At 36.6% G+C, this 144,179-nt stretch overlaps 2 long non-coding RNA genes across 2 annotated transcripts; one reads left to right on the forward strand and one right to left on the reverse strand.

Annotated features, from left to right (window-relative positions):
• Nucleotides 1–50,574: 50,574 nt before the first annotated feature.
• On the reverse strand, nt 50,575–89,465 carry LOC140523746 (uncharacterized). The gene is made up of 5 exons (XR_011973457.1): nt 89,270–89,465; nt 55,904–56,076; nt 52,888–53,075; nt 52,573–52,679; nt 50,575–51,053 (listed from the first exon to the last, which is right to left on the reverse strand). It is a non-coding gene; the product is annotated as an uncharacterized lncRNA (long non-coding RNA).
• A 3,930-nt stretch (nt 89,466–93,395) lies between these two features.
• LOC140526548 (uncharacterized) lies at nt 93,396–116,174 on the forward strand. Its single transcript, XR_011974417.1, has 3 exons — nt 93,396–93,544; nt 113,201–113,476; nt 115,816–116,174. It is a non-coding gene; the product is annotated as an uncharacterized lncRNA (long non-coding RNA).
• The last annotated feature ends 28,005 nt before the right edge of the window (nt 116,175–144,179 follow it).

The following is a 144,179-nucleotide window of genomic DNA, read 5'->3' on the forward strand; positions in this document are numbered from 1 at the left end:
GCTAACAATCCCTAAAATAAGATTAAGATTTCTTCTTATCCTTCTGTGTCTGAGACTGAGATTACATTCCTGTGTCCCAGACAATTTTATTTGAATTAGGGTTGGAAACTCCCAAGATTCTCTTTTGCTTATCATGCAAATTTAACAGAAACAAAAGGCAAATAGAGGCAGTAACCTTCTATTCTGAATTCCTACTGTTATTATATATTAGTGGAAAGTTTTTTCTTGCTATACTGTCTTAGAAAAAAAATAAAAACATTTTCTCCATTGTGTGAAATTTCCATCCAATCTTGCTGCTTCTGGTAATTTAACTGATGTAATAGGGGGGAAAACTGACAAATGGATCCATCCCATTGGTGTTTTTTTCTCTGATTATTTTGCCTGAAAGTGATATAAATTTATAGTGAATTTGTAGTAATGAATATCTAAGTCCAAATCTTACCTCAGACACTTTTGAGCTGTATGATTTGGAGAAAGCTGCTTAACTTATCTGAGCCTCAGTTTCTTTATCTGCAAAATGAAGAGTTAGACTAATTGACCTCTAAGGTACCTTCTGATTCTAAATATATGATCCTATAATCTTACGTGTTATATCCTAACAGATAAGAGAAGTTGGCTTAATGAAAGAATACTCATTTCTTTATGTCTTAATGACATTTTGACATACAATTAGAAAGAAATTATGTAGTTTATTTTATACATGTTATATTAATATCTGCATACATATGTGTGTATATACGTATATGTGTGTCTATATGATGAGGGAATGCAGGAGTGGGCTAGATTACTTTCAAGAAATTTCAGAGATGTTTTAATGGCCCCAAAATTTCTTCCTGAAATAACAGTTCAAATTTTTAATGCAATGTTTTAAGGTTGTATGACCATGAGTCAATGAATTCCAATTGAGTATTCCTCAAAGAGCAATGGAAAATTTCATAGTCAATGTGAGCAAGTTATTTTAAAAAATATAGCAAACAAGGATCAACGCAGTAGAACCAGAGTAAAAGGTATCAGAGATAATGATGATGGAAAAAGATGATGTGCTGGTCACATGACAAAAGTAAGAAATAATTGGTCATTCTATAAGGTTATCAGGAAGCACGAAAGCTGACTCAGAAATTTGGGTGGCTTCTCTGTGGCAAACTTGTGGAAGGCATAGGACAAGAGTCCTGTAGGAATATAGATAGGTTGTAAGCTGTATATCTAGGGAGAGCTATCAATGAGATCATAGATCAATTTGAGTTTTAAGGACTGAGTTTTTAAAATACATATTTTTGTGAGAACTAACTTCATGTGAAAAATTCCTTCCTTATCTCAAAATGACAAACATTCTTGGTTCATTAGAGAAAAAAAAGAATGAAAACATAAACTTTTTTGTGTTGTTACTGGGTTTTTGCAATATGTTAAAAGAAATTTACCTCCATGAGTTGTAGCTAACAGAAATTTTTAACTGGAAGGGTCCTTAAAAATCATTTTATCCAGTTGCCACCTTTTACAGCTGACCAAACTAAGGCCCAGAGGCCTGAAATCACTTAAAATATCTGCATGGTTATTTGGTACTGTGAGGACTGGCCCAAGACCACAGAGGTAATTCCACATTTGACCATTCACTGACTGACCCACCAATGTAAGATGCATAGGGAAGTTTCTGTATGAGTACTATAACTGAAGTTCATTCTCTCCTAATTACAGATTCTTCTGTGCATTTAACGAAGATGAAAGAAAGAAAGGTCATTAGCTTTAATATGGTTTTGTAAATGTGTCTGTATCCATGAAAACCATCTCTTCTTCCTCAACAACTTATTTTACAGTCTATAATTTTTTTTTTATAACTACCTCTAGGAACACCAACAATTCTTGTTCCAATTCATATCATGTCTTTAATAGGTAATATGATATCATGAAAGAATTCTTGCCACAAAATCAGACCTGGTTTAAAATCCTGAATCATACGATTATTAAATGTGTGAACTGGAGAAGTGGCATAATTTCCTCTGGGTTGAAATTTCTTCATGTGTAAAATGGGAATATATGATCAATTTCACATGATTGACAAATGTGCTGTACAACTCTGAGGAGAACTTCAGAGAGATAGTTGAGGGTACATGATATTCTGACAATCAGCTTAATACAGATGAATTAAAGTTATCATTTAATTTCGAAGGCATTATATCAGCGAAGTGCTCAGTGAGGACTTAGACACACAGACAGAGAGTGGGAAACAAGCAATTCACTAATGCTTGATACAGGTCAGATTACAAGCCATGTGCAAGAGCAGGACGCCAGACACTTCAGTGTAAAAACAGGTTACATATTTTATTAGCAAATTCCTGGATATTTTGTTCTTCTTTTTAATAGGTTCATTTCTGATCTTACTCCACAGCTTTATGCATAGACTTGACCACAAAACTCTTACAAACACTAAAATGGGCATTTATTCTTATCCAGTGGCAGAAGAAAGTCTCTTCCATGCAGTAAACACAGAACTCATTTAGGAGCCTCTGCAATGCTTAAGGGCTTTATGTAATCAGCAAAATGCCTTACACAGAGCTTAGCAACTGGAGGATTTCCTCCCAAGAGGAATCCCACTTCCATTAGGGATCTTTGCTGGTCATGACAATGTCAAATACTTAGGGTGAGTATTTTTTTCCCTAGCTTTTTGAGTTCCTTATTACTAATCAGATATTAGTCAAATTAAGATAAATCTGTTTCAAGAAATGTTATATAATTTTTACAGACACAGGAGAAAAGACTTGGAGAGTTTTAAAAGTGGCATTTTGTTCTACCTAATCAAATGTTTGTTTTTTTTAATAGTCTGAATAATAAGCACAGTATGATCCTATATTTTCTCTATGTGTCTGAGTCATTTGTGGAAACTAAAAAGTTTTAGTCTACTATAATGTTATTTACAGGAAACTGTCTGTTCTCATCAAGTACCTTCACTGAAGATATTTTTAATATATTTGTACATTAGTCTTATAAAAATATTGAAGAGTTGAAAAAGTAGGTGTAATGATTCAGTAATTATTGATACTTTCTTACTCAATTATGTTTGGTAACAATAAGATGGAAGGCTTCTTTTCTAAGCTTTTGGTATCTTTTTTCTTTCAGATACATTCAGAATCAACTTCTCTTGGCTCTCAAACCCCCCTCCAGCAGATGTTTGTGCTATGTATACTTGGTCTCGTCCAGTTACCCTTCCCCTCTTTCTTCTGTTTAATGACATTTCCACTTCCTCATGAAACATAAATATTAGGATTCAAATGTAGTGACTCTACTATTGTTGGTCATAAAAGGTATTTGTTAGAGAAATATTCACAGACCTTTTCCCATCTGCTTTTTTCTTCTCCATTTTAACCCTTGAATGACCTTTGAGATTTTCAACACTCAACATTACACAAGCTCTAACTATAGTGATGCACTGTGTCCCGGGCCATCTCCAGTCATCCTGATCTCTATCTGGCCACTGGACCAGATGACTCCAAGGAGAGAGTGAGACTGGTGACTTTGTACAGGCCTCCTTCACTTAAATCCAATAAACTTGCAAATTATGGATCACCTTCCTGATGTCATGGTCCTCCTCAGGAACGAAGGACAGACACCAATGACAATAGTGAAAATCAATGTGGTAAGCTCTGAGGACACAAAAAACAAAAGTAAAAAAGATGCTTACACTACAGATTGAATTTTGTGTCTTGAAAACAACATGTAAACAGAAAAAAATGTGCATGCATACACAAAGACATGCAAATGTCTCTATAAATATACATACAAATATTTGTACATATATGCATAAAATTATATAATACATATACATGTAATCTATGAAGGTTAAATTGCTTGCCTAAGGTCATAGAGGTAGAAAGCATCAGAGGAGGGACTTGAACCCAGGTCCTCTGTCTGTATACAAAGTGTTTTGGATTATTTAATGTGGAGTGTTTTACTGGGTTCTTCATAGCATTTCTATATCTTCTTAGCCTCTGAACCAGATGTTAGCACATAAGCTGCAATTATTCTCACGGTGGTCTTCATGCAAATGCTTATCATTAGCTCTGAAATCCAAGATGATGAAATGTCTCATAAAATGACATTTCTCGTTGCCCTTGCATACATTAACATGAACTCCACTAATTTTCTTTTCACATTACTAGGAAAATCTGCAAGCCATGCTTTGATTTTTTTTTTCTTTCTTGCAACTTCCGTTAGTCTTCTGGTTTCATTTATAGCAAGAATGCCATGATTAATATACTATGCTGAAAGTATTATGTCTACTTTTTTGGTCACTGAGAACAGATCTCAGTACTCAGATCTGAGTACCAAGTGACTATCTACAAAACAACTAAAAGCTTTTTAATTCTTAGAATCCTCAGCTCCCTTGTCTATCATACTTCTGAAAAAGTAGAAAGAGGCCACACACAAGGCCACGTAAAAGGTCACTTTGTATTTTTCTTTGCTTTATGTGCCAGTGTGGCCAAAGAATTAGGCACCAAATGGTCATCCTACTTAATGGATATACCTTTAGATTTACTCTGTCCTATGCTAGAAAATGGACAGTCTGTTGACAGGACCATACTCAAAGTTTTTCCATCAAGATACAACCTGCCAAGATTTGTGCTATAATGGCATGATAAAAGTAGAATACAGGTCAGTTCCACTCCAAGACAAAATATGTTGAGATAGAAGTCCTATGACTTTTCCCCCCTAATGAACTGAATTCATTCTTAAGCCTTAGGTCAGTGGTAAATCCTATAAATTATTGTCTCCTCCAAATAATAAATCATTCCATTTTTGATAAAATCAAAAAAAAAGAACATATTCTTTCAACCCCTAAAATTGCATATTCCCATGGAAAGATCACTGGATTTGAAATTGGAGAACCTAGGTTCAAATCCCAGCTCTGCCACTTACTGCTGTTATAATCTTGGAAATGCCACTTCTGCCCTCTGTTTCTGTCTTTCTCCATCTGTAATGTAAAAGGAGTTAGATATGATGACATCTAAGTCCCTTTCCTCTCTAGATTCTGTAATAAATATATACTAAAAGAGTATCTGAATAGCTAATAATCAATGAATATAAAAAAGCAGGTTTTCTCCACACATAGCTTTAGAATCATAGGTTTAGAGCTGGAAGAGACTGGAGAGACCATTTAGTCTAACTTCCTCATTTTACAGATAAAAAACCCAAGATCTAGACAGGTGAGGTATAGTCACTTACCCAAAGTCACAAAGAGGTATCATAGTCAAGTTTTAAAACATGTTTTCTAACTTGGGTTCTATAACCTTCTGTACTGCACCATGAGACTTCAAAAAGACGAAGGTCATTTTTTGGTTTTGTTTTGTTAATGTAGACGATCTTAAAGTCAGAACTAAATATCTCAAAGAGAATATGACAATATTTGTTTCCTCCTTTATTTCATAAGAGAAATACTTGGGGCTTTGCTTTTGTTATCCATAAATTGGTTGTTGCCTCTTTGTAGACAAAAGGGTCAGGTTCTTGAGCTTCTGAACTGTGTACCTCCTATTTCTTAAGGTCATGTTTTTTTTTTTTATTTTCTACTAAAGTGCTACTTTTTTATCATAGCCTTCTTTTCACTGTAAACCAAAAATATGGTGGAGGAAGGTAGAAGAAAATAAGTGTGCAAGCCTTTAAGGTTATGGTGGTTATTAACATTTATTAGGGCTTTTCATCAACAAAATAATTGTGAATGTTAATGATATCTTTCCAAGGATCATGATGGATCTTTAACTCTAGATGACCTTTGCATTTTTGTAAAGTGTGGTCATTGATGACAGCTACCCTTTCAGGGTCAGGCTTATCTGGTAGTAAGCAGGAACATGTGCTTTGAGGCCCACAATGAATAAGAAATAGAATGCTTTTAAAGTGGAAGGGAAGGGCTCCTTTGAAGCACATCTTGCTTTACTCACTTCAACGTCTACCTCCCACTGCAGTTCTTCATAATAATGCAAACATGCACACACTCCTACAACATGTGGGCTTGCACACAGAGATAAATGAGTCGCTTTATTTTGGTGGAAATGTTTCAATATGAAACTCAACAACAAGTGTTTAAGCAAAAGAACAAGATAGTTGAGAAAATCAAATACTCAAAAGACATAATAGTAGTTCCACTTCATATTTTTGAGGTTTATGAAGTACTTTTCTCACCAGAAAACTATCAGGTGGGTGAGGTACAAGAATTATGATGTTTACTTTACAGTTGGGTAAACTGAGTCAATGACTTGCCCAAAGGCATTTATCTAGCAAGTGGCAGTCAGAATTTAAACACTTTTCTGATTTCAGGTCTGTTGATCCTTTCTGTAGACCACAGTGGCAAAAAATTAGAAGACTGAGATTCAAATCTTGCCTTTCCTATGTATTTAAGTTACTTAACAACTTTGAATTTCTGGTTCCTAATTTATTAAATGAGTGTGTTTGACTATATGACTTCTTATGGTCCCTTCCAATGTAAATCTATGATTCTTTTTGTGTACTAAAAAAGTAATAACTTAGATAAGTCTCTGATTAGTTCAGCTGTTTTTGAATGATTTCTTATTCTAAAGAGTTATTCAGAATATTATCTAAATTAATTTATAGATTTAGTGCTATACCAATCAAATAACCAAGTCTTCATTCATTGTTACTTTATTTTTCATTATTTACCTTAAGATTACCCATTTTGCTCCCCTAAAAGGATTTTGTTGTTTTTAGCTAACCATATGAAATATATGTGTTCATCCTTCGTTGCTGAAGAAGATCATGCCATAAGAGAAAAAATGACATGATTTGCACTTGACTTTTGAGGGAGAGAGGGCTGTGCAGGTCACCAGCCTCACTTTTCCTCCAGAGCCATCTGAATCCAGTGACCAGATATTCATCAGGATGCCTGGAGATGACCCAGGATGAAACAATTGGGGTTAAGTGACTTGTGCAATGTCACACAGCTAGTGAGTGTCAAGAATCTGAGGTGAGATTTGAACTCAGGTCCTCCTGACTCCTGCACTGGTGTTCTATCCACTGCACCACCTAGCTGCCCTACTATATGAAATAACCTTTAAAATGATCATTTACTTTGACCAGAGACCCAACAGCCAAGCCTTGACCCAAACAGTTCAAAGGCAAAAAGGAGGTTCTCATATATATCAAAATATTCACAGCAGCTTTCTTTTTAGTACCAAAAAACTAGAAACAAAGTAGGTGATCATTAGTTGGAGAATGGCTAATTTTGGATGGCTCACTAGCAAGGGCAGGTAGGTGGTGCAGAGGATATAGCACCACACCTTTTCAAAAGTTCAAATCTCATCTCCAACGCTTAGTATCTATGTGACCCTAGACAAGCCATCTAACCCTGTTTGCCTCAGTTTCTTTATTTGTAAAATGAGCTGGAAAAAGAACTGGCAAACCATTGAAGTATCTCTGCCAAAAAAAAACCACAAAAGCAATCACAAAGAGTTAGATACAACTGAAAAATGACAACAATTAAAAAAAGCCATTGTAATAAATGACAAATGTGAAAAATTCAGAGAAGCATGTGAAAACTTTTATGAAATAATACAGAACAAAGTACAACCAGTAAGTATAATGCACAGCAACTACAATGACATTGGAAGAACCATAAAATAAAACTGAAGGCGGGATAATTGTAACAATGCTTAACCTTGATGAAGAAGAACTGAGAAAACCACTTCCCTTCTTTTACTGCATATGCTTTCAAGCACAGTTGATATATTCATTGCTTTTGATGACCTGTTTTTTTTTTAATTTTTTAATTGCTGTTACAAAGAAAAGCTTGTTAGGGGAAAGGAGGAAAGAAGAGAGGAATATAGTCAGAAATAAATGTGATGCAAAAACAAAAGGCATCAATGAAACCAACCCTTGCCCTCTAAAAGTCATCTACAAGGAGAAGAAATTAGGAGTGGCAACACTGGAAATCCCATATATGTCCCAATACAGCTGTTTAATGTTTAGAAGCTGAAAAAGGTTGCAATCACTAATATATACAATGAGGTAATCTCTAAAAGATAAATTCTTTTAGCTTTCATTAGAGAAGGTCACCACAGTTGTAAAAACCAGATCCAAGGCTCTAAAAGTTTTAACCATAAGAAAAGGATACAGTAACTTTTTCAATAGCTCTACAGTCTTCTCCCCACTGAAGTACTATTGAATTGACTCATTGTGTAGTAGGTACTATGGCTTCTCAAATCTCTGCTGCTAGAATGCCATCTCTGATGGGTCTAAGTTGGAAAGGTCTTAAGTATGTATGGATGTGATATTAGATTGTATTTAGCTGGGATTCATTTGGACCAGTAGCTTTTTACAAAAATCTCTACAATCATAGAAAGGCTAGAAAAGAATGGAAAATGGCCAAGGAAGGAACCATTGGAAACAATCAATGGGTTTCTATAGGCATTAGTTTATATGTTTAGAGCTAAAAGAGACCTTGAAGGTAATGTAGTCTCCCTATTTTAAAGATGGAGAAACTACAGACCAAGGAGGACAAACAAATTTTCCAGGGTCACACAGGTAGTAAGCAGAACCTGAATTTTAACTCAAATACTCTGCCTCCTCAATCAGGATTTGTACCACTGTACTATGCTGCTTTGGAGAAGGAAAGTCAAAAATATTAGAGGAAAATGTTTCTCCATTATGAAAGATAGGAATGTGTCTAGTATTTATTTTTCCTTTTATTATCTTAATCTCGGGTAGTTTAGAATCAGAATGAAAAGTGTTTGCCTTGGGCAAAACACCAAATATTCAACACTCAGGCTGTTTGTAAAAGTCTTCAGCAATGATTAAATGTTTAGCAAATGGCAGCTCAAACCAAAACTTCATTTTTGATGAAGTACTACAGCATTTCAAAGAACACTCACAACTCTGGCTTCTTTTGTAATCTCTGTTTCCTTTCCAAAATCCTCTTTCAAATTTTTTCTACAAGAAAAATGTCCAGTCACTGTAAAAGTTACCCTGATAAAAGCATGTTGCAAGTTAATCAGTTCCATGTTTCTAATTGTTTTCTCTTTAAAGTTAAGGATTATTAATTTGGTGGAAGTTTTGAGTGTCTGGCACAGGATTTCTACAACGACACCTACTTGAGGCATGCTGGAAGCATGTGATACAAACTATGTGTAACTCTAATCACTGTACCAGGAGCAAAACATGTTTGATAACAGACCCTGAAATATGATTTTTTCCAAGGTCACTGTCTATCATGTGTCATCCATTTTATGACCAGAATGAAAGTGTGACAATTTCAAAAAAGATATGTAACCAAATGTAGTGTAACAATACACATTGAGGCCAGAAGATGTTAGTTCTTAAACTGAATATTTTGGGAAAAGGTTCGGAATGAGTCAGACAAGCACAAAAGCCTTCAAACCAATGTTTGTTTCTCACGCGTGATCTGTTCTCAACAGTCATATTTTCAAGTACCAATATCTCTTTCTATTGGTCTGTGTATTTGGAAATGCTTGTGTGTAGTGATGTTTATCAATGACTTCTGCTGTAGTTCAGTCATTTCAGGCGTGTGTCCAAGTGTTTGTGACTCCATTTGGGGTTTTCTTTGCAAAGATACTGGAGTGGTTTGCCATTTCCTTCTCTGGCTTATTTTACAGATAAGAAAACTGAGACCAAAAGAGTTAAGCACCTAGGGTCACATACTATGACTAGATTTGTACTCAGGTCTTCCTGATTCCAGGCCTGGTGCTCCATATATACTTTACCAAAATAACAAGAAAGAGGAAAAAAGTCAATTTTTTTATAGTTGTTTGTTCTAGTTATATATTCTACATAATAAACAGTATCACCAAAAATATTACTAATGTGCAATAGTACATGCTTAAATGTTTCATAAAGGTTCTACTCTGATGCCTTATTATATAGCATGTAGATGTGAATAGATATTTCAAGAATCTCTTTTATTCACTCTTCTCCAAAGGAGCCTGCGTTGCTTAACTGGAACAGGATAGTTGGGTTCCCAGGGGGCAGCAACTACTATTCACTGATTGTTGTTCATCCTTCCTTCTTGAAGAAGATCAGTGACATCAGGAGAGTAATATCTTGACTTGCAATTGAATTGGATTTAAGTGAGACATAGCTGTGCAAAGTGATTGGCCTTACTCTTTTCTCCAGAGTCATCAGAGTCCTATGGCAAGACATAGGTCAAGACAACTGGCAAAGGCCCCCAATGCAGTGGGGGACCTTGGTCTTTCTCAGTTAAGGTCTTGCCCAAGTCTCAGTTTGTCTGAAGCAATGCCTATTAAAGGCTAGGTATGAATTGGGGCAACAGATGGACTAGCTTGCCTTCATGAAGGAATCAGTTTGGGATGGGGAGTCAGAAATAGGTGTCACTAGGCTGACCATTCTACCCTTCTCAGAGACAAGGTACCAGGTCAAAATTATATCTACTCCTGTAATGGTAATTTAAATGGGAAGATCTTTCCCATTCATTAATAGACCCATGTGACCTGCTTAAGTCACATGGAAGCTGAGTCACATAAGTGTAAGTCACATGGAACAGGAAGGTGTGGAGCAGGAAGAATGGAACAGGAAGAGGCAGAGCTAGAGCAGAAAATTTGGTTACAGCAGCCAGAACTGAGGAAGAGAGAGAGAAAAGGAAGCAGCTGGCTAGCATGAGAGAGCTTGTTTGTGATTTGTTTAGGGGAGTTGGTTTGTGGGAAGCCTAGCACAGAGAAGGCTTGGGGATAGTGTTGCCCTCTGAATTGTTATTGTATAGATTTCTTTGTTATTGTGATGGGTTTGGCTTTCTAGTGTCTGAATAAATGTTTTGGTTCTGTCTTCCATGTGGAGAGTGTTGTATTTCACCTTTCAGAACAGTGCTGGCATATTCATAGCCACTGTAGGTGCTGTGAATATCTCACTGGCCTACAACTCTCCATCCCTAATTATTTCTAGTCTAGGAGAAATAATTTTAAGGTTTAAGCTGAACTCCTTATTGTTTCTGATGGAAAAGAAGAACCACCAATTATCTATACAAGGCTTGACTCTCTTCTCATAAAATGCCATCGATACAAAGACCACACAGAGTAAAATAGCAAGTAAGCTCATTTATTCAAGTCAATAGCAAATATAAATCTGAGAAAGTATACAAATGAGAATATGTCAGACAATACACTAAATGATTAAGTTCTCCCACTGGGAGCAAGATACCAACCAAGAGAACATTCCAGATCTCACCCAAAGGAATATTTCCCAAAATCTCTCACACAATAAGCTGAGGACAGGCACATGACTAAGGTACTAGCTCTGCTACATGACTGTTTCTTCCTAGTGTTTCTCTCCCTGTAGGGGCCTCTCCCTGAAAAGAACTTGGAATCATGTGTCTCCTCTCTCAGAGCTGGAAGCCAGATGACAAAGCTGGAAGCCCAAAGTCAAAGATCTAACTGGATCATCAACTAAATGGAAGAAATATGAAAAGCTCTCCCAAATTCTTGCCAATTCTGAGGAACAGTAAGAAGACTGGTGTTCCTAGATTGAAAGGTCAACGTACAAGAAGACTTGAAAAGGTAGTGAGGGAGCTAGATCTCATAAATACATTAAAAATATTTTCATTTTTAAAAGAAGCAGAAAGATCTTGGATTATTCAGAACCGAATATCTTTTCTTACACAAATGCAAAATAAAATTTACATATCTTAAAAGAAAGCAAGTAAGTGGTTACTGATATAGGAATGATTTCTGAATGTTATATCTGTTCAGGTAGATCAGTAAATGCTTAGAACAAAGATCACATTCAATACCTAATCAAAAGAAAACACTATGTAAAGATGAGAAGATGCCAGTGTTATTTACATCAGATCTGCTTTGACTTGCTTAAACAAACTATCGGCTCTTTAGGATAAAGGAAAATGGACAAAAATACCAAAAAAAAAAAAAATCTATCATGATTCATTGGAGATCTTCCTCTCTTGATCTGAAATTTCTGTCTTTTTATTGATTTAGGCCATTACTAATGAGGAAATCTCTTCTGTCGCTGAAGATATATAACTACTTACAGTCTCTGAGGCTTTCCTGGGAAATTGAGTTTAAATAAGGAAGAGAACAAAAAGCAGAAAAAGTTAGTAAACACCTTAGCATTAGGGTAAAAGGAAGAGGACCAGCTGTCAAGCTGGAGTACCTGCATCCAAATTCCACATCTCACACAAGACATCTATTGTTTGTTTGTTTGTCTTTTTAAGTAACCTATGTTCCTCATTGACAAATCTAGAAACATCAAATTTGGATCCAACACCTAAGATCCTAAAATAGCTGACCAGAATTTACCAAACCAAAACCGATGCTGGATAGAATGAGACTTTCAATATTTAATTAGAATTAATTAGAATCAATATTTAAAATATTAATCCATTCAACAAACACAAAATTAATTATTCACTCTGAAACCATTTATTAAAAGTGATGGTCACTAGGAGAATAATTAAAACTTAGATTAAAAAGTGTCCCCATCATATGACACATACAAAAATACACATCATAATTTAATGAGTAGCAAAACAAAATGTTTTTTAATATCTTAGTGGTGAAAATATCATCAACTTGGGGAAAAAAGAGGAAACTGTTTAAGTTAGGCTGAAAAACTCAACAGAAATCCTACTCTTTTGACTCCTTGAGATCTCCAAGACTATACTAGCAGAACTCATGCATGTTTTATCATATTGGCTCTGGCAGAACACTGCATCTACTATGCCAAGGACCATAACAGTTCTCTGGCTGTATGTCAGTAGGTGGTTTAAAAAAAAAAAGCAAAATAGTGCTCAGTGTTGTGTTGTCTTTTACCACGACTTCAATGACTGTGTGACTGTGTCCAAAGGACTGGGAGGAAGGGTGAAGAAAGAGGACAAGGAACCACACAGTTTTTAAACAAACTTTTGGAACTCTGTGAAAGCCTTATCCAATGACATTTGAGCTGATATTCTTCTGGGAGGGCTGAATTAGAGTCATACTGACATTGCACTATAAATGAAACTAGAACATATAGGGAAATTGTAACTTAGTTGAAATATTTCTTACAGATTCTCTTTGGAGAAATAAATGAGTTAGTGGAGCTGATTTTATAAAGTAACACGGATAGAGACTGAGTGTGTACTCTGTGGGTTTCTCATGAGACATTCAGGACATTGCAGTTATTCAAGTAGCTCACACTGGCTAATGTACCAACTTCCTTAAACCTGTAGGAAGGCAGAGTCACTTTATAAAGTAATCAAGAAGAAGTTGTGTAATTTTCTCACCACTGACACTATGGTCGAGCTAAATTCAATGTGACAACCTCAAAATCATTCTTATAGATCTATAAGAGATCCTCATCTCACACTGCCATCCTGATCCCTCAGCTGAGCAAATTTTTCAATGAAAAACTGATGTAAGGTAGGGATTTTTAACCTAGAATCCGAGAAGTTATGGACTTTTTTAATACTTTGTTTTTTGCAAATATATATGTATGTATACCAATATATCAATATGATGTTTTCTTTGCAATGCTATATATGTCATGTCTTCAAAACTCTTATTCTGAAAAGTAGTGCCTATAGGCTTCACTATACTGCCAAGGGAATATAAGGTGCTTTAAAAAAATGGTTAAGATTTGATTCTTTAGAGAATGAAATTCTCTATGAGGACGAAATTGATTACACAGAATATCAAAGATATGAAACCCATAACTCTTGAAGACTTACCCCACATCTGGGGCTTTTTCCTACTCTCTGTCAAAAACTGACCATATTTATATATCACCTGCACTAAGTTTATAGTACTACAGTTTGTTTAGCAAATCAAAAGCACTAGGAAATTGCTAAGTGCTCCTCTATGCAATGTTCAGCTAATACACACACACACACACACACACACACACACACACACACACACACACACACACACGGCTCATGCTCATCTTTCTAGCAGGACAGTGCTAATGTCATTCCTACCACATTGCCATCATACTACTCTATCATTAGCCACAAAAAATACAAGGAAAATATAGTAGTGTGTCTGATACCTTGGTTTTGTGAACAAGTATAGTCCTTCCTCTAGGCTAACTTGAACAGCTTGTATTGACAGGTTGGGTCCTTGTAGGGAGCAACTGTCTGAATTCAAAGTACTCTGTGGGTACATACTCCTAAATCTATAGTTCACAAGATCCCCCAGTGTGTTTACCTTTAATAGTCAATTGGAAGGTACAAGTTCACAGCAAAGGCATTTACTAAGATGGAATACTATGAATAGTAATTAAATAATCCTACTATAAAACTACTATCAGAAGATACTAGAATAATAATTTTTTTGGGGGGGTAATATTTCAGATTATCTAGTTGTACTGGAGGAAAAAGCAAGAAAAAATGAGAAATAAGACTGTTACTTGAAAAGCATCATTGCAACTGACAGCAAAGACAAGGCAGAGCTGTTTAAATCTCTTTGCACTGGCTTTTTTCATGTGATGGAAAAGAGCTTTTTGACTGGAAATAACAGTGAGAAAATAGTTAACGGGAAACTGAAGCTCAACTTAAGTAAGCAGAGAGTAGCAGAACACTTCAATGACCTTGAAGAATCCAAATTACCTGGCACAGAGGAACCCAAAATTCAGGAACCCAAAGAAGTGTCAGAAGTGGTGGCCATGCTGCTTTAATGAGTCTTAAAAGATTGTGGTGCACTAGAAAGATCCTATAGAATGAGAGATTATTCATAACTTATGGTCTTCTTCAAAGAAGGGAAGAGAATTGAATTTACAAATTATGGGCCAAGGAGTAGATATCAATTCCTGTGAAAATTCTATGATGGATTAGTAAACTGGATGGTTGGTTGTTGTCCTCCATTCTTGAAGAGGACTAAACTACCATCACTGTGCTAGAGTCAAGTTTCAATGTGTCAACTATGACTAATCAGACCAATACAAGCTTGGAATGGTCTACCACAGGTCAGGTACAAATAGTCTGTGTGAATATTTGGGGTGGATACTCTAAATTTGTACAACTTGCATTTCCTTTAAGTTGTCTCCATTCTGCTTTGCTCATATAGCACAGCATCTTCTCTGATGTGGGCATGCCATGATGAGCGGTCCTCTGTCAGTGTCTCCCATGTCACATAATCAATTCTAAAGTTCTTAAGAGAGACCTTGGGAGTGTCCTTGTATCACTTCTGTCTTTGTATCACCATGTGAACGCTTGCCCTGTGTGAATTCTTCATAAAACAGTCTTTTTGGTAAGCATATATTTTGCACATGGCCAGCTGGCCAATGTGGCCAGCTCTTTGGAGTTGTGCTCTCTGAAGCAGAATTTGAATGCTTGGCAGTTTAGTTCAAGTAAGAACCTCAGTGTCTGGTACCTTATACTGCCAGGTGATTTTAAGAATCTTCCTAAGACAATTCAAATGGAAGCAATTCAGTTTCCTGGCTTGGCACCAGTATACTATCCAGGTTTCACAGGCATACAATAATGAGGTCAGCACAATGGCTCTGTAGACCTTCAGTTTATTAGTCAGTCTAATATCTCTTCTCTCCCCTATTTTCCTTCAGAGACTTCCAAACACCGAGCAAGTTCCAGCAATGCGTAGATCAACCTCATTATCAGTGTGTACATCTCTGGAAGGTATATTGCCAAAGCAAGTTAACTTATCCACAGTATTCAAAACTTCTCCATTTGCTGTAACTGATGGTTCCACATATGGGTGGTATGGTGGTGGCTGATGGAGTATCTGTGTTTTCTTGGTGTAATTTTTAGGTCAGAATTAGCACAAGCAGCAGAAAACTGATCCTTACTTTGTTGCATCTCACCTTCAGAGGTTGCATTGAGAGCACAATCATCCCAAAAACAGAAAATCATGCACCAACACTCCCTTCACTTTGGTCTTGGCTTGTAGTCTTTTCAAATTGAAGAATTTACCATCAATGTGGCAGCTGACCTTGATACCATGTTCATCCTCACTGAAAGCATTTAACAACATGGCTGAAAATATCATGCTAAAAAATCATGAGAGCAAGCACATTCTTCTTTCATTCCATTGATGACTAGGGAGGAATGAGAGCACCGTCCATTATCTAGAACCACCAAGCACACCATCATGAAATTGACATACAATGCTGATGAACTTAGTTAATAAACTATTTTAAAGAAAATCAGTGATTACAAAAAGCAACCATGGTTTTGTCAAGAATGAATTATATCAGACTAATTTCATTTCTCTTTTGAATTGGATTAGCAAATTCTAAAATCAGAGGAATATTATAGACTTAAGAGGAATAATCAGGCATTATTAAAATATATACCAAACTATCTATATACTATTCTTGTAGAGAATATGGAGAGATCCAGGTGAGGTGATGTTACAATTCAGTGGATTCAAAATTGGATGACTGGCTGTATGTATCCAAAAGAGGGTTATGAGAATGATAAAGGGTCTTGAGTTCATTTCACAGGGGGATTATTTGATGGAATTGGAGTTGTCTTGAAGAAGAGAAGATGAAGTTGGAAAAGGGGTGTTGATGGGTATCTTCAATATATGAAAGGCTCTCATGTAAAAGAAAAACAAGACTTCGTGTCCAGCTCCATGAAGGCAGAATCAGGACCTGCAATAGATACAGAGAGACAAATTTAGGTGATGTTGGGGGGGAGTCTTCCTAATAATTAAAGCAGTCCAAGAATAGAATGAATGGCCCTACAAGGCAGTAAGTTTACCCTCACTAGACATCTTCAAGCAGAAACTAGATGACAACTCATTAGGTATGTTATAATGAACACATCTTTTCCTGTGAAAAGGTATGTGTAAATGGGATGAACTCACCCATAAAATGGAAGTGGACAACAGAATCATTTGGACTCAGTTCCCTAAAATTATTTGCTTCTTGGATACTGTGAGTTGATGACTCCAGTACCTCAACATCTAATATCCTTCATGAAGAAGTAGAAACAGTATCTAAGAAGATAAAGGAATGGGACAAGATAAAGCTCAAACAGAAGAAGTTCATTCTAGAAGTGATATAATTTTGAAAGCATTGAAGAAAGAAGTTTCAATACATCTCAAAGATAAGATGATATCAAATGATTAGGGAAAAAAGACCCAACAATACAGATTTCATTATTACTCCACCCCAAATGGAGGATGATCAATAACTATCTGTAATCTCAGTCACTATTAACCTAAAGGTATCCTGGTATGAAGGAAAGAATGATGAACTTAAATTCAGACAGACAGGCAACGTTGGGATTCAAATACTTCTTCTGCCAATTACTTTACCATGGGCAACCTCTCTGATCCTTAGTTTACTCATGTATAAAACAGGGTTAATAATTCCTATGAAAACCAATGTAGAAGCATTTTTGAGAAGATTGTAGTGTGCTTTGTAAAACGTTCTATAAAAATGCCAGCTATGTGCCTATTTAATTATGTGAAAACTACACATGCAATAGAAGTAATCCTTATGAGAAGGAAACAAGAAGACATTTGTAGATAGCTTCCTAAAATAGCATTCCACATCTTCATAGTCATACAATCAACTAAAAAGTAAAATATTTTCCAATATAACAAAAAAGGTTTGTTTCATATCCTTACCTTTTTCGTTTATTTTTTATTTGATTTATTTGGTTTTGAGAAGGGAAAGTTGAGGTCCCCAATTAGTACAGTTTTACTATTTGTTCCTATAACTCATTTAACTTTTAACTTTAAGAATGTGTGTACTATAGTACTTGGTACATATATGTTTAGTATTCATATTGCTTCATTGTCTATGGTACATTTTAGTAAAATGTCATTTTCCTATTTATCTCTTTTAACTAGATCCATCTTTGCTTTTACTTCATCTGAGATTATGATTGCTACCCCTGCTTCTTTTTTTTCACTTTAGCTGAAGTGCAATAGATTCTGTTCCACCTCTTATTTTACTCTGTGTGCGCCTCTCTGTTTCAAGTGTGTTTCTTGCAAACAATCTACTCTTAGATTCTGTTTTTTAATCCATTCTGTTATCCACTTCCATTTTATGGGTGAGTTCATCCCATTCACATCCATAGTTATGATTAATAACTGTGTTTCCCTCCATCTTATTCCCATTTATCCTTCTCTCTCTCTTAACTCTGTCCCTCCTCAGAAGTCTGTTTTGTTTCTGACCACTGCCCCTTAATCTTCCTTCCATTATCTGAGTCACCTCCCCTGTCCTGCACTCACTACTTTTCTTCCCGTTTTCCTCCTACTTTGCTGAAGGGTAAGATAGATTTCTATACCCAACTGAATGTGTTTGTTATTTTTGAGACAATTCTGATGAGAGTAAGGTTCAAATGTTGCCCACTCATCCCCATCTTCCCTTCCATTGTAAAAGCTCTTCCTATCGCATCTATCTTTTTACGTGAGATAATTTTCCCTATTTTTTTTACTCCCTTTTTTCTTCTCCTAGTGCATCTCTCTCACATTTTAATTTCATTTTATAAAAACCTTCCATCACAATCAACTCCATTCTGTGTTCTCTGTCTATCTAAATGTCTTCTAATTGCCCTAACAATAATAAAGTTCATAGTATTTACAAGTATCATGTCCCCACACAGGAAAGTAAACAGTTCAAAATTATTGAATCTCTTATGACTTTTCTTTCATGTTTACCTTTTTATGCTTTTCTTGAGTCTGCTTCAAGAGGCAGCTAAATGGCTCAGTGGATAGAGTGCTGGGCCTGGAATCAAGAAAACCTTAGTTCAAATCTAGCCCCAGACACTAACTAGCTGTGTGACCCTGAGCAAGCCATTTAATATTAATGCCTCAGTGCCTTAACCTCCAGTACCTTAATGCACTGGAGAAGGAAATGGAAACCACTCCAGTATCTTTGCCAAGAAAACCCCACAAATAGTATAGTCCACAGGGCCACAATGAGTCAAACATGATTAAACAACAACAATTTTGGGGGGCAATAAGGTGACACAGGAGCAGCTATTTGGCTCAGTGAAGAATGCTGCACCTACAGTCAGGAAGACAAAAATTTCTGAGTTCAAATGGTTAAATTTCTTCAGTGTATTTCTGTACCTCTTTTTCTATTTGGTCAATTTTGCTTTTTAAAGAATTTTTCTATTCAATGGATCTTTGTGTGCCTTTTACCATTTTACCTATTCTTTTTTTAAAGTATTATTTTCTTCAGTATTTTTCAGTACTAAACTGAAGTACAAAACTCTCCTCACAATTTCTTGTATCCCTTATTTTTCCCCCAATTTTTCCTCTACCTCTCATTTGATTTTTAAAAATCTTTTTTGAGGTTTTTCCAGAAATTCATTTTGGGCTTGTGTCCAATTCACATTTTTCTTTGAGGTTTTGTATGTAGCTACTTTAATTTCATTGTCTTCTGTGTCTTAAACTTCCCTGTCTCCCTAGTAACTTTCTCTAATCAGGTTCTGTTTTTGTTGCTTGCTCATCTTCCCAACCTAATTCTTGACTTTTAACTTTATGTTAGTTGGGCTCTGTTCCTGGAATGAAGGACACACTGTCTCAAAATTCAGGATTCTTGTGCTACTGTTTTCTGAGGTAATTCTGGGATTCTGTAAGTTTTCAGTTCTTCCAAGGTGGTATCATCTAAGTAGAGATGTGTTCTCTGTTCTTCTGGCCTATGCTATGGCCTGGAAGCTTTCATAAGCACTTCTCTCCACTTTGGAACTGTGACTAGACTGGTCTCCTCCTTCCCTGCAACCACAAGCACCAGTGTGCTGGTGTTCCTGACCACAGGGTCAGCAAAGGGTCCCCTGTAATCTTCTGATTCTCCTCCTCTACTCTCTGTGGGATAAGAGTTCCCAAAGCTTCTGCTTGTTGATGTGGTCATACTGAAGGTGAAGCCTGGACTGCCTATGTTGTTTCTTGGGGCAGACCACCACCCTGGTGAGACAGACTTTTCCTGATAACCTTCTAAATTGTCTTAGGCTAGAAAATTGTTTCACCCTGCATTTCTGTTGGTTCTGTCCCTAAAGATTTTGATAATGAGGCATTATTTTAAAGTTGTTGAGAGGGAAATTTTGGAAAGTTCAAGTGAGTTCTTGTAACTCTGGCATCTTGGCTCTCCCAAAGCATTTGTTTCAGTGGAGCAAGTTGTAAACCTAAAGAATTAATCAATCAACATGTAACTCCTAAGCTTTTATTTTTGCCAATCAGTGTGCTAGGTAGCAAGAATACAATGACAAAAATGAAACAATTCTTTCCCTCAAGGAGATTAGATTCTATAGGAAAAATGATAAGCAAGTTTCTATGGCCAATTATCCCTAACAGACTATATCTTTACAGACATACAACTGACTAAGAAATGCAGAGTTTCCCCTTTGTTTATTGCATCATTGTTTGCTAACTAATATATATCAACAAGTAGAACATCAGCTTACACATCAGCTTTCTTCATCAAATAATGTATTCTTGATATATTTTAGACATTTTAGAAATTTATGTTTCAATTCCTTTGTTCAATGGAACATCAGTCTTAAGACAGTCTTATTTATGGATAAATTTATAGGAATAAATTTGCCTAAGGAATCTGCCAATGTTATAGAGGAATCTGCCAACGTTATATTAGGTAACAATGTTACCTAAGCAATCTGCCAATGTTGTGCAGAGTCTTATTATTGCTATTATTTTAGACTGGGTCTCTTTATCTCATCCAGCCTGGAAATAATTACCACTGCTGATTGATATAGAAGCTTCTACTTCTTCTATTCCAATCTAGGTCATTCATCCCTCCTCAGACCATTTGGGAGTCCCCTGTTTTCTATACCTAAAGTTAGTGAAGACAGTCTATGCCTCTGCCTTGCTACAGGTCAGAGGCTCTGAACTCAAGTGATCCATCAGCCTTAGCCTACCTTTAGCAGGGATTACGGAGATCATACATTTATACAACTATTTCAGGCAAAGAGTCCAGTTATAAGAGGGATGCCTTATTAATGTTCAGATTCTTAAGAGGCTCTTATCAGTAAATGATTCTTTTAATCACCTAATCCTAAAAAAAAAACTACAAAACTTGCTCAATGAAATGCTTATTAGATCAAAAGTGATGTAAAATAAATCATCAAAATTAGAATAGTTAATAAAATTATTCATATCCTTCGACCCAGTGATTCCATTAGATAGGCATGTTGTCAATTCCAGAGAGGTTATTAAGAGCAAAAAAAAAAAAAAAAAAGTATGCAAAAATTTGAAACAAGATCATTTGAGATTTAAAAGAAAACCCTTGGGGAAACAATGTGCCTAATGAGTAAGGAGTGGATGAACAATATGGGGTGTATAAAAGTAATTAAATAACATTGGACCATAAGAAATTGTCAATATAAAAAAATCAGAAAAACAAAGGAAGATATATAAAGTGATGAAGGATAAAAAAACAGAGTCAAAACAAAACTATACACAAAGACTCCAACATTGTAAATAAAGAAAACACTAAAAGGCAATGAAACTGTAATTAACTAAAATAGATAATACTGGAACCAATTTTTTTTTTTTTTTTTTAGTTAAAGCACATATCAGGTAACAGAGCCAGAGCTAAAAGAGATTTTAGAGGTCATCAAATCCAGTCTCCTTATCTTACAGATGAAGAAACTGAGACCCAGAGGGAATAAACATTTTTTTCAAAAGTATACAGCTTGCAAGAGGCCAGGCCAATATTGGGTCTCTACCTCCAAAGTCATTGCTAGTTCTACTAAATCAAAATGTCTCCTTCCTGTTACTAACTGACCAAGTACAAAAGTGTAACATATACTAATGATTATGAGTACTCTGTTAGAGTTTCAATCAGCTGCTTTTGAGAAATTTACATTTTAGGGACAGAAATGTTTTTCTGGGCTATTTGTTGTGCCAAAATAAAAGTATTAACATAAAATAATGATTTTTTTTAAAAAAATTAAAAATATCATGAAGCTCACACATCAAAATTAGGAGGATTCACAATTTAAGATGTCAAGTCAATAAACTTGCAGACTCTACACTGTGTGCATAGCAATAATGAAGCATATCATTGCCATGATGCCTATGGAACATTAAAATAATCATATGAAGGCATCCTGTGACATCTTCTATGGAGGATTTATAGAAAGGCATAGATAAGAATCACACACAGTATGAAGTTATGGATTGACAGAAATCTACAGAGGTTCAGACTATTGCTAACTGATCATAAACAGATCATCTAGTATAAGCTCTTCATTTGATAAGTGAGGAAAATGCAACTCAAGGAAAGTGATTTGCTAATGGTCATGAAGGTGGAGCCCATATTTGAACCTGGGCCCTTTGTCTTCAAACCCAGCACTCTCTCAATTCTACTCTCTTAACTATGGCTTTAATGATATCATGATGCTTACCTATTAAAATTCATAGATATTTATTCAATATGGATAAAATATCATACTATTTGACTGGATTCTTATTATGCTCTGTTCCTAAGACCGTGTTCATAGGCCTAATTGAGATGGAAGCCTGTGTTAAAATTTTTATACCATTAAATTATCTTATTTGTCTCACTTATCTTTAAAGGCAAAGTAAAAATATCTTAAGTATTAGAAAACACTGTAATCACCATAAAACACCATCACATATATATTATGACCACATGTGCATATATACATGCATATGTGCTGTATACCTAGACGTGTGTATATGTATGTGTATGTCTATATATAAATACACACACATATCCCAAGCTTCATTTCCAAATCAACAACATAGTGACCATCACTGCCTATCCATTCCAATGGCCCTTTAAAGTTTAAAATTTCCCAACTGAAACTGATTATCCCCTGCTACCTCACTCCAAGTCTAAACCTTCTCTAGAATTTGTTGAAGGTACCATCATCTTTCCATTGTTAGAATGATCTTTGATTCTATTTTCTTTCATCCTTCTTCTATATTCCTGACCTTTTCTCCATTTACAGCCAACATCTTACTTCTTGACCTCACCACCTCTCAGTTGTACTATTTCAATAACTTCCTAATTATCTCCCAACTTCCATGCTTATCCTCTTCAAATATATCCTCCATCCAAGTGCCAAAAGTACTCTTCCTAAAGCATGTAACTCTATTGCTCAAATATCTTCAATGATTTCCTGTTGTTCCCAGGATAAACTAAAAATTCCACAGGTTGGCATGTAAAGACCTTTACAGACTGAATCAGGTCTATGTTTGCAGACATTTTTCATGTTACTGACATTTTGTACACTCTACATTTAAGCCAACGTGGAAATCTTTCTATTCCCATTCCATTTCCTGCCTTTCTGTTTTGTCTTTGCACATACTATCTTATGTAACTGGAATTCCTTTATCTGATCATGCTTTATTTTCACAGCTTTTCCTATGCCTTATCAAGTTCTTTGTCCTCCCTATAACCTCTAACTACTTTACTGAGGTGTAGGGTGTGTTCAGGGAGGATCAGTACCTTTGGTATGATGGCTGCTGAGCCCTTTTCAGGGCTCTTACCACTTTTGGTGTCCACCTGTTCCACCCAACTGTCACCTGTGGCTCCAAGAAGCTGCAGCATGGGCAGCAACCACACCCTGGTTGGCAGATGGGCCAAACCATGGGGTCCCAGATCCATTGGTGAGTTAGCGGTGTCTACCCCAAGCATGTGAAGACTTCCCCTGATGGAATAGGCAAATGATAACAATTTGTTCCAATAGCCATGAAGGCAGATAAAGGAGGCAATATGGAATGCTTAGAGCTTGGTTAGACACCAAAGATACCAAGGTAATCCACTGCATCCTGAGCCATCACCAGTCATCTGGGCTCTGCCCTGCCACTGGACTAAGATAACTCTGGAGGACAGAGTGAGGCTGAAAACTTCCTGCAACTCTGCCTCACTTAAATCTAATTTACACATGAATCAAAAAACATCGCCCATACCATTTTACTATTATACCTCAAAGTCCTGTGGCAACAGGCAAGTGATGAAGCAGCAGATGCAGATACACTGGGAGCTGTAGTCACAACCCTGAACATGGGTGGCCAAGTCATAGGATCATTTCTCATTGGAAGGAGCAGTCGGACTCAGCAGCACCCTGGGTGTCTGAGTAGCATTTTAAGGACAGCACTGCTCACCTCCTTGTGTGAGAAAGCAGGCTAGAAAAGGTACCCTAAAATTGTCTGCTTACCCAACCCTGGCCTGATTACCAAGCAGGCAAGGAATCCCATTCTGCAGTCGAAACACAAAGAAAGTTACAAAATGTACAAAAACATCTGCAAAGATGATTCCACTCACCATCGGTACATGGAATGTGCACACACTTAGAGACAACACAAAATCCAATAGACCTGAAAGATGAACTGCTCTTGTTGCAAGAGAACTCAACAGGTGTCACATCCAAATAGCAGCCCTGAGTGAAACAAGGCTAGCAAATGAAGGTCAGTTTACTGAAGTTATAGGTGGATACACATTTTTCCAGAGTGGCTGCAGGGAAGGGGAGCACCATGAAGCTGGTGTGGGTTTTGCAATCAGAACAAATCTAATCAGTGAGCTGGTATGCCTGCCAAAAAGAGTGAATGACAGGCTCATGACAATGTGATTGCCACTTGCAGGAAAACACCATGCCACCATCATCAGTGCCTATGCTGCCACCATGATGAACCCCAATGAGGTCAAAGAAAAATTTTATGAAGACCTAGAGACCCTTATCATCAATATGTCAAAAAAGGACAAGCTTATAATTTGGGTGACTTTAATGCTAGAGTAGGCTCAGACTACCAGACTTGGCAGAGAGTCCTAGGGAGGAATGGAATTGGAAACAGCAAGAGCAATGGCCATTTACTGCTCACAATTTGTGCATCCCATGACCTCATCACCAACACTGTTCTCCATTTACCAAAACACAATAAAACTTCATGGATGCAACCTCCAAGCAAACATTGGTATCTAATAGACTACATGATTATAAGGAGAAGAGATAGACAAAATGTGAGAGTAACAAAGGCAATATGTGGTGCAGAGTGCTGGAATGATCATAGATTTATCCTTTCCGAGCTAAATATTCAGATTCATCACAAGTGCTACCCCCAAAGCAAAATAACTACCAGAAGAATTAATGTCAACAAATTAGAGCTTTTCTCTGAGCCTGAACAGTTTGTTGCTAACTTGGAGGGAAAGCTGAGTCAACACATGGATGGCAACAGTGGAACAGAAATGGAGTAGGTAGCTTGAACTAAACTGCCAAGTATTCAAACTATGCGTCAGAGAGTGCAACTCTGATGGGCTGGCCACGTTGTTGGAATGCAAAATGTATGCTTGCCAAAAATACTATTTTATGGAGAATTTCCATGGGACAGGTGTTCACATGGTGGCTAGAAGAAGTGATACAAGGACACTCTCAAAGTCCCTCTAAAGAACTTTGGATTTGAATATGCGACATGGGAAACACTGGCACAGAACCACTCAGTATGGCATGCCCACATCAGAAAAGGTACTGTACTCTATGAGCAAAGCAGAATTGAGACAGCATAAAGGAAACATAGGAAGCACAAATTTGGAGTAACCACCTCAAACGTTCACACGGACTATCTGTGCCCAATATGTGGTAAAGTATTCCGAGCTCTTATTGGTCTGATCAGCCACAGTCTGACACATTAAAACTTCACTTTATCATGGTGATGTCATTTTGGTCCTCTTCGAGAAGGAATAACAACAACCAACCAACTACTTTACCTCTAGTTTTTCTTGTTATTGTTGTTTTTCCCCAAGCCATCCCCCCTTCATTGGCTATATTTTCTACCTTTCTTCATCTCAACCCCTGGGTTAATCAGTTCAACTGGTCTAACCTCTACACTGGAATCCTTTGTTACCTCATCTTACTACCTTTCATGCTTTTCTACAACTTAGCCTTGGTTTATTAATACTGCCTTAATTCCTATTCATGTGCTAATGAATGAAGCTGGAGGAAATCATGAAGGCATACCATTTGAGTCCACTACAAAATATGTTACATAATCTTAGCAGGATCTTCATGGCAAAAAGGCAATCTTTTTTTTACAGATCCCTCTCTCACTGTCTCACCACTATGGCTATTCCAAACCATTTCTTTCCTCTTCACGTCTTTCATGGGAACCCTTCAGCCTGCTTTCTTGGTTGAGGACCTCAACTCATCCTTTTTTAAAAAAAAAAAAAAAAGACTATTCACTAAAGGCTTCTCCCTCTTCTCACATCACTTAGCCGTCTTCCCTCATCATTTCTACCTTCACCTATCTTACCAAAAGAGATGTTCCTTTTTCTTGCCAAAGTAAGCTCCTTGAAACCACATACTCCTTCTCCAACACATTGTACCCTTTATCATTCTCAATTTCTTCCTATCTACATCTTCTTTCTGTGCTGCCTACAAAAATGTGGTTTTCTCCCCAACTTAAAAAAAACCCAACACATTCCTGCTAGCTATCATGTCATTTCTCTTTGCTGCTTCTCAGATAAAAACTCTTTGAGAAAGACATCTATCCTAAGTGTTATCGTTTCCTTTCCTCAAATTCTCTTGCAAGTCCTCTGGAATTGGACTCTCTATCTCATCATTTACTGAAAGTACAGTCTCTAAAGTAACTAATTATCTTTTAATTGACAAATTTTAGGGACCTTTTCTCAATCCTCAACCTTTCTCAATCCCTCCCAGTAACCTGTGAAATTGCAAATCATTCTTTCTTCCTACCTATCCACCCCCTCCTCTGTATGCCCCTCCTCCTCTCTTCCTCTCTCTCTCTCTCTCTCTCTCTCTCTTTCTCTCCTCTAGTTTCTACCTCTTTGACTACTCCTTTTTAATCTCCACTTCTAGCTTTTCATCCAGGTCACACCCACTAACCTGGGTGTCTCCCAAAGCTGTTTTTTTTCCTCTTTTCCAGCTCTCTTTCTTGGTGATCTCATCAGCTCTCCTGAATTATTTGTTGGGAGTAGCTGGGTGGATAGTGGATAGAGTAAGGGTCCTAGATTCAAGAGGCCCTGAGTTCAAATGGGCCACAGACACTTATTAGCTGTGTGTCATACTTATTAGTTGTGTGACACTTGCTGTGTGCAAGTCACTTAATCCTAATAGCCTCAAAACTATCATTTGTCTATGCAAACAATCCATATTTCCAGTCCTAATCTGTCACAGTTCTTTCTATTCATGCATCACTAAAGTGGGTTTTGGTTTTGTTCAGTTGTTTTTGCTTGTTTGTTTGTTTTGTCTTTCTTGATAACCCCAGATCTTAGCTAGGGAAGCTAAATGGTGCAGTGGATAGAGCACCAGTGCAGAAGTCAGGAGGACCTGAGTTCAAATCTCACCTTAGACACCTGACACTCACTAGCTGTGTGACCTTGGGCAAGTCACTTAACCCCAATTGCCTCTTCCTGGGTCATCTCTAGTCATCCTGATGATTATCTGGTCATTGGATTCAGATGGCTCTGGAGAAGAAGTGAGGCTGGTGACCTGCACAGCCTTCCCTCACTCAAAACAAAGTCAAGTGCAAGTCATGTCATCATTTCTCTGATGGCATGGTCTTCTTTGGCAATGAAGGACGAACACACAGAGCTTAGCACAATGTTTAGCACACAGTAAGGACTTAATAAATGCTTACTGAAGGGGAATAAACTACCTCCTCACCTCTACATTCTTAGAATCCTTACCTTCTTTCCAAGTTCTGCTCCTGCTATCTCCTGAGACTGTTCTCCAATCCCTCCAGTTGTTAGCGTTCTCTGTCCTCAAATTATACCATATTTTTTACTTGTTTGTTTAAATGTTGAATCTGGCCTGTAGAATGTTAAATTAATTAAGGACAGAGATTATTTTGAGTTTTATCTTTTGTATACCTAGAGCCCAGCATACTTCTTTGCCCATAATCATATTAATAATAGTAACAGTAACAAAATAAGAGATTATTTTATGTAGCATTTGAAAAGTCTCATGTGATCCTTATGGTAACTAAAATATAATAATAGTTCACGATCATATAGTATTTTAAAATTCTAATATGATCTTTGCAATAAATCCACAAGGTAGCTGCTATTAACAACACCTATTTTGCAGGCAAGGAAACAGAAACTCAGAGAAATTAAGTAAATTTCCGTTTTCACAAAGATAATAAGTATAAGAGATTGTACTGGAGTCTAGGTCTTCTTGACTTCAAATCCATCCAGCGAAATCCTGTCTTTCAACAGGCACTTAGTCATTGCTCATTGAATTAAATTGAAAACAGGTCTCTTGTCTCACCAGTTTGAAATCCTCTTCTGAAGCCCTTTTGTATAATTCTATATAGTGTCTCATTTTTCTGCTCTGTCATCTTCCTGTATCTCTCTTTTGTATTTCTTTAAAGACTTGGACTAGCTATACTCTTACCAAAGGTGCTCAAGACCAAAACATGAGGTTAATCTTATTTATTTCATAGTTAGTCTATATATCTCCATTGGCAAAAGACAATCTGAAAGTATCAGCTCCAGATACTGGGATGTCAGGGCAAATCAGTCCCACTAAACAGTTTAGTTATTTCCAATTTGAGGTCCCTTTGTGTGAACCCAGGTTCACTCAACTTGTCTCTCTCTCAATTATCCTTACTTCTAAGCCTCCTCTTAGAGGGCATGCCCTCCGCCTACATTATTCTCCACCCTGCACACAAAGTAGTCTCTTTCTATCCTGTCATTCAAAAGAGTTTCTGAAATCTCACCTCCTATATTGAACTCTCCTTAATTAACAGAAAGAGATGACAGTTCTCTCCCTTTCCTAGGCATATAAAACATGTAACTCCCATGATTCTTTCTTCTTTTACCTATACATTAAATCTATTTGTTCACTTTCAATTGCAGTAAAAATTCATTTGTTCAGACTACAATAATTCAAAAGTTTTGGTAATTCAACTGCGGGTTGGGCTGAAGTTTACCTTTACTTTATCCACTTAAAAAGAATTTTCTAAGCAAATTAATAAGGTAAACAAGATTGCAATGAAATGCTTAACCTACTTAGGAGAACAAATTGTTTTTCAAAGACTTTAGATGCACTCATTTGCATATAAACAATGAAATGTTAATTATAAATTACTCTCATCTATTCATTAAAGCAGATCCCAAAGGACCTATGCTTGGCAATACTTTGCTAGAATACTTTGAGACACCACATGTACCTAAAAGCATGTAAGAGCATTTCTTTAAAAAAGTTCTATGATTCAGACTCTCACTTGTTCAAACAAATCTCCTTCCACTCACTCTTCCCCACCTTTTTCTTGGTCTAAACTAGTTGTTGCATTTTTATACAATTTATGGTTCCTCTGTTTCTTTGCATATCCCACATACATCTATACCTGTGACAATTTGGCATACTCTTAAGTTTGAGTTCCCATATGGACAAGGCCTTCTTTTAAAATTTTCTTGATATAATTCATAGTGACTTTGATACTGGATCAAATCTTTTTGATGGTGATGATGAAAATGAGAACAAAGAAAAGGAGAAGGAAGGGGAGGAGAAAAAGAAAGAGGAGGCAGAACAGAAGGAGAAAAAAGGTGGTGTAGTACAGTGGAAAGAAAACTGAATTTAGAGTCACATGATCTGAATTTGATTACAGGCTCTGCTACTTACTTATGGGTATGAAGGGCAAGTCACTTAACCTCTTTAGGTCTCAGTATTTTTTCATCTATAAAAGAGAGAGTTTCTTTGGATGACATCAGAGTAGCCCTTCTACCTCTAACTGTATCATCCTATAAACTAAAGAAAATTACAACTGGATGACATAGATATTGTCCCAAAAGTCTTGGTGGAATTTTTAATTTTTTTTCAATATACAGTCTTACATGTGAGTTTAGTTCACATACATTTAATATGCTGACACAATGAGTAAATTTCATATATATATACATATATATAGACTAAAAATACTAATAATAATTTTTTAAAAACAACTTAAGACATTTCTCAAGAAGGACATTTTATTATTTAGCCTCTTCCCTGTCCCCCCACCTCTCCTGCAATCATTTATTTTGGGGTATTCAGATTATATGTTACAGATTGCTCTGGTCAGCAGGTTTCTAAATCCTATGCTTTAATTAAATGAACATGCACCAATTTCTTTTTTAAAATGACTGAATTCTTCCATATTTTAAAAACAGAGCACATACTTCATAAGCTTACTTGGGAAAGTAATCATTACTGTACATCTATTCAAAGAAACCCTATTCAGATCTTTCCTTCCATAAAACAATATCTGCTCTGCATCCACATCATTTGCAATAGAAGGCATTTTGCTGGGAAGCATTAATGATTTTTAAAAGGCTTCAGCCCTTAGAATTTTTCTTCTTAAGATCCTTTGCATTTTTCTTTTCAAAGGGTTTCAATATGGGGACCTGGAAAAGAAGGATTAAGGTAGTTTAACAAAGTGCAAAACTAATTGAATCATTAACTGGCCATTCAGATTCAAATATCTTCATTCCAAACTGCTCTCACTGTTTACACTTCTGCTTTGCCCCTCTGCCTAACTCTTTTCTTCTGCCTTGTTTGTAAAATGTCTTAGTTGGAGTCCTAACCCTGAAAAGGTCATGTGAAAATGCACATCAAACATGTCAGGGGAAAGTCAAGGCTTGGGTATTAATGCCCAGAAGGATTTTCCTTCGTGGAGATTCAAAACCGACGTTTAAATACCTCTTTGGCAGTGGAGTAATTTACTTAGGGGTTCACAACCTAAAGCCACCTGTTTACAAGAAGATAAAAAAAAAATTGTGAACACTTTTGGTTCTAGATCATTCTCTCTCTCTTTTTCCCGTTTCCCTCCGTCCCTCCTTCCCCCCAGCCTCCCTCCCTCCTTCTCTGTCTCTCTGTCTCTGTCTTTGTCTCTCTCCTTCTCCTATTATTTTTTTGTCTTTTCTATTAAAATGCCTTCTTTTAGTACAAAATAGCCTCATCTTGCTTTCGTCCCATTACAAAGCTGGGAATGTGATATAAATGTATGAATCAACTTTCTGAAATTCTGTGCTTGACACTAGTTTCTTCCCACAACAGCAGTTTTGCAGGTATAATGGTATTTTACTTATCTTTGTAATAATAGTTATAATAGCAAGCAGATAGGATTATGGACAGGCAGCTCCCTCCTTTCTATCTCTGAGAAGACGGCAAATTGCTTCTTGGTTTATTAACCTCCAGTCACTCATGAAGTCTTGCAGCAGGATATGTTTTAATGCATCAGACATCCCCAAATGTGCTGGACTCACAAGCCAATATGAGCTCTACTAACATTTATTAAAAGCACAACAATGAAATATCTGATAATAGTGGGCACACACAGGATACCTCCTGTGGTTGGTATCAGCAATATGTTTTGTAGTAAGATTTTGACATGCCACAGTTTGATTTATTTTAGGGTCAAACTGATTTCTTTGACTCTGGAACTCTGTATTAACTTATATTTATTCTACTATGAAATACAGTGTGTACCAAAAGCAATTTATTAAGTCAAAGGATTATTTATGATCTCTTAAATATAAGCAAGAGAAGCAGTGTAGTACATTAGATAGGACTGACCTCAGAGCCAGGAAAGCCTCCAAACTGGCTGTGTGTCCAAGGGTAAGTTACTTAACCTTTCAGTGTTCTAAGCAATTCTCTAAGACTAAGCTGAAGAGAGGATGCTGACCTGCAATGATATAAGTTTCCTCTCTAGAAATTCTTTATAACATTGAAATCATAGGTCCATTCCCTTTCATAACAATAAGCAATTTATGAGCTTATAGTGAAAAAAAAAAGCACAGGACTGCAGTCAAATGAAAGGATTTCCTTACTAGCTCTGAGATCTCAGACATGCCACTGAACCTCTTATAAGTTTATTCACCAGTTAAAGTAGAAGAATAATATGTGAAGGATCTATCCCCAAAGGGTTATTGTTGTGAAGATCAAATGGAATAATGTATTCACATCACAGAATAACAAAAAAGTGCTATAAAAATTCCAGCTACTATTAATGTTAAGCCAAATTAATTTTTAACATTTCAGTAACTTGCAAAGGATTATACAAAGAAAGCACAATGAAACTGACGGAGAGTAATCCTAGATCTGAGTTCCAATTCTGTCTGTAATACATATAGGCAAGTCTGCTTAACCCTTTACCACCCCCAGGCAATTCTCTAAAGGCTAACAGTTGTGGTGTAGTACCAGGTGGCTAGGCAGAGGGCCATTCTTCACCGGGAAATGTTCCCACATTAAAGAAACTAAAGAACTAGTCTACTCTCCTTCATAATCCTCACTTCTCTTTAAAAAAAAAAATCAAAAGAGGTAGTCAGAAAATAGCTTTAGACAATCTTTCTAATGATTTTTTAAATGAAATATCCTAAATTCATATGGTTAATCCAATACCTATAATCAAATAAAATGTATACAAATAATTTGTTACTTCACTCCTCTTCATGAAATAAACTACATTTCCCCAAGGAATTCAGGACAGAACTGAGGATAGAACCCCACGTTATTTTGATTGCTACCCTATTTTCCCCTTGTTGCCCATTTTTTAAAAATGTGTCCACACAACTTTCCTCCCAGTAAATGCATTGACACAACATTACTGTCTCTAGAATGCAGGGAGCTGGAATTTTGTGCTGAAATGTAGTTAGAATAAAAAGGCAAGAATTCCCTCATTATATGTGCAGAATGAATCTTTGAGTAATAGGAGGTAGTTATTAACCTAATGGAAAGGTTTTTTTGTTAATATTAATATTCATATGAACTGGGATAATGAAGGTTAAATTCCAAATAGATATGGAAAGAATCTCAATATACTTAAATGCTACTTAGCATCAGCAAGGTTTAGAGAACAGAATCTTATCAACTTGTCACAATGACTTCATTTATTAAATAAATAGCAATGAAATCACAAATTTGTTAGTACTTGAAGGAAACTTAAAAAGGCTATCTAGTCCACTGTTATGATTTTACGGGAGGGGAAACTGAGAGCCAAACAGGTTACATGATTTGTTCATGTAACACAGGTAGTAAATTATGGAGCTGGGACCCATTCTGAATGCTGCTCCTGTGCTATTTTCACTATTCCTTGCTGTTTCTTTGAAAATGAGCATCATTGATTATTCCCATGTGGCATCTAATTAAATCTATTTTTAAGATTTTTAAAGATTTTTTTTAAGATTTTAAGATTTTTAAGATCGGCATATTCAAGAGCAAAAATAAAGCTTTAGAGAGTCTGTTCACAAACTCTGATTTCCAAATTTTGGGGACAGGTCACCATATTTGCAATCTGTCCCTTATAGATGGTTAATCTCCAAGGGTGAAATTGTCAATTGGATCTCAGTATCAAAACAGCATTAAGGACATCTACAGTATTACTCTTTCCTAGGAATCCTTCAATGGGTGAGTGATCTCACTGATATGGGTAATTTCTCCATTTGTACATCGGTGCGGATGACAGCCCATACACAACTCATTTTACCTGAGTTTCTTCTCTGTTTCCCTAGAGATTCCCCACAGGGGCCTTCCCAACATACTGGAATATTCCCTCTAGATAAGAATAAAAGCTAAAAATGAACCAAAGCCATCTCTGCAATTTACTGTCACTTAAGACAATTAAGATTATAGGATCACAGATTTAAAGGTAGAATTGAGAGTATTTCTTTTGTGTAAATTATACCAAAAGATATCTTTTAACTTGATAAAGGCTCTCCTGTGAATACTTCTTAACCACTTGGGACAATTAAACACATATACTCAAAAATGTTCTATTCTATTTTCAGAATTGACAAAACATTGTTTATATCCCAGATCTGCTAATTCAGCATTTCTCATGTAACCACAAGCACAATGTACTTTCCTTAAAGGGCAACACACTAGAATACCTACTTTTTGTCTTTTTTTCCATATTATCCATCTGATCAGACCCTTTCCCTAAAAGAGCCGAGCCATGGGTTCCAGGACCTCTATTTAAGGGACATAGTTTTTTCTTCCATCTCTCACCAGCCATATTGCTTTTGGGCATCTTTGGAATGTTGCATCACACCACAATGGGATACCTCCCTCCTCCCCTTGTGTTTAATTGTCTCAATTCCAATTTTAACCTCCAAAATATGACCATCTCCTCTGAGGAAGGGCATCTCAAGGATGCACTTCATATATTCCACCCTGCTTCTGGGAAAATCCTTGACTTCCGGCTTTGGTCCAAAGAGGGCACAGCATGCAATTACCTCCCTTCACCCATGCTGCCTAAGCAGATGCCTATAGTACTATAGTACAAGGAACTAAAGGCCATAATATTACTAATAACTCCAATACTTGTTTGCATTTTCCATGTTACATATAACTGCCAGAAGCAATGACTTGCAACCACCTTTAATCTTGTGACAGTTTTATTATCATTGGTTGGCTGAACTTCAAGAAAAGTTATGACAGTGGCAAAGTTCTGCAAACTGCAGCACATATTTTGGTAATTAGGTAAACAATGGAAAGCCACATTTAGCATGCAGAGTGAAATTATTTGCTAAACACTTCAGACACAGAGGCAGATCACATTCCTCACCATATAATATTTGAAGGATAATTTAACAAGCTTCTTTTGAAAAACTGTTTTACATTTTTTTCCCTCCAAGTCTGACTGTTTTTAGCAGCAACACTGCCTTGAAAATGGATCTTTTGATAACGGAAATATTGTCTTTGCAATTTGAGAAGGTAGGAGGAGGGAGTGGTCTAAGAAGGTTATGTTTTTAATTTTCTCCTGTTCTGAACTCTGCTTTCTGAAATGAAGACATCTTTCTTATGAATGCTTTAACATTGAACATTAATGCTGGAAAGAAAAAAAACATTCTCATTTCTGGCATTATGCCAAGGTTTTCCAATTTTGGAGGGAAAAAATTAGTTTCTACCTGGAATGCATTTCTGATCATCCACAAACAAAACAGTACGTGCTAGGAATAAATGTTCTGTCTCTTCCATCTTATCTATAGGACATATACTTTAAGAAGGTTTTCCTTTCATGGTGAAGAGTTATACTGAGTCATCTATTTTATGCACAACCCACCTTATGAGCAATAGCATGATTCTACAAGGCAGACTGTCAACCTTGGGTACTCGACGGCTATGAAATGAAGTTAACTGGAACATACAGAGATAATATGCATGGTCCTGTGCTTATCTTCATCGCAGTCTAATCCATGGACTTTACCAATCCAGAATGTTAGGAAGTCACAGTGGGATCGGAGAATCAACCACCACAACACAGACAGGATGTAGTTCTCCTGAAGCATGGTGTACCACAGACTTTTCCTATGGAACATCTGTGCTTAATGATTTTACTGTGCAAAGATGTTGATCACAGAATCACAGATTCTGATCACAGCTATCTTCGAGATGATATAACTTTTATATTTATTTGATATACAGAGTAGGGATTGTTTCATTTAGTGCATAGCACAAAGTATTTTTGTAAAATGCTTATTGACCAATTTAGCCTAATTGTGTCATCTTATAGGTAAGGAAACAGGCCCAGAGAAGTTATCTTACTTGCTCATGGTTATCCAGGTATTAAGTAGCAGAGCTGGCATTCAAATTCAAATCATCTGACTAAAGTTAGTGTTCATTTCCCTGTAGCATTATAGAATTAAAGGTTGAAGAGACCTCACTAATCCAACCTCTATTCATCTTCCAGATGAAGACACTAAAGCTGAGAGAAATTAAATGACTTGCCCAGGGCCACATAGGCAAGGAGGAAAAAAGAAACATTTTATTAAGCACCTACTATGTACCAGGTACTGTGCTATCTCTTATTGTTGTTCTTCAGTTGCTTTCAGCCATGTCTGATTCTTTATGACCTCATTTGGGGTTTTCTTGGCAGAGATACTGGAGTAGTTTGCCATTTCCTTCTTCATCTCATTACTCATTTCAGATCAGGAAACTGAGGCAAACAGGGTTAAGTGACTTGCCCAGGGTCACACACCTACTATGTGTCTGAGTTCGGATTTGAATTCAGGAAAATGAAGTTTCCTGACTTCAGGCAGAGTACTCTATCCACTGTGCCACCTAGCTAAGCATTTTACAAAAAGATCCTCACAACTACCCTGAGAGGAAGATGTTACTATTTTTCACATTTTTACAAATGGGGAATTTGAAACACATAGAAGCTAAGTGATTTGTCCAGTGACACACAGATATAAAGTATCTGAGGCCAAATTCCTGAGTTTAGGGCTAATGTTCCCTCCACTCTTCCACCTAGCTTACAGGCAGGATTTCAACTGAGCCCCTGTCACTCCAGGACCAGAGGTCTTTGCATGGCACCATGCTGATTCTTAATTATTTACTATTAGAAATAAAGTTTAGCACAGTCTAAGGACAGAAAACAAACATTACTCTTCCCTCTTCACCATTATCAATTTTATCCAATAATAACATCTACAAAGAGAAGATAACAGTTATCTAGATCCAGCTTTATAGAAAATGCAAAAAATTTCTCTCATTACTTCTTGAAAATCACATTTATTGGTTTCAGAGGGTTTCAACTAAAGTTATCATCTTTAAGGGATTAAATCACAGAAATGGACCCCTGTGCTTATGTAATTCTCTAACAAATATCTCATATAGCAACACCACTACTTGGTTTATTTCTGAAGATAATTAGGAAAAAGGAAAAGAACCTACATGTTCTAAAACGTTTACAGCAGCAATCACTGTGGTGACAAAGAATAAGCAATTGCAGGAGTGTCCATCAATCAGGGAATGGTCAAACAAGTTGTGGTATATGAATGTGACAGAATTCTACTGTGCTGTAAGAAATGTTGAAGTCAATGATTTTAGAAAAAATATGAGAATACCTACACAAAATAATGAAGAGTGAAATAAGCAGAACCAGAAAAACATTGTATATAGTAACAGCAATACTGTTTTAAGAATAACTTTAAATGAATAAGTTATTTCAACTATTATAAATCTCTAAGTTAACTATAAAGGACATATGAAGAGAGATGATATCTGCATCTGGAGAAAGACCTAATAAATAGAAGTATGTATAGAATAAATGAATGAATGAATGAATGAATAAATAAATAAATAAATAAATAAATAAATAAATAAATGAAATATATACCTCTTTGTGTCTAGTGGTAACCATCTCTAGGGGGTGGGGAGGGGTGAGAAGGGAAGAAAAAAAACAAAACAAATTTACGTGATAATTTTGTCACATATTTCAAAAGAATTGTAAGGTGTACATGGTAGATTTGCAATTTCATGTGCAATCATATTTTTGATGGTACTATGTTATGGAAATATTTGTTTTATTCCATAAATTAGAAATAAAAATTTTAAAAATAGGTATCTCAAACAGAAGCAGCCAAAAGAGACTACACCTACAAAACTAAGGGTATTCCTATCCCAACTTTAGTTTAAAATTAAAATCATAACATATTTTGTTCCCTAACATAAGAGAAAAGAGAAGAAAGGACAGTTTATGGAATTTTTGCTCCACTATTAGATGGCATGTACATTATTAAAAGATACCTCCAAGAACTTTAATTATTTACCATGCCCAAGTGAAAAGGAATTTTCTTTTTGAGAACTGTCCTTTTTTCTACTACTATACTTCCAAAGGGCATTGATAATATTAACACAAGTTAAATGCAACAAGTGATGCTTTTAAAATTGTATCTAAAGTTACTATGTGATGAGCCCTATTCTGAGAAATGTTTAGTTAATTAGAAATAAATGTATTTAAATCTTTATTTAGTTTTTGTTTTGCTACTAAAACTTATTAACTATCCAGTTACTTCAAAATAAGTCAGATCTCAGACAAAAATCCTCATTGGATTTTCTAGTTTCCTGGACAATTCCCACAGATGAATTAGAATTGACCCTATGCAAACTACTGTGTCATCTCAATGCAGAGAAAACTTTAATGAATAAATGCACAAAAATGTACATCAGAGAGATAAATTTGCCCTAAGCATTGATTCCTTTGTGTACCAAGTCAGTATAAAACACTGGAATGAGGGAGATGAAATCTGAGACCATGAAGAAGGTAACATAAAACTACAGATTAGTGAGAGAAGAAAGAGAAAAAGAGGATTTACTCTCCAAATCTTCATTTTATGAATGCATCATTCAAGGGTCTCACAGCAAGTTAATGTAGAGAAACATCATTTCATTTCCAATATCTCAGGCTCAGAGAAAACCTTACCACGGAGAGAATTCTGAGTATGTGCATAGTAAAACAAAATTCATTTTTCTAAAGCCAGTTGCCTCATCTTTGTGAAATATGGAAGCATGGAAGTACTCTTTGATATAGCTTCATTTTCAAGCAATATGTGGGAATTTAGCCACTTTACTCCCATTGATTTTTTCAGAGTCAAACACCTACAAACTACTTAGATAAGTTTAAAATCAAGTCTAAATTTTTCACTAGCTAATGAAATAGCCACTTGCCTTTAGCTACCCTAAGTAAAGAAAGTAATGTTTAGTGAACTGTAAAGGTGGCTGCAACATGGCCTATATAACTTGGTAGCTTTAGAATATAATTATGAGGTAGCAAGCAGCAGTGAGCTTTCATAATAATTGTTTCAAAGAAACGGAAAGTGGGGCATGCTGAGAATATTGATTGCCATTTCTTAACAGCTTATACTTATCTCAAGCATCTATATTGTGATGCTCTCTCCAGCTTCCAACATTCAACTCTAGAAAACACATTGTAGTATTGAATGCTCATGTTCAGAGTCTCCATACCTCTACTTCCTCCTTTACAAATCAAATAATACAATTATAATGACATTTCCTTCGTTGTTGCGTTGTTTGTTTGTTTTTTTTTTATTTCTCACCCTGTCACTTTCAGTAGTGTGGATAATAGCAGAAATTACCAAGGAATTCTTGATACTCTATATCTCAATGCTTTCTAGTTCACTTTCAAGTGGATGGTTTAAAAATGATAGTACCTTTAAAGTGTTTCCACAAAGAAAGATCACACTGTTCACTATTAAAGTTTCTGTAATTGACTTAAAAATCACAGTATTCTCCAAAGTGGATCTTGAGTAAAGTTGTGAACTCAGTAAATTTTGTTTTAGGCAACACCTCTTCCCTCCATCCTTCCTTCCACTCACACTTAAGCCTTTCACTAAGTGCTCTGCTTTACTGGGTATCCCTAACTTCTTGCCAAAGTCTTGCCACTTTCCTTCATTACCCATTGCCCAAAATCTTTCCTGTACTGGCACCTAATATATTGCTGGTAAAGTTATGAAATACTTTAATCATTCTGAAAAAAAAATTGTAATCACTCTAGAAATAAAAGAAGACTAAAATGCTCACAAATGTTCACCTAGATGTTCCACTGATGGACATGGATCCCAAACAAGTGGCTTTTATACCAAAATACAGTATCCATAGCAGCACTCTTTGTAGAAGCAAGAGTAGTAGAAATAACACAGATGCCCACTGCATTTGGGGGAATGACTAAACCAGTTATTGTACCTGAATGGTACTGAACTATAAAAACTGATGAGTATAAAGAATATTGAAAAGCCAGGTAAGAAATGTATGACCTGATGGCAAGAAGGAAAAAGAGAAAGGAAATCAATATACATAATGACTTCAATAATGTAAACTTATAGAATAATAATAAAAACCAATAAAAAACAATGTTCCATTACTATATACATATCTCCAATAAGTCTTTAAGAAAAGAATCTCCCTCCCAGTGGGTTCTGTTTACCACAGTCCCTGGCATTAACAGCACTTAATAAATGTTTATTGACTAAAAAAAATATATAAGTTGGCTTTGCATAACTACTTTTTCTGCTTTTTTAAAAATGTTTGTTCAAAGTAGAGACTCCATAGGAGTGAACAGAGGGATGAATGCAACATAACAACAAAAAGCTTCAACAAAACTATTATTTAAAGTAATTCTTGTCCTACTCCCCCACCCCCACCAGGAATAACCAATATGTTTCTGCCTCCTGTCAGAGGGTTTAAAGTTGCAAGGGCCCTTAGATATCATTTAGTCTAGGTGCTTTATTTTACAGATGAGCTAGAATTTAAAACCAGTTCCTTTGACTGACTCCAAATTCATGGATTTTTAGACTACGCCAAGCTGCTTTCTAGGATTGTGAAAGGTTACATGGTCATAGGGTAAATGATTTCACCATCAAGATTTATTGTTTTACCCTTGTAGGTAAGACTCTTTTTAGAAGGACTCATATTGTCAAGGGACTATTCCAAATGGTGGATATTTCAGAAAGTGGGCCAGGCATGTGGGGGTAATATTTGGGGCAGAGAGTCCTTCTCTGAAAGTGAAATCTCCCCATCTAAGTGGTTGCCTATTCTTCCTACTCATGGGACCAGCCCCGATGCTAATTATCTTATTGAAATGGAAAATTTCTCACATAGAAGATAATGATTTTAATCCCACTCTTCCCTGGACTCTCACACTCAAAAAACAGACAGTTTTTCCCATGGATTAATTGGAGAACAGAGTAAAGCAAAGCATCCTCTTTCAGCCAAAGCAATATTTGCCTGACCATAAAGCATTTTTGAGAGGGACCACTTAACAGTGATACTATTTAACTGCCTAGGATTACTATCAAGATTTTAACATTTTGGAACTTTATTGCCATTAAAATGAGAAAATAAATCCTGTTGCCCTTGCATTATCATCAACACACACAAAAAAAAACCAAACAATCCACACACCAAAACAAAATCCTAGTGTGGCATTCGAACATTTCTGTATGGTTAAAATTCCACTATATGAGATTTGGAATGTGTTGCCTGTTTCTATATCATTCTGTCCAGGCAAACACCGAAGTTGCTGCCCTGCACACATAAATTTGTCAAACAAATTGGTTTGTTCTGGGTTCATTTTTAAATCATCTGTGCACACCTGATCTTTGATCATTCCCTCACTCCCACCCCAGTCTAAGATAAACTAGCTGTCCTAGACACAAAGTGGTACGAAGATGGCTTTGTGCATTGGTTGGTTTTCCTCATCCAGTCATAGAAGATTGACTGGGGAATATTCTAAGACATTTATTCTCTTGAGAACTCAGGTGCTTCTACATCAGGAGAGAGGTAAGTAGGGCAATTGGCAACACATCCGAAGTGCATTTAACTGGAAAACTAGGGAAGCACAGTCAGAATCTGGGGAAATACTTTGGTGGTTCATTTCCAGCTTCTGAATCAGGGCTGGAGCTCCAAACTGGTGAGCTCATAATTACAGTTGGCCCTCAACCCCCCCTCCTTTTCCTAGACTCAGGGAAAGACAAAGGACCAAGGGGAGGTTGTGTTCAGGTCACTTTCCTGCCACACCAGGAAGAGTCATTCTATTGGCCAAGCAGCACAAAAAGGCTTTCCTGGCCTACTCCTTCTGTGCTCTAGATAAAGAGAAGGATTCCAGCTGTCAATCAGGCATCTTTTACAAGCACTGAAATTCCCATAGAAATCAGAGGTTGAGAGGGCGCTTTATTAGAAAGTTGTTGGTTATGGCAGTGACCTGGGGAAATGAGACTCCTGGAAGATCCAGGACACAGCACAGTGTGAAAAATTGAAGGGACACGGTTGTTGAAACTGCTCATTGTTAGTACTAAAGTAGTTCATGAAGCAGTGAAATGAAATGTATGAGCAAGGGGTACAAGCAAAGTTAAGAGGTGGGGCAATAAAGTTATTTTTCCTTAAGGTCTGTACAAGTTATTATATCTTAAAGAAAAGAGGGATAAAATTTAATTTAGACTCCTTGAAAGCAGGAACTATTTCATTCTTGTATCTCAGTACCTAGTACAGTGTTTGGCACATAGTAGGTGCTTATTAAATATCTCTGGCTCAGTGAACAGAGCACTAAATTTAGAGTCAGGAAAAACAGTCCAAATACTGACTCAGATACCTCCTAGCTTGGTAATTTCTGCACAAACCACTTAATATCTTTCAGATTCATTTTCTTCACCTATAAAATAAGGAGATTCACTTAAGGACTTCTAATATTCCTTCTAGTCTCTAAATCTCTGATCCTATGATCCAGAATCTTTCCCTCAAAGTGTTCCATACTCTCCCTTTGGACTCGTTGTGGCCTAATTTTCTCCTTACCCACAAAACACTTCTATTAAGGGAATTTCAGGCAACAGTGGCTAAAAACAGAGAAGTATTTTGAGGGGCAGAAGGACCTATACAACATTTTAGAAATCACGTCATGTAAAGCCAGCTCTAATTCCAGGATTACATTCATTCATTCAGTCAATCAGCCTACTAAGTATGGAACATTGTCTAGATTCTAGGGAAGGGGGGAAGGTCAAAAAAAAAAAAAAAAAAGACAAAATTTTCAGTCCAGCAAGAACTGAAAGGGCATGAAATATAAACCAAATAAACAGTACTCTAAATAATCACAACAAAACTAGAATACGCTGAGAAAGTAAGAAGTCACAAAATATTAAATGATATCCAAGCAACAAGGATTTGAGATGGCGTTTGAAGGTTTTCAATAGGTACTGGAGAGAAACATAATAGGCACTGGAATTATCATATTCCTTCACCTCCCACATTTGAACAGTTATAAAACCTGTTGATTCATAATATCTTCATAACATCTCTGAAATAAATTCATCCTCTCGTCTTTATTCTACAACCAAAATCCTGGTACAAGTTTTTATTATGCCACACTGATCAGAAGGGGGTGGGGTAGGATGGGGGAGAAGATCTTTTGGTTTCCCCTGAAGGCATTATCTACATAATAGAAGGTGGGAAACCACAAGGAAGAGTAGACCTTTTCAGATAAGATTAGTACTGACCTTTTTTTGTTTAAAAGTAAACTAAAAGCCATTCACTTTTCTAAATAGGGAACAGCTAGGTGGAACATTAGATAGAGAGTGCTAGGTCTGAAGTCTGGAAAACCTGAGTTTATATCCAACCTTAGATAATTACTAGGTTTGTGACACTGGGCAAGTCACCGAACCTCCTTTTGGCTCAGGAAACTGATGAAAACCCAACTGAGGAAACTCATCTATAAAATGGGAGTAACAATAGTACCTACCTGAAGTGTTGTTACGAGCATCAAATGAGAAAATGATTATCAAAGTGTTTAGCACAATGCCTGGTGCCCAGTAAACTCTATGTAAATTTTAGCTATTGTTGTTATTGTCATTATTAAATCTGGGGATAATATTACCATGTCAACAGAAATCTTTCATTAAATTCCACTCAGATGCCTCAACAGAGTTGCAAAGGTCACCCCAGTAATCAAATGTCAGTGAAGTGTGTGTGCTTAATGATTGTGCCTGGCTAAAAAGGCTCTGAGTAACTAACTCCCAGGAGGGACTGTGTGTCTGTCCTCAACAGATCAGCCTCATGAATGCTGGTAAGAAGTATCACAAGTTATCTATAGAGTGTTTAAAAAAAACATGATCTTATAGCAACTTTTGGATGCTGTTGACTAAGTGATCAAAGAAGAATTGCAATCTTCTTGAATGGAGAGGAGCACTCACACTGATAAACTCACTAATGATAAAAGTTATACAATAAATTACTCAAAAAACCCATCAACAAATAATAGAAAAAAAATTAAGGGCTTGAAAGGAGTCATTATTTTTTGATGCCAGGAGTCTGTAGGAAGAATATAAAATAGCTTATATCCTATTCATTGGTAGGAAATGGTACATTTTATGATTAAGAAAACTATCCTGGGAATCATTAGATACTGAATGAGTTCTGTGCCTCTTGTGGCCAAAACAGTATGTCACAGAATATGTATGCTTCTCTGCCAAAGAAAAGAAAAGAAAATACTTGGAATGACCTCTTAATACATGTAATTATTAAAGTAGATAATAGATACAAGCAAACTGATATGTCACTACTGTGAGATTTATATGTCACTACTTTACATACGATTAATTTTACACTAATTATATACCTGAGACTCAGCATGATATAGTGGATAGCAGGTTGGCCTTACAGGTAAGTATTCATGTCAGGTTTTTAACCCTAAGTGATGTGTGATCTAGGCCAAGTCATTCAACCGCTCAGTGACCCCAGACTACTCCCTAAAATTATAAATTGAAGAGGAGTGTTAGTTGGCATTGATGGAGAAAATTTAGTCATAAGGAAAGTTTCCTACATAGGGTTAATATCACAGATCTGAATGAAGAATGATGTTTAAAAGGTACACTAACTGACATATCTCTACTTTTACAGTAATTAACATAAACTAATTACTTATCTGTTTATGAATTTATCCATTCATTTGTTTGTTTTTACCATGTGTGATTTCATTGATATAAAGAGCTCCTGTTCAGTTTCTCTTTCATGAACATCATGCTTTCCCCAGGACAAGCTCATCATGGAGACCGCTTCAGTTTTGGTACTCAACCCTTCTTTAATACCTACAATTGCCTCTTCCCTCTGATTGGAGGGCTGAGAGTCGAAGCAAAAAAGCATTCCAAAGTCTCCCTCTATAGAGGGCTCAGAATTTCCAGCTAACTAGTTATTTCCTACTAACAGTTCTGTTTGGTGTCTACTCCAGGAACGTCATGCCCTCCCCCACCCCACAAGCATACACTTAACAGTTTCCTTTTGTGCATTGTCCTCCCACTTTAGACTGTAACCCCTTTGAGGGCAGAAATTGTCTTTCTTTTTTTATTTGAAACCCCAGCCCTTAGCATAGCTTCTGGCATATCATAAATTCATAATAAATGTCTATTGACTATTGATTTGCGTGGAACTCCTTGAGAAACAAATCAGCCAGGAAAAAACTCCTGTTTTGTGCAGAGCTGAAAGCTGAGGTTAGTTGGCAGAGGAAGTTGGAGTCTTTTTCCAGGACTTCTGATTTGGAGAAATTAAGACGTTGTACTTGCACCTGGGGAGGAAGAACATTTTTTTTCTGTAATGATTTTCAGTATGGATTTGAAAGTATAAGTTACATTATGTAGTACAATACTTCCGCACAGTTGGATGGTATCCAGTTTTTATTGGAACCAAAAATGATGGGGAAGTATAATTCAAGATGGAGAAAAATTTCAGAGGTGTCATGCCTCCTGCTGTGTTCTAACTAGCAGGTGAACAAAAGGCAAAAGTGACTCCAATGTCTCTTTCCATAGAACTTCTTAGAATTGGGATATCTCAAAATACGAAAGGAACTGAGGATTTTTTTTTTTAAAGGACCGAAGAAAATCACCAAAGTAAAAAACTATGACTCTCTACCTATTGGGCTCTACATTTCCTGGCTTTGATATATATGTTACGAATACAGGCTAGGACCATTTTTTCAACTAGCCTCCAAAAGTTATCTAACTCTCTAATTTTAATGAACATACAATTAATTCTAATTTACATATAACTATGAAGAAAACAAATGTGTTAATAATGCATGGTGATGAAAGAAACAATTCCTCTTTTAAAAATCTTTAAGTTGGTGCAAGGATAATTTTATATTTTTTCCTACTTAATAGCAAGAATAATTTTTAAAAATAGTTCATAAAAATAGTCCATAAATACCTCCCATAATATTGGCATAAATTTGTAAAGGGATGTTACTGAAAATACCCTGAGGAGCTATAGTAAAACATACTTCCATCTGTTTGGAATGGTTTAGATATACTTCTTGCTTACAGGGAGAAAGATAAACTATATCAACCTTTATTCCTTATTTAAACAGCAATATTTAAACAATCTTACCCTCCTTTATCTTTGTCCATTACATCACTCCCTCTATTAGCACTTTCCATCCCCATCTCCCTTATCACTGGGCTAAGAGAAACCAAGTGATTGCCTGTTTCATGCACAACACTTGTTCCATTCCAAGCAAATTTTGATAAAAATCAAATGCCAAAGATAAGATTTAAAAAGCCAGATTTAGACTTCCTCGCCTACCATCAGTCCATGCTTTTGACTTCACATTTGTCTTGCTTTTCTTCCCCATTCATTACTAAACTGCTGGGATCAGAGGGCTGCTATACAGTTAGCTTTCCTAGATTGTAACAAAAGATTTAATTGTTTCTTAGGTTATTTAGGGCAATGCCATTTGGACTGGAGGTTGGTCTGGTTAGGTCAATGCAGAACTGGCTGAATGGCTGGATAAAAAGAACAGTGAGCAGTGTCATATTAGCTTAGAATAGGGTCTCTAGTGAATTGCCCCAGTGATCTGTGCTTGGATCTATGCCAGTTAACCCATTTTTTAATCAATGACTTGGATAAAATAATTAACATTTATTATATCTTCAGATTATACAAATCTGGGAAATGTGGCTAATGGAAGACAGAAGAGGGAACCAATAACATCTTGATAGGTTAGATTTTTGGGTTGAAACAGGTAATATGCCATAATTTGTGTGTGTATGCGTGTGTGTCTATATACTTTTTTCCTCCTTAGACTTAACTTTAAAGAACTCTTGGTGAAAAGACTATATCTACCAATGCAGCGGGGCTCCTACTTTACAACTTATAGTCTTAGAGAGTTGCTAAACGCACAAAGAAGTTGTCAATCATGAGTAAACATTTACTAGTACATAACTATGTACCAGGTCCTGAATTAAGTGCTGGGGATATAAAGAAAATTAAAAGGCAGTCTCTGCAAAAAAGGAGCTTAGCATCTAATGAAAGCTAAATGGAGTATGATTAAAGTCCAGAAGACTATAGCCAGTTTGGAAATAATAAGACCACTACCCTGGGCTCTCTTCTTAAATAGAAGATCTAGGAGGAGCTCATAAGTGACCACCCAAATCAATAACAGAGAGAAAGATGGGCCTAAGGGACAGGAGGTATCAAGGAGGTATGAGTTTCAGGGTTGATTTCATCCTGCAGGATCATGAGATTCCAGAGATCATTGATGAAATCCAGAAGAGCACCCCCTGGTCAGATGAAATGATTTTCCAAGGGTCATACAATCAGTATGTGTCAGAAGAGAGACTTGAACCCAATTCTTCCTAACTCTGAAATTGACTTTCTCACCACCACTCCAAAGCTGCTTCTCAAGAGTGATATGTATGCCAATAAAACTGTAGATATTTTCAAGCAAATGATTTAATTTCAAAGGTCCTTATTAAAATGTGCAGAACCTGTCAATGCCAAGGAAAGATATGGCTTCAGTAGAGAAGTCATATCCATAGAAAACCACATTTCAAACAACTATTTCATTCTTCGTAATAAAACATTTTACCAGAATTATAATAATGCTGATAATATCTAACATTTATATAGTGCTTACTATATGCCAGAAACTGTGCTAAGCACATTACAATTACTATCTCATTTGATTCACACAACAATCCTGGGAGGCAGGTGCCATTATTATCCCCATTTTACATTACTATCATCATTTTACAGATGAGGAAACTGAGGGAAACAGAGGTTAATTGACTTGCCCAGGGTCACAATGGTAGTAAGTGTCTGAGGTCATTAGATCTTTCTGACTTTAAGCCATCAGGCCTTTCTAACATCTACTGCTTATTTCATTTTCATTTCTTTCCAATCCCCTTTTTAGAGAAACTAATGCTAGCAACAGTATGGCTAAAAATTAGGGAAATTAGCAAAAGGAAAGGAAACAGCCTGGGAAATCCATGAACTTTCTCACTCACCTCTGGATAACTAAGAATTAATGTATCCCCATGGTAAAGGCTATCAAAAATATTGGAAGAGCTTGTTATCCAAGGTCAGAATTAAATCAATAATATTAATCAATCAGGGTTTAAAACTCCATCTTTTTATAAATATTTCCAATCACTAGGCTATTCTTCTTTACAGTTTCCAATCATGCCAACAAATTGGCACCTCGTATTCCAAATTCAACCAATGAATGATAACTTGGACCTCTTTTCATTTTCATTGGAGAACTGGTTAATTTAATAATGTAATTATGACTTGAATACTAACCAAAACATTCCCAAATTCCTGTTCATCACCTTCCAGCAGACAGAATTTTTCTCCTGAGGCCATTCCCAGAGGAAAACTCTGTATACACAGAACAAACAAACAAACCAAAAGAAAGAAATCAAAAGAGAAAACTGAACAGAATTCTGGGAAGATTTCCTGCCCACCAGCACCTGCATCTAAGTGAAATTATGACTTTCATTCTTACACGGAAATTATATGCAAGAACAATATAAAAACTTACATCTTAAAATGAGGTTGTTTTTTTTTTCCCAAGGACAAGTATTGCCTTTTAAGATTCCCTTAGGAACAAAGACATCCGGATAATGCCTAGGAGATTTGTGGGCAATGAAATTCTACTCAAGAGGATGATGACTGTTGCAAAGGATGCTGGTCCCTCTTGGGCTCTAGAAGCTCATTGAATACATCTCTTTGGAAAGTCCTTGGCAGATACACAGAGGAAAAACTCATTGTTGGAGTGTGGGAGGAATAAAGAGCAAAATAATTTTACTTAAAAGAGCCATGTACTTTGAAATCTATCATCATTTCCTGTTTAGTTTTTTGAATTCTTTGGTAGCTCAGTCAGTGTATCTGTGGGTGAAACTGCGATACATAAGAAAGAGAAGTGGTCTAAGACAGAGTGAGTTTCAATCTAAACAAAGAAAAAGGGACTGTGCATTATCTTCATGTGAATGGACATTCCTGGGATAATGCCTGTAGCATTGATGGGGGTGGGGGTGGGGGAGAAGACTTTGCCAATGGCCACCCATCGTTCAGTCTTTGTTAGGACTGAAATAACACGAGGCTGGCTCACTGTGAGTCTGTGAGGATGGCAGAGTGGAATGCTATGGGATTCCAACTGAGCATCTAATGTCTTCATTTCTCAGGCCTCTTCTAAAAGAAGTCTGGCAGGAAGAGTAGGGTGTATATATAGATAGTTCAAGTCCAAGAGGAAATCACACCCTAGTAATGAGCAGAAACACACTTTTGTTGCAATGATGTGCTTTTACAGCCATGGAAGAACTAATAGAGCTGTGGCGACTTCACACTTGCTAAAGTAAGGCAAAAGGAGGAAAACACACACACACACACACACACACACACACACACACACACACACACACTCAGTCACCATGAAATCCCCTAGAGGGCCACTACTAGGTTCAGGCAAGAGTGCAGCTGACAGATAAAGTAATGACATATAGCTTTAAGACAACACTGGAATGACTAGAATTTTAAAGCTATCACCCCCCACTTTTTTCCCTCTCCCTAACACTTTTAAAGCTCCTAAAGAATATGAAAGTAAAACAGAACAGATGAAAACAATTAAATGTGACCATTTCTCTTCATTTGGCTGTGTGGCAGTCAGTTTAGGAACTTACTGGATTAGCCCTTTGGGGATACCTCATCCTATATATGCCTGTTTATGCCAATTCCGATAGATTTCCTGCACAGAATTTTACTGTATTATTATCTGAAATATACTTAAAGGATCTGTACCTGTAAAACATGAGAGGTGCCACTGGAAATGGTATCAAACCACCATTTTGGAACACTCTAGGTTTCCACTGATGAGCACAATCCACTCTCCTTTGGAAAATTCAAACCCATTGTATTGGAAAATGCAGTGGATGTTGATGTCTCAGCATGCTATAGCTCCCAGAAAAGAGAAAAGTGTGTGTGGTGGGGAGTAGTAGGTGAGAGAAGGGATTTTTGGCTCTGTTACATCATTTCCACCCAGAGAATGTTTACATGACCCAGTGCACAAAGTTTAAATATATGTCACAGTTCTAAGTGGTAACTCTGAACTGGCTTGCTAAATCAAGGGCAGTCAGAGCATTCTAAACAATGCACTGGGATATTGTGGGACTTTCATGGCCTGTCAGCTGCTTTAGACATCTGCCCAACTCCATAAATTGTCTGCAGAGAAATGGGTTATTTTCTTGTTTGTTTGGGCTTGAGGAGAGTAAATATCAGCTGGTTATTAGCCCTGTGTGTTACTCGAGGCCAGATAAGCACAAAGGAGAATTACAACTTCTAAAGCCAACTTATAATGGCTGGGAGTTTGGCCTGTCACCACTCTGCTCTTGATGACCCCTTTCAACTATATAAAACAATAATTTGAAGATGCTTGTTAGCAGTTTCATATACAAATTGTGACATGCCATTCACATCATATTTGCTATGCCACTTCTCTCACCAAAAACATTTTTTGCTTTTCTCTTATCTAGGCACAGAAGGCTCTTTGTGGGGGGCTTGACCTGGCCTACATGTAGAGAAAATAGCCAGGGAAGCCAAGCATTAACCTACCCTATAATTACAGGGGTGTCCTCCCTATGCCTGGAATATCTGGCTTCCTTTCAAGCCTGAATCTGATTAGAGTACATCCTCAGAACTCTAGTGCTCCAGTCATCTCCCATCTGAATATTCCTCCAAATCTTTTCTTCATTGGCTATTTTCCAAGTGTCCTTGTTAAGGCTATTTATATTCTTGTGGAAAAAAAATTGATGGTTTGGCAGAACTGAGTAGCGCTATCAGACCTGGCTCAGGCCTGATCACACCATCCTTGGGCTAAACTTAGTGTGTGTAGTGCTGTTCCTTTTTCTTCACAAGTGGCTGGCTTATAGGGATACTGGGAGCACATTCAGGCCAGAGCTGGGAATGAGGTGGTGAAGACTGATAGCAAAGTTTCATCTTCTGCTTATCTGACTTTCAGGCTCTTGTAATGATAAGATGCTATATGAAATCATCAAAAGGAGGACTGGGTTCAGAAAATACACAATAGACCAAAATACAAGCTTCACGATGTTTATATTAGTGAAGATTTCATTTAGCTATAAAAGTTGTTCAAAAACAACAAGAATGCACTAATTAGAATCTTCTTAAAATTCATTAGAACATATAAAAATATAAAGTATCAGCCCAAATTGTAGGGTACCCATGATTCTGTCTCTGATATTGGCATGCAGGGATGCTTTTTTGGGAGAATATGGCAGCTTCCTTCCATTACATTAATTTCACAAGTTTAGAGGTTTATAATGCATAGTACACTGGGTTATGAGTCAAGAATTCATGGGTTTAATACCTACCTCACATATACTAGCCATCTGATCCCAGGTAATTCACTAAACATTTCTGTGTATTATTATTCTCATCTGTAAAATGAGGTAATAGAACCTAATGGCCTCCAAGGTTCATTACAACTTTAAACCTACAATTTTATGAACATTTTATTACAAACCCATTAACTCATCCATCTAGTTATTTACTCACTCAACAAAATTTTTAAGCACTTGATATGTGTGATGTCACAAAATTCCAGAATCACTGAATGTGAAACCTGAAAGAGATGAAGTTAGTCAAAGTTATACACATAAGGAATCCTGACATGATTGATGATTGCCTAGACTCTTCTTGAAGTCCTCCAAGGAAAGGGAACTCACTGTTTGTCAAGGCATACAATTCCACTTTTAGAAAGATTTTTTTTTTAATGCTTTATCCTGACATTGAATTTAATTTATTTTCTTTGGAACTACCACAAATTACTCCTGGTTCTTCCTTCTGGGACTAAAGAGAAAAAATTGAGTGACTATCTCAAAGTCTTTCAAACCTTAAAGATGGTGATTCTTTTCCCTCAGGTCTTCTCTAAGAGAAACATTCCTTCATCTGATCTTCATATAACAAAATCAAGGCCCTTCACCAATCTGGTTGTCCTCTTTTGGATTTTCTCTAGCTTATCAAAAGTCCTTAGTAAAGTAGGTTACCTAGAACTGAATGGAATTATCCAAATGAAGCTTGATGCAGGTAGAATAAGGTGAGAATCTCACCTTCCTATGCCTGAAAGCTATTCTCCTCTTGGTGCAGCCCAGAATCATATTAGCTTTTTTCACTGCTGTATATACTCCTGACTCATATTGAGTTTGATCATGTCTTATTTAGTCAGCTAGGTGGCTGTATTGATGATGCATTTTTGCTTATCGTTAATGTAATTTTTGCTTCTTAATGGGAAGATCTTTCCCACCCATTAACAGGCCCATGTGACCTGCTTAAGTCACATGGAAACCTGAGTCACATAAGCCAAGTCACATGGAACCAGAAGGATGGAGCAGGAAAGGTGGAACAGGAAGAGGCAGGGCTAGAGCAGAGTTGAGAGGAAGTTGGTCAGAGTAGTTGGAATTGATGGGAAGAGAGAAAGCAGGCAGCTGGCTAGCATGAGTGGGAGAGTTTGTGATTTTGTTTGAGGGAGCTGGTTTATGGGAAGCCTCACAGAGGAAAGGCCTGGAGATGGTGATGCCCTCTGCATTGTTATTGTGTATAGATTTCTTTGTTACTACAATGGATTTGTTTTTTCTGGTACTGGGATTTGGCTTACTGGTGTCTAAATAAATGTTTCGGTTCTGTCATCCATGGGGAGAGTCTGTTGCATTTTGTGACTCAGAATTGCGCTGGAATATTCATGGCCACCATAGGCGCTGTGAATATCGCATTGGAGCTACAATGGCACAGTGAATAGCACGGGGCGTGGAAGCAGGAAGTCTTACCTTTGTTAGGTCAAATCAGACCTTGGACACTTACTAGCTGTGTGACCTGGACAAGTCATTAATCCCATTTGCCTCAGCTCTTCATCCATAAAATAAGCTGGAGAAAAATGGCAAACTACTCCACGATCTTTGTTACAAAAACCCAAAAGGGAGTCATGAAGAATTGAATATCACTGCACAGCTTGATCTTAATAATCTTATCTACCCTCCTAAACTATGATTTTTTTAAAAAAAATATTCTCTTTCTGAATCCTAAAGAGATTTTTAAAAGGGAAGGGGAGGGGGTGGAGAGGTCCAATCTGTACAAAAAATACTTACAGCAGCTCTTTTTGCAGTGGCAAAGAATTGGAAATTGAGGGGATGCCCATTAATTGCAGAATGGCTGAATATGTTGTGGTATGTGATTGTGGAAGAATAATATTGTCCTGTAAGAAATGACAAGTAGAATTATTTTAGAAAAACCTGGAAAGACCTATATGAACTCATGCAAAGTGAAGTGAGCAGAACCAGTAGAAGCTGTACACATTAACAGCAATATTGTAAGGATAATCAACTGTGAAAGACTTAGCAACTCTGATCAAGACAGTGATTCAAGACAACTCCAAAAGACCTATGATGAAAAATGCTATTTACCTCCAGAGAGAACTAATGAACTCTGAATGCAGACTGAAGCACACTTTATTTTAACTTTCTTGAATTTTCTCCTTTTTTTTTGTCTTGTGTTTTCAACTGCAACATGACTACTTATGGAAATACGTTTTGCATGACTTCACATGTATAAATGATCTCAAATTGCTTGCCTTCTCAAGGAGGAAGGAGGGCTAGAAGAGAGAGAGAGAATTTGGAACTCAAAAACTTTTTAAATGATTATTTTAAAAATTACATGTAATTGAGAAATATTTGACAAAATAAAAATACATTTTAAAAAACTTTCTTCCCTTTCTCACACATAGCTAGATATTTCATGAATGTTGAAAGGGGAAATATCAGGTTTTGGGCTTGTTTTCTAGAAGTCAACTCTCATTTCTATTCTATAGTTAGCATTTATTAAGAATACAAACTCAAGCAAGCTTATTCAGGTATGAAACAATATTACATATGGGAGTACATATAATAAGGATTGAGGAACATGAAAAATGTAGTCTTTTCTTTCATTGTACTGAATGTTATATAATGGAATTCTCAGAAGTGACATTACTAAATCACTAATCTTCTTCATGAGGATGGGCTAGATCAAAGGGAAGTAGTTGATGGATGGGTGATAGCTAAAATTACAGAAACTTGTAAAGAAAGATTCAGTTATCAAAGAGTAAAAAGAACAAGTCCAAGCTTGCAAACAGGCACTGAAGTTACTTATTGAATTATTTGGAAAAATAAGACATACTCTTCAAAGAGCACCATAAATCATTAATGGTGAACACAAATTTGAAGACATGGAAAAAATGCTCATAACATGACTACATATGTGACATTGGGCAAATCATTTAAATTCCCTGGGCTTCTCTCTTCTCATCTGTATAATGAGAAACTTGGACTAGATGACCTCAGAGACCCCTTTTAGCACTAGTTCATGATCCTATGATGACAGTACCAGCAGGCGAGTGAACGTGTTCAAAACTTCTATTCAAAACCGAGCCAACAGTATTGAAATGGTCTATAAAAACAGACCAAACTGAAGGCTGGCTCTAAATATATGTAAACAGCAAGAGGACTTGATGTGATAATATTAATATCAGAAATATTTTACAACAAACTATTCCCTCTAAATATCATGTAAGATACTTAGCAGAATGTCCAATAAAAAATAGAAGGTTTATATTCCCATTTTAACAAAGAATGTTGTACAGAGCCTTATCTTGGATGGTATTGATCTGTGTAGACTGAATTATTGTAAACCTAAGAAGTATTTTTTTAAATGTAGTACTTCATAGTGGTTTGTGGGCCAGGACAGGACTTAAGAAGGACTGGGTTCATGCCTCTGAAAAAAAGTAGTGATGTGACTATGGGCATGACCCTTAATCTTTCAGAGGTTTTGACAACTTAGACTATAAGTTTGAGACCAATCTGCATCAATGAAGGATGTTTCTACTTTGTAAGTCTCCTACTTTGATGAAATCCCAGCTGGACAGATGTTTGTGAATAGGTAAAATGTCATTAGAAGACACAACAACTCCATTTTTACAACATTTTATAGAAAGTAATTGGACAAACAGTTTCTAACACAATAAAGTCTATGTAAAACCAATGATGGTATATTAAGACGTCACTATCTGAAATCCACATGCCACACAAAAAGAAATGAATACAAACATTTGAAAAGCAATGTTAATGACATAGTAGGTATCTGTCATTTCCATCTTTAAAGTCAGAAAAACCTGGATTTAAGTCCTTCCTCTGACACCTACTAGCACTGTTATCACTAGTAGATAGTTTAACTACCCAATACCCAGGCAACTTTCTGTGACCAGGAGTTACAAACAAGCTACTCGTCTTTAGCAGTGTAGAAGGAATTTCCACATGGGAAAGATTTTTTTCCATATAAAATAAATCACAGGCCTGCCCATGAAAATACAAAATATATTTTTCATGAGCATTATATGAAGTCAAAAATTCCACATGAGGATATGTGATTTTATAATTTGCCTATTTGTTTGATATACAACACAATAAATATTATAAGGTAATAAAAATTACAGGTAGGCCTTGCCAACCTAGAATCTTTGGGGTATGAGTTATTCACGTAAGAGTCTTCAAGATAACTGAATTAACTTAGGTTTGATTTTAACTCTCTTAAAATATTAAAAATTCCCTAAAATATTAGTCGCTTTTTAGGTTTCTTAAACACAGTTTGATAAACGTAACGTAACCCTTGTTGAATGATTCAGGGCCAGCCTTATGAAGATTAATTACTGTGCTGGACTGAATAATAATTCACAGGAGCTCACATTTGCAAAGCATTTTATAATCTATAAATATAGACTATAGGCCAAGTAATAACAATCTTGTGAGATTTAAAGTACCAGTTTATTCCCATTTTACAGGAAAGAAACTGACACTTAGGGTGGTTGAATGATTTGCTCAAGGTTACAGCTACTGAATAACAGATCCAGGGTTCAAACAGAGTTCTTTTAACTCTGAAACCATTGTTCTTCCCATTTTTGCCACACCACTGAAGATTTAATATTAGATCCAGTTATGCATGTAAGCAGTACATAATATAGTATACAATGAAACAGTAACTCTAGACCAGAGGCATCAAATTATGCGGCAAATAATGACATGCAACCCTCTCAAGTATAGCCCAAGATTAATATGTAATTAATTAATGTGTTCTTAATTAATGTGTAATTAATTTCCCCTCAGCTCTGCTCTAGCTCCACCTCTTCCTATTCCACCCTTCCTGTTCCACCCATTCAGCAAATTCCTCCTGCCACCACAGGCTCCATGTGACTCAGGCTTCCATGTGACCCAGGCAGTTCACGGGCCTATTAATGAATGGGAAAGATCTTCCCATTTAAATTACTATTGTATTCTTTAAATTACTATTACAATCCATGGTGATGATCTGATCTGCATTAGTAAAGAAGGATCCCTACATCAGTAAAAATCATATCCTCCCCCACCAAAAAAAAATGTCCCTGATGTCAACCTGATTTTGGGTCATGAACTTCATTAATGAGTTGAGAACAGGTTTTCTTTCAGATGCTCACATAGAAGACATTTGCAACTCATCCATGTTACTACATAGTGTGCTATGTGAAGAAGTGGGCTTGGTACTCCAAAAGATGAAGTCAAGAAGAACCACTGGATATCCACAAGTATCTAGTTATGGAAAAGGAAAATGAAACAAAGTTCAGTTCAGGCCTTTAATATCAGAATAACGTTTTATTTGGAACAGCTTAGTTCTTAAAGCTGAAAATAAAAATGCTTTCTTAAGTCTTTAGATGTTTCATAAGTAGATGGAGTGGGGTGATAGCTCAGATAATTGACTATGTATAATGAGTGCTCTTAAGAATTAAACCTGTGTATGTTTCAAGTTCCCAACAGTCCTCCACATTCATCAAGAACCAAAGGACAACAATACACTTGAACCTAGGCAGATAATATTACCTGCAACCACACAGTTTGTAGGAAAACTAGAGGGTGGGGGGCATGGAACAGACCAATCAAAATATGAAACTATGATTCTAATACTTTCAATCATGTTCCTTTATAAGGACAAAAATAATCCCTAATTAAAATAAAGTTTATATTCTTGTAGAGAAAATACTCTATTCTCTATATGATTGCAGCAGTAACTAATCAGTTACAAATTGTGTTGTTGTTGTTGTTATTTTTTCAAAAATCTAACTGCACTTAGCTGAGAAGAAAGCTATGCATGAAGAGTACTTCTTAATATGAACTCCAACTGAATGCTATCTGGTGTGCTGAGTGCTTTATAAGGACTATGTAGACAGAATGAGCGGGTAAAGAGAGAGAGAATTGCCAGGTGTGAGTGCTTGCTTTTGGTTTTCAAAGAATTTAGAATTTATGAGCCAGTGATAAGTTTTATTGAAAGTGAAATAGGGGCAAGGGAAGTATTTAAAGTTTAATTTTAGGATGCATCAATCTCTGCCATTACACAAAAAAAGTTCTGTTACTAGTATTTTTCAGTCTTTTCACTCTTCTCTACCTTCTTAGAGGAGGCAATAAGGCTTAATGAAGAAGTATTATGGCAAAATGGAGAGAAATGGAAGTGAATCTTCAATCTACTACTTACTAGCCATGGGATCTTGAGAAAATCCTTTAACTTCCCTGGGCCTCAATTTTCTTTATTTAATGAGAGAGTTGGACTAAATTATTTCTAATGTCCCTCATAGCTATAAAAATCTTATGATTTTCCCTCCTTAACTACCCTATACTTAGTCACTATGTATGTATATATATATATATATATATGTGTGTGTATATATATATATATATATGTGTGTATGTGTATATATATATATATATATATATATATATATATATATATAATATATATTCATTCATTTACATGTACAGAGAGAGAGAGAGCACTTGATTAGAATACAGAGTCAATGGGCCACAGTCTTCCTCCTCTCCAAATCTGATTCATTAATCTCCTCCAAAACATGCTCAAGCAATGGATATTCTGCTTTTCCTTGAAGAACTGCTTAGGTGGAAATTCACTGCTTCTTGGGAGAGTTCAATTAATTTTTGTCTTAACTTCTATTTTGCATAAAAATTTCTCTTTGTAACAAGACTCATTCAACCTGGCTTTTCCCTCAAAGACATACAGAATAAGTCTAATTACTGTTCCATATGATGGTCTTTCATATATTTGAAAACAAATATGGCCCCATCACTACCCAACTATTCCCCTTAGTTGCCTCTTCTATGAGTGAAATGTTTCCTGTTACTTTCCCTACTATCATAGGTGTCATTGTGAGTCCTTTTGCCATTCTGATCACCTTCCTCTGGGCACAATTAAACAAGTAAACATTCCCCTTAAAATGTAGCATTGATACCTTAACAAAATATACCAGGTACTTCCTGAACAGGGCAGAATTCGCAAGAACTAATCACCTGCCTCATTCTAGTTATCGTTCTTCTCTTTATGTAGCCTAACATCCATTAGATTTTTTGGTTTCAGTGTCACACTGTTGACTCCTATTGAGCTTATAGTCAACTAAGCCCTGCAAATCTTTTTTCAAATTAACTGCTGTCTAGCCATGTCTCCATATTCTTTTCATCATTTGTTACTTTTGGAACCCAAAGAGATATTCTCGGATTTATTTCCAACCACCTCCTGCTACGTTTTTCCAATTGATCTTTCTAAGCATTATGTCACTACATGAGACATGGAATGATATGTGACTGTTTATCAGAGCCCAGAGCTTTGGTAGTAGTAATAAAAACATAATGGCTCCCACTTCCCTCTGTGCCAATAGTTGTCCTTCATAAATCTAGCCTGAAAAAAGTTTCTAGGCCTGCATTCCTCAAATTCAACTCAACAAACATCCATTTTGTACAGAGCATTGTGCCAGATGCTTGAAGAGATACAAATACATGTTCTCTCATCTAGTAAGGAAGCTGCATCACGTATGCATATAATGACTGTACAAAATAGAATATGGCAACTACATAAAGAGATTTTTAAAATGTTTTGTAATGCATGAGAAAGAAATGATGATTATTTATGGAGGAGGCAGTGTGGGACAGAGGAAAGAGTTCTGATTTTGGAGGCAGAGGTTCTAGATTGAAATTCAGCCTCTGCCTGCCACTTACAACCTATGTGATCATAAGCTAATGGCTTAACTTCTCCAGAACTCAGTTTCCTCATTTAGGAAAGCAGAAGGTAAAAGATTACAGGACTTCTGAGGTCATTTTTTGCTTTAAATCTGTGATCTTTGATTTGGGAGCAAAAGAGATTTTATGGATGCAACTGAGTGGCATGTGAGTAGTGTCTTGAAGAATGGAAAGGATTTTATCAGGTAAAGGTTGGGAGGAGGAACTTCTAGGCAAAGAGAATGGTATGAGCAAAGGCACTGAAGTGGGAAATGGTAAAAAAAAAAAAATACACTGGAGACAACGAGGTGCACAGCTTTGCTAGAGTACTGAGCTTAGTGCCAGAAGCTATATGAGAACTCTGGAAACATGGCTTGTAGAACATCATAGAAGCAAGGTAAAAGTGTCTGTATTTTATTTCTTAAGTAACAGGCAACTATTTGGGGGTTTGAACAAAGAAATAATGTGACAAATGTGTACAAAAGGAAAAATCTGAAGAATGGATTGGAGGAAGGAAAGATTGAAATTAAGAAGATCAATATGGAGACTCGCAATTGGTAGATGGTAATGAGGGACCTGAACTAGAGCGATAGCAATAGGAGCAGAAAGGAGGGATGGGAACATGAACATTTATAGAAATATGATATCTGCAACCTGCTTGTATCTGTGAAGTGAAGGAAAGAAAAAATAGATAAAGAGGTTCAGAAAAGGATCTAACCCTAAACTATAAGGGAGAAAGGAAAGAAACAAGCATCTCTTGAGTACCTACAGTATGGCAGGCACTGTGCTAAGCTCTTTACACAATATTACCTCACTTGATCTCCACAAAAACCCTGAAAGATAGGTGCTATTATTCCATTTTGAAGTTAAGGAAACTGAGGGGAAAAGAAGGTTAAATAACTATTAAATGTCTGAGGCTAGGTTCAAAGCAGCAGTCTAAAAAGATTATAAAAGCTCTTCCTCAGTTTGCCAAGCCCTATAAAGCTTCAGTTAAGTGGTACTTGGCAATTTAGGAGTAAGAACCAAGGATGTATAAGAGTGGAGGAGTCAGTGATATGGGAGGAGTTCACTTTGGGGCAAAGATTCTTTGGAAGCTTTCCCAACGTGCTATCTTTCATTGATCCCAACTAATAGGTTTTAACTATTTCTTGTCTACAGCTAATTCAGTCACCCCTAATCCTCCAGAAAATTTAGTCCCCTTGGCTATCATTGTTAAGGAAATATTTTCAATAGTTCAAGTTTTCCAAACCAGTAAAAAAAAAAAATGCTGATTACTAGCACTGATTCATGGACTGGCAAATTACTTATGGTATCATTTACAGACATACTGAAGCTAGATGAAAGAGTAAATGGTTTGGGAAATATGTTTATTTGTTTTGTGGATACACAGAGTTCTAATACAAAAGACCAGATGTATGGATAAACGAAAAAGTTTTATTATAATTTTACTTTGAAATAAAATTTTTCATCCTATCTTATTTTCTTTGCTTTATGGATTAAAAAAAAAAACACACCAAAAAACAAAAAAACATGTACTGCTTCAAATCGAAGCACCTTAGTTCTTTGAAGTAGTCCTAAATTCCAGGCCTTATTTTGCTAAGTACTTTGGAAATATGATTTGCAATGGATGTGTCCAGAAGACAATTCAAGATATTGGTCTGGAGCAGTGTATACAAATGTGAGCTCTATGTGTACATGTGTTTGGTAAATTTCTGTTTAGGGATGATAATCCTCAAAGTAGATACATTTCTCCAATGGAGATTGTGTATGGAAGAAAGGAGAGATGGAAAGGACTTTTTATTAATGGGGCTGGTTTGTGAACATTTAAAGATATGTGGTAATCACTTATGTGATAACATTGTGAACACTGAGAAAAGGTCACATCAGACAAATATTTCTTTTTTCGAGGATGAGGGAAACAGACACTTATAAGATTTCAACAGATATTTGACAATAACAATATAACTTATACCTATATAGAATTCAAAACAACTTATGAGGCAATCCTACATGTATTGTTCTTTGTCTGCTTTTTAATCAGATCTATGATTTCTTAAGTTTAAGGAGAAGCCAGAGGTGAAATTTATCTACCAACGTGAAATGGCACCTTTTCTGAAATTTAGAGATTTGATTGGGGTCACTGAGAATAAAGGACTCACAAAGGCTAATTCAGACAGCATGTCTCAGAGATAGAATTTGAATTCATGTCCTTCTGACAGGGAGCCTTCCCAGAGGCAGCTGGGTGGCACTATGGATAGAGCATGAAGCCTGAATTCAAGACCAGATTTCAAAACTAGCTTCAAAACCTTTCTAGCTATGTGACCCTGGGTTAGCCACTTAACATTGCCTCAATTTACACAAGTGCAAAATGGAAACAACACTAACACCTATCTTCCAGGGTTGCTTCAAAAATCAAATATGATAATATTTGTAAAGTGCTTAGCATATGGCCTAGTCTATAGCGAGTGCTTGACAAATGCTTGTTTCTTAGCATCCTGATCCTGAGGTCAGTTCTCTATCTACCACATCTTTCACAGGTATTATCACTTCTGCTTTATACATGAACAAACTCAGACTCAGAGGTTAAGTAGTTTAGCCATAATTACATAGAATTTGAACACAGGATATATCCTGCTTCTTATCTAAAATTCTTTTTGCTGTTATTGTGGATAAGACAAAGAGATAGAAGGTCTAGTTGATGGTACACACATGTGGATTTTGAAACAGTTTAATGAATGGATGCACAGAGTGATGATTAGGGGACCAACGGAGGCAGGTCTCTAGTAGAGTTCTAGGAAACTTTCCTTAGACATATACTGTTCCATATTTTTATCAATAACTGAGATAAAGCATAGATGATGTAATTATAATGTTATCTTCACATAACATAAAGCTAGGAAGAATAAATAACATTTTAGATGACCTAATCAAGATCACCCCAAATTTTGTCAGATTACAGCAATGTACCATATCACACAATATACAATTTAATGGAGATAAAGGTAAAATCTTTTCTTTGAATTTAAAAAAAAATCTGCTGCATGGGAACTGGGTGGGGAAGGTTTGGCAAGACTACAGGGGGGGAAAGTCTGGAAATTTCAGTGAAATATAATCTCAACATAACTTAAACATGTGAAATCAAAGACAAAACAGCTAATATCAGTTTAGATTGCACTGATCGGGTCACATTATACAGAACAAGGAAGGTAAGAGTTCTACCGTATTCTCCCCTGAATTACATTATATTTGGTTAATTATATTAATTATATTTGGTTCTGGATGCTAGTTATGAAGAAAAAGAATAGCAAGGTAGAAAAACTGGAGGCCATTACATATGAAGGTGAACTGAAGGAATTAAAATGTTTAGTCTGAAGAAGAAAAAAACTTATGAGAAACATGGCTTCTATCTTCATATACTTGAAGGGCTCATTAATTTCAGCTCAACATAAGGAGATCCTAACACCTAGAACTAACCCAAAGTAGAATTTCCAGCTTTATCAGGTAATCAGTTCCCCATCACCAGTGACTTTTAATAGGATATTGTGTAACAGTTGTTGCTGTGTGCATCCTTCATTACCATCAGAGAAATGATGACATGACTTGCACTTGACTTTGTTTTGAGTGAGGGAGGGCTATGCAGGTCACCAGCCTCACTTCTCTTCCAGAGCCATCTTGGACCTACTACCATAACATTTGTTGAAGATATGATAGAAGAAATTCCTGTTCAGCTGTGGATGGGTTATACTAAATAATCTTTGAGGATACCTCCAACTCTGAGATCTTGTCATTTTCCAGCCAATCCCACAACTACGGAATGTTTATCCACATTGATGTGTACAAAAGAGGTAGAGGAACCAGTATAGAGACAGAGAAGAGGTAGTTAGAAAGATAGGAGGTATACCAAGAGAATATGTCAATAAGCCAAGGAAAGAGAAGAGATCAAAAGGAAGAGATGATCATTAATATCAAATGTTACAAAAAGGTCAAGACTAATGGCAATAAGGTAATGGTTTACCTTTTAATACAGAAGTTTCACTTGAGTGGGAAGGATGGGAGTTATATTTCTCAGGTTTTTTTTTAAAAATTAGTTTAATTATATAGGATTTGAACATAGCACATTGAGTGAATACTACTCCTTCAAAAAGTATGGGAACAATAGGGAAGTGATATGGGACAATAATGTAAGAGGTCCACAGTTTTGAGAATTCTTTTGGGGTTTTTTTGATACTGGGGGAGCTGAATATGCTATTAGGCAAATGAAAAGGAGGTAGTAAAGAGGAAAGGTTTGAAGATGCTTTAATGAAAGAGAATAACTGATGCCGCCAGGCCATGAAGGAATTGGGAGAAGAAATCAAGAGTTAAGCTCTTAGCAATGAATAAGGGATTGAAAGATATTTTAGTCTTGAGAGGGAATAGGGCTGCTTCTTTTGAGAGAGGAAGAAATTGGCAAAGGTTACATGGGGGAAAGCAATTGAGATCTCTCTGTTTGTAATGGCCTTGATTGCAGTAAAATATCACACAAGGGAAAAAGGAAAAGGAGAAGGGAAACAAGCATTTATATAGCACCTACGATGTGCTGGGTCCTGAGCTAAGTGTACATGAGGTCATAGGCTGTGAATGTAGTGGGCACAAGTAGATTTAAGAGCTTGATAAGACAGGAAAGCATTTCTAGCAACTGGTGCAACTCATTTTCTCTTGTAAACTTTGTTCACTACTTTCACCTCTTAATCTTTATTCTTCTACTTTCTTTATTACTTTTCTAATTATATCTTGGACTGGCCAGTTGACTCCACAGCCAGTAGGGAACTTCATCCATAGTATTCAGGGAAAAGCAGACTTGACCTATTACCTTATCTCTTTTTATTTTATTTTAATTTTTTCTCTTTCCTTCCCTTCCCATCTCACCCTAGAGAACGCCACTATTTGACACCGATTTATAAATATTTGTAAAACCATATTATGCATATGTCTGTTTTTTCAGTTCTTTCTACTACCTTCTTGATAAACATCTTCTGGCAACACCTACAGTCAGATCAAAGAATTTTTAAAGTTTTTTTTGCTTGTTTGTTTTTAAATGTTTCCTCTCAATTTAAATAGAAGGGCCTTTTTCTTGGAAGGCAGAAAGGTTTTTTAATCCAGTCCCTTCATTTCATAGATGGAGAAATGGAAACCCAGAGAAAAGACACCTACTTAAGTCACACAGCTGGTGACTGATGGACTAGCACTTGAACTCAGGTCTGGTAAGGTCTTTCTAGTGGGATTTTTTTTTTCCCATTGCAACACACTCTCACTCTTCCCATTGCCGCACACATGCTTCTTGTCCTTGAGTTTTTCTTACAGCATATATACAAACAGGCTCTCAAAAATACAAACACCATATCAGAAAATGATCTTTTTGTATTATGAAATAGATTTCAAGAACATTGATTTGAAAAGAGCAGGATAAGGTCTTTAAAGAATTGATATTTTTTATCCTTTTTAGCAATTCAAACCAAATTTGGAGAATCAGAAGAAATCAAAACTAAGCAAATATCAGTCTGTGTGAATGCTAATTCTGAGTATATGAGCTTGTATGCTTTTCTACAAAGCAAATATTAGAAATATCCCAATGCACAATATGTTGCCCTAGAGATACTGAAAAGATAGTCCTAAATGATCAACAGTCACATTTATGTATTTGTTTGTTCCTCTGCTCATTCATTCTCTTAGTTATTCCTTTTCTTATCTGTTTGCTTGGTTATCTTTTCATTCATTTGTTTATTTAATCATTAATTCATTTACATGTTTATTTGTTTGTTATTGAAGAACAGGTCTCCCAATCTCAAAAGGGCCAAAAGGATAATCATCACTTAGAAATAGACACCATCACTGATCACCGATAACCCCAGAAATTTGACACAGTCCTTTTCTGACTTGGGCCATTTCCCGGTCAGCATGCTAGCTCTATGCTTCTGGAGGTTCACTGCATTGGTGCCAGAATTAAAATGGTTAGTAGATTGGCTTTAACCTTCCTTTAGCTCAGAACTCCTGAACTCAGGCCATCCAGCTGCCTCCAGTAGCAAGGAATGTATTCGTGTACCAACAAATCTAGCTGAACAGCCACATCTGAGGGAAATGTTACAGGAGATAATCTGTGTGCCACAACACTGCATTCAAGGGCATGAGAATATTTGAACTATGCTCATACTAAAGATCCTAGGCAAAGACCATGTAGAAGTCCTTTCACAAGGGAAACACAATCAGAATAAAGTAATGAGCTTTTTTTAATATGATGAATAAAAAGAACTAATATTATGCTAATATTTACAGTTATCCCTTCCAAATCACCACTTTCCCCTTTACAGTTTCAATATATCATGGGTTAGCACAAAAAAATTAAATGGGAATTTGTGGGAGCCACAGATGACATGAGAAGGCTAGTAGATGACACAGAAAAGGTTTAGAAACTCAGAAATGCATAAGATATATGTATAGTGTTGTACAATATAAATATATTTTTATCTTTTAATACCATAATAATTCAGACTTCTTCTCTGGTACAAAGAGAGGGCCAAAAGATTTTATGTGGCTTTTTCTAGATCTCCAGGGTACCATGCTCTTTACCCTTGAGATGTGGAAGGGATGACTGTAAATTTCATTTTAAGGGTTGCAAAACACTTTACAAATATCTCATTTGGTTCTAGTAACAACCCTATAGGTTAGATATTGTTACTATCTCTAACTTCCAGATAAGGAAACTGAGGCTGAAAGAGGTTAAGTGACTTGCCCAGAGCCAAAAAGTTGCTATCAAAGTCAGTATTGAAAATCCAGTCTTCCAGATTCTAGGTACAACACTCTACCCCCCGTTCTATAGATCTGCCTAGCAGAATACAGAGAATTTTATGTTTTGCTATTTTCCTTCTCACTCCACACATATTTACTGTTCTGTTCTTCATGTGTCTTTCATCCTACTTTCCACATCTCCCAGAATCAGGGTTGGGCACCCTGCAGCCTCGAGGCTACATGTGGTCCTATAGGTCCACAGGTGTGGCCCTTTGAATCCAAACTTCACAGAACAAATTCCCTTAATAAAAAGATTTGTTCTGTAAAACTTGGACTTAGTCAAAAGGCCACACCCAAGGATCTAGAAGGCCACATGTGCCCTCAAGGCTACAGGTTACCCACTCCTGACCCATATACTAAAGTAAAGCTTCTCATTTTCCACCAAAGAGACAATTATTTATAGCACTTTATTCTAAGAAGTTTGAAAAAAAAAAGGGCTGGAGTAACAGGATTTTGAATTGCAAGGGACCTCGGAGACCATGTTGTCTAACATGTTTATTTTAAAAGTAAGGAAATGGTAGCTCATATAAAAGAAATGACTTGCCTGATGTCACCCAAATACTAAATAGCAGAGAAAAAAAATCAACCAAAGGCATCTAGCTCCAAATCTAGTGCTCTTTCTCCTAAGACATTACCTGGGCTCTTTTGCAGTCCTTTCTCCTACATGCAAGAGATCTGAAGTATAGGATCTGAATCCCTGTTTGAGTTCTCCTTAACAAATTAATCGCTTCTTCTGGAGGTCCTTTTAGGTCCTTTAAGAACTTTGCCTAAAGGTTGTTTTGGGGCAGGGCTATGCTAGTGCCAGCCCAAACTGGCTTTGGAGAGCTGATTTTTAAATTTTCAGTGTGAAGCATTTACACCCTGCAAATTAGCAAGTGGTACAAATCAGGGCTTTTGCTTTATTGCCTGCCAGACTTAAGAGAGTGATGGAGAAAATTTTACAAATGTTAAATTTAAAAGTATCTTTCTTCCCAGAGAACCAGTTGTTAAACATTTACCAGCAACTCACTAGTTGGGGAATATTTAATTTACTTATTGGAGGATAAGATGGAAATTGTAGACAAATATTTTCTCTTGAGTATTGCCCTGTTTTTTACACCTACCAGTTTGAGTTAAGTTTTAATCCAATGGGAAACCTCAAATTTGTAAGGTGCTATAAGTATCTGTAAGTAGATTTATTACATCAATGTAAAACTTGTTATTTTTCACAAATCAAGTTATAGAAAATATTGAAGAAAAGAATTAGGATCCGGGATAATCTGGATTTTCTGGGCCCCTTAGGAAAACACTGCTGGTATTTAGTGAATGGAATATGACATCTATTGCCCAAACTCCACGCTATCTCCTCACAGATTGAGAACGCACCTGGTTTGCCACAAGTACATTTTGTCTAGTAGATGACCTTATTCTTCTCTGGCTTCTAAATCTTGATCTGGGGACCTTGTGAGACTACAGAAGTAGACCTAAAAATGGAGGGAATCATCCAGCAACTAAACTTACAAACGTTCTACTTGCTTGTCTCAGTTGGATATCTCTCTACTACCCAAACAAGAGGCTAGGTTTTATTATTAATGCAAAAAAGAGGTAACTTTAGAAAGAAGACTGGCTAAAACTATCAATAACATGTCCATTTTCTTTCTAAAACTATTTTTTCTGTAAGTTGGACTCAAAGTGATCATCTTCAGAATGAAGAGAAAAAGCACATAAAGATCCAGGCATTTCTCTTATGAATCAAATAATGTCAAGATATAAGTATCTCATGTATGAGAAGCCTCTTTTTTCCTAGATGACATACATGACGAAATATCAAATGCCTTCGACATTATTTACTTTGCTCAAGACTTGGGCCATAAGGGGTTGATTAAACAGTGTGTTATTAATTACTTAAAGAGCAGGCATGGCTCTTAGTCATGGACCTGTGTCGTTTTTCAGTTGTCTCTGACTCTTCTGGAATAAGCTAAATTCACAAACATCTGCTTCAGGGGGTATTCTATAAACTGGTCACAAGATAGGAAGATAGCTTTTAAGACTTGATGAACTGTTTATTCTCACAGCGGGTAGTGCTGCTATTGAACTCAGTGCAAAGAGGAGGACAAGGACTTGGAGGGCTACATTTGTATAGCCTTGCTGTTTGTTTATACTCTGCCAAAGGTGGTAGAGGAGGTAGTGGTCATGGTTGAAGCAGCGGTAGTCGTTGTGGTCGGGGTTGTAATATTAGTGGTTTTTAAACAATTTGCCTCATTGATTCCATCTCTCTAGTCCTAGACAGTGAAATTGCTTTTTGGATATTATATAACTGGCTTAAGACATTAAGATATGTAGATTAGAAAATGTCTAAATAAGATTTAAAATTAATTTAGGGAAAAATTATTTCTAACATGACTTATCATATGTAATATCTGTGCTCTGGCCCAACTCTCTCAGTCAGGTCTGCTACACTGGCCTTAGGTTACAGAAGAGGGGTTACAGCAGAGGGGTTACAAAGGAACACCTTGAGGTACCAAAATATCTCTTCCATTACTGTCATTGGTTTGAACCCTGCACCCTATCATGTCCAGGTTTTGTTCCTCACATTTGTGACTACCACTCCAAATCCATTTAATCCCTTAAATTTGTAACTTTTACAAATGGAAATTTACTACAAAGAAATAACAAGGCCAAACATAGAAACATTTCCCCAAATACTTATAGTTCATATTTTACCGCTGATTTGTTTGTTCTTCCTTCTCAAAGAGACCCATGACATCAGAGAGATGATGACATGCCTTGCAGTTGACTTTGATTTGAGGGAGGGAGAGCTGTGCAAGGTCACCAGCCTCATTTTCTCCTCCACAGCTACCTGGGTCCAGTGGCCAGATATTCATCAGGATGACTGGAGATGCCCAGGATGCAGTGGTAGACACTGGCACTTTCAGGCTAAGGTCTTTTCAGGTTCTCACTTTGAGTGAGGTATTGCCCCTCCCCCCCCAAAAAAAAATCTAACTGGGATGGGAGGATCCTCAGGGTTCTTGGCCAGAAGAGAAACAGTTACTATTTTGTATTTACCACTTCAGTCTTGTACTGGAGTAGGCTCAAAACTTAGCTTAATTGCTACACAGACCTAGTTCCACCAAATTTATAACTGTCAGATGAGTCCTGCTGGGCTAGGGCCCCAGATAGTTCTCCTTGTTTCTCAGAGCATAGATGTTACAGTGGCTCTCAGATCTGATCTGGATTAAGACTCCTAGCTTCCTGTGGCTCACTTCCTTGCCCAAGGTCAGGAACTCTACTCTCTGTATCAAGAATAGAAAACAAGACATGAAGAGGCCAAGGACGGAGGTCCATTTCTTGTGGGCTCATAAAGTCCTCAGGAAGGGAGAAGACTCTATGTTTTCTATCCTTATAGCATGATCTCTCACCAGACAGCACGAGCTAAGTAGTTGGTAAATGCAACCAATAAGTAAATGAGATAGAGATGGCCAAAGCTGTCTCAGAACCTTCAAAAATACCTAAAGTTCTGGCTAGACATCCAATCAATAAATGCTTCTCCCAAACACACGGCCAGTAACCAGAACCAATTACATATCCACCAAAGCTCAGCAGTACTTCCAAGGCACTTCGCTTACACATTATCACACAATATCACACACTGCAGCTGAAGCCCAGGTTTCCCTCCTGCCAGATCAGGGCACTGGTGAAGAATACATTTCACCCATGAGAAAAAAAGGACAAGGTTGCCCACATAAAAAGCTATACATAAAAACTTCTTCAATATGGAAGCTCACTTGTCTCTTGGACTTCACACAGTAGAACTACTCCCTTCCCATAAGTACTTCATCTCTCATTAGCTGGTTTTCTCCTGAACTGCCATTTTAAAAAAAGAATGCTCATGCTGGCTGTTGCAAGCATTCTTCTCCAAGTTGTGCTGCTGACTCTCCTCTGTACTAGTCTCTACCATGCCCCATGACAGGTACCTACCTTTCTCTCCCTTTCAAGTTTCCTTATATCTGTTTTATCAGAATGTGAACTCCTGGAGGGCAAGGCCATTTTCGCTTTGTTATTTGGGGGGTGGGGAGGAGGTGATTTGTTGTTTTGCCTTTTTTTTGTCACTAATACTTAGTAAAGTATATAGCACATGTTGTTGTTGAGTTGTTTCAATCCTGTTGGAGTCTTTTAAACCCAATTTTGGTGGAGGTTTAACATTTTCTTCTCCAGCTCATTTTTTATAGATGAGGAACTGAGGCAAACAAGGTTAAGTGATTTGTACAGGGTCACACAACTAGTAAGTGTCTGAGGCTGGATTTAAACTCAGGAAGTGCTCTATCCATTGTGCTACCTAGCTGCCCTATATGGCACCTACTAAATGCTCAAAAAATGCTTGGTGACCTGATCAAAAAACCAAACAAAACAGCAGCAGCAGCAGCAGCAGCAGCAACAACAATGCTGTGCTAGATAGTGGGGCTATACAGACAACAATGACATAGGTCCTGGCCTTATGGAACTTACATTCTTTTGGGGGGAGGGGTGACAGCATGTACACAGAGAAGTAAATGTAATACATATTAACAAGGTTATATGAAGTAATATCAAATAAAAGCGATCACTTACATCTAGAGGGATCAAGAAAAGCTTCATGTAGGAGCTGTGCTTTGAAGGAACCTAAGGCTTCCAAAAGGTGGCCATGAGTAAAAAGTACATCCAGGAATGCGGAAACTGCAAAGACACAGTGGTGTATATGGGGAACAGCTGACAAGCAATTTGACAAAAAAGGAGAATATATGAAGGGAAATGATATGATATAAGATGATAAAGAGAGGTAGAATGCAAATGTAGAACATTTTAAATGTCATGCTGGTGATTTTATATCTCAAACTAGAGGCAATGGGGAGCCACTGAAGATCTTAGAGTAAGGGGAGCAATATGGTTAGATCACTGACAGACTAGTAGGTGATTATCTCTAGTATGACAAGATAATTTCTAGAGCTTGCAACCTGTTACAATAGGCCTTAAGATTCCAAAGTCATCTCCACGGCTCAATGAAATACAAGCATACACTGTCAAAAGAAAGTAGACATAAATGTTCAATTTAGTGATAATGATGAGCACTAAAAGAAAACTCTTAAAAACAAAATTCAAAGTAATGCCAAGCAACAAATTCCACTTATTTCTTTGATTAAAAATAAAATAAAGAATAAATCTTAGATGAGTTATCCACGAAGATTAAGAACTTCTCCCTGTATTATATTTATTCTGGACTTATGAGCATGTTTGTAACAAGTTTTATGAGACACCAAATAAATTAAATGGTGCTTCAAAGGGGCCTTTTCCTGAGCAGGCTTGGGCAGTACAAGCATAAAGATGACACTCTTTATAAGGAAAGAGACAGATTGCCTTTGTGCTGTTTCAGACTGTTTAGGAAGAATAAATGGTTGGGTCAAAACATGGTCACTGATGGTATATAATCTGAAATCTAATTATTTTCATAGCCTGTCCTGAGACACAAAACATTTTTTCTCACATTTTAGCCTTGGACATATGCATATATATATGGAGAGAGAGAGAGAGAGAGAGAGAGAGAGAGAGAGAGAGAGAGAGAGAGAGAGAGAGACAGAGACCCTGGTTCTCATCAGTTACAACTTTTATTACATTCTTTTTAACTAGTAATGAATTTTATAAGCATACAATAGTGCAATATGCCTGGACTTAAAGATATTGAAAGAGAAAGGAAGAATATTTAAGAACAGACATCTTGTATCACTGTTTAGGGACTCTTTAAAGCCAATCAGTTGCTTGTCAACACTCAAGCTGAACACCTCAACCATATCTTCAAATAGCTTCCAAGATAACCCTTTGTTTCCTCCTCCACTCTAGGGAAAAATGTCAACCCTCTCCAATAGTCCCTAAGTGGAATGTCCATCTGTTTCCTGCCACTGTCCAGGGCTTATTCCTTTCTTCAGCCTTACAGAACATTCAGCCACACATAGATTTGTAATTAACTAAATACTCAGGAAGATGGCCCTTCAGTTTATGCATCTACTTTCTCTCCTTATAATACATCCTTCAGCCAGAATGGAAAGTACTATTTATGCTCTTCATAGTGAGGCAACTGCTTATAAAATCATAGCTTTGATAGATAAGGATCTCTCTACATGTTCACTCCGTCTTTCATCCCCAGCACTGAATGCCGTTGTCCTCAATATTTCATATGCCAACATGAGTGAACATAATCTATTGTTGGAAGAAAACACATTGGAACTGGCAAAGAACAAATGGCCACTATTGGGCCTAAGTACCTGTTACATAAAGGCTTTGGCATGCTATTTATGAAAGATTTTATCTAATGAATTTCACTCATAACTACAAGATGTAGTATTGGGGATTATCCTAATAGTTTGATGACTAGAGAATTAATGGCATTTTATGTATAATAGAGCATTTAATTCTTATATTGATATAGATACTATTTAAATTTTTCTAAAAGTACTGCTTTAGAGAGACTATTCAATAAAAAATTATATATGTATATGTGTGTGTGTATTTTTGTCCTCCCCTTGTGTGTTCGTCCTTCGTTGCTGAAGAAGACCGTGCCATCAGAGAAATAATGATATGACTTGCATTTGACTTTGTTTTGAGTGAGGGAGGGCTGTGCAGGTCACCAGCCTCACCTCTCCTCCAGAGCCATCTGAATCCAGTGTCCAGATATTCATCAGGATGACTGGAGATGACTCAGAATGAGGCAGCTGGGGTTAAGTGACTTGCCCAAGGTCACACAGCTAGTGAATGTCAAGTGTCTGAGGTGAGATTTGAACTCAGGTCCTCCTGACTCCTGCACTGGTGCTCCATCCACTGCACCAACTTATCGACAAATTAAGAGAAAAACTGTCTAATTGTAGAACTTGATATTCAATGTCCTTCAAAAACTGATAATACAATAATATGACAATGAAATGAAGGTGAGGTATCACATTTTGATAATACAATAATTATGTCATTGTAGTACTGGCTCTGGGCTGTTTCTTAACTTGCATTAGACTAAGAGGTTGAATGCCCAGAGGGTAACTGCTATTCCTCCCTTTAGGGTTTTAGGGGTTAATCCTGAGGGACAGTTATTTTCTAATATTGTTACACATGAGTCTCCTCTGGTGGGGTATTGAGTGATTATCTTTAACTAGTTCAGAGCTTCTCAATATCATTCAATCAACTGATACCAATTAGCTTTTACAAGAATAGCTAGGTGACTCAGTGGATAGAGTGCATGGGCCTAGAGTCAGGAAAACATTTTCCTGAGTTCAAATCTGGCTTCAATACTAGTAAATGACCTTGGAAAGTCACTTAACCCTATTTGCCTCAGTTTCTTCAACTGCAAAATGAGCTAGAGAAGGAAATGGAAAACAACTCTAGTATTTTTGCCCAAAATAAAACAAAATGGAGTCACGAAGAGTTGGACATGACTGAAAAACAACAACAAAGCTTTACAAAAGGTATTTACTGAAAAGGTATCATGAGGACCAAAGTACAACATCTCCCCAAAAATCTTAGACACACTCTTCCAACAAGGACATAGAGAGTCCAGGGAAAGGTGGGCTCAAATTGCATGAGACAAAGTGGTAACTTGTAGATCCTGACCTTTTTGTTCTGTTTTTCCCTCTCAGGAGTTCCCATGAGGTTCGCATTTGCTGTGTGCTTGCTAGAATCTTTAGTCTTGAAGTTTCACTTCTCAGTATCTAGTTTATCTCCAGCTCCTGATGCAGACAGTGCTATCAATCACACACAGCTACTGTCATTTATGGGAAGTCCTCTTACGGGCTTTTTGAATGTCAAAAGTTTTTTTTTTCTCTGATCTAAAGGAAGAGGAGAGCAGGAGATGAAAATTCCCTCTTCCTCCAAAGTGATTTCCTTTCAAGGGCTTGAATAAAACTGCTCCACTATAGACTAGCCTATTATTGGAACACTGGATTCCAAATTGGTTTTCCATTTTATCTGAGTCTAATCTTGTCTGAGAGGGCCTAATTGATTCTCTTTAACCAATAACTACAGACTTTCAGGAAGTGACATCTTTTTTCATCCAATGACTATGCAAACATTTTACTCCTTCCAAACTGATTAAAGATTTTTTTGCATCTAGTTTATATTGACTGATTGAATGTTTCATTAGAATGATCATGGAGATTGCAACTTTTTTATATTTTTCATTGATTAATTCCATATGTCAATAAAAGAAGTTGTGTTGTTGTGTTCATCCTTAGTTGCCAAAGAAGATCATGCCATCAGGCTTGCACCAAGACATGACTTGCACCTGACTTTGTTTTGAGGGAGGGAGGGCTGTGCAAGGTCACCAGCCTCACTTCTCCTCCATTGCCATCTGAATCCAGTGACCAGATATTCCTCAGGATGACTGGAGAAGGCCCAGGATGCACTGGGAAACCCTGGCCCCTTTAGGCCAAAGTCTATGCAGGTACTCCCTTAGGGAGAGGTAACGCCCATTCATTGAATAGGCTTGTTTAAAAGAAGTAGTCAGGGCATGGTCCCTTTAATGAGGCAAAGAAGAGAAAAACATCAGGCTGGGAGGGAAACAGCAACAGTTGCTATTGATAATCACTCTGAAGCCATAAAAGAAGTATTCTCACTTGATACAGTTATCAGGGTATAAAAGTTACATTATTTGTGGAAGTGATTTATTGAATTCAGTTAAGAAGATGATGATTTGGTTTGTTTTGGGTAAGATAGCTCCTTACATCATAAAGACATTTCATCATTTAAAAAAAAAATAAGTTTCCTTGGTACCTTTTGTCACCACAGTTGATTCTAGATGTACTACATCATATCAAATGTGGAAATACAACAAAAAAACATGCAGGCAACATTTCTCTCCTATATCCTCATCTGCCAAAAGAAAGGATGATCATTTATTTATCTGTTCACTGAGATCACTATTAGGTTTTTAGTTATTCATAGTGGTCTTATTAGTGATCTGTTTCTATTTTGGTAGTCACTGTTTACTAGATCTGCTTATTTCATTCTGCATTACATACATACAAGTCTTCTATATTTCTCTGGATTCCATAATCATCATTGCCTGGTATGCAATAATATTCCACTAACTTCATATACCAGTTTGTTCAACCAAACTCACTATGTAACAATTAGTACATGTGTTTTACTTGTAATTTCTTATTGTTTGTAAGAGGGCTAGGAACTCTCAAGATGCCATTGTAGGACTGCATGCACCTAAGGTGCCTGGAACTAATGGCGCCTGAGGCAGGACCAATGCTCTTGTTTTTCTCCAGGAGTTGAGGGGAAGTGGGTGATCACGAGCTGGACATGAGGTAAATGCCGAGCAGGGGTTGAAGGATTAGATTTGACCTTTAAAGGGGATTGGCTGAAGGGTATAATTCACTAGGCTATTCTATTATAAATAATACTGCTTCATGGCTAATAAACCGAGTTGCCTTACTTCTTGCCTCCCGCCTCATCCACTGCATCCTGAGAACCGCATAGGGTCTTGCTGGTCAAGACCCTCTACTCAAAAAAGAATTCCACAATTGTTCTTTTAAATTTTCCTTTCAAAAAGCAAGGAAGTTGCCAAGGTAACTATCCCTTCATCAGTTCAAAAAGTAACATTAGTTCCTTGTCTTTAGAATAACCATTATCTGGTAATTAAAAACAGGAAAGGCAAATATACAATGTATTTTTTTAAGAGTTGATACAACAGAAATGTCCACATCCAACAAAGAACAAACCTCTTCAGAAAAGATTTAAGTTGAATTACTTGTTGCCAATAGTTCAAAGAAAGTAAGGCTGGATAAGAATTAATGACAAAACAAATAATTTCATTGTTTTAACCACAATGGGGTTAAAAAAAAAAAACAATTCCCATTCACCTAAGATCAAAAGAGAATTTCCAACTGAAAGTGTACCTCAACTTTCTTCCAAGTGCCAAGAACTTAAATTTTATTCTGCCTATTGTGATCCTTTCATAAAGACTTGCTGAAAATCTTTTAGAAAGTGTCATATTTAGGTGCTGAAATGTGTAATCTTATTATTACAGGCTTTGCAACAATCAAGTAACCATTTTAAGGTATGCTCTAACTTGTTAGTTACATATTTGAAATGACACAATTTAGGAGTAAATATTTAAACTATCATGGTTTTCTACCTATTGTGGTGTGTGGAGGATATGTAGGGGAAGAGGACTGGAAATGCCTTTCTGCATGTGACAGTGCAGAATGTCTTGAATTTTTCTTTCCCACTCTTCCCTCCCTAAAACCTTTAGAAAGAAGTCAAAGTTTGGTGAACTGTCATTGCAAGGTTTAAGAGAAAGCATGCCTTTCCAGAAAACTTCTTTCAGCAATCTGTATTTTGCTTCTGTTTCTCAGATAAGGAGACTGATTTAGGACAAGAAAAAGTGGAGCCAAAATAACTAATAAAGAGTGGAAAAGCAAGATATGTAGGGAGATAATAAGAGACCACCTACTTAGCTGCATATGATAAGTTCAAGTGAGCAGACTTAGATGAGCTACGTCCTACAAAATTAAAAGAACTTTGTCTAGCCTAGTTTAAACATGATATCCTCATGTTGTATGTTTTAGTCAGTGTCCAGACATGATATCCTATGTGTCACATTTGTGCCTTTCTGCAGGTCTTCCTTCATATGCTCTCAATCTTCTTTTCTACCTCTTGGATCCTGTAGATCCCTTTAGAATTCACCAGTTACTTCCTCTCATACAACCCTTTTTGTGATTCCTCCCTCCAATTTTTAGTATTTTCTTCCCCTGAATTGAATTTGTGTTTCCTATTTGCATATTTTTAGACTTCTTATCTGGTAATGTTGTTTCCCAAGAGTAGAAGGCTCTCCAGGACAGGATAATTTCATTTTTGTCTTTGTATGTCAGCAGTCAGCACAGAGACCGGCACATAATCAAATACTTACAGATTTTAGTTGAATTGAACTAAGAAACTGTAAGTAATCTTTGGAAGGTTGTAGAGAATGGAATGGGATAGTGCAGCAGGATAGGAAAAGAGTAAATGTAATCCTGATTTTCAAAAAAGAGAAGAGAATAGAATGGTGTCTACTAACAAATAGCCACTGATCTTCATTTCTATTCCTAGCAAAAATATAGAACACATTATGAATATGTTGATTAGTGTACATTTAGAAAAGGAAATCATGATCCCAGAGAGCCATCATGTCTTCAGACAAAACAGTTCATGACAGAACTATTTTTTTTCCTTTTTTATTTGGATAGGATTAGCAGGGGTTTGGAGGCAACTCAGTGGCTCAGTGAATAGAACTATGGGCGTAGATTTAGGGAGACCTGAGTTCAAATCCAGTCTCAGATACTTACAAGCTGTGTGACCCTGGACAAATCACTTAATCTCCATTTGCCTTAATCCACTGGAGAAGGAAATGGCAAACCACTCCACTCCAAACCACTTTGCCAAGAAAATTCCATGGACAGCATGGTCTTCAAGGTCACAAAGAATCAGACATGACTGGATTACTGAGTAACAGCAAGAGCAACAAAATCAGGAGTTCACTGGAGCCAACTTGAAGCAGCTTTTGAGAGAAGATCGCTAAATGTTCAGTGTAAACATTTATACCTCAAAAGTCACAAACCCTACAAATCAGGGCTTGATTTTTGTTGGGGATGGTGATGGTGGTTGTCTAGGCCTAAAAAAGTGTTAATAAGGCAGATTAAACTTAAAAGTATGTCATGCAGACATTTTCCAACCAGAGAGCTCATTGGTCAATATTTACCCGCACAATTCCTGGTTATTAGAACAAAAGATCAGGAAAATGCCATAATTATCATTTATTTAGATTTTAGAATCTATCACACTATTCTAGCAAACAAAATGAAAATCAAATGAAATCAGAACTAGTTAAACGACCAGACACAAATGGCAGTCAATAATGATTCCATGTCAACCTGGAAGGAAGTCTTCAACAGAGTGTCCCAGGAATCTAGACTTGACCTTTTTCTATTTAATTTTTTTTTTAGTATATTTCTTTCATCAAGTTACAGAGAGTATGCTTATTAAATTTAACAAATCTAAGAGGGATGGCAAACTTACTAGTTGAAAGTTGAGCTTTATAAAATTTGTAGCAGGATAGAACAATGGGCTAAACCTAATAAGATGAAATTTAACAGAAACAAAAGTATTATACCTCAGTTCAAAAACCAAATTCACAAGTAAGAAAAAAATTACAGAGGTATGCCTAGATAGTCCTTTGTCTGAAAAAAGATCAGAGCTAAAAACTAAATATGTTCAATGTAAGCCAATAATGGACTATGGCAGCCAGGAAATTTAATGCTATTTTACGTTACATTAAGAGAGCTGTGTGAAGAAAGAGAGAAAGAGAGAGGGTGGGAAAAGAAGGAAGGAAGGAAGGAAGGAAGGAAGGAAGGAAGGAAGGAAGGAAGGAAGGAAGGAAGGAAGGAAGGAAGGAAGGAAGGAAAGTCAGAACAAACTGAAGTATTATGTTCAGTTTTAGAGACTGAATTTTAGGAAGAACATTGTTAAGAGTGTTCAGAAAGGGAAAATCAAAATAACGAATATTTTTAAGATTATGTCATATGAAAATTGGTTGAAGAAACTGGGCATATTTAGCTTGGAGGGGAGGATAGATGAAAAAAGAATTTAGTAAACACTCACTTTGTCCCAGGCGTAGTGCTAAGAATCCATTTTTTTTTTTTTTAATGAGTGAGAAGGCAATGCATATAGAGGATTGATGACTGGGAGGGCTACTTTGTTCCAGGGAGGTAGAAAGGGAGTGAGGGAAGGATATCAGCTTTATGGAAGGCAGATAGTAAGATGGCTTGAGTGGATAGTTAGAGATGATGTGAAGCTAAAGCACAGTTAAACGTATGTCACCAGCCAGTAGACATAATGGATAATATGTACTTGATGGTACATGATCACTAATAAACTGGGTTGGACCCTAGGACAGGAGGGATTAGATTTGTTCTGATTGGCTCTAGAGGTCAGAATTAGGAGCAGTGGGAGGAAGTCACAAAGAGACACATTTAGACTAATGATTTCCAAATGTGGAAGATACAGCCCAGTGAGATAGTGTGTCCTCATCCTAATAGAAGCACTCAAGTAACTTGTCATATAGGTTATACAGGTAATTCTTCTTCAATTTTAAATTTGCTTAAGATTGCCTGTAAGGTTCTTTACTAATCTTGAGCTAAAAAAATTTTTTTACAAGAATTGGATAAGAACAAGCAACTGAATTTTAAAACAAAGTCATTAAACACCATGTGCAAACCATTGTGCTAAGCATTAAGGATACAGATAAAAAATTCAATCAACCCCTACTCTCAAAGAGCTCACATTTTAATAGGGGAAGACATAAAATTTAGGAGCTTCAGCTACAAGGCAAATGGAAAGATTCAGTGGTCCTTAGGGTGTAGTAGCCAAAGAATAAATCAGAGGAGATACAAAGATAGGCAAAAAATAGTCTCTGCCTTCAAGGATCTCACATTCTAAAGTGGGAGAAACAACAGAGGATTGACTGTGCATGTACACAATATGTCCAGAGTAGATGGAAGGCAGTCTCAGAAGGAATACACTAATTGGGACACTGGGAAAAACCTCCTATAGAATGTAAAATTGGAACCAAGTCTTGAAGGAAGCCAGGGAAACCAGTAGACAGAGGAGAGAAAGAAGAGCATTTAAATGCATCCTTTTAAATGTAATTTCTATTTATAAAAGAACAACAGTTTTTGATCTTGGACATTTGAAAGTTTGGCTTTGGGTGACAACTTTGAGGATTTGAGCTTCTTTCAGTAGCTATGGCTGCAGGGGAGTGTAGCAGCAACTCGATATTCACAGCTATGAATATGCTAAAGTAATTCTTTTAATGTAGAAGCTGCAAGGTCCTGTGTGATCCTGACTGTGTGTCCTTCATATTTGAATTGTTTCTTTCTGGCTGCTTGTAGTATTTTCTCCTTCACTTGATAGCTCTGGAATTTGGCAACTATATTTCTTGGGGTTTTGAGTTTGGGATCCTTTTCGGGAGGGGAACGGTGGATTCTTTCGATGACTATTTTGCCCTCTGAGTCTAGTACTTCTGGACAGTTTTCCTTGATGATTTCCTGGAAGATATTGTCCAGACTCTTTTCTTCATCATGGGTTTCTGGCAGGCCAATAATTCTTAGATTTTCTCTCCTGGATCTATTTTCCAGGTCAGTTGTTTTTCCAATTAAATATTTTACATTTTCTTCTATCTTTTCATTCTTTAGATTTTGTTTGACTGATTCTTGTTGCCTCATTGAGTCATTAGTTTCTACTTGCCCAATTCTAATCTTCATCGTAGTGTTTTCTTCAGTTAGCTTTTCCATCTCCTTTTCCATCTGACCAATTTTTCCCTTTAAGGAGCTATTTTCTCCATTTAATTTTTGTACTTCTTTTTCCATTCGACCAATTTTCCCAGTTAGGTTTTGGGTTTCCTTTTCCATCTGATCAATTTTCCCAATTAGGTTTTGGGTTTCCTTTTCCATTTGATTAGCTCTTCCTTTTAGGGAATTCTTCTCTCTGGTTAATTTTTGAACTTCCTTTTCCATTTCTTCAATTTTCTTTTTCAGGGTGATGTTCTCATCAGTGAATTCTTTTTTTATAGTTTTAAAATCATTGGCCAGTTTTTCTTTTATATCCTTCTTCAGACGTTCCAGGTAATCTAGTTGTGCTTGCGAGAAATTCATAGTCCCATCTGAGGTTTCAGATGGAAGTACAGTCTCAGCTCTAACCTCTTTGGTGTTTGTGTTTTGGTCCTTATCCCCATAGAAAGATTCTATGGTTTTTTCAGTTTTCGTCTGCTTTTTCCGATTCATGATGTTGGCTGAGTGTTGTAGCTTTTGGTTCTTTCAGTCAGAAGGTACAGGTCTTTAAGTTGAGCTGATGTGTGTCTAGGCTAAAAGCAGGCTTTTGTTTTTTGTTTCCCCGATCAACCCTGGGGTTAGCTTGTTAGGTATGTGGGAGGGGTGGTCTGTCCTCAGGATATCTCCTCAGCTGACTTGAGGCAAAGGCAGGGTCAGGGGATGGTGATCCCAGCTTCCCTATTGTCTTCCCTTTTCCCCTGGAGGGCTGGGGCATGCCTAGAAGCTAACGCATGTTCCCGCCCCTCTTGGGGCTCGTCTCCCGACTCTGAGGCTTGCCTGGGTCTCAGTGCGAATTTTCTCTGCCCTGGGTCGTCTGTCCCTCCAGCCGTCTCCGCCACCGTAGGAAGAATCCCCCTTTGCCACTTTTCCAGCCTCTGGTGTTATGAGACCACCCACCCCCTTCTGCTGTTCCCGCTGATCCAGGATTAATCTGGGGAAGAATTTTATGGTTCCCTCACGGTCATCAGGGGGGAGGAGAGAGCACTTACTGATCACTCTGCCATCCCAGTTCCTGGAAGTTCAAGTAGTGACCCACCGAAGTCCGTCTTCAGGCTGAAGATTTCAAGGGCTGCTGCGCTGATGTCTGGCACTCAGCGACTCTCACCGGCTCGGCCTGGCTTATCTCCTGCTCTGCTGGTCTCGCCCGCCACTCTCGGGCTCCTCTGGTCCCCTCTGCCCTGCCGCGCCGACCGCGCTGCGCTGTGCGCCAGGGTCTTACCCCCGCGGAACAGATCCCTCCCATGGACCCTCCAGTCCAGCCTGGGCTCCGAATCCGTCAAAGTCCGTCACCCACTGGATTCTACACCTCCAAAGTCTGGTCAGACTCTCCCCCCAGAGATATCCAGAGGAGTTTTTCCAGGAGCTTAGGTGAGTCGTTGCTTTCACTCCGCCATCTTGGCTAAGCCCCTCTAAAGTAATTCTGAATCATAAAATATAACAGACTCTCCAAGTGGAAGATGGAACCAAGACACTTATTTAAACATCAGAAAGCCAAATCTCTACACCAGAAAGCCAAATCCATCATAGCAACAAAGAAATCTATATACAATAATAATGCAGGAGCATTACCATCTTCAAGCCTTCCCACAAACAAACACTCACAATTCACTGCCTGCTTTCTCTCTCTCCCGCAGCTCTAACTGCTGTGACCAGCTTCCTCTCAGTTCTGTTCTACCCTTCCTGCTCTACCTGTTCAGCAAGCTCCTCCCACCACAGACTCATGCGACTCAAGCAGGGATTCAAGGAGGACACATGGGCTATTAATCAATGGGAAAGATCTTCCTATTATGCAAAAATGCATTTGCCATACAGGGAGATGGGGGCTAAGGTCAGCAGTCGGTGGTGGTGGTGGTGGTGGTAGTAAGAACATTGGTCACCATCTCTAAAAGGATTGTTCCCCTTCAATGATGACTGTAAGTTTAAGGCAAGAATGTGGTTACTGCCCCTGTTACATAAGGTTCTTTTCAAGTAATCAAGGAAAGCTTCATGAAGGATGTCATTTGTTTTTGTTTTTGTCTTTTGAGAATCTATGCTTCCATTATTGCAGGCTATGATATATTCATTCTTTTAAGTATCATGTTATACTGGATAAGACTGACATGAATGATGCTAAGTGAACAGAACCAGGAGAACATTGTACACAGTAACAGTTACACTGTGAAATGACCAGTTTTGATGGACTTAGCTCTTTTCAACCATGGAATGATCTAAGACAATTCCAAAAGATTCATGACGGAAAATGCTATCCACATCCAGAGAAAGTGCAATGGAGTCTGAATACAGATCCAAGCATACTATTTTTCTCTTTTTTTTTTTGTTTCTTCTTTCTCATGGTTTTTCTTTTTGGTTCTAATACTTTACAACATGACTAATATGAAAATGTTTAATATGAATGTATATGTAGAGCCTATATCAGACTGCATGCCTTCTTTGGGTGGGAGGAGAGGTAGGAGGGGGGAAATTTGGAACTCAAAATTTTATGGAAAGGAATATCGAAAACTAAAAATACATAAATAAATTTTTAAAAAATCATGTTACATTATTGAATTTTATGAAGATACAATACCCTCAGACTTTTATCATATGAACTGTTGTCTCACCTTCCTTTATTTTGTATTTGGGTATCTTGTGTTTACAGGCCCTTTGATGACAAGAAGCCAGTGTAATATTTCTTTGCATGCTTTGGGTGGCTCAATAATTTTTCTACTGACTGATTTTTTTTTTTTATCCTTGAGTCAAACAGACTGACCCATAATAAAATTTCAAGTTGATATATCTTATAATTTCATTTAATATATGTTGAATAGGGTGGACAAATATGTGAATAATAAAAAGTCTGTATCCACGGGGAATGGGGAGAGGAAGTGAACTTAAGGTTAACAAATTTCCACTTCAAAAATTCTTCTTTTGTGTCTCCTTGTATTGTGCCTAGGCATCCATATAGAAATAAAGTCTTTTGTACAATAGGTCCCAATCTCCAAACTGTTTCTTTAAAAATCGAATGCTAAATTATTAAATACAGAGTAAAACCACAGCTGTTTGTAGAGAACTTTCCCTCTAGTCCTTCACTGCAACGTTTTTTGGTATTGCTGCTAGAAAATTATTATATCTTACCTCAGAGAATGTTATCTTTCAAATATACTTAAATGTGTTCTGAAACGTCTGAATTGAAAGAGGGAATTAGTCACTATAAAAACATGATATTTTATTTATAACTAAATCCTGCTGCCACTTGAATAATTCTCAAGTTTGATATCACAGAGTGGAGAGATGTGTGTGTGTAGTACTGACATTGCAAATCATGTAAATAGAAGTATATATGTATACATACATAAATGGCTTTTCCAAAACTAGCTGAAGAAATATGCCATTTTCTTTTCCAGTAGTGTCTAAGTAACTAAGAAATGTAATACTCGCAAATGATCTAATAAGCTGAGGTAGCTACAAAATAACAGGACATCTTCTACATCAAAATAAAATATTTCTAATTATCTATATTGTCACTTGCTTTTTAGTAACTTAAAATTTAAAAAATATATTTAAATTTAGCATGTAAATAACAATCCCAAATTCTACGTATTCCCAAATTTTTAAAGTATTGCTAATAACATACCATCCTTTTTTTTGAACTGACTTATCACCACTATCATTGCTATTATTTCATCAAGTACTTTTCTAGGAATATATTTAGATCACCATTATTTGATTCTTTGTTAAAAATCAATCTATAACAAAATTCCCATTTATCATTCATGAGAAACAAGTTTAATCCCTGGGTCCAGGCATATACTCTAGGTAAGTTTCAAGACATAAAATGTGAAAAGTTAATAAAGATTGGAATGACAATTCAATATAACAGTAAGAGAAATGCCATCAAGCCATATATGATTAATCAACAAATGGATAATAGGAACAGCAGCTGCTCTTAATTTCAGGAGACAAGTCACTTAAGGTTCCAACTGACAGGAAAGGATAGACATGGAAGATGGATTTTAAACTGGGTCTTAAATTATCAGTAGTAAATGAACAGGCAAAGTAGAATATAGGGCATTTGAAGGAGGTATAAAAACATGAGAAAAGCCACTGAGACTGATAACAGCAAAATGAGTTGGGGGGGGTGGGGAATAAGAAATAAAACTGTTTGAATAGACTAGGGTATGTGAAAAGGTGAGTCATTGGAGATAAAGACGGAAAGATTCATTTAAGGACAGATTTCAGGGAGCTTAGTAATAAAGAAGAGGGGTTTGGACTCACTTGGTCTTATGAGACAATGTCAACATTATCTAATGGGAAAGCATTAAATGAGAGTGAGTAGGAACAGTGTTGGGAGAGGGGGTGCGTGAGATGATCAACATAATATTTTGGAAAGATTTATCAAGAAGTATTATTCAGGTCAGATTCAAAGGAGTGGGTGAAACCTGGATATAAGCAGAAACATGAAGAGGCCACCTAGGAAATCTAACATCTAGGATTCATTTTAAGCATTTGAAACTGTATTCTTTAATAAAAGAATGTTCGTCTCTTTCCAACATTCTATTTGATTACAGCTAAGGAGCATATTTGATTTAGATGAATAGTCCCAAATTAACCACTATACTTCCGAATACAAGTTTCAAATCACAGTCACATACTCATAGAAGTTAACTGGAGGGGTTTTAAAATATATTTAGACTCAACCCCTTTTGCATATGAAGAAATCAAAATTTACAGAAGATAAGTGACTTGGCTAAATATATATATAATTAGTCTATAGCAGAGCTAGGACTAAGCAAAAGTGATCTTCTGTCTCATGGTCTAGAAACTCTTTGCACTATAACACCCAGATTCTCCTCAAGAACTGACCTCAGCATAATGCATTATTGGTTGACACATTTGGTGGTGGTCATAATCAGAATTAAAATCCATTTCTTCTAATCTTTAGATATAATCAGAACTTAATTGAATGAATTTCCATTCTATCCAAAAAGCTTTGAGAGAATTAGACCTGTATTTATTTGAGATCAGAATAAAATGGCTCATTCAAAATTAAAAACAAAGAAAAAAGAGTATTTCTCCATTGTTTTTATACTCTCCAAACAACTGAACAAGCCATCAAAAACATCGTGGAGTACTAATGGAACTGTTCCAAAATAGAGGGACAAACAAGACTTACGGTTTTGTTTAAAAAATGGGACCAGAAGGGCATCCTTCCTTTTATCACACAGCCTTACTGAATTTAAGGGAATTCCTTTTCTCTTACCCGGGGAAATAGTGTTGGCCCAGCCAAAGCTCTAAAACATCTACATATGCAGAGATTGAACCACTTCAGGCATCTCACAATGGAACCATTGAAACCACCACTGACTTTAAGTGGTTCTTAAGAAGGATTTTTTTTCTCCCTTTAAATTAGTACTTATTTTTAAAAGCAGAGAGAGGTTTTATCTTATGGAAGGAAATTTTTTTTTTAATTTAATACTTCAAGATGAATAATTCTTTTCTCAAAGATTGGAATTTTACATGTGACAACTTGAATAATGTGATTGGGTTTTTACATGTTTAAGTATAAGAATATGCAGTCAGAAAACTCTTGAGTAGGCTTTGCTAGCTTCTAGTTTTCCCCATTATTGCACAAAATTTCCTTCTGCTTTTAATTAAATGCTCAGAAGGCTGGTAAATTGGAGAACATTTTTTTTAAAAGGCTTCAGAATTGTCCAGTCAGTAACTTAAAGGCTCTAAAAAGACATTTCTATAAGTATTTCAGTGCTGTAGCGTTTTATAGCACTATTGAAATAGTTTTATTCTACCACATTTTTAAACAAAAAATTGATGAATTGCAACTCTTCAGGCCTTGCACATACTAGGCATGAAATAAATGTTTGATAAACTGAATCAACTCCTAGACAACATTCTTAATTTTACAGTGTTGACAATTTAATCAGTAAACCCAGAATGAAACGGTGAAATACATTTTGGATTTGAATTCAGAGGATCTAAGTTTGAATCTGAGTTCTGCTACTTGCTATATGTGCCCTTGGGCAAATCACTTCACCCCTTTGAGGCTCAGTTGTTAATCGGTAAAATGAGTCCATTATACTAGATGGCCTCTAAGGGGCCTTTCAGCTGAAAATCTATGATCCTATGAAATAGTTCCAAATTTGCTTTCAAATCTACCTCCCTTCCTGGATGAAAATGACTCAGAGCACTTCATCTATCACGATGTTCCTCATCATATTGGTCCCAAAGAAGACCAAAAGCCTACACCGAAGCAACCTTTAAAAAGAAAGATGAAATGGGTTTGGATAGAGCATTGTGTAAAAGTTTGTAGGAGACTTTTTTGGGTTTAGTTCTCTGCTATTAATCCTTCACTTTGATGAGAAATAATTCAATCATTATTCCTTTTTAAGAAAAAGCTCTCAGCTTCTTTTATACAGTAATTGACAGATTTTTACGACTTTTTTTAGACTGTAAGTATCTGCTTTAAGTGGTTAAAATAACTGGTTATGTTCATTTGAATCTAACCATTGCACAGAATAGAGGAATAGAAAAGCAGCCCCACAGCGTTCGATGCTATAATACAAGTCTTGGACATAAGTGATTTACACACAAAAATCAGCACTCACAGGCATTTCACAACCCTTTGGTCTCTGCCAATATACACAAAATATTAACATAGACTATCAGGCCTGGAAAACACCAATGACCTCACCTAGTCCAAATCCCTCATTTTGCATAGGAGAAGCTGTAGCTATGCATAGTTTTCCTATGCCATGTGTTCATAGGTATCTAGAACTGGAAGGGACCTTAGAAGTCATCTTGTTCATTTTTTTTTTCAGATGATAAAACTGAGACCATAGATAGATTAAAAGCCTTGGCCATCACACTGGAAGTGTATAATTGAGCAGGGTGCAGCCTTTAGAGCACCTGACCTGGAGTCAGGAAGATCTGTGTTAAAATTCAGCCTCAGGCACTTACTAGCTGAGTGCCCCATGGCTCCCCATCTGTAAAAGTGAGGCACCCTAGACAAGGAAATGGCAAACCACCCCACTATCTTTACCAAGAAAACCACACAAAGACCAAGGGGTCATATAGAGTCAGGCACAACTGAACAACAACAAAGAGATTCTGAACCCTTGTCCTTTGACTTCAAATTCAGTACTCTTTATGTTTTCAGACCTTTATGGTTTTAATGAAGACAACATAGCAAAAGTTTCATTTTGACTTAAAGTCTCCCTCCTTCAGTTCTTCTCCACCACCTTTCTTCCTCAGATCTATCCTCTTCCTCCCCCAGTAAAAAGCTGATAAGATCACATCATCAAGAGATGAATTAGAATGTGAATTCTTCTTTTTGACAGAATACTTATTATTTTACAGTTTTCTTTCAAATGGTCACAATTTGATAATTGTATCAGAGTCCTTATTAGTTCATCCAGATTTATAAATTAATATTCAGATGGTGTCTAGTAAGCCAAAACCAAAAAGTCTGAGAGTTATGGTTTGTCTAATTACACGGTATCAGGTGATTACTTTTGCTTATAACACCACAAGCCAAAGTTTCAACTGGGGATAATTTCATTACATGTTTTGGTGTGCCTACTGATATCAATAAAAGGATGGCTGGCATTGAGTTCATCACTTTACTGAGGATGCCAAACATAGAAATAAACCTCCCATATGCTCGGAGGCCAGTTGTCATATTGACACATAATTTTTGGGTGAGAGTTAAGGTTAAGTTGCTTTGTTAATGTTTCCATTTCTAGTGTTTGATGGTGTCTAGCACAATGCCTTAAAATGCACAGATGTTTCTTGATGTGAGTAGTCAGAAAGGAAGCTCCAATACTCCCCCTCAAATAGTGATCTAGTGGTCTTATAGGAAAGTCATCCAAAACCAACTTGGGAAGAGAGACTATCAGGGGAAGGGTAGGCCAATATTTTCCTTGGATAGAACAGTAGGGTGCTATGTAATCACCATGCAACCTGGATATGTCTAGTGGAAAGTTGATCACAATCCCTGAAGCAACCATAAGGGAATAAGGTGCACTGCAATTTCAGAATTAGAGGGCCTAAAAAGAGCCTTGGATCTAGAGTCAAAACTCCTGAATTTCAGTATTAATCTACTATCTATGTGATATTTGACCAATCACTTAGGAATTGAGTCTCACTTTCTTCAACAATAAAATGAGGGAGATAGGAAACTGTCAGTTTCTTGAAGGCAGGGACTTTTACTTTTATCTTTGTATCTATCACTGCTTAATAGACTTTCTAACACATAGTGGGTGTGTGATAAATGCTGGTTAATTCACTGAATGCAGATCTCAAAGCCCCAATGAAGGTCTACATCACATTATTACAACATATACATATATGCATATCTATCTGTCTGTCTGACCATCCATCCGTCCATCCATTCATCCATCTACCTACCTATCCACCATCTCTCTCCACCTCCTAAAAGACAAGAACTCCATTACTCTTTGCTCTCCTAAATGTAGACATCAAGATAATTCAGTTGCTTGTATAGATCAAATCATTCAACCTTAAAATTTTTACCTGAAAGGGGCTTTATATATCTCTTATAACCTTTGAAGTCCACAAGATAGACACCAATATCTTTTTAAAAAATACATATTATTGATGCCTTTCTTATTTTTACAACAATTATTTATGTGGTATAGATTAGCTCTTAGTTTCAGGTCCTTTTGTCCCTCCATATAACTTGAATATCATAATTTCATCAGAAATATTTGATAAAAAAAAAATTTCCCCAGTTCCTAGTTTCTCTTAAACAAACTGTATTGCTTTTGTTGGTTCAAAAATCTTTAGTCTTACATAATCATATTTTCTATTTTACCATTTATCCCAAGTTTTCTCCTTAACTATACTATTTCATCTGCTCCTGTGTATTCAATTATCACCTTTATGCTGATGATTCTCAAATCTACTTATCCAGCCCTAATCTCTTTGCTGATCTCCAGGCTTGCATCCAGCTTCCTTTTGGTTATCTCAAAGTATATGTTCTGTGAACTTCTTAAACTCCATATCCATAACTGAACCCATTAACTTTCCCCCAAGCCTACCCCTCATGCTCCCAGGCACCTGGATTCCAAACCTAAGAGTCATCCTTGACTCCTCACTCTCAACACTCTCCCTCACCCCAATTCAATCTGTGGCCAAGGGTGTCAAGTTTAACTTCATAGCACCTTCTGCATATGCACACTTCACTCCTATTACATTCCCACCCACCCTTGGGTAGGCTCTCAACACCTCATGCCTGGGCTATTTCACGAGTCAATTTGCCCAAGTCTCTTCCACTCTAATCGAGTCATCATCCTTCATCTGTCAAAGGAATCTTTCTAAAATGTACCTAAACACATTATCCCCTCCTTTTCTGCCCCCCAACATAATGGCTCCTCATCATCTTCAGGATTAAATATAAAATCTTCCATTTGGTATACAAAGTCCTTCGACCCCCCCCTCCCCCAAAACAAACAAACTTTCTAGTCTTTTTTTACTCTTTACCATGCCCCGCTCCCTCCCCAGGTACTTTGCAATCTAATGACACTCACCTCCTTGCTTCTTTAGTAAAACACTCCATCTCCCCATGTCAGGCATTTTCACAGGCTGTCCCTCAGGCCTGTAAAGCTCTCCCTCCCTACCTTCACCCACTGGTTTCTTTTAAGGCCCTTCCACAGCAGACCTACACCACCTGTCAATTTCTTCAGAGCAGATAGGTTGGGCTAGGGACAGACTAGTGGTGGTTGGTTACCTCCAGTCATGTGACAAGCCAGATCAGAGACAGACTGATGTGATTGGTCGCTAGGGTCACGTGACATTCAGGCGCATGCTCAGTGACAGCCCTACAGTTTTCGTGGGTCACCTGAAAGCTGGCAAGCTAGGAGGCTGGCCTTATGTTGTGCATGTGTGATCTGCGGGAAGCTTCTTCCAAAGCCTCCTTAATTTTAGCTCTTTCTCTCTGCAGATTTTCTCCAGTTTATCCCATAAGCTCCCGGAGAACAGAGATAAACTTTTTTCCTTCCTTTGTATCCCCAGTACTGTGCCTGGTCCACACACAGTAAGGCACGGTATGTGCTTAAAGATTTATGGATCCACTGAATAACATGGCTGCTAAAGGTAGCACTCTCTTTTTTCCTCTACTTTTTTTCAATAATGTGGCACAGTCTTTCATATTTTGTCTACTAATTTTGACATTTAGTCTCACTTGTAAATTATTGTGGAATTGTATTTTAAAGGGTGATTAAAGCCATTTTGATTTGTGTCTTCCCAGTCATTCTTGGAGATTAGGAAATCTTTCCCTAAATAGTTTGTGTTGCTGGAATTATCAAACCTTAGATTATTGAATTTGATGATTTCTGATTCTTACAATTTAGTACTTTTTTTAAACCAGTACCAAACATCAATTATTATTTCTCTATAATATAGTTTGAGATCTGGGAAGTAGCAATACCAGAAGAACCTCAATCCCCACTTCAAGTTTTTGGTCATGATTTTCCTTGTTAATCTTGACCTTTTGTCCCTCCAGATGAATGCTGTTAATAACTCCTTGTGAGATTAATTGACAAGACACTAAATCTCAAATTTAATTTGGTTAGTATCATTTTTATTCCACATTGGTGGGGCTTAACCACAAGCGGTGACTATTCTGTCAATGGTTTATCATCTTTTATTTCTGTAAAGAATGTTTTATGTGTCTCAATTATTTCTTAATTGACCCAGATAGTTTCTGCATGTTTAATTTTTTGGATGGGATTCCTCTTTCCATCATTTAATACTGCCTTTTGTTCTTATTATATAGAAATTATTATTTTGGTAGAGTTGATTTGCACCGCTACTTTACAAAAGGTATCCGTCATCTCCATATCAGGCAGAAGAAACTGAATTAATTGATAGTCTTTAGGAAGCTGCTATAAATTTTTTAGCAGAGGAATGACATGATAGGGACTTTGCATAAGAAAGATTATTCTTAAACTTTTATTAAGGCTAGAATGGAGGCAGGATAATAAAGGCAAGGAAGAAGTACCATAAGGAAATCATTACAATAAGCATGTAACCATGAGGCTCAGTTAACAAGTATTTATTAAGCACCTACTATGTGACAGGCACTATGATTGGTGCTGGGGATAAAAGTAAAGAAGTAAAAAAAAAAAAACAAAACAAAACCCAAAACCAAACAAGCTGTCCCTGCTCTCAAGGAATTCAGTCTAATGAGAAAGACAGTGCAAACTCTAAACAAATAAGACATACGTAGGATAAATTGGAGATAATCAAGAGAAGTAAGGTCCAGAATTAAGGGTAATCAGGAAAGGATTCTTGTAGCAGCCAGATGGAGACTCTAGGGTTTTCACTGGCTGCCCTTCCCTTGCCTGCAATGCTGTCCTTCCTCATTTTTATATTCTGAGTTCCATCAAGTCCCAGCTACAATCCCACCTTCTATGAGAAGCTTTCCCCGACTCCCCATAATTTTAGTGGCTTCTCACTGTGGATTATCTACAATTTATCCTATCTGCTTTGTGCTTACATTTGTCTGTTTTATCCTCCATAAGACTATGAGCTCCTTAAAGAAATGTGTTTTGCCTTTCTTTACATCCCTGGCACTTAGTACAGTGCCTGGCACATAGCAAGCACTTTTGGCCTCTGAGGATCCTTCTAACTTTACATCTATGACTTGATCATTAGAAAGAAACAGGAAATCCCTAATTGATAACCTTAGAGAGAGCCATTTAAGTAAATTGCAGGGAGAAGAAAACTGATTGCAATGGATTAAGTAAAGAGTGGGTATTAAGGAAATGGAAGTATTGAAAGAAGACAACTTTTTTTCCCCCAGAAAATTATCGGGGGAGAAATTATGTAGCTAAATGCAATAAAAGGGTCAAGGTCAAATGCTTTGTTTTTAGATATAGGAGAAGGGACTACCAGAGGAGAAACAGAAAGGAAAAAGAAATAAATTCATATAAGAATTAGTTGTCATTGGTGCTCTCATCCTCATTTTACAAATGTAAAAATTTGGGCTCAGAAAGATTAATTCAATTAGGACTTAATATGAGTAAAAGTTTTGCTAAGATATGGTGAGGAACTAGCTATGATTATGTCCCATGAGTATACAGTAAGTAAATCAGAACAATTTCATTATTTTGTATATTGATACTTACAACCCCAGGACAGTGATGTAGAAATATGAAAGTTATCCAGGGATGAGGATGTGCAGGTAGATCGTAATAGAAAGAGAAGATTTTAAGGACTTTTGCTAGTGATACAATAAATTGGAAGACCATGAGATCAAGGTGAAGGCAACTGATGATAGAAGATTGATTTAGACTAGGAAAATGAGGATTAGTCAAGGTATAGAAGGGTAAGTTTAATGTGAAGAGAGTGATTTGAATAGAGCCTGAGATTGAATGGACGGTTGGACATTTCAAAATTATAGTTCTTAGAAGTGCTATAATTCTGAGATCATATAAGTACATGGCTAAAGTGGGATAGAAAAGGAGGCTAGTGGAATTGAAAAGGTTGGAAAATTGTTTGGTCACTGTTAAGGTGATCATCAATATGAATATTGAAGTCTTTGAAAAATCATCATTGAAAAGGATAGTATAGAGAAAAAAGACTGAGTAAGGTACTAAAATCATTGAAATAGTTGCATAAATGAAGATCAGGAGATGACAGCAGCAAGGATGGGGAGAAGTTGGTACAGAAATATGTCATGGATAGAGACTCTGCCCTTATGAAGTCTACGTACTGTTAATGGGTAGTAGAATATGTCACCAATAGGGTACAAAAAAGTATAAGACAAGATTCTATGAGAGCTCAGAGTTGAAAGATATTATTACTCTTTGTTTGGGGACATCTAGCAAAAGCTACAGATTAGAGGTGGCATTTGAATTGGGCCTTGAGGAACAAATAGGATTTTGATGGAGCAAGAATGAGAAGGCCATTTGAGAAATGGAGACTTGCACCTTTTTTTAAGGCTTAGAGGTGGTAAGACATAGTTTTTGTCTGAGGAATAAAGAATAATCCAGTTTGACTAGAGTGAAGAGGAGCACTGTGACATGAAGCAGAAAAGATAGAGAGGCTTCATTACTACTGTGGGCCTAGAATGGCAGTCTAAGGTTTTTCACTTTGTTTGGAATTGGGGAGTTACAGAATATTTGTGAATGGAAAAACAAAATCACAGCTGTAATTCTGAAAGATTATTTTGGCAGTAATGAGCATGATGACTTGAAATGGGAGGAGACTCAAGGTTCAGAAACAAATAAAGGACCCCTTCAATAACTGACTCAAGTAATAGGGAGGAGCCAAATCAAGGTGATGCCACTGGAAATGTCAAGGGATACATTAGAACTCAGTGATTGATTAGATATGAGGGAAGTTGAGGAGTCAAAGATGACACCCTCAAAGTTTTAATGTGATATCATTCACATCTAATATTTCATTTCAGTTATTCTATGAATATTATCTCATATAAAACCAATAGATAAAACTGGATTCTGTGTGTGAACATATATGCTATTGTAAAAAGAGAAGCAGCTCTACCTTCAGCAACTTATCAGTCAAAAAGAGGACAAGAAAAACATGTCTCCCCTTGATAGATAGGAAGCTGATAAAAGAAAGGACACTAAAAAGACAAATAGGGAATGCTCTGTTAACCTTCACTTTTTGTTTTTCTTTTCAAAAGGAGTCAACTATGATCAGATAAATTGATTGTAAGTCACCTCTGAGAGGAAAATGGAAAGTCAAAGCTAAAAAAAGAAAAAAAAGAATAGTGGAAGATGACTTTTAAAAGCCAGTCCCAGACAAATCAAGGTCTGAAATACTACAGCCTCGAGGTATGCATAGATGTTATTACAGGTTCATTAAGTATCATTTGTGAGGATTCTTAGAGGACATACGTGTCTTTGACCTAGAAAAAGGGCAAGTGTAGTGCTCATCCATAAAGAAGAAAATTAATAATTAGACTGATCAACTCAATTTGGGCAAATCAAGCTATCAATTTTCCTGACACAAAAGAAAAAAATACCACTTCTAATAGATGCTTTAAAAAGAGTTGAAGACAGGTAGACTATAAATAACTAAATTGGAATATGGTAAGATCACAGAAAATTGTTCTTGCTATGAAATCACAAGTAACAATTCGCTTTTCAATTCTTTTCTGTCTTTCACTGAGGCCTCCTCTTTATTTTTAAACACTCACATATACCAAGGCTCTGACCTGGGCCTTCTCTTCTGTCTTTATGTTTCCTCTTCATTCTCACCTACTCAAGCATCTGCAATCATCACTTCTCTGAGAAAGACCTCCAAAGGACAATATCTCTTAAAACTAGATCTCTAGGCCTAACCACACTCCTGAGCTCCAGCCCTGCATTTCCATGTGACTAGATCTCTACCTGTATGCATTGCTGTCAACTTCAGCTAAGGTCATCAGAGGTCTTCCAAAACATTACCTTCTCCTTAATTTCCCTTTCTTGTTGATGGTGCAGCTATCCTCTAACTCAGAAATAACAGATAGCATTGATATAATGCTTTAAGCCTTTTAAAATGCTTTACGTGTGTTAATTTATCCGATTTTCACAACAACCCTGTGAGGTAACTGATATTATCATTCTCTCATCTACATTTCCAGCTGAGGAAACTGAGGGTAAGAGTAGTTAAGTAATTTTTGCATAGTCCCATAACCAGTAAGTGTCTGAGGCAAGATTTCAAATCAGATCTTCCTGATTCCAAGGGTTGCACTCCATCTACTGAACCACACAGATCTGGTAAAAATGCATCGGACATAGTAGGTCATGAATAAATGTCAGTGGAATGGAACTGAAATCATCCTGTAGACATTTCTATTTAGGCCATGAAATCACAACAAATTTGGAGGTCTTAGTCATGATTAAGTGAAAGATAGAAATAACTTATTGGTGATTAAACTTGCATTGAGAAGAAGACAAACACATATCAAGACTTAGCTCTTAACACCATGGCATTGGTTTTGGGGGGTTAAATCATTTCCATTTAAAAGTCATTCCCGATGCATTGATGCTGTAGTTTTGAAATTTTCTATTTATTTTAATAATACAAACCTATTCATCTATAGTATGAGTAAACAAAATCAGAATTTAAGATATAACATAAATGACCAAGCTATGCCGCTAAGACAGTTTACATGATTGGCTTATCATAGGTCGGCATACTTTTCCATGTAGCCAGAGTCATAACCAGGTAAGCTAAACTGACCTTTGTCCCAGGACTCTCATATCTGCTTCCTCCTTGTAATGATCACCATTGTTCTATATTGTCTTGTATTTCTCCATAGAAGTAGTGTTTTCTTTCTTTGCTGGAGAGCAAGAACTATCTAGACCACACTTGGCAGGAGCGCTGTCCTACACACCACTAAATATTACATTGTCCCCCACCTCTACTACTGAATTTACCTCAGGCATAGTTTCTGCTTATAGCTAGCCAAACTATCCCTGGACCTCTTCCAAAGTCTCAATTACCAGAAGTGGTAGAAGGTGTACTGAAGAATTTGAATCTTTCCATATCCATCATCCCTCATTCTCCATGGAGCGTTGCAGGGTTTTTCATTTGAAATTGGCTAACATTATGTCTATTGAATGAGTCATAGCTTTTTATTATTCATTAGGTACCATAAATATATACAAGTAGGCATTCATTTTTAATGAAAGATAATGTTTTGAAAGGTAACAATGTTCTTAGAAAAGATAAGTTTGTTAATATTCTTTTAGCAAAGATTATGATTTTTCTTCTTGTAGAATATAGAATCTTCACATTTTGCCTAGATGATGGCAGAGATAAATCAGATAGGAGGAAAATTCAGAGAAGTGGTGATGGAGACAAATATATTTTTAGACAGTGAGTCAGACAAGGCCTCTCCTTAAAAAATATCTAATTCAAAAATACAGTACTTTTATCAGCTTCAGTTTATTGTCTGTGTTTAATTTAAGTGTATTAGATATGTAATGATAATATCCATATCTCCACTAGATCTGGGCAATCTACTGGAAAAGGTGATGCAATAGCAAAGGGAGTTCCCACACTAGAAGTTCCATATGCTTACAGATTCGCATTGTCAGCACACCCTGCTAGGCATTGAGCATGTAGATTGATAAATACCTAGCTTTTAAAGAGCTAACATTATAATTGATGGAGGCAGTGGAAAGGGAAGAAATGTTCAATAAGAAACTTTTTGAATTTAATTGAAGTGCTAAGTACCATACAGTGATCTTGCCTTCTGGATATCAATCCTGAAGCAAAAGCACAAATCAGAACAATAATCCTGTGTAAAAAAGAACACAGTAAAGAAATCAAGTTTTCCTAAACACTGGGTCACGAGTCAGAGGTTGTTGTTTAGACCCTTCAGTTTTGTCCAACCTTTCATAACTCCATTTTGGATTTTCTTGACATATATACTGGAGTGTTGTATCATTTTTTTCTCCAGCTCTTTTTACAAATGAGGAGCTGAGGCAAACAGGATTAAGTGACTTGCCCAGGGTCACACAATAATGAGTGTCTGAAGCCAGATCTTCACTCAGCCAATTAAAATCTGCATTACCAGAGGCCTATCACTCACTCTAGGTCTCAGTTTTCATTTGTAAAATGAGGGAGCCGAACTAAATGGTCTTCATTAAAGATTTAATTTCAGGTGGTTCCAAAAGTTTTGGTGCAGTTTTAAATTATGAAACCTCAGAAGTGTACTAGAATGTTTCTATGTGTTGTATATGTATATATGGGATGTATATATTTCGATAATCTCATGGCAGTTTAGGGGTGGGAGAGAAATAGATAAATTCATTCATTATACACACACAATAAAGCATTAACTTTTCCATAGTTTTGTGAAATATTACTGTGGAGTCCACATTTCAGTTGTACAGGCATATTTTAAAATTGGTTTGATAGTTTAGGGTTTGCTTTATTTAATTCATTTGTAGATTTGAACATATAAAACTACTCCATTTCTCTTAGTGTGTGTTCTTTTTTTATATACAAACCTATGTTATTTATACAGAGCAGCAGTTCTCACTGTGGTCTCTAAATCCCTTGGAAAACCTGAGAGCCTTTCAGGAAGTCTACAAGATCAATATTATTTTTAATAATGATACTAAGGTGTTATTTGCCTAATAAAATTCTCCATTTTCCAACTGCATATATATGAGAGGTCAAAATTTCTTCAAATTCTTCAAGCAAAGCAATACATACATATGTATATATATATAGCAACAGATTAAGAGTAGAAGCAGATATGAGAAACCATCTCCTATTGAGCCAGATATTAAAGAGATTTATAAAAGCATGTAAAACAATGCCACACCTTATACTTTTTCTTTTGGAAAATATAGTTATTCATAAAATATTTACATCTACATATGTTGGGCCTATTATTGCTATTTTAAAACTAATTAATAAATAATATTTTACATTTTATCTGTTTTAATTTCTAACATGGTTAGTGTTCATAAATAGAACCCATATAAACAAAAACTCTTAGGGGTCTTCAATAACTTGAAGAATGTAAAGGAATTCTCAATAATACTTAATAAAATAAAGTTGTCTTAAAAACAAAAAGATGAGAACCACTGGTCTACCAAAAGTAACTGTTAAGGAAATCCTACCAGTGAAGTTTGGCAATTTCTACATAAGTCAAAAAGACTTTAATGAGATGTTTGAGGTACTGAGAAGGTAGGAAATTTGCCTAGTGTTGCATGTCCAATATGTATCCAAAGTAGGCCTTAAACTGAGATCAATCCATCTGACTAAAACTGGCCTTCTATCCCCTCCTAGCATATGTTCATTTTAACTTGTTTCTTCTTGACAAAAATAGAATGTCTGTGTACAAGTCTGAGTCCTTGAAAATCTAGAGAAAAATACATAGAGTCAGATATTATGTTAAATAATGGAAATCCATCTTTGTACTCTGCTCTACAACATCTGTTGATATTGAAAGACTATATTTCCCATGTTGTCCAGGTGCCTGTGAACAATACACTATCCAAAGACTTCAGTTTTTAATCTTTTCCTTTTTTCTCCTAATGAAACAGGTTTTACTTAAAGCAAAATAAGAACCCTACACTCTGGGTCAAATTAATTTAGTCAAGTTCGGTCTTTCTGGTTTCTAAATGCGCAAGTGAAAAAGAAACATTTGACAAATAGAGAAAACAAAAATAAGAAAAATGTAGTGAAGCAGTGTTGGAGCCTCCCTAAAGAAGAATGCCTTTCAGGAGAATAGAATCCAGGAAGATTTGAGTTTTCTTATGTCGTCCTTTAGTGGAATTTTTCCAAAATCCCTTCCAACCCACTTTACCTCCAATCCATTTTACAACCCAGTCTATAAGCCTTTGGGAGTATCTCCAGGCATAGTACCAGCATCAGGTGGAAGTGACTTCCCATGGCATTCCTTGGATACTGGACTTTATGTCTCAAAGTACTCCATGATAATTCATTATCTTGTTTTATCATCCTAAAGTATAATGAATTTGTAGGTGCACAGAAATTTTTCCACCCTCAAACTCTAAATGCAATGAAAACTTTGTGATTCATGAAGAAAACAGTACAAATGTGAAAAATAATAATGAATATAAAGGCTACCAAACAATAGGAATATAATGATATATTCTTTAAGTTAGCACTTGACTGTACACATGTTATTCCTTTAATGATAAAGCAAAAACAACAAATAATTCTTGGTACTTCTCTCTAAAGAAAGAACACTTGATTTTCAAATGTGACATTTAGCTAAGGGTATCTCATGTCACAGGAAAAATTCAAATGTCCCATATTAGGAAGCCAACCTTGGATTCCCTGATTATTTATTCTTAATTATTCTTAGACCAGCAAAGCACTGTCTTTTTCATTACACATTCACGTCCACCTATACTTTAAACTTTAATTATGAAACTATGGATCCCTTCCTAGTTTTCGCTTTGGGGACAAAGCACAAATAAACTGCAAATCACTACCATTCAGGCAATAGGAAATACCCCCAAATATCACTGGGAATAATTTTTGGCTGGAATATTTACATTAGTCAGCTGTTTATAACTTCTTAATTGTAATTTTCATTTTTATTTTCCAGTTTATAGTCATTTTATTTTCTAACAGTGACTATCTTAGAAATTATTTTAATTTGGCATTCAGTTATTTCTCGGCTTTATGTTAATTTGGCATTTGCTTTCTTCCCCATGTGATGAACAGGTGAGGCTATTATTGACCCTTCCTTGTAGGATTTTTTATTCATATTCCATGCAGGGGTCAATCTACAATGGTCAATAGCTTCTTTACCTTGGAGGCTCAAGATGCTTTAAAAAGATGAGCATTTGGGCTCGTTGATGACTGCAAGTTAACCCAAAGTTGTTGGGAATATGCATAATAAGAGCATTTTGAAGAAATGAAAGAAGTTGAGGGGTATATACAACATTTATGGCTCAGTAAGGAAAAGTAGGAAGAAGAAATTACCACTTTTGAAAATAGTTTTATTTATTCTACATATACTGCTTTACTGTTGGACATCTGTCACTCATTCATAATTTATAATCTGACAGTGTTGCCTACAACACAGATATTATATGTTATTTACCCATGAGATATTACTTATATTCTGAAGAGACAGAACTTGAATGTAGGATTGTTTGACTCCAAAGCTTGCCCTCTATCTTTTATAATATACTTCCTCTCAAGTCAAGACTATCCTAAATTAAATGGATTGTAGGATTTTAGGATTAACAGTTTAGGATTAAGAGCTTGAAAGGCCTCAAAAGTCATCTATCCAACACCATCACCTTACAGATGGTGAAACTCAGGTATGGAAAAAGAAACTAACTTGTGCTTGATCCCATATGTCACAAAGTTGAGACTTGAATTCAAGTTGAGGCAAAACTCTAGGCTGACGTGTAATGCCTTTTGAAGGGAGGAGAAGAGAAAAAGAGAGAGAGAGAAAGAGGAGAGACACACAAAGACAGAGAAAGAGAAAGAGGAGAGACAGAAAGAACTGATTTTGCTGTGTTATGGCAAGATGCTAATTTTGTTTCTAACAAGCATCTAGAAGATGAGGTAGGGACTCAGGGAGGCTAAGTCACTATCAAGGACCAGTATGAAAGGTATATACTATATCTGTTTTCTCTGAGTTTGAGAGTAGTGAGATATGGAGTCCACTTCTGAGGAGTCATGAAGCTTTGGCCAGCCCCAGTCCTAAGTGCTGGTGGTAATCCCTAATTCCTGGAAGGCATCTCCAGGTGGCCATGCTACTAGACCGTGCTTATGGTAGAGCCTAGTTAATAGCTTAATCTCACTTCTAACGTTTCCCCATTGAGGCTGACCATGTAGTGAGAATAAGAAACAGATGGACAACCCAGGTTTTATTCTTGCACTTCCAAGATACTAAAACAATAAGAGGAAGGCCTTCAGGGCATTGGGTATGTCATCTGTGTGAAAGATTTCTGTGAAAATATGAACAAGAATTGCAAAGCAGAAGGAAGTATAGGGGAGTTTTATTATGTCTAAATAGGAAGACAGCTATCAGTGAATCATATATTGATCAAAGTATCAAATTATGGCTTTTCCCCATAGAATGGAAGGTTATTAAAGCTGCCATTTCGCTGGAGTCCCAGAACATACCAAGAGAACTCAGTAAAATGATTGAGTAAAACCCTTTCAGGAGAGGATAAACACATGAGAATTTATTGAGACAATTATCTTATGTCTGAGGACATGAGGAGCTTTTGCTGAAAAATGTGATGTGAAAGCCAGGTTCAGGATCAAAGTTTCAGGTAAAGGGAAAAGGTGATCATGTTGCTTCCTTACTTTCTATTTATTAGAGGGATTGAAGTTACCAGGTCCACAGGAAGATGCAAGCTGAGGAAGGACATTGCTCTCTATTAGAATATTGATGGTTAGGCTAGTAGTGTATCTGACTTTCCACCTTAAAAAATTTTGGTTGAAAAATCAGGAGGATTTGATACTGATATTTGGATATCAAACTGAAGTAACAGTCAATCAACACTGTTATTTTATTTTGGCTATCATGTACTAGTCTCATGTGTACAGATATGTGTGTATATATACACATACATGGATACATACATATAAATCTACCCATTAAAAGATGTTGTATGAAGATTTCAAGAATACTGGGAAAAATGAGAACCTGGCCATCTCAAAAGTGACTACTTCACCCACGTAAGTTTTTACCATATTCCTTCTTCACTGCTTTGGCAGGCAAGTGGTCTTTTAAATTAAAATAAAAGTAGGACATATATTGGTTAAAGTCATCCAAGGTGAAGCGAGTAATGACTATTGGTGGTACCAGTGATGAGTAACTTTCCCCATGATGAACAACCAAGCTTAGTATTGCTACTACATCCTTTTCTCTTAAAATGAACAAGCTCCTAGACAGACACATGGAAAAAGACACTAGTACTTATATCACCCAGTCAACCAACAAGCATTTTTTAAGCATCTGTTGTGTTCCAGGCGGTGGGGTTGCAAAAGAAAAAAAAGATAATGTTTTCTGCTCTCAGTAAACTTCCATCTTATCAAGAAGAGACAATATGAACATAGAAGCACACACACATATATACATTTATGAGTATATAATGTATAGACATACAGTATATATGGTATATATACTGTATGTATTGTATATAGATCTAATGTCTGTGTATATATACACACATGCATACATGTATGTATATGTGCACATACACATATGCATGGATATATGTGGTTATATACACACATATGTATATGAATCATATACATATGCACACATATACACATATATCTATACACACATATGCATATATGCATACACATATAATGCAATCTACAGTCTACATACATAATACACACATGTATACATACATATGCATATATACACATATACGTATGCATGCATGATACACATATGCATATATAGATATAGTAGATGTTCTTACCTGCCAAAGAAGTGAAGAAAGAATATGGTCAGATCTATGCTGAATAAAGAAGTAGGTCACTTTTGGTAGGGCTAGTCACTTTTCCCAGTATTCTTTAAATGCAAAATCTTTAAATCATTATACATCTTTTAACAGACAGAGTTTACCCAACAGTTGAAATTGCACTTACAAATCACTTTGGTTTTTTTTTTTTTTTTTTTTAGGAAGGGAGTCAGGGAGACCAAATATGAGTTCATTTGTATAGCGTATTCCCACTGAAGAATTTCTCTCTACCAATTTGTGTAATCCTGGGACACTGAGACTTCCCAAAAGTCACACAGCCTTTGTGACCTTGAGCCTATGAGACATCTCTATGTGTCAGAGATGGAGTGTGGGGTAGGAACCAACCAGAAACTAAGGTCTTACCTTCTTTGTGACCCTGTCTATCCATTATGCCAAACTGTCTCTCAATTCTAAATCTGTCATACAAACTATATTTTTAATCTTAAAAATTAAGTAGCAGTTCCTTAAAAACCAATAGATTTTAAGGTACTTGATATAAGATCTGAAAGTCTTTGACCTGACTGATTAAGGAAGAAAGGTAATAAGTACTTACATAATGCTTACCAGGGATGTACACACAGATAATGAGGTTGATGTACACATTTCCAGAGCTAGCTCAGTGTTTGGGAGGCTCCAAAGGAAAGTGTGAGAAAGAAGAGGTATTAGACTGCTTACCAAACTGAAGGTCTATAAAGCCATTATGCTGACCTCATTGTATGTTTGTTAAACTTGGAAAGTCTACTAGTGCAATTCCAGGAAATGGAATTGCTTCCATTTGTATTGTCTGAGGAAGAATCTGAAGATCATTTGGCAAAAGGTACCAGACACTGAGGCCCTTTCTTGAGCTAAACTGCCTTGAATTCAAACTCTACTGCAGAGAGTGCAATTCCAATGGGCTGGCCACAGTGTTCAAATGCCAAACCTATGATTGCCTAAAAAACTGTTTTACAGAGATCTCACTTAAGGAAGGCACTTACATGGTGGTCAGAAGCAGTGATACAAGGGCATTCTCAAGGTCTCTCTGAAGAACTTTGAAATCAATTGTGTGACATGGGAAAGGCTAGCAAAGGACCACATAACATGGTGTGCCCTCCTCAAAGAAGGCACTGTGCTCTATGAGTGAGGTAGGATTGCAGTAGCTCAGAAGAAATATAAGATACACAAGTGTAGAGACATCTCCATTTCAAATGTTTACATGGACTCTTTGTGCCCAACCTGTGGTAAAGTGTTCTGAAGTCATATTGGTATGATCAGCCAGTCAGACACACTATACTTTGCCTCCAACCTAGTGATGTCACTTTGGTCCTCTTAGAGAGTGAAAGAAAACAACCAACCATTATGTCAGGCAGCATGCGAAGTGTTTTACAAATCTTTCATTTGATCCTCACAATAATGTTGAGAGGTAAGTGGTATTATGTCTTATTTTACATTTGAGAAAATTAAGGCAAATCAAGATTACTTGACTCCCAGAGTCACATTAGCACATAAGCATCTGAGGCTGAATTTGAACTCTGGCCATCCTGACTCCTGGGCAATTGCTCCATCCATTGTACCACCTACCTATCCCGCTAGTGCCTTCTTTACTTCTGAGACGGCTTCCAACTTACCTTGTCGATATGTATATAGTTTCATGTTGTTTGCTTCATTAGAGTGTAAGTTTCCTGAAGGCAGGGAATGTCTTTGCCTTTTTTTCTGTATCTCCAGTACTTATTCTATAATAATAGTTTAACAAATGCTAGTTGACTTAATTTGCTGAATTTTAGATTAGGAAAGAGAGGCCCAAAGAGGTTAAATGATTTACCTAAAATTACATATATAGTAGCATTTCAAGTGGTATCTGAGCTCAGGTTCTCCAACTCCAGAGTGAGTGCACTTTTCTCTGTGTTTTGTAGACTGAGTAAGTGTTGTTACTATTGGATTATGGCCACTAGACTTAAAAAGAGAGACTAGGTAACATAAGGATTTTGAATAATGATAACTGACATTTATATAGCAATTAAGATATATTATCTTTTTGGCTTTTCCTCAAATAACTCTCTGAAGCAGCTAGTATAGCTATTAGGACTTAGGGAAACTAAGGCACAGAGTGTATTAGCTGTCCTTGTACATGTTTAGTGGTTAGTTCATTTGTTTGTTTCTTTCTAATAGTTTGCCTAAGGTCAAGCAGCTACTGATGGACAGATTCAGGCCTTAAAACATGGCTCTTCTGATTCCCTATCTGTACATTACACTACAGCTACCTATGCCCTTGTCTATACAGGAAGTGAAAAGAATGTAAAATTATAAAACCATACTATGTAGCCATCCTACTTAGCTGACCCAGTAACAGTCACCAATTTATAACTTTATTCATCGTGAGGCAGAATCAATAAACTAGCCAGTGTTGTTCTACAGATGAAATCCTGTCCTTACACATCAATCTCTTTCAATTGCCTTTTCCAGTTTTTCAAGAATCTATAAATATCTGCATATGTTTCAGTATAATCTGTTTCTATTTGTTGTAGGCAAAAGATAGTCAGCTAATACCCATAAGCAGGGGAAAATGATGAGAACCATAATTACATCAGATCATGTTTGCCATTCTATTTTCTACCATAAGCATTTGTTGTTTTACCTAAAAACAATACCCTCTGGTTTCCATCACTTATTTTGCTTATGGCTACCTGCCAATAACAAGTAGTATGCTTGAATTTTACAAGCTTCATTTGAATTTCACACCTTAGATTACCTAGAAAGAATTTAGTTTACATTTTCTGGGAATTGGAGTCTTCAGGATTAATTAATATAAATGAATAATTGTCTTTAGGGCAGTTATGAAGAGTTCTCCACACTCTTCTATTCGAGTTCAGGACCATATAATACAATTTTAAGATCCTTAGACAGTGGCATGGTGGAAGAAGGTGCACCGTTGGGCTTGGAGCCAAAGACCTTGAATCAGAATCTTTACTCTTCCACTTACTATTTGTTTGATATTGGGCAAATTATCTTACGTCCCTGGGCTCAGTTTCCTTAGCTACAAAATGATAAGTTGATTCAGAAGACCTCTAGACCTCTCGGCTCTAAGCCTGTGATTTCCAAATAAAGCTACCAAAGAGGAACTGGAACGTAGTTAATAAATTTGGTAACCTCTTCTTTCTTTAGGATATTGATCCTGATTCTGTGAGTCACATATACATACCTCTGCATTCTCACCCTATCATATTAATGAAAAAAAGTTGAAGTAAAGACCGTATATACTTTGAAGGAGGGGCAAGGAGAGACCAAAAAAAACCACGACTTACACTTCACTTTGTAATTTCTGCTAGCTTTTCTCCAGTAAAATAACTCCTTCGCAAATTAACATCCCTGGCACCTTCACTTAGAATTACATTCCACTAATCATGAACTCCAGTGGGAACTGTGTTAGGAGGAAGATTCAAAAGTCATAGAACAAAAAAGAATTGGAAGACGGTATTAAGTCTTAGGACAAAGCATGTAAAAAAGGAAACAACCACAATATTATCCAATTCATAATTTTATAGATTTACGTAGAACAATACTTCACTGGTCTTCTTGCCTTCATTTGACAGTTGAAGAAATTGAGGTTTAGAGAGGTGAAATGACTTTTTTAATATCAAATTGGAAATAAGTAGTAGAGCTGAGATTTGAACCTGTTTACTCTGACTCTAAATTCAATGTTCGTGCCCTTGGCTCGTTCAGTTCTAGGAGTAAAGTAACCAGAAACTACTGTGAAAAACAACAGCCCTTCCTTTGTATTCTATGTGTTGACAGGTTATTTATATGAAGTAGTAAATAAATCAGGATTTATAGATTTCATGGCTTAAGGTAATTAAAATATACAAGGGATGCTTTGTTAAGTTAAGGATAATGGTAAGGAAATTTGACCTAACAGAAGTGTTTTTGAAGTATGGACATTTAATTTAGTCTACAAAAAGTCTAGATTTCCTTTCTACTGCAAATGTACCATCAGGATGTTTTCCTGCGGTTAGTTATGTGCGGTTAGGCGCATATCAGTGTGCCTGCAGTACATCTAAGATGATAGGAAGGTAACATAGTAAGCATAGCTCAGGAATCAGAGCATTTGGGTTAAAATTCTCTCTCTGAAACTTGTCTTTTGGTGTGAATAAGCAAATCACTTCTTACCCATGGCTTCTGTGCAAAATGAGGAATGTGGTATGTTATGATCAAATTATTTTTAACTAGATGGTCTCCAATGCCCTTTCTAATCTTAGATATTAGACCCTATGAACCAACATTGCCTGCATATCCAATCATAAATTTGATAATACTTGTAAAGCAATTAGCCTGTACTTAATAGGTCAATACTTGATAAGAACCTATACTTAGTAAACAGAGAGCTTAGCACAGTGTGTGACACATAATGTTGTTGTTCAGTCATTTCAATTGTGTGACTCTTCATGACCCCATTTGAGGTTTTCTTGGCAAAGATACCAGAGTGATTTGCCATTTCCTTCCCCAGCTCATTTTATAGATGAGGAAACTAAAGCAAACAGACTTAAGTGACTTTCCCAAGGTCACACAGCTAGTAAGTGGCAGATACCTGATTTGAACTTAGGTTCTCCTGACTCTAAGCCTAGCGATGTATCTACTGCACACCTAGTTGCACATGACACAGAGTAGTCCATTAATAAATGCTTATTCCTTTTCCCCTTCCACTCCCATCATTGGAATGCAGATCTCTTATAAAAGGAGAACATCTTGTTTCAGTTTTTTAAAATGATTTTTCTTTCTGTCATTTCTTTTAAATAACCTAGATTCAAATCTCCAATTGGACATTGCTTACTATTGCTTGAACCCTCTCTATTCTACTAGGTGATAGAATATACTTGCTTGTTGCTATTTCCAGTACCAAACTAACGTAAACCCTAGGAGATCTTGAGAGTTGGCAGAAAGGAATTTTGAAAGAGCTGAGAGAGCAGTAAGCAGGTGTAGTTAATCTGCTAGGGTGCGTGAGCTCCACTCACCATTCAGATATGAGCCCCACTTAATCCACTGGCAGTGTTGGTTGAAGAAGCAAAAAAATCAGGGCTGAGGACATGCTCTTTTCCATAAATACCTCCAGACACACACACACACACACACACACACACACACACGCACGCACGCACGCACGCACGCACGTTCTTTCCAGTGCTGGCACTTCTTGAATTCCTAAACACAGGATGCCATGTCATATGCTAATTGGCTTCTCTGATCTCTGCAGAAAGGATATATGGATCCCATCCAAGATTAATAACTGTACATCTGTTACTTTTACAGTGAAGCAGATTTGTGATCAATAGACCTACACATGTATCTGAAATGATCAGCGGTACTGAATGGAGCTAACCATGTAATTACAGAAAATGGGCCTTTTGGCAAGTTATCTGTGTCTCTCCAGTCATTCAATGATGTCTGACTGCTGTAAGATTATGAGTGTTCCAAAATACCTACTCTAGGAAAAAAGAAATCTGATTTTTCATATGTCCCCTGTTAATTATTCTTTCTAGTATGGCATGCTTTTCTGTAGTGTCCTACAAAGAGCCCTGAAAGTAGGATACCCACTTCAACTCCCTTGGTCACAATTTCTATATCTGTAAAAATAAGCTGAGTTGAACTAGGTAATTTCTATATGTCTTCTTGCTCTAAAATGTGAATCTGTGATTAATCTAGGAAGGCAGTGGGGGTGGGAGGAGTATCTTAGATAGACATTAAGATAACATTTTTTTTTTTTGTATAAAAGTGTTGTTTTTGGACTGTTATCCTGTCAACATGACAGTATTTGCCAAGGTGACTTTGTTGGAAACTTTGTTTCTCTGGAAGCCTCCAAAATCTCCATTAGCCTTCATATTCTGAGGGAAATGATGGGAGTGAAAACATTCATAGAAACAATAAGATCTTTACAAATGACAGATGTCAGCAGGGTTGGTTTCTGGCATAGACTTAGGCACAGCTGATACAGGAGAAATATTGCCAATCATCCCTTGAGTCCCAGTTCTTGTTTGAATGTTCTTGCAGTACACAAATGAATATGAGATCTAAAAACAACAGCAAAACAAAAAACCCCATAAAATCCAGCCCTACAAAAAAGCAAGAAAGTTTTCATTTTCGTAGAGGCAGCTAGATGCAACACTGGATAGATTGTTAACCTTGGAATTAGGAAGGCCTGAGTTCAACTCCAACCTTAAACACTTACTAGCTAGGTGACTAGCTGGGTTAACATGTTTCAGTTTCCCTAACTGTAAAATGGGGACAGTCATAGCACCTATCTCACAGAGTTGTTGTGAGGAACAAATAAGATAATATATGGAATGTTTAACACAGTGCCTGGCATATGGTAAATGCTTAATTAGTGCTTAATACTCTGCTATAATAGGATGCATGATATCCTAATAACATTCAGTACAAGATCAGATATAAAATCCTATACTTGGCATCTGAAGTTCTTCACAACCTGGTCCCTTTCTACCTTTCCAGACTTATACCTTACCTCCACACACATTATGATCCAGTAGCAATGGCCTTCCTAACTCAGTCCTCTATCTCATGTCTTCATGCCTTTCCACTGGCTGTGCCCTTTTCCTGGAATACCCTGCTCCTTATCTCTGTCCATTAGTTTCCTAGGCTTCCTTCAAGACTCTATACCCTTCACTTTCTCTACAAGGCCTTTTCTGATTTCTCCAGCTGCTAATGCCATCCAGTTTTTCAAATTACTTCATTGTTTCTTTGTATATTTTACTGTAACTATGTTGTCTCTCCCATTAGTATGTATAATCCTTGACTGCAGGAAACATCTCTTTTTGTTTTTTTTTTTTAACTGTCCAGCACTTAACGTGGTGCCTGACACATAGTAAATGCTTAATAAATGCTTGTTGACTGAATGCCTAAAGAGTTCTTTCCTATAGATGGAAATCCCAAGATATAAAAATGTGTTTATTCAGCATCACATCAACCAGAAATCCCTATTAATCATCACTCTCAAATTGTTCATTCTGCATTTAACTTTTATGCAAGACTGGCAGTTTCAAGTAAACGGTATCATAGCAAGGATTTAAAGTTTTGTTTTGTTTAAGAAAACAACTTAATGAATGACCTGGTGATATATGAGAGATTAGAACTTGTTTTCTAGACTTTTTATGTCTTCAGTGGGGATAGAAGTTAAGTCTTGATATTCAAAATAACTCTGAGTCTTTGAATTTTAAAGTGTCAAGGGCTAAACCAAGAATTATTATTCTTAGTATTATTATTATTATAAGTAAATGGTGAAAATGATATATGGTATCTGAGACAACTATCTCAACCAAGATATTTGTTTAACCAGAGTGCTACCTAGTCCTACTGTGACAAATTACCATATTTTAATTTCTATGAATCTTATATAAAATTGTTATGAAATATTAGAATGTTGTCATGGTAATAAGATTCCTCAAAATAGGATCTCTCTCAAGGAGTTAGTTTCCCTTTTATAAATGTTCATTAATTGGGATACATTAATTTGGCACAGTAATATTAAGCATGAACAAAACTAAAACTGAGCTTTCAATATAATTAATAGTATTAAACATAATTACAGAGAAATCTTCCATCTGCCTTAAAGAACAAACTTATTTTCAAGCATTCTGTATCAGGAATATTCTGGTAAATGTTTAATAAGCAGCTGTCTAGAAGAAAAAAAAAACAATCTACACAGCACATATTTTTAAGACTAATTTGCATTATTAAGATTTACTCCTAGGTAACAAAAAGTTGTCTAGATAATCAAAAAATAATAAACAAAGCCCTGATTTGCAATATTTCCCCATTCCCAAGGTGTCATTTTTCCAAATGAAATTTAATAATCAGCTCTTGATTGTTACACACCCTTTCTTTAGGTTTTCTTCTTTACATAATCAATGATGTACTAATTTCAAATCATTCTTGGCTGGTCACTAAAGAGGGTCCCAGAAGACATCAACTTTATAACTATTTATCAAATCCATCATAATATATGCTAAAAAGGATTATAATTGTATTATCTTCAAAATATACTCTAAATTATACTTGTAATATGGACTTTCTATTCATATTATTAACATTTTATAGTCTTTTGCATTTATTTCTTTGAATCAATGAAGACATATCTAGGGATAAAAAAAGTTATACAGGTAGTGTATATTACAAAATTGAAATACTTCAGATTTATTGAAGTCTTAAGATTTATGTTTTCATCAATAGGATCACTCCCTGTATCAGTAGAGGAGTTTCCCCTTAAGATAATGTGAATTCTTAACTGAGGCCTCTAAACCTTTTCATTCTTAATTTTTTTAAATGGTATTTCAATAAAATCAATTTCCTTTCTAAACTGATGTAATACATACATTTAAAAATATTGTGAGATGGATCTGTAACATACACATGAACATACACACATGCATGTGTACTCACACAAGGCTAATAACCTCCGCTCTATAACTTGGTAGGTGGTATTCCACAGTAACTTTGGCCAAAAAAAAAAACCAAACCATCACCCGGCGCATAACCTGCTAAAGAGCCTCTCAGTAATACCAGTTTTCTCTGGGTAGTATAAATAATGAAGTATTTCCATTTTTAAATTATAGAATTTTTGATTGGAGGCTTAAGAGTAGCACCTCTAAACTTGATTAGGCTGATCTTTGGACAATAGACAAAGATCATTGTGAAGGACTTTAATAGAAAATATAAAACTAATATTTAGATTGATTGCACACTATCTTCTTTGCTGAATATAACAAAAAATGTTTCTTTTTCCTTTTCCTCTTAATAAACTCAGCATACCCTGCTGATGGTCTCCTCATTTATATTCATTGGGTTTTCTTTAGAAATCTTCTAAACTGTTCCTTTCATAAGCATATCATTAATCAACACGGAACTTTTATTTGTTTATCCCCTTTTCTTATCCAGTCAAATATTCTGTAGGATTGGCTTTTTACAAGTGCCCTCAATTAGATAAGACCTATATGTGGCTATCGTTATCCCATTCTTGCCATCATCATGCCATCCTTGATGGCTCCTCCACTTGTGACATGGGACTTCTCCATTCTTGGGCTCCTGAATGATGAGAGTGCTCTGTATCTTGTATGTACATTGTTATTTCCATGTCGTTTCTCCCATTGGAATGTGAGCTCCTTAAAGGCAAGTATTAGGTTTTTGCCTTTTAAAAAAAAAATGTCTACTGTTTAGCAGAATGCCTAGAATATGTTTAATGTTTAATAAATATTTAATAATGATTGTGATGATGATGATGATGATGATGATGATGATGATGATGATGATGATACATCTACCCCAACCCAGACCCACCAAGCTATTTATTCAGGTCATCTTCACTCCATGCCCCTTACCTCAGCCTCCATCTCCAGTCAAAACTCTATCAATTACTCTGGGCTCCTGTTTGGTGAGAGTCCTCCATATCTGTTCTGATCCAGATCCATCACATTGCTTTCTGATCACTTTTCATCTCATGCCACCATTATACAACCTTCCCGTTGTTTCTCTCTCTCTCTCTCTCTCTCTCTCTCTCTCTCTCTCTCTCTCTCTGTCTCTCTAATTCCTGCTGTAACTTTGGGAATAGTAATCAAATCACCACAGTGATTCTCAGAAAGATTGCATCAAAAAATTGTTCTAAGCATACTTTAATCATCTGGTTTCCCAGAACAAAACATCCTTCCCTAATCACTTCTCCCCTATGTGGACTTTCTTCTCTTATTAGAATGTAGGTCTTAGAGATCAAAGAGTATCTTACTTTTTGTATTTATATCCTCTCAGTGCTTACTATAGTGACTAGAATATAATAAGTACTTAATAATAATAATGGCTAGCAGTTATATAGCAATTTAAGGTTTGTAAAGCATTTTACATATATTATCTCTTTGGGGATTTTATAAATAATTTTTCAATCCTTCCTATGCACAGAAAAGAGTAGGATTTAAGTGTCTTGGTGGAAGCACACTGTACTGCAATAAAGAGGCCAGAATTTTCATCATGACTCTTCTCTCTAACCATCTGAGTGACTTTGGAAAAGTTATTTCCCATCTGTATACCTCAGATTCCACTGGAGACTGAAGGTCTCTTCCAGCACAATTATTCTGCAACTCTGGCATGTGTATAAAAGCTCAGGCTTAGCTTTCTGTGCATTTTATATACTTAAATTTTTATACACCAACCCTGATTAGACCATATTGCATTCTTCCTCCTACCCTTGCCTCAGCTTACATTTTCTGTTGTTCTTATCTTTAGAAGAATGACTGCTTCTCTTATTCCCTTTAAGTATCTCTACCTTCCTCTCAGCCTATACTGCCCAACTTTACATGGTTTTTTTTAAACTTAGAAGTGGTATTTTTTTTATCATATTTTAAATAAAATGAACTATGGTTATGTAGTGCCTTGTTATGTATTATGTTTATATAAGATCATTCATTTCCAAGGGTTTCACATATATGTATTAAAGAATAACATACTCCCTACTGTCAAAATCAACTAGAACAGCATAAAGGGCTGATTAGTGCAGGCACTCCTCCCTTGGCTTAGCAACAATGAACTGAGATTACCTTAAAACAATTTTTCCAAGAAAATTCTCCAAATTTGTTTTCTTACATACTTCAAAACACGCCTGCAAACTATGCAGCCTTCATCTACCTCCCTTAACTCACATGCATTTGGTTTCCAGTTTTTGATCATTCATATATCCATCTGTTCACATTAAATGCATATGTTGTCTAAGGCTTCTTTCTCTGAGGATGCTGAACTCACATTGAACTGATATTGAGCAAAACATTGAGCTGACTGACAATTAGATTTTTTCAATGACTAGAAACCCAGGTTGGAATTGAAATGGGATTTCCAATGGGATTTGGAAAAAGAACTCAAGTTTATCAAAGTTTATTTATGTTAGTAGAGCTAGTCAACATTGCAGAAGATTAAATGAAGTAGGGAGAGTCCAAGTCAGAATGTCTAAGGAATTCCAAGCAGGATGAAGTTTAAAGATACACCATGAAGTCAATTCCAAACTTTGCATTGGTTGCAATCAGCAAGTAGAATAAATTGAATCAAGGAGAATTTTTAAATACATAAAATATCAACAAAAATTGTAATAAACTAACTCTCAGAACAAAGGCTTATGTTTGCCCTCACTAGAATGTGAGCTCCCTGATGTCAAGAACTATTTCTTTTGTTTTATGCTTGTTAAATTCAATTTAATTGAATTTTAAAATGTACCCAGTAAATGGTGACCAACTTTTCCAACAGTAATAAACTTTGCTAAGTCCTATATTCATAGTCATTACAAAGGAGTACATTGGTTTCTTTCTTAACTGATTTGTATGAACCTTTTACAACTACTTTCCAATAATGCTTTTGAAACATTTCTTTTTCCCAATGTAAAGGCAATATTCAAATACTCTTCATTCCCTCTAAGGTACAAGGGTCGGGGGGAGGCAATGTGCTTGTTTTTTGAAGAAAAAAATGAGAAGTATCTGTTTATTCCAGGTGCTAAACAGTTTGAGGCCTGTTTCCAAGTCATCTAGAATGAACAGGCAGCCAAAGAACTTGCAGGAGAGAGAATGAAAATGCTGCCAGCACCCAGAGACCCAAGGCAAGAGTATAAAAAGTCTTCCTAGCTCCAAATTTTAAAGCCTAATCACATGCAGCTGGATTCCAGATCCTATTGGGTCATACATCAGGTAGTTCTGGTGGCAAGACTGAATTCTACCGACAAATCCTGAATCTTGACATGATACCACCCCATCAGCTGGCATCAACAAGGTATTAGTTCAAGAGGGACAGTCCAGGCAACTTTCCATTCAGTGAGAATCAATGTAGTCCATTGTTGCTTGCATTTTTTGAGTCCTAATTATTATCTGGTAACTTACCTATGAGATGAAATGGGTAACTCTTAGGGCAGTGACTTGGCAGTTTGTCTTTTTTTTCCTTCTGAGTGAAATTCCTTCAGCCATTGTAAGATAAGGAGGAATCAACAAACACAATAATTAGAGCAAGTCCAACCAGTTTGACTCAGTGGAAATCTTTGTTACTGATGACTAAATGACTTGAAGTAACATCATTGTCACTGCTAGTCTGAACTCGATATTAAAAGACAGGTGGATTTAGAAGAGTCTAACCCTTTGTTATAGAAGAATTGTACACTTAAGATAAGTAGGCTTAACTACAGCCGGGTGTTACAGTATTGCCTTCATATCCTGTCTTTGGATGATGAGACATTTACTAAAGCATTAGATTCCTTTTTTTCTGGCTCAGTATATTCCCAAGAATGACTTGCATTCCCATAATACCATAATTCAGAACTCCTGTATATGCCATAATTTTAATACATGTTATAGTTTTGCCAATAATAAATATTTCATTTCCCACAAAAATGGATTTTTGGTTTTTGGCTAGACCAAACTTTTTATTTTTTCTAACAGTTTCCACACTTCTAAGATCTTATTGAATAGGATCACATATCTAGAGCTGGAAAGAAACCTAGAGGTCATCTTCTTCAATGATCTTACTTCACAGATGAAGAAACTGAAACTTAGGGAGGTTAAATCCTAGGATTTGAACTCGTGTCTCTGACTGCAGAGCTAGAGCTCTTTATTTTTTTACCATGCTACTTTGCTTTTGTCAAAGGGAGGAAATCAGAAGGTTATTAGTATAAAATTTTAAAAAAATCTAAAATTTATGATGCTATCACTTTCTTTCAAAACTGAGTGATTTTTTCATTGAGAACACCGAAAAAACTCTACATGTTCCAGCAAGAATCATCAATTTTCTCAACTGACAAGTTCGATCCATTTGTTAGTCATAACTAAAGTCAACCTTTGTTAGAAGAAACAACTAACTTTCTTCACCTTAAAAAAATATATATGTATCAGGGATTAACAAAACAAAACAGTCATATATAGAAAAGCCAACAGACACAGAAATCAGTGATTAGTCACTTATTTCCCTTAAAGTCACAGTTCGCAGAATCTATTTTTTATTAATTGTACTATTCTCACAGCAAATAGTATTATAAAATGTTACTTAGAGAGGTGGAGTGAATGTAATGGATGGAAGAGCAGACATGCAGTCAAGAAACCTTGGGTTCCAGCTGTGCCCATCTGTATTCTATATAACCCTCAGTAGCTCTTTTAACATCTTAACCAGAGGTGGATAATAGCGCAATGGATAGAGCACCATGTCAGAAGTCAGGAAGACCTGAGTTCAAATACAGATACATACTGGCTATGTGACCCTGGGCAAGTTGCCATTTGTCTCAGTTTCCTCTGTAAAATGGCGGTAATAATGGCACCTCACTTTCACAGTTGTGAGGATCAAATGAGATATTATTTGTTAAAAAATGCTTAGCAGAGCACCTGACACATAGTAGTTGTTCAGTCATTTTTCAGTTATGCCTGGCTGTCTGTGAGCCCATTTGGGGTTTTGTTGGCAAAGATGCTAGAGTGATTTGCCATTTCCTTCTTCAGCTCATTTTACAGATGAGGAAACTGAGGCAAACAGGGTTAATTGACTTGCCCAGGTCATACAGTTACAAATGCCTGAGGCTAGATTTGAAATCAGGAAAATGAGTATTCCTGGCACTTTATCCACTGTATCACCTAGCTGTCCTCTGGCACATAAAACTGCTTATTCCCCTCCCTTTGACCTCTAAGTTATCTAATGGTATAGCTTACAATTGAGTTGGAAAACAGAGATGTGACTGATTCTACACTGGGAATTCACAACACCATGAAAATAGCCTTTATGAACCGTAAACCTAATGCCAAATGTGTTTTCAAAAAAGTGTATCCAAAGTCTTCCTGACTGTTACCCCGTAAGAGTGGGTAAAGGATAAGGATACAGTTCATGATGAACAAAACAGAAGAATTTTAGGGGTAGAAGGCTGAAGAGTACTTCAAGTATTAGTTAGATGAGGGCACTGACTAAAGCACCTCACTCAAGTTCTACTATGGATCAGTTTTAAACATATGACACCAAGGCTTATCTAGATACATGTTAAATTATTGTCAATACCTTAGAAAACATGAGCTCCATAATTTATCCTGAAATTTTTTTTTAAAATCTGAGTAATAAAAATAATGCATTTGTTTTTATTTTTGCAGGGGTGACAAAATGGATGGAAAATGAGCCTTGGAGTCAGAAAGATGAGTTCTGACACAAACTTGCTACACGATCCCAGATAAGTTATTGAATCTTTCCGTGCCTGTAGGTAGGTAACTGTAAAACTGCATGTAATCCCAATCCCAAAGATCGTTAGTATGGAATAGTGTCTTCATAAGTGGAGACTAGTGCCTCATGCCTTTGTGAGGAGGTGGACAGAATTGACAGGAGCATGAGAAAGGAGAGCTTTTCAGTTCCCTTCAAACTTTCTGGCTTCCCTTGCTACTCTACATTGGTAGAGGGAGTTTCTTCACCAGAAATTTTCCTATAAGCATGAAATCACAAGTGCAGTGCTAAAAAATAAATTGGACAGGGACTAGACCTGAGATTTCCTTAGTAGAGGGAAACCCCAGGGAAGGAAATTTTCTCTGCCAATTCAGGTCAGCATTTGTTAGAAGAGAGAGATCAAGTGACTTGCCTAGAGTAACAGAATTAATACCTGTCAGAAGCAGAACCTAAATCCATATGGGTCTTCCTCACTCTGAGACTAGTTCTTTACCCATATATTGAGCTTTGTTGTTTAAGTTATTCTTGCTTGTCAACCAATATCTTTGACCTTTTGGAATATTGTATTACAATATCTCTCCTTTATTGTCTAAACAAGTTTTAAATGATCCTGACTGTGGTTCCTTGGTTCTTAAGCTCTTTTTTTTCTGCATTCTTTAAATACTTTTCTTTGACCTAGGAGCTCTTGATTTTGACCATCACATTCCTGGACTTTTACCTTTTGGGGTTCCTGAGATGATTATTGGATTTTTTTTCTATGTTTATTTTGCCCTCAGGTTCTAAGAGATCTAGCATGTGTGGATTTAAGAATCCTTGAAATATAATTCCTACGTATGTTTTGTAAATCATGTTTTTTTAGGGAGTCTAATGATTCTTACAGTTATCTATCCTTGAATTGTTTTCCAGGTATTTAATCAGATATTTTACATTTTCTTCTATTTTTTAATCTTAATTTTCTCCTAAATTTTCTTATTTTCTCAGGGAGTCATAGATTTCTATTTGGTCTGTTCTAATTTTCCAGGAGTCTTTTACTTGCATGAAATTTATCATTTTCTCTTCTTAGTTATTTATTGTTCTTATTCTTTCCTCTAGAGCTTTGTGCCTTATTTCATTTTTATTTCTTTATTTCTTATTTGAAATTTTACATATATATATATATATATATATATATTTCTTTTGAGTCTTTACTTGCAGTTGTTATAATGCACTGTTTCCTTCTAGGCTGAATTTTGGGGCATTTCTGGAACTATTTTCCTTTTAATGATGGATGTTTCTTAGGTTTACGCATCTCCCTAGCTTTAGTTCCTGACCTGAGACTTGATGTTGAGGTCAAGTTCTGCCTCCTATTACACTTTTGGGTGAAGTGGTTGGTTCTCCTTGGTCTTGACCTGAGTCTTTTGAGTTCCTATGGTTACCATCATCTTCCAGAGATACCTCCCCTACTGAGTCTTTGAGGTTCTGAGTGCTCATCTTCAAGATCCTCAATGATATCTCAGGACAGATTCCTAGGGATCTCGTAGCCTTAAAGTGCCCTCATCTGAGTATTGCCATGCCCACACTGGTCACTTCTACTCCTGGGGGATAACAAGGACCCTACTGTAGATTCAGCTTTCTTGGGAAACCCATTTCTCTTGCTATATATATATATATATATATATATATATATATATATATATATATATATATATATATATATATATATATATATATATGTATGTATATGTATATGTATATATGTATATATGTATATGTATATGTATATGTATATGTATATATGTATATGTATATATGTATATCCTCAAACTCATGGCTTTTTTCTTACTGATCATCAGCTTCCATCTAGGGTAGGAAACGTCACTCACTGCAGCTTCCCATTGGGCCTCCTGATCATTGTTTGACCTGGGGCAGATAGTTAGTTTTTTGCTAGAGTAGATGTAGGAGGAGTAATCTTCCTGGCCCCTTTCAGGCAATCATCTTAGCCAGATTTCTAGTCCCTTAACTTTTAATAGTGTCTTTCTTCTCTTACAACTGGCCTTATTTTATATCCTATTCCTCCAGGGGGTGGCTCTACATATTGACTGTAAGAGAACATCCCCTTGCCAGGCCCAAATTACTATGAAGACTTCAGGGAATTGTGTGAGGCAGCATATATGAATGTTCTACTGTAAACTATAATGGTCTAAATAAATATGAGGACATAATTATTTTATTATTACTTTGAAAACTTAATCATGTTGTTTGTGCATTGCCTTTTTGGGGAAGTTCTAGGTATCATCAACCATTGTTCTATATAAACAATGTTGAATTTCCTTATACCCTATCTTCACCTATCAAACATACTACTCTGACCTTCAAGAAGAAGAAAGCATCTAGGATACTTTTAGACCAGGGAACTAAAACCTATGAAAAGCAGGCACTCTGAGGGACAGTGAGTAGGTGAGGGACCCAGATAAAGAGCGGTCACATAAACTGAGAGATAGCTCTTCTGTCCATGTTAAATACTGAACATATATTTATGAAAAGAAAGAAATTTTTAAAAACTGAGGAATGAATTAATTCACCTATATTTCTAAACTACAGACTTTAATAATCTGATAGATACACTTCTGAAAATTAAGAAATGGATTCCCTCCCCCAAGCACAATAGATTATTCCCATGTAACATAATACTTTTCTTTTGGAGGGGGGAGGCAAGGCATTTGAAGTTAAGTGAATTGCCCAAGGTCACATAACTAGTAAGTGATTTAAACTCAGGAACTCCTGACTCCAGGGCCGGTACTCTATTCAGTGAGTCACCTAGTTGCCCCTAGTATAATACATTCTTAAATGTAGTGGTAGGACTCCTAACAAAAGGTAGAATATATTAGAATAATGGTTAGTATTGTGGGCCAGGAAGCTGCAAAGCAAACTAAATAACAGACTGAGGCAACTTGCCCCAAGACGTATTGGCCTGAAATGCAAAATAGGGCCTTCAAGGAAAATGATACATAAAGAATGAATTTTATAGAGGTAGAGAAGTGGGCATTGTGGGACTTCTTGGAATCAACAAAACTGCGTTCAGTAGTATTGCTCTCAGTCAGGTTCAGAAAACATCTGGATGTGTAAGATGACATAAACTAATAGATTTTATGGCAAGTGGAAAGAGGAGTGTTTACAGGAGGCAAGTAGGAATTGAACTACATAATTTTGAGCACATTATAAGTTCTGTAACGTGGCAGTGCTTCTGTCCTCCTAACTCTCCTCATTTATTGATGATTCTAAACTTGAAGCACAATAGAGAAAGGGAACAATCGCGGAAGATGTCCAAAGAGAATAATAATTTGGTGAGAAGAGTGAACTCGAACTTGGGACTTCATAAGTTTGCGTTCCATTATAAAAACAGATTAAAAAGGAATAAATGGGCATATAAAACATGAATCAAAGAATTTTTAAAATGAAGAATTGACAGAAAGGGTATAGAGTTAATGAAGAGAAAAAAGCAAAGAAATACTTGGGGGAAAAATGTGTAGAAAGAAGTAACAACCAAAAGAAGTCTGAGAAGGAGGAGAGGAGATGAAAGTTTGAACTAACCACTTAACTGAGAAGGGAGGATCATGTACAAAAAGAGGGGAAAAAATGAAAAATTAAATTTTAAAAAGAAGTAAAAAAAATCAATAAATTAAATAAAACTATAAGACTTAAAGAACTAGCAAACAGGAAAGGAAATAGGACTGGAGCGAGCCTGTGAGAATGGGGTTGCATAAAACAGAGTAGGTAGACTAATCCTAGTGACAAAATACTGACATAAAAGAAAAACAAAAATCCCTAATAAAATTTATGTGTGTATATATATATATATATATATGTGTGTGTGTGTGTGTGTATATGTGTACATATACATATATATGCATATATATGTGTATATACACACATATACACATAAAACCCACAAATGGAGAAACACAGAACTTTAACATTTTTTCCTACCTCTAAATGTGAATGGATTCAACAGTTCAATAAAATGAGAATGCAAATCTCGACAACCTGTTAATTACAAAAAAGAAAATTATGAGAAGCAAAGACACATAGGATAAAAATGAGAGACTAACCCAAATTTGTTGTTGTTGTATTTGTCCTTCAAAGAAGACCATGACATCAGGGAAATGATGACATGACTTACAGTTGGCTTTGATTCTTCCTTCCTTCCTTCCTTCCTTCCTTCCTTCCTTCCTTCCTTCCTTCCTTCCTTCCTTCCTTCCTTCCTTCCTCTTTCTTCCTTCCTTTTTTCTTTCCTTCCTTCTTTCCTTTCTTTTTCTTTCATTATTTCTGTCTTTCTTCAAAGACCTTAGCCTACAAGGGCCAGGGTCTCCCATTGCATCCTGGGCTATCTCCAGTCATCCTAATGAATTATCTGGTCAGTGGATCCAAATGGCTCTGGAGGATAAAGTGAGGCTGGTGACCTTGCACAGCCCTCCCTCACTCAAATCAAAGTCAAACAAAATTTACTCCTCACCAAATGAATACGAAAAACAGAATTTGGAACGATGCTATCAGATGAAGTAAAACAAAAAAATTCATGTACACACATACACACATACATACACAACAGATAAAGTATATTATGCTGAAAAGAACCATAAACTCTACTCCTGCGGAGCCCTTTCCCACTGATGAGTCTTTTTGGGGGATCTCAATTTTCAGAAAAAGTTCCAGACCAACCATTACTCGTGCTTCAAATAGTCACCTTGGCTCAGTTGTCTCCTAACCATAGTCCTTTGGTCCTCTATATCAATAATAAACTCATGCTCCAAATTCATTTAGGAAAATTGACCTTGGTGTCTATTTTGCACTTTATTTGCTAACTTCCCAAGGACATTTTCCAGTTTGTATTTATAATACAGGGACTTTTTGTCTATCAGTTCACAAAAGATAGCAAGCTTATGACAAATAATTTTAGCCACAAGGATATATTTTATTAGGTATTAAAGTAGGTCCTTAATTTTTGTGGCCTAGTGATGTGTTGCACAGTTCCTATCATTTCTTTGAGAGATTCATATTGATCATTAAGTCAGAAGGGTTTATTTAGAATGACCATTCTGCAATTTCTGCTGGTGATATGGTCTAGGATTGTTATCATAGATCTCTCTATCCACAAATAAATCTGCATGACAGCCATTTGGTTAGTGTATCTTCGTTGACATATTGTTGGCTGAGGTCATGAAGCTATCATCCATAAAAGACCTTTTGATTTCATTTTAGGGTCTATAATATTGAAAAGCTTCCTTTGGAAATAAAATACTTTCTGTTACATTTGCTAAGTCCAGTGACATGTATGTATTATCAGCCTTTAGTGCTCAGTGAAATGATGCTGTTTGTTGCACAGCTATTTCCTTAGCTGTTTGATCTATTTATCAAATGCGTCAAGAATACCTATCAGTTCTCTTTTTTTCTTGGCAGCTAGGTGATGCAGTGGATAGAGCACTGAGCTTGGAGTCAGGAAGTACCGAATTCAAATCTAGCCCCAGATAATTATTAGCTTTTTCAACCTGGGCAAGTCATTTAATCTCTGTTTGCCTCAGATTCCTCATCTATAAAATGGGAATAATAACAATACCTACATCCCAAGGTTATTGTGAGGATCAAATATGATAATATTTTTAAGTGTTTAGCATAGTACCTGAAACATAATAGGTGCTATACAAATACTTATTTGCTATCCCCTTCCTCTTTTTTTTTTTTTTTAACAAGGAAGTGTTATTTTTTTCTAGAGTTTTATTATGGTAATGGTCCCTATATTTCATTAATTTTGTTATGATTTTTATTAGGATAATTTCTACTATAGTTCATTTTCCAGTTCCAGTGGTATGTTTTAATACTGATATTTCTTTAAAAGTGTTGTCATTCACATTCCAGTAAATCTTTTAATATATTCAGGTCTAACTTCTGCTTGATACCTTTAAGCTTGATGTGTTATACTCTGAGGAGGCCTGTTCTGGTGGTCAGATTGTTTTGACGTGTTTGGAATACCAGAACATTAAGACATACAACCTATTCCACTCTCCTCCATTTCAAGCTGGTCAGCACAGTGGTTTTTAGTAGAGGCAGTGTTTAATCTATACTGACCTGTCTACTTCCTGGATTCATTGGAGTAGTTTCATCACATTGGTTGGGTTTCCAAGACAATCTGTATTGTCAGAACTCAATTAGCTAGTATCTCAGGATTCCTAGTAGGGCTTCATAGCTACTTTAGACAATCTCAAGGAACACAGAGTCTTTGTTGTATATCACTCAGGCTGGTATTTCCTTAATTTATTCTTGTCTTCATAGTTTTTCCCTGCCTCTGCACCACACCCCATCAGTGACATGGATGTTGGGTTGAGCTTTGGTGGGGTTACTATTATTATTTATTAATACTTGTGTTCTTCTGAGTGTAGCTATTTAAAGGACAACTTGGAGAAATGCTACTTTAATTCCCAAGTAGGTTTATATAATTTCATATTAATTATTTGTATGGAAAATAGAAGTGTTTTCATTTTGGATAGCTTAATACTGGATAAATCTGAAGTCCTAACACATCTGTGATTAGAACTCATAACTACGCATGAATCATTGTGATCTCATTTATCTGGTGCTTAATTTGAGTATATGATAATACTGCCTCATGCCTTACACTGATGAAGCAAATAAGGACAAGGTGCCATAGGTCAGAGATATCAGACATGAGGCTTACAGGCAACATATGGCCCACAACACTCCTGAGTATGGCCTGAACTGGATACAATTTGAATTAGGGAATATTTACAAATTAAAACATATATAATATTACATTTTAAAAATAAGTCAATACATGGCCCACAGGCATCCTCTTATATGGATGAGTGGCCCTATTTCCAGTTGAATTTGGCACCACTGCCTAAGACAGTTGCATCATGTTCCTCTTCTTTGTTCAACACTGATAATTTTAAGTTAAGTAGGATATCCCTGATTCTTGTCATTCACTAGCACCATTTTCAGTGTCAGTAGTAGAGGGAGAAAAAACCCATTGCCTTAGTAATGACAGCATCATAACTAAAGCCTCTTACTTTTCTCATAATGCTAAGGCTAAGTAGTACTATGCATAATTTATTGTTGCTGTTGTCCAATCAGTTTTAGTTGTGTCCCACTCTTCGTGACTCCATTTTGGGGTTTTCTTTGCAAAGATAATGGAGTGGTTTGACATTTCATTCTCTAGCTCATTTTTATAGGTGAGAAACTGAAGCAAACAGGGTAAAGTGACTTGCCTACCATCACACAGCTAGCAAGTATCTGAAGCCAGGTATAACCTATAGAATTCTACATGTGTATATGATATTCAATAGTAGATTTTAATAGGCTGAGGAAACCTACCTGAGCCCTTACCTCAGGGAGCTTGAAATTTAAAGAACAACAAAACAAATGCATAGCACCGTAACTTTTGATGTCAGAGAATGGGAATGCTTATCACTGTTTTAGCCAGGAAAAGTTAGCTCTAAGAGGAATGTCAGTTTTGTTCAGCATTGACATTCAGCTCATGGTATCTGTGTATTTTAAGAAGATATCTAATTTGTTGTTTCAAGTGAATACTTAGCATTTAAGCATGTAAATATTAAAATGATTTTAAAGCAGAAAATCACTCAACACAACACAACACCAGCAAAACAACAGGGCAAGGCTAACTATTATTAGAGTAGCTTGGCTTATTACCTGGGAGAGGATTTGAAAGTAAGTGAAATTAATTGCATTTCTTCTTTTTCCTATCTGTCTTTGACCTAACTTTAGCGCTTTATCCTGGTATATGCCAGCAGTGCCACTAATATCAATCCACTTGCTCCATCTTTTCACTATGTCCTGCTCTCAGTTCATGCCACCATCAAAGAGTTCGTTGGATCACATTGTTCTAAATTGATCCCTCCTAAACCTGAAAAAACATTTTTTTAGCATAGTGAAGAATGTTCAGGGCACAGGAACAAATATATTTTTAAAGCTTTTTTTTTTGTAAAAATTGTTGGCTCTGACGTAGTTAAACTACTGTGATTAAAAATGGACTCTAGGTAGGTGGCATGGTTGATAGGGTGTTGGATTTGGTGTCAGGAAGACTTGAGTTCCAATTCTGCCTTAGATACTAGCTGTGTGACCCTGCCTAAAATACTTCTCTTATCCTTAGTTTCATTATTTCTCAAATGGGTATAATAATAGAGTCTACCTCACAAGGCTGTCATTGAGGATTGAATGAGACAGAAGAGGTATCAAAAAACCTTCTCATTCTGGAAAAATCTACAACACTTTGTTAAGGAGAGCACAGAGAATGGACAGTGGTGGACGTTAAAAGCCAACAAGGCTTCATCAAGAATAATTCTTGACAGATTATCTTCATTTCCTTTTTTTTTTTTTTTTTGGACAAAGCTAGATTCTTCAGCAAAGTATTTGGCAGAATTTCTTATGTTATGCTTTTGAGAAGAGATAGAGAAGTGTGGGCTAGGTGATAACAGAGTCTGGTAAATATAGAAGGAGTTGAATAACACACAACACAAAGGGTAGTGATTGGTGCGTTGATGTCAAAATTGGAGAAAGGTCTCTAACAGAGTATCCTAGGAATTTGTTTTTGGCCCTCTGTGGGGAAATATTTGTAACACATAGGACACTTCTAATGATGTTTCTTGAATAAATAAATGGCTGAAGACATGGATCCCATGCTTGCAACATTTGTAGATGACACAAAGCTTAACAAGATATTTAACACAAAGAATGACAGAGCTTAGACCCCCTCAAAATATCTCAAGCTATATTGAGCTAAATTGAATAAGATGAGATTTAGTGGGAATAAGGGTAAAGTTCTACACTTGGCTTCAAAATCAGCTTCACAAATATCTGACAGAAAGGTTTGGCTAATAGTTCCTGTGAAAAAGAACAAAGGAGTTTATTTAGCAAACTCAGTATAAATGAACAGCATGACCTGGCAACCAAAAGGCTATATTAACCTAGTTTGTATCGAAAGGTTTTGTTTCCAGAAAAAGGGAAATTAATACTTAATCTCTGCTCTATCAAGGCCACATCTGATGTACTATATCAAGTTCTGTTGTTCATTCATTTTGGTCGTGTCTGTTGCTTTGTGACCCCATTTGGAGTTTTCTTGGCAAAGATACTGAAATGGTTTGCCATTTCTTTCTCCAACTCATTTTACAGTTGAGGAAACTGAGGCAAGCAGGGCTAAGTGACTTGCCCAGGGTCATACAACTAGTAAGTGTCTGAGGCCAGATGTGAACTCAGGAAGATGAGTTTTTCTAACTCCAGGTCTGGCTCTCTATCCACTGTATCACCTAGTTGCCCCTAAGTTCTGAATGCTACATTTTAGTAAATTAACAAAGCATGTCATTAAGAGGCAGCCAGGATGGTATGTGTCACAAGAGAACTGGTTGAAAGACCTTGTGATGTTTACCATGGAGAAGAGAAGGATGGATTGTAATAGCTTTGTTTGACAGGCCCAACACGTGGAAGTTTTCAGACAAAGGCTGCATGACCTCAGGAGGTCAGAACTAGGAGCAATAAGGAAAGAAGAAAGGAAGTATTTATTAAGCACTTACTATGTGCTTTACAAATATCTCATTGGATTTTCACAACATCCCTGGGAAGTTGGTGCTATTATTATCCCCATTTTACATTTGAGGAAACTGAGGTAGGCAGAGATTAATTGACTTGATCAGCATCATACAGCTAGTAAGTATCTCAGGCTGTTTTTGAACCCAAGTTTTCCTGACTCCACACCCAACACGCTATTCACCAATTGCCATTAGTTGCCTCTGATGCCAATTCACCTCTCTCAGTCTTATTTATTTCATTTGTAAAAGAAAAGAGCTAAGCTAAATGATCTCTAATATCTCTCCCATCACTATTTTAGTCATCCTGTGATCCTAAATTTTAAACAGGCAAGTTGAGGCTTGATGCAAGAAAAGCCTTGTAAGAATTAGAGATATCCAGTAGTCTAGTGGGTTACTTTGGGAGATGGTGGAGTTCCCCTCACTGGAACACTTCAAGTAGAAACTGAACTAACACTTGTTTGAGTCACTGGAAGAAGGACTTTTGGTCAGGTAGGAGTTGATATAAATAGTCTTTGAGTTTATTTCCAGCTCTTAGTATCTGTGATTTCATGTGGTGGAAAGGATATAAATAAATCTATAAATCCAACATTCATTAACAGACAAATTAAAGAAGCAATAATGTTTGTCCTTTTTAACCAGAGAAGTTCTAAAACTGATGTCAGTTAATATGCTTGTGTGATTTTGTGGATGTTTCCATAACTCCAGGAAATAAACCCATCAGTTTATAATTCATTAAACATGTTGCATGATTATTCTAATGAATAGCATGTATTCACTCTCTACATAGGATTTTGTTTGACTCAAGGAAAAATGGTCTGATGAAAAAATCTGGCCAAATAAGCCAACATACATGCTCTTTTAGAAAAGGGATTATTTCTTTTTTGTATTTTTGTCCTAGCACAATTCTTGACACATAATATGGACTTACAAATTTTTTTTGATTGATATTAGATATATAAATTAGCAAGCTAAGTAGGACAGCTAGTTGGTATAGTAGATAGAGTATTGGCCTTGGAGTCAGGAAAAACTCCTCTTTCTGTTTGTTCAAATTTGGCTTCAGACACTTACTGTGTGACCCTGGGCAAGTCTCTTAACCCTGGTGGCCTCAGTGTTCTCATCTGTAAAATGAGCTGCCAAGAAAACCCCAAATAGAATCACATAGAGTCAGACACAACTTGAAAAATGACTGAACAACAACATATACAATTAGCTGAAGCACCAAAATTTATAGAATTGGTTGAATCCAGTTCAACAAGCTTGTTTACAGTATCCGTTAAGCATCAGACACTGTACTAGGTTCTATCATACCTGTCCTCAAGAGCTAATATTCTGTGGTGGGGGGGAGGGGAATTCTTGTTTACTACCTCTGAATCTCTGAAGACATGATAAGGACAAGAGGTTCCAAATTTCTTAATATTTAGTTCCAAATTATGAGAGATTTTATATGTATACACACACACACACATGTATATGCATACATATGTATATATATACATACATCTCTGTGTGTGTATATATGAATACATATACACAAACACACACATAAGTATACATAATACCCTCCCCCTCAAAAATACACTCAAGTTTTGAGTTTGGGGGTGGAGGTTTGCAAAAACAGCTCATATTTGCATGAAGGAGGAATGCTTGCTGAATGGGAATAAATGATTAATTACGATTTATGATTTCATTTCTATTTTCCCATGATGATTACTGAACAGATCTGCCTGTTTGATGACCATCATTATGACCCTTGTGAACATTGTTTTCTACAATGAAGTACAGATAAAAACCCAGTAAAGCTAATAAAGGCATGCCTGACCTAATGTTTCTAAGTAATTTTACCAAACTACAACCTTCAGGGTACCAGCATAGCAGAGTGCAATTTCTTTCTTTGGAACCATGCTCCAAATTAGAGTCATTGCTAACCATTCTGGAGTCTACGAAGAGCCCCACAAATTGTTTCTGGAGCAAACAGAATGAAAGGGACCCTCAAATCACTTTCAGCAGTGAGGTAGACAGGAGAAGAACAATACAAGGCCACAGATGAGAAGAACACTACTGGGGAGCAAAGTGAAACAGGGAGGTGCATGAATGGAAAACTCCCCTGAAGGATCTACTTGCAAAGGATGAGGCATGGAGGGAGGATGTGCCAGGCACTAGGCCCTGTACTAAGAATTTTACAAATATTATCCCTTTTGATCCTCACAACAGCCCTGTGATATAGGTGCTACAATTATCCCCATTTTACAATTGAGGAAATTAAGGCAGGCAAAGGTTAAGTGATTTGCCCAAGGTCATACAGCTAGTAAGTGTTTGAACTCAGGTTTTCCAGACTCCAGGCCCAGGGCTGTATCCATTGTACCACCTAGTTGTCCGGGCAACTGCCTGAAATCTCATCCTAAGGCAGCTTCATATCTATCCATCCATCTATCTATCTATCTATCTATCTATCTATCTGTCTGTCTGTCTGTCTGTCTGTCTGTCTGTCTGTCTGTCTGTCTATCTATCTATCTATCTATCTATCCTAATTCTTTCTAACTCAGTGCTAGGCTCTGTATTTTCTGTATAGCTGGAGGACTCTGAGATCAGCACATTCTTAATACATCATCTTGAAACAATGCTACATGGTCCTTTGACCAGCTGTGCCCCAACTGGGTGCTGCAGTGCAGAACAATATCAGTATAAAGTTTCACAACTTTGCACTGAGGCTTGATCATGATATGTTAACAATCATATTAAAAAATAACTTCAGTCAAGGTAATACAGTAGGTTATATAATTGAACCTTTTCAAACAATGGGTTGGCATTGCAAAGCTCTTATTATAACCTCAGAATAGCCTACAGATAAAATGTTTTGTTGTTCCACTTTCAATAAAAATGCTTCATGGGTGGCAGATTCCTGTAATAGAAAGAACCCTGAACTGGCAGACAGGAGACATGGATTCAAAGCCTCGTTCAGGACATTGACCAGCTTTATTTGACTTTATGTAAGTAACCTCATATCTCTGGACCTTATTTGCCTGATTTACCTATAAAATTTGGGGCTTAGATTTGATCATATCTACTACATTTCAAAATATTCATTAAACACCTATTCTGGGTCAATAATATGAATAGCAACCTTATGTACTAGGTACCTACTATGTTCAAAGGACTACGAGGTGTTTGGGATACAAAGACAAGAACAAAATAATCCCTGTTCTCAAGGAAGTTTTGTTCTACTGGAATGAATATGGTATGTATACAAAGAAGGAAATACAAAGACCATACAAGCAAACCACATTAATTTCAGTAGGAGAGAGTGGTAGTGACTGTAGGGGATCAGCAGAGCCCTTGAGTTAGAAATGATAACTGAGCTGAGCTTCAAATAAACCTGGGGATTCTAGTCCAAAATTTTATGATTCCATGTTGGCAGTTAGGTGGCATAGTGGATAGAGCACCAGATTCTGGAAACCCAGAGTTCAAATGCAGTCTCAGACACTTAATAGCTATGTGACCCTGGGCAAGTCACTTAACCCTGTTGACCTCATTTTCCTCAACTGTAAAATGAGCTGGAGAAGGAAATGGTAAACTACTGTGGTATCTTTGTCAAGGAAACTCCAAATGAGATCATTAATAGTTAGACACAGCTGACTGAAACGATAAGCAATAAAATGTTTCACATGAGCATAGTCAGTATAAATAAACTCGGTGAACAACATAATACGATGAAAGCAAGTGTTCCTGATAGAACATGAGCCCTTTTTCCATAATTCATTCAACCTGTCATGCATAGTACAAGTTTCGGCTACATAAGGCTCATTGAATTTGAAGTTTAGGGCCATATACTTCATCCTCAGCATTTTACAAATGAGGAACTGAGACTGAGAGAGGTTAAGTAACTTCTCCATAGTTCCATATATCACACAGCTGTCTGAAGTAGGAGCTGAACCCAAGTCTACCTGACTTCAAGTATGGCATGCTGTACTGTATAATAGGAAACTACCACAATACATGCAGATAGAAACTTCAAGATAAAGACGGGGGAAATTACAGGGTAGACTCCTCTATATAGAGGAAAGCATCCAAGTTCATGTCCTTGGAGTCATGGTAGCTATTAATCCCATGTGATGTGCTCCTTTAATTATTGGCTCTACCAGTAAATGTGATATGATTTCCCCTTCTAGTTACTGATTCTCCAAAACAATAGGCAGGTTTATGTTTACAAGGGAAACCTTTCCTGGCCCTGGGCTACGTACCCCTTATTGTTTAGTCATTTCAGTCATATCTGACTCTTTGTGACCCATTTGGGGTTTTCTTGGCAAAGATACCAAAGTGGTTTGCCATTTCCTTGTCCAGTTCATTTTACAAATGAGGAACCAAGGCAAACAAGGTTAAGGCACTTGCTTAGAGTCACATAGCTAGAAAGTGTCTGTGACCAGATTTGAACTCAGGTCTTCCTGATTACAGGCACTGTATGCACCTAGCTACCCCCCATGTACCACACATCTCTATATTTTCTCTAAATTGTTTCTTGAGAAAAGATGACCCTGGGCAAGAGAAGTTCCAGATTATAAATTATGTGCATTATTTTCTTTAAGAAACATTTTTCCCCTCCTTATTAAATGAGTTGAAGAAAATCTCTAGTTAATTTAAAATTAAAATAATGAAACATGTTAAGAGCTTTCTTTTCTTTATTTCCTTTGTAGACTTTTGGGTTATATTCTGTCTGGACCTGGGTGGCATACAGTTAACAGTACCACACAGCAGGAATAAGGGGGTGTCTGGCTATGATCTCACAGAAGCAGAAAAGATGGAGCCCTCCACTGTTCACATTCTTCCCAATTTTGCCGCAGCAATCCAAAGGCAGGCTACCACAATATCATCCATTGGCAGCACTAAGAGTATTAATTAAAAGCTTTGAGTTTCTTGTGGCTTTGAGAAATCTATCTGAGTATACGACTATTCAGAGCTTCTATACACTGGCTGCCATCTCCTATTGGTTCAGTACAAGGTGACAGCTCATTATAAAGTCCCATCTCTTTCTGCATTGTGCCTTCCCCAAGCTGACCATGGATTTTACTATGCTTCCTTGAAAGCCATCATGCAATGTTGTCAGAGCAATTTTTCACACATTCTCCTTGTCTCTATCCCATTGAAAGTTAAATTTCATCTCCTTGGTTCACTGCCATCAGCTTTTGGCACATAAAATGTTAGTGGAACAAAGTGTATTGGAGCCTCTTTGTCATCTCTCCCAACCAGACTTTCCTGCCCTAGCCATCTCTGCTCACAGCCTCTTCCACCAACCTTCCCTTGACTCCTTAAAAGAGAGAAGAAAATACCTATTTGTCTGAAGCAGACAAATTTACAGGCGCAATGCTGATGTATATACAAAGCATATCAGTGTCTAATTCTTTTTTATGGTAAAGATTGAGAGGAGGTTGGATTTCCCTTTCATGTCAATATTGAGTCAGGTAGTTGCTAACAATCAATGACATATACCAAGTGTTGGCGGCCTGTGGTCAGAGCGGCACAGTGTCTTGTGAGCTGCAGTCCCATATTGCCAATTTCCTGTTAGAAATCTGTATTAGGTTTTCCATAGGCATCTCAAACTCATCATTTCCTAAACTGAATTCATTTTCTTCCCCCCTCTTTTTTAATTCCCTATTTCTATTGAGAGCACTACTATCCCTTCAATCACTAAAGTTCACAATCACAGTGTCATTCTTTCATCTATTTTTATATACATGTTGAGCTCCCTGTAATAGAATATAAACTACTTGAGGATAGGAGTAGTCTTATTTTTGTATTTATATGCTCAGGACTAGCACAATGCCTAGCGTATAGTAGGTGCCCACTACTTTTCAAAAGAAATTGAATTATCATTGAGGGGATTGGTCACAGACTGAGCTTTGGGCCTTCCCTGACTAAATACAAACTGAGTCAGGGAGAGGCAGAAGTCATAAGTGTGTGACAAGATGATATTGCAGAAGGAGCACTGGAATAGGATCTGCCATTAATTAGCTACATGACAATAGGTAGATCACTTGGTCTTAATTTTCTCTTCTCTTTTCTCTATGACATTTCTCATCAATAATTTCTATAAAGGCAACATGATGTAGTGAATAGATAGCTAGTCCCAGAACCAGGAAGTTTTTTGATACTAGCTGTGAGTAACCCTGGGCAAGTCCCTTAACCTCTCATTGCTCCAGTCCAAAGGTATTAAACTTGCAACCCCCAGGGTAAATGCTTTACACTGAACTCTGGAGTGCAGCTGAACCAGATTACAATGTAATTGGGAAATGTTTAACAAAAATAAGTAAAAATATTTTTAAAAAGCGTAATGTTAATTCGTGGTTTTCTAAGTCAATATAGAGGGATCTATTTCTATTTAAGGTTGACATTACTGTTTTAGCCAACTCTAAGACCACACAATCTACATTGGTAGAAGCAATTTCCTCACCTGTGAGTTCCCCATATCAAGAAAACCACAGGTCTATTCCCTATTCCTCAGATGCATAAAATGGAGAAGATGATCTTTAAGGTCAGCTGCATCTCTGCAACTCTGACTCTAAGGAAGCAAAATGCCCTTACCCTTCGAGAAGCTTATTGCACAGAGGTCAGTTTCATCCATCTCAAAAGATGTTAGTGCTGGTAAGGAAACTTCATCATTGCTGCTTCTGTGAGAAACTAGCCAGACGCCAACTTCTTTCAGCTGCTAACTGTAAGTCAACAAGGGCCAAATATAGACATAACTCAATAAGCCTATAAATACATACACATATGTATGTATGTATTTATGTGTGTGTATATATACATATGTATCTATATCTGTATCGACATTTTACATTACTTTTGTTTTCTTGAAAGAGAAAACCCTCATTAAGCAAATGCTAGATATCTTCATTAAGCAGGTTTAATTCAAACCTGAGGGTTTTAAGTTGAGGATGAAGAGGCTCTATAACCACTTTGGAGAGGAGTGTTTTATAACAGATTCATGATTTGACTAAGGTTTATGCTCCGTGACTTCTAATGTCTCTTCTGACTTTCAGATACAATAATTCCTTCATCCTTCAAATCTGATCTTTGATGTGCACTTTAACCTGATTCCACTTACATAAAGAAACTATGGAGAAAGTGGAGTATGTGTGTGTTGGCAGGTGGAGGGGGGGGGGAAGGTTACACTAGATTGCTGTACATTATGGATTCCTTCACAGATGGCCCTAACATTGGAGTACCACTTTAGCCAAGGAAGAGACGTAACAAAGAACATATATCATCCTATTCCAATAAAGGCTTCATAAAAGTGAGAAATACTGGGAAACAAACACAACTCTCCTTACTGCCTTTGTGAAATTCTACTTTATTTTTACAGCAGAAAGATGTATAGGCTATATTAAGGGGTTAGACTTCTTCCCTTAGAAATAATTCTAATAAAATTTTAAAGTCAATATTTCTTCATGACAGTGCTTTCTAAGGTCATCTTCCACTTACATTCTATGTAGCCAATTTTTATTTATTTACTTATTTTACATATTGTCTCCCGCATTAGAATGTGCACTCAAATTCAAGCAGACACCATGTTTGCTTGTTTTTATTTTTTTTTACTCTCTTTGCATTCCAAGTCCTTTGCCCAATGAGTGTATGTAATTAATGAAAGCTTGTTGACTATTAACTGACAAGGTTTGGGAAAACAGACTTGAGAGGAGGCATAGATTTACACTAATAGATCAGTGACTTCCTCATACAAAATGACGTGGAGAAGATTTGGCTATCAGCAAGTCAGTTAATGAAGTTGAAACAAAAAGAACAATTCAAGTTGCAATTTATGGTTGGGAGAGCTTATAGTTTGAGCTGGAGGGGACCTCAGACAACATCTAGTCTTGCCCTAACAACTGAGGCCCAGAGAATTGGAGTGGCTTGCCAAGATCATGCAAATAATGATAGGGTTGGAATTTGAACCCACATCCTGTGACCTCTAATCCACATTTCTTTTCACTGCCCCATGCTGCCTCCCAGTAATTTTGCTTGAATGAAGTTTTAATCATATATAACTGATCATAGGCAGTATTAATTTCTAATCAAATATTCATTTTAATGGTTCATACGTCAGCTTTTCTTTTCTTCATCCTGTATGTTTTTTTTCTTTATTCTGCCTTCATTTAAATACATGTTTGTAAAATATAATTTTGCCAGTATCAGAAAATCTTTTGTCATTTAATCCAAAAAAGGGAGAATGATATTGTGGATAAAACCCTGGCCTTGGGGTGAGGAGGCTTTTGTTACAATCTCAGGTCTTCTTTTACTACCTGAGTTACTTTGGGCAAATCACTTTTACTCTTAGTTTCTTTTTTTTCTTTTTTTTCTTTTTTTTAAAAGGTAGAGTCATACCTAACATGCTTTACGTTCCAGGGTTTCTGGAAGGATCAGATGGGATAAGAGATGCCACTTTGAGCTAGTATTATTACTGTCTTGGAACATCTGAATGTGGTTGTCAATCAGATATAGGGCATATCTACAAACCATTCTGGTTGGCCATAGGTATATTTCCAATCTAAGCTACTTCTGCATATTTTGGCAATTCTTTCAGGTTACTAGGGCATGGCACTCTTTTCAGCATAGGAAATAATACCTTTCCATCCCAAAAAATTCAGCTCCAAACACCCTTGACATGGAGTACTATAGCTGTTGTGCTAGATGAATAGCATAGTAAGGCCTCTGTATGCACACACACAGGCATTTACACGTACATGCACACACACATTATAGCCAACCTCTCATTGTCTTGTAGGCCTAACAACCCTTGAAGAGGTATTCACAATTCTTCAACTCTACTCTCCATTTGTAAATCCTTTTCCTCTATTTATTAATAATCTGCTATATGTCCAGCACTGTGCTAGTTGCTATGGAGAATACAAAAGAGACCTGAACTCTGAAGGCTCAGGATCCCTGTTCTCCAGTAGCAGGCAGTCTCCTTGCAAAGTTAAGACTTACTACCTAGATGAAACAACTTGAGAATAATACAAGACTATATATAGTTAGGGTCTAAATTGTGTGGTAGAGACATGAAGTGTGACAAGAATTTAGAGAAGAGAAGGATCAATGTGAAGTCCCTTAGTATTCCTTGGCAAAATTCCTGGGGGACTCTAACCTCAGATAGAGAGAGAAATGTCTGTGTGGGTAAGTGCACAGACACTGTAATGATGAAACCCAATACAATTTACTCATGAAGGTCATGTGAAATGGAATATTCAAATTCTATTCTATTGCTCTAATTCACTAGTCATTTTTTTTTTAATTGGCAAAGATTTTGTTCCAACAGGACTCTCTAAACTTAGACAGGTTGGGCCACATATGAGGTTAAAAATCAATCTCAGAATATATAGAAAAAATATCTATATGTATATCTATATCCATATATATGTGTGTATGTATACACACGTTTATATTTTTAAAGAAAGAAAACATCTGAATTTTGGGTCAGTACTTTTCTTAAATACTATTTATTCTTTTCTGTCCTATTACAATAAAGAATCAGAGTGTAGAAGAACAAAGTAAAATCATCTTAGGACCTAGTAGTGTCCTTAAAAAATATAATAAGCAAGTGTACATGTGTTGAATTACCAATCCAACTGAAAGGAAGGCACAAGGGGAACCAAACTACATGGAGTTTGGTTCATAGGGGATATTAATAAATAAATAAATAAATAAGTAAATAAATAGGGGAGGGAGTGAATAGGAAAGTTTAAAAGAGGGATGTATCATTTAGATAAAAAGGAGATTTGAATTCGGAAGACAATTTTTTTTCTGGCAAGTGAGGAAAATAGTTGGGACTAAGACAAAAATACAGATTTCTTTGTGAGAGTGAAAATGATCTTGATTGAAATAATCAAAGGGTAGAAGGAACAGATTGGAAGGTTAGGTGGTGATATAAAGTGATATGCAAAGAAAATTATGAAAACAACACAGATTTTCAGTGAAGAATTACAAAACCGTACTCCCTATAATCTCCTCTATTCTGAACCTGTAAACAATTTACTTAATGAACTTATGATTACTTGTCATTGATTAGAAAGGACTGAGTTTGAGTCTCAGGCCTGAAATCTGTGAGGCCATGGACAACTCGTTTCACCTATGACCTCTCTGGCTTTTAGTTTCTTCATTTGTAACATAGGAAGGTTGGACACTGTAATTTCTAAGCTCCCTTCCTATTCTAAACTCTATGAAATTAATCAATAATTCAATTCAACAAACATTTGTTAAATTCCTACTATGTAAAAAGGCACTGAGAATAGCAGGACAGAAATGAAACAAACCTTTTCTTTACTCAGGGAAAATACAGTGTACATAGGGATACCACATTGTCCTAATCAGTGACAGCTGCTTTTGCGGAATCAAAGTTTTCCATGGAAGAGCTACTCCAGCCGAAGATGTTATATGCCGTTTAACCCTGGGGAAGTTCATGGTTTAACTCAAGAGACCTTGAGGCATAAGAATGGTACAAAAGAAGAGGGAGGGAAAGGCAAGCATTCAAATTTTAGTCATGGGAAAGGCAAAGATAAAATTGGATTTGTGTAAGAGATGTGATACATCCTAGATTCAGCCAGTGAAGATGAGACCAGGCCTTGGGTGAAATGATCATAAGGTCATTGCAGTTATTCTGCTAAGAACAATATTCTTACTTGCTATCCAAGTCTTGTGGGTTCTCATCAATCCTCCTAGTTAGGTATATGAATACTTGGGTTTTTCCACAAAGCACAGTAACTCAATAATGTGGACAAGGGATAGGTGTTACATAGGGAGACATAGGGATTTGCTCAGACATATCTGATTGGTTCGCCACCTCTCCTGTTACAAGTATACAGGCACCAATTATCTGTTGTTTAGGTAGCCAGAAATTGGGCAGAGAAGAATTCTACAAAAGGGCAAGACACATGTACCTAGCGGAGGAAAGGGAGAGAAAAGATGTATTGTGACAAAAGCCAGGCCCAGTAATTGAGATTTTGTTTTTGGATTGCCACAACCATGTACACAGGTGAAGGCAATTTGAGGAAAGAGAATATTGGGGAATCACAACTTTCATTGAGGAGTTGAGCACTGAAGGAAAACCACTTCTAAAAAGTAGAGATAAAGAGTACGGATGATTGTGAGAATTCAGAGGGAGGAAATGTAATGTCAAGTTTAGGAAATAGTAGTCTAGTTTGACTATATAAATGGGAATATTATGAAACAAGGCAGGAAAGATATATGGTAGCCATATGGAAAGCCTTTAATACCAGACTGAGAACCAAGAGGTTACCACTGAAGGTTTTTGAGCAGGTGAGCTTTAGGACAATTATTTTAGCAAATTTTGGTGAATTGTGTAAGAGGAGTGAGACTAGACATAGAGAAACTAAATGAGTTGTTCTTGTAATTGTCTGGATCAGAGTTGATGAAGAACTCAATTAGAAAGGTGACTGTGAGTGAAGAGAAGGGAATGAATATGAGAGATACCTTGTATGTAAACTTGACAAGATTTAGCAATTATTCAGATAGGGGAGAAGGAGAATTGTGAGGAAAAGGTCAGAAAAAGGGGTGAGTACAAGTTTACCACCTTGAATGAATGAAGATTAGAATAGAATAGCGTTGCCCATATTGAGAAAGTATAAGATCCATTTTAAACGTTGAGTTTGTGTGCCTATGGGACAAGCCAGTGGAGATGTGGAAGACATGATAACTCTTCAGGATTGGAGTTCAAAAAAGATGTTAGGGTTGAATATATAAATTTGGTGATAGTCTATACCAAAGTGATCTAAGTGATATATGAGAGCTGATAAGATCACTGAGGAAAAGAGTATACAGAGAGACAAAGAGGGCCAGAATAAAGATTTGGGGACACATTTCTTTTGAACTCTTGTGTGTGTGTGTGCGTGTTGTGTGTACATGGGTGTGCACACATGTGTGTTTAATTTTATTTATTTACTTTTTAGCTGTCAACATTCACTTCTATATGATTTTGAGTTCTAAATTTTTTTCCCCTTCCTCCAGTCGCCCCTCCCCAAGATGATATGCAATCTGATATAGGCTATACTTGTACAATCATATTGAACATATTTGGGGGGCCCTTATTCAAAGGATGGAAGTCTGATGATCATCAAGCAAAGGAGACTGAAAAGATAGTCATACCAAAAAAAAACCAAACAAACAAAACAGAATCCAGAGAGAATAACACAACAAAAGCCAGAGAAAGAACAAGTATATAAGGGACAAGAGAGGTCAATGGTGTCCAGAGCTGAAGACATGTCAAAGTAGATGAATATAGAAGGAAAGCCATTGGGTTTAGCCGTTAAGATCATTTGGTAACCTTTTAGAGAAAAGTTTTGGTAAAGTGGTGGGTTCAGAAATTGGATTGCCAGGGCTTAGAAGAGAGTAGAGGCTTAAGAGAGTAGAGGCTGAGATATTCAGTGACTTTCTAGGATGATAATCCTCTCAAGAAGACAAGTTTCTGTGTTGGTGTTGGTGTTATAAAGATTTACTTTAAGGAGAAAGAAGATAGATTGATGGGGTGGGGAAGAGTTGGGCTATAGGAGATATAGAATCCTAAATATGAAATGGTAGGGAAGGAAGAGAATTTGGAATCACCTAGCTGTTGTGTCACTATAGCACAATAAATCTCTATTATAATAATTTAACAATAACACATTTATATGATACTATATTGTTACAAAATATTTTTACCTATGTTTTCTCTGTTAATCCTAACATTTCTGTGAAGTAGCCTAAATATTACTTTCCTCAATATATAAAGGAACCAAGACGCTCAGATGTTAAATGACTTAGAAAAGGTCAGTCGACTAGTAAGTGAATAAACTTGAATAAAATTCTGACCACAAGTCAAGGTGTCTCACCATTACATCAGAGAACAAAGTGACAGGCATGTAATATAAATCAGGACTATGATTTAAATTGAGACATAATTAAATTTGTAGTATGATGAGAGACTCTATAAAGGAGTTTGGGGTATATTATAAAATTGTCATGAGGAAAATATATTTCAATTGAAAATAAGAACAAAATTTCATGCTTTCATACTACCTACACTAATTCAGAACCTTTGTTAATTTCATCATTCTAAGCATCCTGCTATTTATGTGGAATCAGTCGGCTTGGCAAACTGACACCATAGGGGAGTATTTTTTTTTAAACTGAGAGATAATAAATTATAAAGATATTTGAGCATATTAATGGTTTACATGCAAATTAGGCTGCTAATTAGAAGTGAATTACATTATTAAAAATAAGCCTGGAAGGCCCTATAGAAAACATTTGTTACCAATTCAAAATACTGTATTACTGAAATTGTGTAATTCATATTTTCCATTAAATTACCTAGTCTCCCAGCCAGCTCATTTGGATGAGTATGGTTTAAATATATCCACTCCTATCAGTATCATTACATCATAGATGAGGTGCTGGAATGAAATTCTAGGACTTCTAGTCCAGTGGTGTTGAACGCAAATAGAAATGGGTACCACTAACCCATACATACGGATCCCTGTGGGCTGCATATTGACTTGGTTTTAAAATGTAATATTATCTATGTTTTATTGTATTTTATCTATTCTGTTATATATTTCCCAATTACATTTTAATCTGGTTTGGGCTAAGTCCAATCCAAATGATGAGGAAATTGATGTTTGAAGAGCATTGACATTTCTAAAGTCACTGAAATAATAAGGAGCAGAGGTTTTGAACCTGTTTTCTAACTGATGGTCCAATCCTCTTCACCTTGAACTATCCAGTTGGAATATATTTAGGGTTTACTTTTTGCTTTTGAAGGACCTCACCTGGAGTCAGCTCTGGCATTTGGTTTAAAATGTAAGAGGACATTTACTTTCCTTTCCCTAGGGTACTACTTTCTGGTTTCTTTTCTTTCCAAGAGCCTCAGTGAAGGTGACTTGCTAGCACATCTTCATTTTCAGTTTCCCATTCTAATTGGTTTTAAGTTGGAACATCTGTGCCTCAAGGTACTTGAGTCCCTTAAACCCTCAATTATCAGGAAGGCTCTAAATTTAGCAGGTGCTGCCATTTCCTTCCAGTTTGGGGGATTCTGTTTGAGAGATAAGCAGCAAGTATGTGCTATGCATGCCTTCCACTGAAATTAATAATGGTGCTTCCAATGGTGTTCTTATTATATTAGACAACGGGACAGGAAAAGCAGTAATAAGGGCTAATGCACAACATAGGTGCTTGTTCCGGGCTTGATCAAACAAGCTTAATTATGACCTTCGGATAAGAAGACCACCATTAAGCCATTGAATTATCCCAGATAAGGCCCAGTCTCAGTTACTGTCTGCAGATAAATCATCGCTCACTACAGCAGAGAAGTCAGAGCTCATACTGCTAATCCTTCAGAGGCTTTTGATGGGCTGGTCCTCCTACTGTTTTGCATCTATTTATATTGCACTCAGAACCCCCAAATGGCCTCTGCTTATCTCCGGCTTTGGTTAATGCATGCTTTTTGGTGTGTCACCTCCTGGTTGCTGCTATCAGGAATTGAGGGGGTTTAGTCCGTCTGATCCACTGAGATGCTAATCGTCCTGCCTGGTTCTCCCCCAGAAGAGTTCTCTTCGATGCTCATTTGCTTTGTTTATTTGAGGCTGCAGAGTGTGGATTTTATGATTACAGTTTAGGACAATTGTTGAGCTCCAAAATAAAATAAGCATTTAATTTGTCGAGCTGTCTCTTTTCACAAGAGTGGTTGAGTAAATTACACTGATTCAGATGGCCAGATGGTTTCCTATCTGTTTGTCACTGATTAAATAGATCTGTAAATATTTTTATTTTCAGAGAGGGTTGGTCTCACAGACAGAGTTTACTTGAAACCCTCTAGATGGTGGGCTGCTCCTTCCCAAAGCCCTCCTCCTCATTTAGACTCCAAGACATGGAATGTTTTCTCCCTTGATCTGTTTCACACTGAAATATGATGCCTGTCTCAGAATTTCATTAAGACACATTTCTATCTTTTTTTTTCCATTCCCTGCTGCTGTCCAAGTTTTATGAAATCTTATCTTTGAGAATTCTATGAAGTTGTTTGACTAGTAGTTAAATGTATTACTTTTTAGCACTCTGAAACATTCCTAAATGAGTAACTACCAACCCCATCAAATTCTCTTGCACCTATTAGCATAATATAATGAAAATATGTACTGTGGGCCTCACAGAATGCTATTTAAAATAGGTGAATGAAAAACCAAACCACCTGTATGTCTTCCATTTGCATCTTTTCTTCCAAGTTATACAAGATTGTCTTGTTCAGATATGTTGAGGTCACCCCATTTGGTGTGATCGATCTTCAATTAGCCAGATCCCTTTCTGGTATTTTTTGATGACAGTTATGGAGATAGCCGTTTTCTTATCCTCTGAGTGATAAGGAAAGCTACAAAATTAATTTGACCTTGGGATTTCATTACATTTAATGTCACCTAATAGAACATCTGATAGTTTTTTAATGCTCATTAAAGGCTTTCTCTTGCGCTTTTGCCTCAGCAGAAATGATGGAAAAGAAATATCTCTAACTTTTATGACTTCTGTAATTCTTTTCCCTTTGGGTGCACTTCAGTGCAAAATATTTAGCTAGGTGACTTCTCAAATGACTCCAAAGATTTTCAATAGAAATGTGATCAAGGCAGTCTGTAGTCTAACAGTAAAATGTCCTGCCTTTACAGACGCCTCACAGTAAACAGGTAAGTTGCCTCTCCTAACAGCCTTATTTGTATACAACATTTTAATGTGGATTCAGAACACTTCCTAAACTTCTTGCATTAGGGTTCAGCATCCTTTTTCTGGGTAAGTAGATCCATATCATTCCAGGAACTACTTATAATTGAATTTCAGATATGAAATGAGTGTAATGGGTGTACACTAATGGGTGTAGATCATAAAGATAAGAAAGATTATACTGCTAGCCAGAATGCAAGTTAACTCTGAATTGTGAATTGTGTTTATGTAACATCCATTTCTACATGTACTAGGGAATGGAGGAATATTAGGTTTGGAAAGGAGCAAGTACTATTTTTTTTTTGCTTGTTCAGAATATCATATTTTTATAAAAACCATTTCCAATTTCTCTAATATCAACTGATTCCAATGTGAACTTCTGCACTAGTCTCACTGATACCCATCTCTCTGGGAATATAACTTAGTGCTTTTGAGTGCAGGACTGCTCCAGTAAAAACATACTGCATTATTTAAGGCAAGCTACAAAATTCTTTCTTCCTGTGTATTTGCGAGGGAATAGTCAAAGAGAAGATCTGGAGGAGTTCTCATTTTATGACACAAATGAATCACAGTGTTTGCTCAAATTCTGAAGTCTTGCTTTTGATTTAGAAGTAGTTGTATTCACAGTCTTATGCCTCTTTTATGTACTGAGATTTGGAAAATAAATGGCATTTGCATAAAGTTGGCCTTTTCTTTCTCTCTTGACATATTCAATCTTATTCTTGTCAGTTTATACACATCCCAGTTAGGTGGAGTCATGAGTCACTGGCACATTTTTGGGACAAGAAGCTGTATCAGTGATCTGGGTGCCTTCTTTCTCTTTAATGAAAGTCAAGTAGGCAAAATGTCCTTGGCTTGACTTTTTTTTTTTTAAATAGACTTATGATTTCATCAATCAAAAGAGCTTTCTTCTACAGAAACTCCTTTTACCAGTGTCCATCAGTAACTGTTCTGAAACCTTAAACCTTTAGAAAGTACTTTGGGCTAGTAAGTTAAGTGACTTACCCAAAGTCACAGAGCCAATAAGTAGCAGAGGCAAGACTTGCATCCAGGTCTTCCTGACATCTAAACAAGACAACCATCCATTATTCCACGCTATCTCTTATGTTTGCCTTAGCAAGAATGTAATGTTCGACAGAGGGTCTAGATCTCACCCAAAGGGAAATTCTACAAAGACACTAGGGAAGCAAACTGGAAATCAGAGAGATGCTGTGGTACCAGCTCCACCTACATGTCTGCCACTTCCAAAGTCTTTTTTTTTTTTTTATTTCTCCCTCTCCGTTTGGAGTTGGTACTGAAAGAGAGTTTGGAGCCATATTTGTCCTCTCTCTAAGCAGAGATGTAAACGATGTCTCCTATGCTTTGGGGATTTTTATGTCTTTAAAAACTGACCTCTTAATCTTGTGATCCATTCTTGGATGCAACACAAGGAAGGCTGTAGTTTCCAGTGGGAATGATACTTTCAATTCTTAGTTATTTGGCTGGATTGACATCATTTCTTTAAAAAACGAACAAAACAGACCACCACAACAAAAACAAGTCCTGAGCTGAGTGAATGCTCATGGCTTAGTCAATCAGCTTCACTACCTTTCCCAGATATTCTTTGGTGACTCATCTCTGAGATGCCCTGTACCTGCCCAGAGGAACAATGGTTATTTCTGGAAATGTACCACTTTAAATATATGATAGAAAAATACCTTCCATGGAATCCTGAGCAGTCAATTGTAGTAGTATGAGACGCAAATAAGATTGAAAAAAGATTCTGCAGTTAATGATAAGAACACTAGTCTGGAAGACAGGAGATATGAGACAGCGGAAGTATTTTTAAAATATTAATAAAATTGATAATCCCAGTTCAGCTATAGCTAAGTTCCTTTGCATAAGTCATTCAGCCTGAGTTTCAGTGTCCTCATCTGTAAAATAATACCATGTCAGCCCTTCCAAATTCACAGTGGTGTGCTTGGATAAAATGAGTTAATATAAATAAAGCACTTTGTAACCACAGAAGGTCATACACACTATTATTAATTGTATCAGTTGTGGAACCCAGAAGATGATGATTTCTTCAGTGTTATATATCTAAGGCACTAGAAATCGTATTCAAAATTACCTGTCTTCATGTCCTTTGTACCAGGGATTAGATATTTGTTATCTACTAGATATTTGTGACTTTTTTATTTTTCTCAAGTTCATAAGGGGGATAGTGACTAATACATGTCTAATAGGGTCATTAGAAGCTAGAATACAAAGGATTATATTTGTGTGAAGGTACAAGAAGAAAATATCGCAATTGAAGGCATATGATATTTAGGGGAGGGTCGACAAAATTTTAGTTCATATGACAGATGAAAAATTCAGTTTATCATCCAGATGTTTATAGCTATTAAGATGTGTGGCTTTGGGTTCATATGACTTTGGATTGACTGGCTAAATGAATCATTTTTTTTTTGGCTGCTTTGTCACCCAAATCAGACAGATCAAGGCAGTTTAACACATAGAAGCAGATGTTTCACATTAATTGGTTGGAACAAGGCAAGGCTTGCAAACATTGCAAAGTTAACACTGCCTAGGGACCCCAAGAAGGAGTTAAAACTCTAATTTCAGTCTTTCATTTTAGTCAATAGATTCTAGAGAGACTTGATAGGAATGAACCTGAAATGGCATACTCAGTGACTTAGAGATAGAGTTGAGTAAGCTGTAGAATGTAGGTTTGTTTGGATGTTTTGTGATATTCTATGCTAATATGGTTGTGCCCACATCCCTTGTCATTGTTTCCTCATGTGAAAGATTTATTCTTGGCCTAGATGATCTCTAAGATTCCTTGAAGTTCTAGAATTTTATGACTTTCTTACTTTGAGGTAGGATAGCTCAGTTAGCCAAAGTCATAGGATTGCCTCTTCTCCCTTTTGGATTTGTTTTGTTTCCACTGGCAATGTTCCCAACCCTTTGAGTAGTCATAAATCCATAGC

Source organism: Notamacropus eugenii, chromosome 2, assembly GCF_028372415.1.
Source record: "Notamacropus eugenii isolate mMacEug1 chromosome 2, mMacEug1.pri_v2, whole genome shotgun sequence".
NCBI lineage: Eukaryota > Metazoa > Chordata > Mammalia > Diprotodontia > Macropodidae > Notamacropus > Notamacropus eugenii.